The sequence below is a fragment of the Psittacula echo genome (assembly GCF_963264785.1).
Source record: "Psittacula echo genome assembly, chromosome: 1".
NCBI lineage: Eukaryota > Metazoa > Chordata > Aves > Psittaciformes > Psittacidae > Psittacula > Psittacula echo.
The window spans coordinates 116,438,311-116,582,489 of record NC_137735.1 but is presented as its reverse complement, the minus strand read 5'-3'; the positions used below and the strand labels follow the sequence as shown (position 1 = coordinate 116,582,489).

General features: G+C 41.3%; 2 protein-coding genes across 2 annotated transcripts; one reads left to right on the top strand and one right to left on the bottom strand.

The window, feature by feature from the left end:
• Positions 1 to 32,827: 32,827 nt before the first annotated feature.
• Positions 32,828 to 102,530, top strand: PLXNC1 (plexin C1; the record flags this gene model as incomplete). Its single annotated transcript, XM_080619644.1, has 31 exons — positions 32,828 to 33,778; positions 44,354 to 44,476; positions 46,254 to 46,388; positions 48,406 to 48,506; positions 53,808 to 53,922; positions 54,927 to 55,071; positions 59,095 to 59,164; positions 60,535 to 60,610; positions 60,736 to 60,789; positions 65,116 to 65,255; positions 66,353 to 66,532; positions 67,852 to 67,939; positions 68,845 to 69,051; positions 69,164 to 69,355; positions 72,806 to 72,905; positions 73,875 to 73,976; positions 74,357 to 74,460; positions 78,275 to 78,316; positions 78,804 to 78,928; positions 79,474 to 79,672; positions 81,042 to 81,188; positions 88,575 to 88,752; positions 89,789 to 89,892; positions 93,631 to 93,685; positions 94,759 to 94,790; positions 94,880 to 94,987; positions 96,791 to 96,954; positions 97,416 to 97,563; positions 99,377 to 99,517; positions 99,597 to 99,671; positions 101,321 to 102,530. 31 exons carry the CDS (start codon positions 32,828 to 32,830, stop codon positions 101,423 to 101,425), a joined length of 4,506 nt encoding a protein of 1,501 aa, XP_080475770.1. The 3' UTR covers positions 101,426 to 102,530.
• A 2,615-nt stretch (positions 102,531 to 105,145) lies between these two features.
• CEP83 (centrosomal protein 83) lies at positions 105,146 to 126,210 on the bottom strand (the record flags this gene model as incomplete). Its single annotated transcript, XM_080610050.1, is given in 22 exon segments — positions 105,146 to 105,358; positions 105,362 to 105,427; positions 106,115 to 106,276; positions 106,280 to 106,295; positions 106,956 to 107,055; positions 107,877 to 108,010; positions 110,561 to 110,718; positions 111,821 to 111,896; positions 112,587 to 112,736; positions 112,870 to 113,014; positions 114,483 to 114,588; positions 114,590 to 114,598; positions 117,453 to 117,476; positions 117,480 to 117,580; positions 118,921 to 119,176; positions 122,776 to 122,820; positions 122,824 to 122,907; positions 123,194 to 123,286; positions 125,587 to 125,684; positions 125,687 to 125,736; positions 126,062 to 126,138; positions 126,142 to 126,210. Coding segments are annotated over 22 exon segments (2,232 nt in total).
• Between the last annotated feature and the right edge of the window lie 17,969 nt (positions 126,211 to 144,179).

Genomic DNA, 144,179 nt, shown 5'->3' with positions numbered 1-144,179 from the left:
TTATTTTCATCACAGTTCTGCCATTTTTATTCCCTCTGCAAGCCAGTACATCTTCCTTTATGTTAGAGACTGGTGAACTAAATAAATATAAAGCAGACACTGTCTGCAGCGAAATTTCTATTAGACGTTCTCTCTTTTCCATTTTAAGTAATTATGTCCTATAAACCGCACAAAGGAAATAACAAAGTCAGCCAGTAAAACAGAGGCAGTAAGTAGAAAAAGGGACTGTTGATAGTGTCTTTAACTGCTGAAAATGGATATATGCATGAAGTAGCAATACTTCACAAAGTCATAGTTATTTCTGACTTTATTGAAATGCCTGCTGCTCATTACAGAGATTTAAGAGGTTGATGCTATGAGGTGTGACAGCTATATTTAATGAAAGTTGCAGCACTCCTGCTTTTTGGGCTACTGCAATTATGTCTTACACAAACTGTAAAAGTATTAGGTTCACCTTTAACTGACCATCAAAACATCCTACGTTATTATTCACAGTGATTTCAACATCCATTGCTTGTAAGAACTGCACAGTTTTTATAAATACTGCTACTTCCTCCTTGTGCTGTTTATGTTAAAAATATTTATGTTTTAAATATTATATGTGTTAATTTCAGATACGGAAAAATTCAGATTAAGGGTTTAGAGTTGAACAAAGCACCCAACCAGGTACTTATTGTTTTACTGTTAAGAACAGCTCTATTTACCTTAAGGCACTTCGCTTACATGCTTAATATAAGCCCACTTTAAGAGCTTTGCTGGATTTGAAAGTGAAATATCTTAAAGCACTATTTACAGACCCATGCAAAATACCTGAAATACAAACTTTCTGTGAATAGCATTCCTCCTCTTTAGCTGTATTTTAATTTTAGAAAAAAGCTGTTAATGAAAAGCTTTTCTATAGGACAGAATACCTATGTTACTGTGCTTTCTCTTACTTTTGAACATATGGTCTGGGTTATTTCAAGCTACCACATCCCACTCTGAATTCAGTGGTTTTGCTGGAATAACTGATGTATACACAAGGTAGAAGCATGATGGAAGCTCATTAAATGAGTCCTTCAGGAATAGCTATGCAAGGCTCAAACGGTTTAGGTGCCCTTGGATAACCAAAGTACACATCCACTTAAAATTATAGTCTTTGCTTTATTACTTATTCACTTAAAATTGCTAATATTATAGATAAATTTATATATTCAATGTAGACTGCATATTTAGAGTGAGTAAACACAGGGAAGGATCTGTTTTCTTGAAAGACACTTGCGATTTAAAGACTTTTTCAGAAAATAGATTGTCCACTTGCAGAAAACCTCTTTTTCAGAAGAACCTTAAAGCCAAGTTCCAAAGGGACAATGTTGATGCAATTTCTAATCAGATTGCATTTGAGTCAAAAGCTACTATCTATTAAACAAGAAGTTTGGCCGTATTTTACAAAACTGTGATCTGAAATAATCTATTTTTCCTTTAATTGAAAAAAAGGTTTTGTCTCTTACTTGCCAAAAGCTTGTTCATGTGATAATGTCGCGCAGAATAGGGCTGTGCTTATCACAGGCCAGTAAACCAGGAATCAGGGATAGATGCTGAGGGCTGATGAACAGAATCTGATGTGAAAAAAAAAATTGACTGAAGTGTTGTCTTCAAAATGGTGCCACCTTTTCAGTGTGCCATTATAAAATAGTCAGAAATTTAATGTGTTAGAAGATCTCCACAGCAAAACATTCACCCAGAGCCTGTTCTAAAGCAAATAAACCTCATGGCCATGTACCACAAAATGAAGAAAAAGGTGGTGAAAGAAAGTAACCAAAGATGGCAAAAAAAACCCCAAAAAAACCTGGCCTTTTGAAATGTTTATGAAACGCCAGAGATTGTTTTTCCTGACAAAAATCAGCACATTACCTACCATTCAACAAGAGAGGTAGGAAGTTAAGAGGAAGAGGGCAGTCAGAGGTGATTGTGCTAGCAAAATCTAAGCATACTTCTAAAAAGTCAAAAATATACCTGTTGTGTGAGTATTTACTCATTGTAAAATGTTAGCACAGAAGTATCCTGTTTTATTTTGGTTTTCTTTTGAATATACAATCACTTCATATAAACAGTAGTTCTCCATACCATCCCTACATAGTCATTTTTATTGTCTCTTGGCATCATGTGTTCTGGGATATCTAACTCCGCAAAGGTTATTATTATCCCATAATTTGTCACTTAAAAATGTGGGCTACATTTTAGCTGCCAACTGCACAGGAATCATCTGTGGTTATAGGTTCCAGCTGAATACTTCCAAGGCATTTATGTGTTGTGGTTGTAAAAGAATTATTCTTCAGATCACCCCACAAAATTAGGAAACTATGAGGTCATTTCCAATAAACAATTACCATATAATTCACTGAGTGACTGGGGCAGGGGGAGTGAGGGGGGAGCAGCAGGGAAATTGTTGTTTCTTGCTTATTGTGTGTTCTTTAAATGAGTACAATGTAAACACTGGTGGAATAGGTAAAAGAGCATGACCTGCAATTAGTCCTGAAATACAAGAAAGGGATATGGAGAGGTTGCCAATTAGGAAGGAGAAATTAGAGTTATGTCAATGGAAATTGAAGTTCAAAATGATGCTGAGGGAAGCAGCAGTGCAAACTCATCATTATGGTTCTTTGGTGTTGTCAAGTTGCTGGTGCTGCCCTATTGATGAAGAAGCTGTTGTACTAGATATGTAACTTCCAAAAGCTGGTTTAAGTTCATGGACTCATATAAATACTTTCATGCATCTCTCCATGTTCAGATTTGCACCTCGGTGGTTTATAAGGAGGAGAGAGCCATTCCTTGACTTGTTCTCTCCTGCACCATATCTTGCTCCAAGATGTGGATACATGCTGTGACATGAGTGAGATTTGGCTTCATTTTGTATTCCTCTTTTCCTGCTCACAATCTTTCCTCACACACTGAGATTTCAAAAGCAATAAAACCAGCCTATGTAGAGATGAAAGAGGTATCTATTCCCATGGCATCTCAGAGGATCTGACATGCGTTGATAATATGGGAAAAGTGAAAAGCAAGAGGAGGAAAGAGATGGGGGGAAGTAAGAGCTGAGATCCCCTTAGACATGCTTCAGAAGGTGAAATGTTGCCTGATGTTGCCTTCCATGTCTCCTCCAGGGCACTCATTCTAGCGACACCTTTACACATCTTTTGTTGCAGTTGTGGACAGTTGTGTCAGTACTGTGTCAGCATGGTGGCTGCTGTCCTTGCACTGCTGACAGAGGGAAAGCAACGCTGGTGCCCATGAAGCAGGTGGCTGCACAGAACACTGGGCAATATGTTATCCATGCTGGAACACCACAGAGGTACCATCAAAGGAGTGGTCTTCAGGTCTTCTCCCTCTGAGATTGGCAGTACACAGATTAGGAAAAATGAAGTTATGCCATTTTTCTGGTTGGTAATTGTATAGTCAACCATTGGTTGAATGGTCTTGAAAATGTTTTTACTTCTGATCAAATCCAGCCAAAACTGGTGGCACAAAATATTCCCATCTCTGGTAATTGGATCAAGGCCTTTTTCACTGCTGCCTATCATACCCTGCCACTCCAAAAATGAGACAGGCTCTGCCTGGAGGAAAATGGATGGCTGTCTGCATCAAACCATCAGGAATGTAACCACCAGCATATTGAAAAGGTTTTGCATGTAAAATACCCAGCTTTGAAGAGCAAGGCCTGAACTCTTAAGTCTAAGACAGTTCTGGATTTGGCTGAAGTTCAGAAGCTTGCTTTCTGTCTGTACAAATAAACCCCTGGAAGTCCAGTCAAGACATTCCTAAAACAGAGCTTCTTACAGTTTAAAATTAATAGTCAGTAGTAAGTCATTATGATTTTACGTAATAAACCAGCTATAAGGGTTTGCAGCCAGTTCTTAAACTTCCAGGAACTGTGCTGTGGGATATAATGTTTCTATAGAGATCTTTTGTTGTGCCACAAAATAGGTCTACAAATGTACAGCAGGGTGTCCCCTCTTCTACGATCCTTCTTATATCTCTGCCATATATTACAGTGGTGCCTCACACAACAAGCCCACATCTTCTAATAATTATATTTTCTAAAGACTTATTCATGCCTTCCAAAAAGATGGATAATAGATAGAAAAATAAGTTGAAATTTTCAGGTTTTGGAGGAGTAAAATCTCAATTTTACAATTGTTGCTTTTTTTTCCTACACTGATACTTGTATTTTACCCTTTTGCTCCTGCACGTACAGTTTCACTGTATTTCCTGTTCGTATTCTACTTTGAGTTAGAAAAAATCTAAGATTTAGGGATGAAAAGTTATTAGGAAATATTATATAGTACCATTCACTCAGATTTAAAATAAATAGCAAGCTACTATAACATATTAAAATGGAAATAGATTTGAAGGGGTTTTTTTACAGGAATAATTTTTTGTTGTTGGAAGCTGAAGGAACTGGGAGGGCATCATAAATAAAGCTAATTTCTTTGAAAGGTAAAGAAAATCAGAAGAAAATGCACACATACAGGATTATTGATATACAACACTTTTATAATGAGCTATACCTTAAAGCTGCTAAAACCAATAACAGAAGCTGTGAGAATATTCCTTCAAATGACCAAATTTCTTTACTAAAATCATTTTAATGGATTTCTGTAGAACTTACGGATGATCTTCGGGGTTAAATTAAAACAAACTGTACAAAACATTTTGCTGGAGAGAATTGTTTAAAGAAACACAGCAATTTTCATTGAAAGTGCAAAGCACTTTTCAACATAATTTTAAATGTATAAACATGAACTGTCTTGTATTGAAAGTCTGGCTTAAAGGATTAAGTGAACTGTGACTAAGACCACATTTTATTCTGACTTTTTTAGAATCATACAATCATAGAATCATAGAAAAGTTAGGGTTGGAAAGGACCTTAAGATCATCTAGTTCCAACCCCCCTGCCATGGGCAGGGACACCCCACACTAAACCATGTCACCCAAGGCCTCATCCAACCTGGCCTTGAACACCGCCAAGGATGGAGCACTCACAGCTTCCCTGGGCAACCCATTCCAGTGCCTCACCATCCTCTCAGTAAAGAATTTCTTCCTTAGATCCAATCTAAACTTCCCCTGTTTAAGTTTGAACCCGTTACCCCTTGTCCTGTCACTACAGTCCCTAATGAAGAGTCCCTCTCCAGCACCCTTGTAGGCCCCCGTCAGATACTGGAAGGCTGCTATGAGATCTCCACGCAGCCTTCTCTTCTCCAGGCTGAACAGCCCCAACTTTCTCAGCCTGTCTTCATACGGGAGGTGCTCCAGCCCCCTGATCATCCTCGTGGCCCTCCTCTGGACTTGTTCCAACAGTTCCATGTCCTTTTTATGTTGAGGACACCAGAACTGCACACAATACTCCAAGTGAGGTCTCACGAGAGCAGAGTAGAGGGGCAGGATCACCTCCTTCGACCTGCTGGTCACGTTCCTTTTGATGCAGCCTAGGATACAGTTGGCTTTCTGGGCTGCGAGCGCACACTGAAGCCGGCTCATGTTCATTTTTTCATCGACCAACACCCCCAAGTCCTTCTCTGCAGGGCTGCTCTGAATCTCTTCTCTGCCCAACCTGTAGCCGTGCCTGGGATTGCTCCGACCCAGGTGTAGGACCTTGCACTTGGCATGGTTAAACTTCATAAGGTTGGCATCAGCCCACCTCACAAGCGTGTCGAGGTCCCTCTGGATGGCATCCCTTCCCTCCGGCGTATCAAACAAACCACACAGCTTGGTGTCATCGGCAAACTTGCTGAGGGCACACTCAATCCCACTGTCCATGTCACCGACAAAGATGTTGAACAAGACCGGTCCCAACACCGATCCCTGAGGGACACCACTTGTTACCGGTCTCCAGGCAGACATCGAGCCATTGACCACAACTCTTTGCGTGCGGCCATCCAGCCAGTTCTTTATCCACCGAGTGGTCCACCCATCAAATTGATGTCTCTCCAATTTAGAGACAAGGATGTCGTGTGGGACAGTGTCAAAGGCTTTGCACAAGTCCAGGTAGATGACGTCAACTGCTCTGCCCCTGTCCATCAGTTCCGTAGCCCCATCATAGAAGGCCACCAAATTGGTCAGGCAGGATTTCCCCTTAGTGAAGCCATGCTGGCTGTCACCAAGCACCTCCTTGTTTTTCATGTGCCTTAGCATGTGTTCCAGGAGAATCTGCTCCAAGAGTTTGCCAGGCACAGAGGTGAGACTGACTGGTCTGTAATTCCCTGGGTCATCCATTTTCCCCTTCTTGAAAATGGGGGTTATATTTCTCTTCTTCCAGTCATCGGGAACTTCACCTGACTGCCATGATTTTTCAAATATGATGGCCAGTGGCTTAGCAACTTCATTCGCCAGCTCCTTCAGGACCCACGGATGGATTTCGTCAGGTCCCATGGACTTGTGTACGTTTAGGTTTTTAAGATGGTCTCTAACCAGATCCTCTCCTACAGTGGGCCTAGGGTCCTCATTCTCACAGTTCCTGCGTTCGCCTTCCAAGACTTGGGTGGTGCAGTCAGAGACTTTGCCAGTGAAGACCGAGGCAAAGAAGTCATTAAGAACCTCAGCCTTCTCCAAATCCAGGGTAGCCAGGTCTCCCCATATCTTCCAAAGGGGGCCTACATTGTCCCTAGTCTGTCTTTTACTCGCTACGTACCTATAGAATCCCTTCCTGTTATCCTTAACATCCCTAGCCAAGTTCAATTCTAACTAGGCCTTAGCCTTCCTCACCTGGTCCCTAGCTTCCTGAACAGCATCCCTGTATTCTTCCCAGGCCGCCTGTCCCTGCTTCCACCTTCTATAAGCCTCTTTTTTCCTTTGAATTTTCCTGAGCAGCTCCTTATCCATCCAAGGAGGTCTCCTGGCCCTCTTGCTGTACTTCCTTCTAGTTGGGATGCAACACTCCTGAGCTTGGAGCAGGTGATCCTTGAATAACAACCAGCAGTCTTGGGCCCCCCTGCCCTCTAGGGCTGTGTCCCATGGAACCTTACTAAGCAGGCTCCTGAAGAGGCCAAAGTCTGCTCTCTTGAAGTCCAGGGCAGTGAGCTTGCTGCACGCTCTTCTCACTGTTCCGAGGATCTCAAATTCAACCATCTCGTGGTCGCTGCAACCAAGGCTTCCCTGGAGTGTCACATTTCCAACCAGCCCTTCCCTGTTGGTGAGCACGAGGTCAAGCATGGCACCTCTCCTTGTCGGCTCCTCTATTACTTGCAGAAGGAAGTTGTCTTCCACACAATCGAGGAACCTCCTGGATTGCTTGTGCCGAGCCGTACCTTCACTCCAACAGATGTTAGGGTGGTTGAAGTCTCCCATGAAAACAAGGGCCTGTGAGCTTCAGGCTGTTCCTATCTGCCTATAGAGCACTTCATCCACAGATTCCTCTTGATCAGGCGGTCTGTAACAGATCCCCACAGTAATGTCCCCCATCGCTGCTCTCCCTTTAACCCTGATCCACAAACTCTCTGTCGACTGCTCACCCATCCCCAGACAGAGCTCCATACACTCCAGCCTATCCCTAACATAAATAGCAACTCCCCCTCCCCACCTGCCAGGCCTGTCTTTTCTATAGAGCCTGTAACCTTCCATTCCAACACTCCAGTCGTAGGAGCCATCCCACCATGTTTCTGTGATGCCTATTATATCATACTCCCGTAGTCGTGCACACATCTCTAATTCCTCTTGTTTGTTTCCCATGCTACGGGCGTTTGTATAGAGGCATCTGAGCCAAGCTCCAAATGAAGCCGGCTCATTGGCTGGAGCGGCTGGAATATCTCTGCATCGCTCCGAGCATTTATTGTAGGTGCTGGCAACTGACTGGATGTGTTGGGATGAAACGATGCCCCCCTCCCCCAACACATCTAGTTTAAAGAAACCTTGACCAGCCTGGCAAGCCTCCTACCAAAACCACTCTTCCTCTTCTTTGTCAGATCAGCTCTACCAGCCCTCAGTAGACCTGGCCTACTAACTTGGGTCCCGTATTTGAAACACCCAAACCCCTGACTATGGCACCATCCTTTTAACCATTTATTAACTTGGCCAATCCTCCTAGCTTTTTTAAGGTCTCTCCCTGTATCCTGGAGAATTCATGAAAAGACAACCTGAGCTCCAGAGCCCCTAACCACCTCTCCCAGGGCTCTGGAGTCCTTCTTTATGTTCTCCAGGCTATTGATATCAACATCACTAGCACCCACATGGATCACCAGAAGTGGGTAATAGTCCGTGGGTCTCACTAGAGCACGCAGCCTCTCTGCAACATCCCTGGTCCGTGCCGCAGGTGGGCAACACACCTCCCTCAATACTGGGTCAGGCCGACAGATGAGTGCCTCTGTCCCTTTCAAAGTAGAGTCCCCTACCACTATGATCCATCTCTTTTTCCTGGCAGCACCAGTAGTGATCTTCTTTACCGGTGCACCAGACAGTTTTGTCTAGACACAGCTAATCAAAACAGTGAACTTCCTTAATCAATGACTTAAAACACCCTTATCATTTTCTACAGATCAAGAATTTTTCTGCAAATTATAATGAAGAGAAAAAAATAGGTTCCAGAACTGCCAGAACAATGCCAGAACAAATTAAGATTCAGAATCCATACAAAGAGTATTAGATTTCAATTATTTCTTTTCCAGCAGTATGGGGGAATATTATTTCTATAAAGAAATATAACGACAGTTTCCGAACAGAAGAATTGCTGAATAAAAGATGCTGATCTTGCAACATATTTGTTGAGAAACCATTAATGTACTTCCCCGTTTAAGACCAGCTGGCACATCATAGAAGACTTTAATGAACATTCTGATTTTAATTATTCCCTTGGGGTTCTCCTTTGACCGCAGGACAGTTACACAAGGATGAGATTTGTCTTCTTGTTAGAAACAATTCTGTTTATAAATATGTCTTTAATTTTGGTATAAGCTGGGTGGATTCTTCACTCTTTCTCAGTAGACCACTATGAGTACAAAGCTGAGTTATTTGTTCTTTGTTCAGCTGCTGCTTAATTAGGCTTCTCAGTTCCAACCAAGTTTGTTACAGAGCTCACCTGTTGCTAGGCTTGTGTTATAAACCCGGCTTTCATCACAGACTCACATGGTCTTGTTTGTTTGCATCTACAGCATGCTTCCTAAGTTTTCTAGATGCAAGAGGACAAATTTGTGGCTTTCAAAATGTTGGTTAACCTAAGGGAGAAGGGCATAGTCTTACGTGACTTCTTTTTATTCAGCTGTGATTTCTGATTTCACATGAGCTGGGGACTCCACGCAAAATTAACTGGGAACAAACCAGCAGATTTAGATCACAGTAAACCCTCCCATTAAAACCATTCATCTTTGTGTTAACCATAAATCTTCACGTGTCAACAAAATCTGCGATCACGTTCACGGCAAGCAGCTGTGATGTTGCAAAGAGACTTCTCACTCACTTGAGGAAAGAGTAGCGAGAGCTGTTGAACTTGCAGAGTTACAGAAATTCCTATCTCTATGTCAGGAAGCTTGTTAATGTATCAATAAGGAAAGGTGGGGAGAGGAAGGCACATGGTAGAAGAGCCAGCATTACACCTTCTCCTTCAGGGGAGAGTGAGTCAGAAAGTTTTGCCTTCCACACATCCTTGCTTTGAAGTGGTTCGTTTTGGCTTGATTTCATCATGCAGGAGGCATTGCAAGCCAGCGTCTCTGCTGATACTGTCAGCCCTCCGGTGGGTAATGAATCTGGTGTAGACAGCCACCACAGCACTGCCCAAAACGTGTTTAAAAACATCAGTCACGGGGATTACACAATGTATTTCATAGCTATTTACATGCAGAAATCTCACTAGCTGGGTTAATCTTGTAGAAGCAAGCACAATTAGATGATATTTCATATGTATTATAAAGGCTGAGCCACAGGGCTCTGTGCCAAGCTCCGCTCTCATAAACAGCACCGTAAATCCAGAGCAACTCCCTCAACTTTAGTGGAGATTACATCAAAGCTCAGCCAGGATTCATATTCTAGGTTGCTTCTCACTGCCTACACACAGCCTACTTCATTGCCTAAACTGAACCCTGTCTGTCTCATTTCTGGCACCTTAAAGGAACAGTTACCAAACACGCACATATATACGTATTTATGTATATGTATAGATATATAGATGTAGTGTGGATTCTTAGCAATGCTGGAAATAGTAACCTGACAGGAAGAATTTACTAGTATGTCACCTACATATATGTTGTTCACATGTCTTATATGTCTGTTCACACAGACATTTATAGATTTTATAGATGTATGTGTGAGCCCTAAAGAAAAGGAAGAGAAAGGGAACCTTAGCAAAACAACAGAGACAGAGATGACAGGGTGATTGCAAGGCTGTCCTTCCATACTTACAGTAGTGACAAGCAACACTCAGGATGACTACACTGGGGGAAAATAATCAAGTGTTATGTGGTGTGTTTTGGACCTTGGACATGACTTTCAGTCACTTTTCCTGTTTCCTGATGTAGTCCTTTAAAGAGGATATTCTGTGGCTTGGGTAGGCCAGTCACACAGCAAGAGCTTACAGAGAATCTATTTTTGGTTGAATTTCCTAAAGATATCTGGCTGTTCACCTGATTACAGAGCCTGGCGATCTGTCCATCTTTCTCCTTGTCCTTGCCTATGACTTTTGGCCGGTCGCAGCCGCATCAAGGAGAGATGTAGAATTCTTGCATACTTTAAATTCCTACAGGTTTTCTGACCTTTTGTGACTGGGTGAAGGAGAAAGACCTAAAGTAGTGTTGTTACTGTGAGCTCTGAGCTCTGTTACCAGACAGCGAAGGAAGCCACCCAGGAGGAGAAGGGAAGCTTAAATATTCCAGGCATAGGAAACGCTTCCATCAGTATGAGTCGCAGAATATCGTTAGTCACTGAGGCACAAGTAACCAGAGCTCATCGGGTCTTCTGTTCAGGGAACTGTTTCTTAAAACAATGAGAAATATGATGCTTCAACCACAAAACCTGGTTAGGAGGAGAAGGTTAAATCTGAAAGCAGTTTTAAGAAATTGCCCTAGTTTTCCAATAAATCTCTAGTCGTTTTCTAATTGGCGGTGACCCTTTAATAGCTGCTTTAAAAATCTGCTCTAAAATGGTGTCATTAATTTGTTTCTGTGTGTTGAAATCCCTTTCCTTAGGGTCTTTAAAAGCTAATTTTTGGCACATTGTAGTACCTTGCACAGGAAGCTCTAGCCAGCTCAGAAAGATTTGTTGTGGCTGGGTTTTAATCTGAAGCTTTTCAGGAGCCTTACAGATAAAACTTTGACTTAAATATGACATCTGAAACCCACACCCACTTTAGCAGATACAATTCATATCTCTGGATGAGCTGATCTCTGAGAACTCTGCCATTCTCTGTGGAAGTTCACTGAACCCAGGACAGCCCATTGCACGCTCCACCATGGCTCAGCATCCACTTAAGATGAAAGGATCAGGCCAGTTCTCAAGATTTCGAAGAAACTCTTGAAAACAGATATCCCAGAGTCTGAGCTTGCAGCTGCGTGCGCAGTGGCTGGGAAATACAAACTCCAGCTTTGTGCCTCCTTGCAGCTGTTAACTGTAAAGTTTAAAGCTGACATATTAGGCACCAAAGACAAATAAATCATGTGCATTTAATTTAGTATTCAACTAAACAAATTTAGAGTTCCTGTGGCTCATCTTCAGATGGAAAAACAATACACCAAAAACTTTAGTTTTTTCAAATGCCAACAGGTCTCACGAGAATTTGAATCCAGGTGTCACAGATGTCAAGCACTGCCAATTCATCCATTGGATCCTTGATGAGGATGTACTGTGCTGGTATTTGGAAATGTTCAGTTAATTCCCAGGAAGTCAAACTTTCTAAACTGTAAATCTATTGATACAAGCTTAATGCTTCCAGTCAATACTGATAAGCTTTCTTGGCTGCCGAAAGAGACTCTTTCCGGAGCTGCACCTCCAGATTTCTCTCCTTTCCCACAAGACAGGCCGTGCTCATATCCTTAATCACTGCAATCACAGAGATGTATATTTCTGTAAGGCCTTTCATGACACATCACACTGCTCTACAGATGTGCTTTCTGCCCATGCTGAAATCCTGTGGAGAAAGGGGGAAAGGAGGTTCTCTGAAAACAAACGAAAAACAAGCAAGCAAATAAAATGTCCTATTGACACCTTGCCATGCCAGTGCTGCACGTGTTTGGTCTCCCAGGCAGCCTGCTGGCTAAATCAGCCATGCAGTAAGCTGAACTGATTGCTCTCCTACCACCTTTCCCAGCAGTGGCAAGGAGCCAAAGCCCACGCCTTATCTGTTGGACCCTGCCCTTTGCACTCACAGAGGATATGAAGAGCATCACTTCATAGGAGACATTGTGTGGGAGCTCACCCCAGGATTCTCAGCCAGCCAATGGGCTCCAGGGGCTGCTGGTCCCAGCAGAGCATGGTGACTTTGCCTGTACTCCACCTCTCCTTGCCAAATGCTGAGCGTCTTTAACCTGCCATGGTGCCAGAGTGGGCATTGCTCAGGCTCCCCAGCCGTGTCAAGCACTTGTTTTTGGATGGGGACCAGCAGCAGCAGCCTCTCCTGCCTGGGGATGGCTTGGCCACTGGCTGCTGGCTGTAGTGTTGCTCATTATCCCAGCAGCATGTATGGCTGGAGTTATGATGATTCCTACTTCCTTGAGGATAAAACCCTAAATGTACAATTTCCTGCCCTTAAGGCCTTGGCTTTCAAGGATATTTCAAATGATGGGGCTTCTTACTTAAATGAAAAGAGGAATAAGTGCCTAAATCTTGCTCAGGTACTGATTTTAGACTCTACTTACCATTTTCCAAACAATCCCTCTTAAGCCAGGATACTTAACAAAAACAGGCTTATTCAGTTCTCTGTACACAAGCCAACTAAAAATGGAACTGGAGGACAGCAGTAAAAAAAGATCTGGGGTCTGGGAGGCAAAGGCCTAATTAGCTATGGTGCATTAGAAGATCTGATAACACATACAAAGCAAAATGGTTTTTAGATGATCTGCATCAACAGGGAAGACTCCTGTTGTTCCTTAGCAGAGCAGGAGGGTAATAAACCTCTTGCTGTGCCATTCGTTAAGGCTGGAACGTATTGTCAATAAGGAAAAGAAAAACAGCTCTGACACTTTTAACTGATGATGTTTTTTTAATGAGACTAGCTGGCCTGACTTTCAGATGTTCAATAGACTTGTGCAGGGTTGAGTGGAGGTTGCTTCATAATTGTAATGATACTGCAAAGTAAATAAACGCAAAGTTATGTGAAACCAGTGGAATGTGGTACTCTGAGTTACCGCTAAGTTATACTTATAGACTATAGCTAATAAATATGGAAACTGGCTGATTTCAAGATAAAAGGGTGTTTAAAAATGTTTCTTTAGAGCTCCTTCTCAGGCTCATGTTTTGATATTTCTTTTTCACCTTGTGCCTGCCATACCAGCCTTCTCCAAATGCAAATCATGTTTGAATTCTGAGGTTTTAGTACTCTTTTTCATTTTGGTAACGGAGTTCACTTGGATTTTGTCTGGTTTCTGCTGCGCTAAAACTACATGAAGCCGCCAGTTTTTTAGTGGATGAACCTAACAAAAACTATCAACATTTACAACATTCACAACACTTAACATTTACAACAAACAGATCAGAAACTTAAGCAAGCATGTAGGATCCTGCTTATGATTATCTTGACAGTGAGTCTTCTGAGTTAAAGCAGGCCAAGAGCAAACCCCAAAGAAGCTGGTGTCCACAAAATGTAGGCTTTAAATAAAAGTTAAAGATCTACTTGTAATTTAAGGCCCCTTGGAGCTTTTCGTTTATTTTGTTTATTTCAGGAGTTCAGTTTCATAAAACATCCTAAAGAAATAAAAAGCAAAGGGAGGAATTGCTCCATCTATACCCTGGCATCATGCTGGAGTTCAGCATCACCAGTAACTTGTTTTGACGAACAAGGAAGAGGTTTCTACAAAGCGGGTGATAATTCCCACCCACTTTCTGCAGTGGGTGCCACCAGCCCTGGAGCCACCCCATCGACATCTGCACCATCTCCTGTGCTGCCAGACAGAGAAGTCAATGATAACCTTTGTTTTCGTGCAAGCTCTACAGTCAGAGCTTGCAGAAAATGCAATGTGAATGCTACCCCAGCATGTCCACTTGCCCCAGGGGGAGAGGCAAGAAGCACCTTTGGCAGGACAGCAGGGTGTCCCTATGGTGGGACAGCAGACAGATGGCAAACAGCCCACTGACACAGCATGTAGAGAGCTCGTATATGCCAAACCACCTGCCCTTAGGCATCCTGAGCGACTTCTAGTGAAATGGTCACTTGTGGAAAATAACCTTTATGCTGGAGTGCATTCAAACCAGGAGGGTTGAGGCATCCCAGCTGAAAGGCAACAAGAATGCTGCTTCACTGGGTGGATCAGACAGGCTCACACCAGGCAGGCAGGTCTCCCGGAGCCTTGTGTCCCCACCTCCTGCACCCTGTCATCCCCATGGGGAGAGGAGTCCTCATCTTCCAAACCACGATGCAGCAGAAGGGCACATCTGAAGTGTTTATTTGGGGAACAAAAGGTTCCTTATACCTTGACAGCAGGGCTGCCTTCAAAGCCCTTGTTCAAACAGAGCTGTGTTTATCGAATTCCTCTGCGCTGAGTATATACATGCCTGAGATTTTAATTCTTTCATAACTGTGAAACACTTGGTTGTATTTCCATCAGAGATATCAGGATGGGAATTATTAGATATTTGTGTGAATTTTGGTCTGTTCAGATCAAGATTGGTCAAATATCAAGTATGTGGGACTTCAGAGGTTCCCCAAGCTGAGAGACTCAGGAGGAGGGAAATCTCTTCTCCCCAGTGGCCTGTTTTGTGACAAAGTATGTCATAAAATCTCAGACATGGAATAAAAAAGCCCACATATTGCTTTTGATAACTACTCACCCTCAGGCTTTCTGAACAGATGGGAGCACTAAACAGCAAAATTCTTCAGCTTACAAACTGGCAAAAGGCCCGGCAGTGCTGCTAACAGAAGGAGTTGTACGAGCTCTTCATTATTTACAAATTGAAATTCTTCTGGAAAGAATTACTATAATATGTAGGACATGATCCCAGGGTTTTGGCAAAATATATTAGTAACATGAGCTATTGATCCTAGGAATTAAATTAGATCTTGGAAGGTTAAAGTGTGATGTTGTCTAATGTATCAGGAACTTCACCTCTAATGGAAAGTTGTTTACACCTGTTGCGAGTGCTTTGGTTAATACATGAAAGGCGGTCTTTCCACAAGGGAATAGGCCAGCAGTTCCTGTCAAATGGTGCCTCTGGAAATCAGGTGAGCTGTTCTGGGCTAGAAGCGTGATTATGTCACTGCCACACGACTGAAATGCTACATTGACTTTAGCAGCTTTAGCTCATTTTTGCCAAACACGATCTTTTATTTGGTCCCAAATATCTCATTTTGGAAACTTCTTGCAAATAATTCAAAACTTAGAAATATGTTTATCTAAAGAATATTTTAAGAGGTGGGGCTTTTTGCTTCTAGGTACTGTCAAAACAGCTTACTTCTAAGGATAACTGTATCGTATCAAGTTAGACCTGCATTAGATACTGCCTTTGTAGCACATAATCTAACAGGGTTTTGAAACAGTGGAAATTAAATGGTGAGAACAGAGGGCTCACCTATACAGAGTCATTTCTGTAATTTCATAAAACTAAGGAGCTCTGGGTTCTGACAGCAGTGGGAGCTGGGAGCTGCCAATTCCGGCAGAGGTGAGGCAGCGAGGAGATCTGCTGGGAAGGGAGCAGAAAGCATTGTGCAGACATTTCCTGCTTCCCAAGGAGTTTCTGCCAACACACTTCATCTCTAATTTGGGAAGGGAGGATGCCATCTGGCATACCGGCTTTAAAGGGAGTATGCCCACAGTCTATGTTTCAGGTGGTAGCTCCAGCGGGTCAAGGCAAAGGGAGACACCCAGGAGCAGATTCAACAAGTGGTAGATTCCTGCTTGCCAAATAACACCCCTTCCCATGGCGTACCCATCAATTGGAAGTGGATGCATCTCTCTCTCTGACATACTTTTCTCGTTAAACTTTCTCTGGCACTCCTATTGTTTCTTTTAAATGTTTTGGTGTTGACAGTTGTTTTGTTGAAAAATTCCTGTCCAGCTCTGCTCAGTATCCCTTCCTTCAGTAAGCTGTCAGTGCTCTTTGATTTGCCAGGCTTACGGCAGTCGCATAACAAGGAAACTTGCAATATGAATCAGTGAAGTATAAGCGTCTCCCAGAGGATGCAAGTGATGGAAATCCCAGTTATTGGTTATTATTGGACCAGTGGGAGCTTAGGTCTGGGAAAGAGATCATCTTACCAGTCTCACTGTAGTAAAAAGAGCCCCTTCTTTGTTCCCCCAAAGCCAGTAATTGAAATGGCAGTTATGTTCAGGCCCAAATTTTGGGACCATCTACATGGAGTAAGAGAGTCTGAAGCATTCAGATTATTGTGCAGGCTTGAGCTTTTGTAGGTTTCAAGTCAGAACAAGCTCTCCAGAAGGCAGTCAAACTGTGATTACTGCAGTGCATTTCAGGAATATCCAAACTGGCTTTAGCCAAGAAGCAATAGCACTGATTTTTTGCAAGAGTTGTGCAAGCTTCAGCTGAAGCCTGCAGTTGCTGTGCTGTGTTTAGAAAGCTAATAGTGAGAAGGAGGCTCAGGAGCTGTATCTTCGGATCGCAGCGAAGGCAGAGTGTTTGTTCAGCTGTCCACGTGAAGGAGGGCAGGCTCTTCCCCCTGCTGAGGAGTTTAGTAGATCTCTCACAGTTTTATTCTCCAGTCTTCACTACAGAAGATCCTGCTGCTATTTTTTTATTATCTTTTCCTTTTTGCAGGAAATCTCAGATTCCTCCTCCTGCCAGCTTGTCTGTATGGGGCATCAATAAAAAGGACGACTGTGTCAGGCCTCCTTCCGTGTACTCCCACTTTTGCTTCTGTCAGATCTCTTTAAAAAAGCAAAGTCGAGTTTGACCAGTTATCTAAGTAGAAAAAACTCTGAAGGACAAAAACTGTTGCCTTTGTTTAACACAAGTGTCTGTGGTTTATCTACAGCTATCTGCTGGCAGGTCCTGTGGCAGCTGGGTTGTGTTACTCCCTTCTCACTCATCTTCCTGCCGTATTCTTCATTAGCTTAATTCTTTAAATAAATATTGTTCTTTCCCACTGCTGTGAATGCAATTGTCAATCATCTGCCAAGTGGCTTAGCAACTTGAGATCACGTCCCAAGATGTGCAAAAGCTAAAGGCACTGGCCTAGCCTGTCTTTACACCTGCTGCAAGCAGGCAGATAAGAAATGATGCAGAGGGATCTTCATTAAGAAGGGAACATGGTTATCAGTCTGGGAAAACACAACACAAATTATACTGGCAAATAGAGTCGAGTGCTTGTTCTTTTTTTCCAGTAACAGCCAGTGCTCTCCCAACCCCTATCTTAGCTGCCACTGAAAACAGTCCCTTGCACCAAAGTCCTTACGAGGCAGGCACAGAGCCCTGGAGCAGCCATTACGACTTCAAAAGGAGCTGCTTGCCCCAGCATATGAGGTCCTGGAGGCCATCTGTTCTCTCAGGACACAACTTCTTGGACAACAATAATGACTTCATGTGGCAATAGCTAAGCTGTGAGTAAATAGCTCATGCAAATAAAACCCCATTGCAGCACCTCTCTAGGGAAAAAAAAAAAAAAAGAGTTTTAAGATGGTGATTGGACTTGCCAGAGCAACATGAATTTGTTTAGAAGAGGATTTGGGTGTTTTGGAAGGTGTTTTCCTGCTTTTAGGGAGCAGATACCAAATTGTTCTGTGTTCTCCAAAAGGAGGCAACAGCCATGGACCTCTCGGATCCAATACCAGGGGCAATCCAGCACCTGAGCTGCCACGGAGTAGGGCAGGAGTATGTATATGCCGACATGCATGCGCGCATTCATGCATACATCAGGCAGGAGACTGCCAGATCTTTCTCTGAACGATTTCAGCAGAGTGTTTTGATTTCTACAGTCTGACACATTCCAGCCACTTAATGAGAATCTGGGGATTTTTACTGAGCTCACATTTAGGGAATTGAGCAGACCATTTTCCTGTGGGAACATCAGTCCTGTACCTTGCACGGAAATGGCATGAAGTCGCCCTTAATTTCTCTTATTTACTTTCTTAAATCCAGGATCTTGCAGAACACAGAGAAGTGAAACAAGGTGATATATAGCTTACAGAAAAATGTGAAATTCTTTTCAAAGGCTTGACATTGAAACGCATGCCTGAAACTCACTGTTGCGTGAGCTAATATCAGGCAAGTGAAAGCAACCGGCTGTGAATAGAGGCAAATTTCAGTTAAAAATATGAAATCCTTTCTGCAATCAACAACAGCACTGTGAGGTTATTTGTCAGGCTCTTACCATGCTGCGTTATTATGAATTGATTTCAGGCAGAGGATCAGTGAAATTATATCTGACTTGGCCAGATGCCAGCAGTGTTCAAGAAGTCACGATTTCCAGGAAAAAATGATGATTTCCAGGAAGAGAACATGGTTTCTATCACCTGCAGAACCACGAATTGTCAGTGGCTCCCAACTGTTTTGTAAGAAAGGCTTACTGGAGAAAATCGATAGCATTATATGCTTTTCCTTCCACCCCCAAAATGTTGCCCCTTTCTTTCCTGCCACTTGTCCTTAGTGCTGCTGCTACCACCCCTCCCTTCATCTCTGGCCACCCAGCACAAGATTCCCCCCCACATCCTCCCCTCCTTTTGTCATTGCCTCTCAGAGGCGACCCAAGTGAGAGCTCTGTCAGTGGTTTTCAGCTGGCATCTGCCCAGATGTTGTTGGAGAGATGACAGCAGCTCATTTTCTTCCTTTACCTGAAGATGCTGCAAAATGCTGATTGGGTTCTCACAAGGTAGTTTTATCTGTTGAGATGTACGCCTTTCACATGTTAGAAAATATGCATTTTTCTAACCACTGAGGACTGCAAACAATCGGGTCTGAATGTATCATTAGACTACCTTGATGGTACTGCATTTACATCCACTAGCTCCCAACAGAACAGAGGTCACTAAAATACTGAGGATAACACGAGGCAGCAGTCTGAAAAAATCTGTAGTTGATTAAAAAAGAATCTGAAACAGCACATTTCTAATGATGGTGGAGGAGACGTTTGAAGTTCACCACAGGATTAATTGATCATCTTGTTTCACTAACACTTTTAATGAGTTTGTGTAACAGCAGAAATGCACAGCTTATTTTCAGCAGATTCATCTCAAATCTTATTACAAGAATGAGGGTTTTTAACCCTGTATAAACATATGATGTTTATGAAATACCTCTTAAAGTTCTCTTTTAGGTCCTTTTTATTATTAATTCTGCTCACCTTTCATTTGTGCACTTTAATAAAAAGCTATTCTTTTGTGAGGAAACATCCTGACTGCAGCTGAACTGAAGCCCATTGGCGACTGCGAGAGCAGGGTTATTGTATGAACCTTTGGACAACAGGCAGCCGCACAAAAACTAGTGTCACAGGCCGAGTTACGAGAAGGCACGCTGTTAAAATTCGCTGCGGAAACTGGGTTTGTCAACTGAATTGGTAGCGGCACCCTGTGGCCAAAATATAGACTGCAAATTTTAATAGCCCAGAGATTTCCCAACACCAATTCCAATATACTCGAGTCCACCAGATAGAAAGCTTTCATCTAGGCTCAGGGAGATCCTAGCAAGGGGAAACAGCTTCCAGCCTCTCTCGTGAGTACTAAAAGAGTCAGTCATTGAGGTATCTAATTACCCTTGTAATACGCCCTTTTTCACTGAAACAGCTAAATATATACATCTTTTCCTAACATTATTTTCCTGTTCAACTGCTGCAGTTGCCATGGAAGAGTTATATAACGATTTGTGAGAAGGAACGTGATTCTTATAATTGCAAATAGGAAGCAAAATATCTGCAGTGAGCTCCTGGCTATATATAGTCTACGCTATAGCACACACTATAATATTCCGTATTTGACAGGGAATTTCTATTCACACATGTGTCTGTGTATAATTATATATGTGTGTGTGTGTGCATGTATTTTGTAGGAAAACAAATAAGCAGACCCAGAATATCTATCAATACCAAGAGTTCATTATCCACTGGTCCATGTTGCTCATGATTTAGAAGCTGACATGAAGTTGTGCAGAGTTAACACTTTATGAAGCAGTGTTTGTGGAGGAAACACTAGGACTGAAATACCAGCCCACTGAATGTATCCATCTCATGTAGGCACGAGGGCAGCTGATGCTCATGGTCCCCTGCAGACTTCACCCACCGGTCAGGGTAACAGGGCAACTGAGCTGCAATGGCACTGGCTGTGATCTATGTTAACTGGAGACGTGCTAAGTGTCCCTTATGTGTGTGTAGGAACGTTCTTGCTGACATATCTTCCCTGCAGCTGGAAAAACTCTCATGGACTTCCTTGAGACATGGGTTTCTCACTGCATGGCCTTGGGCCTTCAAATTGAGCCCCAAGACCCTTTCAGGACCCCTCAGGGGTGAACCCTGTGGTGGGCACCCTGTGGGTGCTTGTCCAAGAGGGTACCTACTCTGACAGTAAGAGCTAGAAACATCTTGCTACAATAGTAAATGTATTTCTAAATACTCAGCCAGAGCTTTTAGTGCACCCCATAAAAGTGAAATAACAGTTTCTAGGCAATGTAAGATCAGTACTAACATGAAAACCAGCAACACCCCCTTCACATGAGATAATAAACACAGGTTTTGTGAGGTGCAGGCAGTTACAAGTTTGTGGCCACCCATGGCAGTTCATTCGGAGAGATAACCTGATGTGTGGAAAGCTGGGAAGGAGCAGCAGAAAGAGCCATGCACTGTTTAAAAACAGAAAAAGCTGACCGATGCAGGGAGGCAGTGAGAACTCGCTTGAGGGCTCACCACAGCCCAGACCTCACCTGCCGGCTTGTGGTCGTAACTACAGATCACTGCGGCCCTCGCAAAGCCATGTGTGAATCTTAAGGGGAAGCTGCCAAGCACACTCACAATAGAGAGCTTTAAAACCATGCATCAGCAGGTGCTGTGTTGCTGTCTCTCCTGCACCAAGATGAATGCCTGGTGGGACAGTTTCCAACCTGGTTTCTGTTCTAGCTGTTTCTCTTAGTTGTCAGTCTCCCTCCTACCGTGCCAGGCTTTAAGCACCAAAGAGAAAGATGCCTACTGCTCGACCAGTTACAGATGTGATCCTCACTTTGGTGCCCTGCTCCTTCTTTGGGAACCACTGGCTGAGAGAATACAATACAAATGCTTGCTTCCAAGTGGAATGTGCTGGAGTCAGGAAGGAGCAAAGAGCTGGAAACATCCCCATCTCTAACAGCCACCCACCTTCATGGGTACTTTCACAGCCTGGACTGTGAGCTTTCTCCATTTTCACTCTCCATCTGCTGGGCAGACACCTCAGACAGCAGTATGGGACAAGAAACCCTTAGTGATAGTCTCTGAAATAGCCAGAGAAGACCTGGTTCAGCTTATCCATTTAGGTTCTGCCTGTAAGCACAGGAATAGCCTGTCTTAGGAGGCAAAGGACTCTTCACCATTGATGACTCTTAAAAGATGAGAGAGAAAAATCTCTTGAGAATTATTTACTTGTAGCTCTTCCTCCATTATGAGAGAAAGGATGGACTAAAAGATCTTTTAAAGTATCGTTGAGCCCTATTGTATGATCTGTAGTTGTGGCTGAAATTTTCCGTCTCTAGAGATCTCTGACTGACATGAACAGACATGAACAGACATGGATTACAACCCTAACAATTAAAAAAAAATCAAAAACCCCACAACTCCCCTCCCCCCAAAAAAAAACCCAAAACAACTGAAAAAATACCATCCCAGTACCCCAAGAATAGTGCTACTTCCTTGTAGCAAATGTATCCTTATCCTGTCATAAGTCCATTAAATACACAAAAATATCTTCTGATTAGTTGTGGTCAATTAAAAAGTACTGATTAATACATGACATAAAAGAAGATCCACATCCCTTTTTCATGCCTCCGTAACTGCTGTCTTTCATATCTGAGATAATTTTTCTACTTTTAATAAGTATGCATTAGTGAAATATTTTCTCATCAGTTTTCCCAGGCAATATTATAAAATGCCCTGCCTGCAAAATCTTGACCTTATTTTGTCTTACTCAAGCTTAGTGGCTCCTGCAGCTGTCATACAACAAGGGACCTTCCCTTTTCTCACAGTGGTAATAGAGAAGTCAGCATCCCCAGGTGGACTTGCAAGAGATTTTTCCTAATCCCTGTAAAACACAGGATGTTCCAATAGCATGAGAGAGAGCCCCTTTCCCCACTTTCCCTACAACCTAAAAATAGTTTGAAGGAGGAGAAGTAATGATAAATACAGGGAACTGCTAAAGAATGAGAGAGAGAAGCAAATGCCATCTTATCATCATACAGAATGTTACTGGCCCGAGTTTGGGATGAGGATATGAAACATGAATGCATAACACATCTTCCCCAATAAATGGTGTCATCCGTATACATACATACACAGCTATCTCCCTCTTCCAATTATTCATCATTCGTGTCTGCTCAGGGCCAGTTATTTTCAGCAAGATAAGAGTCAGAATATCAACTGTAAATTTGGTGGGATGTTGTGGATCTACCCAGGCAAGACCACCTCTGCCTGTCATTCCTAAACTAGGTTTACATTACTAAGTACTGTCCAGCAATTGACCCTTTGAGACTTCACTTTCCTGACATTTCCTAATGTCAAATCTGAACCTTACTCATTGTAGTTTTCCTGTCATGCAATCAACCACAGACAAGGGGAACAAACAGTTTCCTGTTGCATAGCTGAAGATCACTGCAACCCTTCTCAGTTTACCCTTTCCTCTTTTTCCTCTGGAGAAAAATTAATTCAAAACAATTCTAATTAATTCAGTCTTGTCTTCAAAGGCCCATTCTGGTTTTCATTGCTTTCCACTGATTCTCCTCCTTCTTGGAAGGGTGATGCCCAAAAGCAGAGGCAACACATCAGCGGCAGCCTTGCTGTGCAGAAGGATTGCCTCATGCTCTTACAGGCAATATTTCTGCTTATACAGAAGTTTTGTCTCCACATGATTTTGTACAAAAGCATGATGCTGTTGACTTCTGTTCTAGCTTGTGTTAGCATACCCCATGGATCCTTTTTTGTAAAACTGTGGGTTTCCTTGTTTGTCCCAGTCTTGTGCCTGTGACACTGGTTGTTTCAGTTACATGTGGAATGTTCTACTTTCAAGGAACTTGCATCATCTTTCCAGCCCTGGGTTTTACAGCCAAATAAATTATGTGGGGTTTTCTTTTCCTTTATTGAATTTCATTCTACTTCCCCCCCTGGCTACTTCTTCAATTTGTAAAGATAATTTTGAATTATAATTCTGTCCTCCAAAATATTTGAAGCCCCTCCCAGCCTGGTGGTTGCCAACACTCATTGCAAACAATGACCCCTGGAGACTTTTTGAACATAGCTGTTAAATGTTGACTTTTTGCTGAGCTGCATCACCTATGGATCAGTTTTGGAAAGTATTTTCCTTAGCTTGGATTAAGAGACTCAAAGTAGCTGGAAAAGGGAGAGACTTTATTTACTACTACTCTTCTAAAAGAAGAGACATCTGGGCTGGCAAATGTTAATCCATAGCAAAGACTGTATTTCTTACAGCTCTTCCCTGTGTAAAAGCAAGCTTATTGTTTGCTCTTTGAGCCACTGTCTGGCCACCACACACTTCTGTACCAGATCTAGTTCTTGAACTGTGTTTTTGAATCCCGACATAGCTGCATATGATTTTATTGAAGACAATGATTCAAAGGCTTTTTGTGCAAGCTGAGACACTGAGAACTCTATCAGACCGTTTTCAGAATTAATACAGTGAAGGGAAATATTAGGAAAAAAAGAAACGATTTCAAGAAAATTCATATTAAATGTTGGTCCCTGTTTCCTTCAGAGACACCTCTATTCAACAGCATTCAAGAAAAGGGTGCAAGCTCTGGCATTTACTACATGTCACTAGTGAAATACAATTATTGTTGTAATTAAAATGCTTAATTCCACTGCTCTCTGGTGGCAAAGGTAGTGTATATCTTGGGTCCTTGTATCAGCTAAGAGTGAGAACAATGAGGAGATTATTTGATGCAAACTATCTTTGTAGCCTCTGGACACAAAACTGAAAGTTCTCTTGGTTAATTTCATTAGCTTAATTAATTTGGCTAACTTAATTAGTCAGACTTCTATTAAAACCAATGCAAAAGCAAACTAAGTACAGCTTTTATATTGATAATGGTCTTTTGAAAAATCATCATTAAAAGATCGTTCCTACTCAGACAACTTTGAAAAATATTCTCTATAGGAATTGGGATTTTTTACGCGCCAAGCTCATCTTTCACTCTGTTCTTTTTGATTCCTCTCAGATGACCATAGAAGAAAAAAAAATATCAGCTTGTAGATCACAGCCTGCAGGCACTGCAGCATTGAGCTAGCTTCTCTGCCTCTAATGTCCTTTCTCCATGTAAAAGTCTCTTCAGTACAAAGGGGGAAGTGAGACAGAGATACATGAAAAACAATTGCCAGAATGACAATTAAGGAGTTAAATTTGGGTCAGCTTTTACCTTTCCTTGAAGATTTGTTCATGGAAACCAGCCATGGAGTCAGGGAGGAAAAGGTCAAGCACCAGCAGTGAAAGATCAAGACTGGTCTGCACACCAGAATAGTTTTCACGTTACCTCCTGAGTAGAGTTAACATCTTTCATTGCCTTCCCACACACAGCAAATTGCAAAGTTATTTTTTTCCCTGATAAGCCATTCATTTCACAGCATAACTGCATAGAACTTTAACTTTGGGAAACAATGCAGTTATTTTTCTTTCTCTCACCAACAGTATTTCAAAAGATACAGGTCAGTATGCAAAGAGAAGTAGATACATATGTAAATAGGTGCTTAGCTACACAGTCCCTTAAATGAATATGTACTTGGAAAAATATTTTGGTTTTTATTCCAAAATCACTTTTATTTCCATGCATTTCTCTGTATTAACCTATCTAGCACCAGTGCATTGTTTACATCTTTACTTACAAAAGAAAAATCCAATATTATTTTCTGCAGTCATGTTTGACTTTCCTCTAACATAGGTAGTATTTTCCTGTGTTGAACTGGGTATATGGAGACCTGTGCTCTTGGTAACAACAGGATGCTGTGGTTGGTGTTTCAGATGGGATCTTTCCTACAGTTAGAGGCATTGCTCTAGGATGATAGGGCTGCAGGACAGTAGGACGCTTAAGCTGAAGGAGGAGAGTGCATGGAAGAAACTGAAATTTCTGGCACATGAGAGATTGTGGAGGAGCTTTTTCACAAACTGCCCTGGCAAAGCAAGTTTGGTATGCTGTCATCTTTTAGTCCACATACTAGAAAGGATGCAACATCAGTGTTACAGTGCTGAAGAGTAGGCTTGGAATACTATCTGAGCTTAGATTCAACTGATGCAAGTGGGTCTAATGGTAAACAAAAGTAACATTTGATATTGTAAGTGACTGTCAGGAGTAGTGGAAAGGTATTTTAATACTTTGGAAACTATGTATAATTAAGGCTTGTTCCTTTGTATATCATAGCCTTTACTACCCCTTTCTTAAAGTTAACAAACATTCCTATTTATCTGCTCCAGTGGCATATATCTGTAATTTGATTCAATTCTCAAGTCTCTTTATGTCAGATTATGAAACACTGGCTGTGACCAGATTAACAACCACAACCAAAAGCTGGACTTATAAATAACAGTAAGTGTGTTTACTCACATCTGCAGTGGGATTGCAAGAAATTAGTATCATTTTGGGAAATCAGAGAAAAGAATGGTGAAAATAAATAGTACTTTATCCATTCAGAACCTATTCTAATCCTGGAACATATAAATATGCAATAATGCTATGACAGCTCCTGCACCAGTTCTGTAATTAAAGCTGAGATGGCTGTTCTTTAAAGCAGTCATTCATTTTGCTTGTCCTTGAGGAAGATCACAGCATCTTGTTTCCCAACTTTGAGTACTTGGTTGGGTTGGGGTTTTTTTTCAATTCTGAGTATTCTAAGTTTAATTAGAATTAAATTTGATGAACAAATTTTAGCATATATTTTAACTTTTCTGCAACTTGAAGGTTCTTATTAGCGGAATGACACAGGTGAAAATTTCTTGAATTCAGGTATAAAAAGCTCTTTTTAAAAGCTTTTGCTAAACTTATCCGTTAAAAAGTGTTCATATATCCATTATATGTTTGCTAAAAAAAAATAGGGTGAGGACAAAATTGCATATGAGCAGGGTGCCATAAATAGGAAAATATTTAGGAATTAGGCAGACAGTGACTCTGCAAATGACTGTGCTGATGCAAGAGAGAAGATGGTAGTTTGTTGCTAGAAGCTCTTAATGACAGCTGATGAGTCTTTAATAAAAACGTAAACTAAGAAACACTCAAGGCATCTGTGAAAGGGATGTACACATCCCACAGCCTCAGTTCACATCAACAAGATAGTAACAGAGACATACCTAGACTCCTGGGTGGTCAGTCACCATTTCCTTTACCACTTTTTGGCCCATATCCAGCTGTTTACCACCACAACCCTCTGCTTGAATTTATCTTCTCTTCAGATCTGCCAGCAGAAAAACCTGCACAAACTCTCCTACAGCTCTCTTATTCAAATAGGATGGGCTGGTTTAGACAGCTTAAGAAGCAAATGTGCTGACCTAACAGATTTTATTTGAAATGATTTAGTAACCCTTCATACAGTTATCTCCTCTGCAGGTGTAAAGGTGCAAAGGGGAAAAATGAAGAGGAGTTTAGGACAGGTTCTTGATAGTTTTCCTTTTCTACTGGCACAGTTAGATGCAGAAGATAAATTTGTTCCTGTTTTACTCAGGGCGTGTTTGTTTCATGCTGAGGAACTCCCTTGACGTGGAAGTTTCTGTTTTGTGTTTTGGCTCATACAGCAAGGGCCACTTTATAGAGCATTTGCCCTTTTCTCATTTGATCAGAATTGCTCTTCATACCTCCTCTAGATCTTAGGCCCCTCCACTGTGTATTATCACTGTCTGAAGACACAGCCAGGTCTGGAGTTTGGGTCACTTCTAAAGGCATTTGAGTTACATCAGGCACCACCCTTCCTGGCCAGTTTGACATAAGAATGAAGCACTGGAAGGAGCCTTTTGGGTCATAAAATTCCTGCAGGTTTTCATGTCATATATCCCGACAATAAAGTAACAAAATTCCACTCTAGAAGTATTACCGCTCTCTGTAGGCACTGTTCCTGTCAAAAACTTTTTCAAGGACCATGTTCTGATGGTCAGAACTCATTTATAAATTTCCAGCCCCGGTTAACTGGAGCCTGAGCATTTCAGTTACAACATGCTGGTCCATTCAAGGGAAGCATCAACCAGCATCTGAAGCACTCTGCTAGGTTAGAGATGCCCAGGCTTTGCACGTAGCCCCAGCGTTTCATCAGAAAGGAGCATCATCTTGGGCAAGTGGCTCAACACATCAGTGGCACTCCAGCAAAGCAACATTTTCCCCGATGCCCACACATATATCACTGATGCCACTCCACACAGATCCCCAAGGAGTTATAACAATATAGTCCTCAAGCCTTCTCTTGAGATGTAGCTACATTCTGCTCTCTCTTTTCTAAAAAGCTACTGCTTCCTCCCTCTCAGCTGCCTCACATCCTTTCCATGGTTCAGCTTCTTTCCCTCAGTAATCCCTAGCATTATACTCATAGTTTATCCACATTTCCTCTTGTCACACCCACAAAGCTTTTCTTTGCTCACACCCTGGCACCTTTTACTTCAACTGGGGCTTTTTGCCTTTACAGACAGGCAGCACCAGAAGAATGAAACAATATGCATACCTACAAAGGATGGAGGGACCTACCATGGTTCTGAGATACCTTTGTGCCTTCCTGATTCTGCATTGCCTTGAATATTCTTGAATTGCAAGATACACTGACACACTAACCAATCCCCAAGTGACTATAGGAAAAGCTCCCTGTGCTGGGTACTCTTTGTGTGCATCCAAATGGCAGAAGCAAATACACCAGCAAATACAAGTTTAAGGCATATTACCGTGGTTTGGCCAGTACCATCCAGTCATATCATTCTGCTTCAGCATGGTACAAGTCAGACAGCACTACCCATGAATCCTACTGGTTGTGAAGGAAAGAAAAGGAGATTAATATTGTCCAACTCTCATTCCTCTTACTTAATTCATAGAGATACTGTTTTGCTGAATGCCATGAGACAAACTTTTATAATAAATAAAACAAAGAGAAAATACATCTTGGGTAAAACATAGCTGTTGATATATACCAGCTCTGAAACTTAAGCTGAGGATGAGAAAAAAATTATTTTCAGTTATATTACCTGTATGACAAGTGTGCCTTCCTGTAATCCTATAATCTTACTTCCCATGCATATAATGCCTTTACTTGTGTGGATTCCCAGAGCTTTCTTGGAAGGTAAGTAATTTTACTTCTTTCATGAACAGAGGAGACAAACATGGGGTTAAGTGAAGGATTTGCCTTGTCCAGTGTTATATAGGAATTTTGTGGCACAGCCTCTCTAGAACTCAGGTTTCCTGCTTAAATTTCTTGATACAAAATCCACCTTCTCAGTGCCACTTTAATTTAGATTATGAACATCTTTCAATGTAGAGAAGAGCAAAGTATATTTTTCCTTTGTGTGTATTCTCCAGTTCCTTTTCTGTCACATTGCTATTGTATCTCAAAACCATCACTTTTGAAAAGAAAGGAAACATAATGTGATTCAAAAACATGTGTTCTGCATATACAATTGTGGTTTCCTGATTTCTTATCCAAAATTTAATAGCATTTAGAATGGAGATAAGATTAAAACCTTCTTCCTTCCTTTGTTTCTTCCTCTCTGCCTCCCTTATTTCCTTCTTTCCTTCTCTCTCCCACAATACAGAAAGCATTAGTACCTGTGAATATTTTAACATAGACAAATACATGGGTAGTACACTCATGAATTCAGATCAACGCCCTCTATCTCCAATTCAATTATTTGCAGACCTTTCACAGTTAATTGCTCATTATTTGCAATAGCGACTGGAATTTCCTCTCCAGGGTCACAGAAATGCCTGTTCTTGAATTTGCCATTTCCTCATGGTGAAGACCACCAGAAAAAATGCAGACAGGTCAGTGACTTTTAGATTAAATGATGCATAGAAACAAAACTGAAAAGCAGAACTGAAATCCAAATCTGCAAAGTCAGTTTTAGCGTTCAAATGCACTTACTCTGCCAGGAAGGGAATCCGTCTCAGCAAAGCTTTTTGAAAAACTGCCCGGTACTTCTTTTTTATTTTGTCAACATTTAGTTACAGCATAAAATTTTCTTAAGTATATAATGAGAAAAGCAGTTATTTCAAGTATTACACTGAGGAGAAATGTATGCTGACATTAATGCTATCTATTATAACTTTGTGGACAAAAAGTTATTTACCCTTTGAGAAAAAAACATTTCAGAACCAAGCTAAAGTAACCACATGCATTAAATAAATAAATCAAATCAAAACTTAATTGGGCTTGGAGCTTCAAAACAGGGAAAATACCAAAGTTAAGCTAAATAAAGTAAAAATAAAACAAAAATCTCATTTACTGAGTACTATTTTGTCATTCTCCATGGAGTCATAAATTCACAGGAATTTAGCACGTAGATGAGAAATAAGGATGAGGGAAGCAGGCAGATGAACTGCAGCTGGAAAGCCATCATAAGTTAATTCGGGATGTGTTCTGCCTAACAGTGATGAAGATCTAAATGAGAGCTCTTTAAACTGTACGTGTAGAACCAAGTCCTACTGTTATTCACATTCTAACTTCAGATCTCTTATGCCCCGCTGAAATATATAAAGCTTGCTTCGGATGGTGAAGGAAGCTCAATTTGGTTCCCTAGCTTTCTTAGATATTTTGGTTGGAGTGCCAGTTAGACAGCAACGCTCTGTAAAGTGCAACATTAACAGGCAGACAGTTTATATTAGAATCAGTTCAATCATGAACTGATTGCACTGTTTTCTGGTCTGCTGTATTAATAACAAATACTATACTCTGCAGCATTATAAAATAAACCTGTAGCCTCCCTTTCTATTTCCATAACAACAGTAGAAGCTCAACTCTTCCGGAATCCTAATGAGTATCTCTGGAAGAATGGGTTGAAGAGAGGAGCTCCTATTTACTTCAGGGGCTTTGAAAGGAATTGAGAATACCTTGTCACTTCAAGAACTGGGCCACTCATGAGAAAAACTTCATGCATTAATTCTCAATGCAAAGCTGCTTCAGTGGCTTCCAGAAGCATGTGCAAAATTAAACACTGCAAGAGCAGGCTCTGGTCCAAGCTACTGCTTCCTTAGAAAGAGGGAGGAAAGAACAGAAACAGAAAAGTGATGCAGGCAGGGAAGAGTCTGCAGAATTGGATTCCAATGGCTGTCCCTGGGACGGGGGGCGTGCAGATTCCTACCCCATCCCATCCTACCTCACCTCATTGTATTAGTACCTGCTACCCCACACAACTATACTGTTTTCTTGTTACACCAGCTGTATGCAGTCCAGCCTTCCCAGATCCTAGAATAAGCAAAATTTGAAGCAGAACACTGTTCTGGCAGCCGGAGAAGTCTGCAGCCTTAGGAAGTGTTGCTGTTCTTGAAGACTAGAACAAGCTTGGCCTCAACTATTTAACTAAATCAGTTGGTCCGTGATGTACATATGGATTATCTTAGACATAAAGCCTAAGAAACAGACAGTTTAGTCAGCCCTGAAAGCCAAGAGATGCAGAGCTTGACGATTTCGCAAAGGGAGGCATGGTCGTAGAAGAAGACCTATTGCTGGACATGCTCTGTGATCAAGACCACAGAGTTTTGCAGGAGGTTGTTATACTTTCCTGGTTAGCCTTATGGGCTATGACCAAGACGCAGATCACGGAGAGCTTTGTACCTGCACTGAAAAGCAACTAGAAGGCAAGGCAGTGTATAATGCACTTCAGTGTTACATGTTCAGCCTACTTTGCAAAGCTGTATAAATTGCATTTTTGTACACAATCTCTTTTGGCATGAGGATTTACTTTGCTTACATGTTGACCAGAAGTCCAGTCCTGCACAGGGAGCTACAGGCAGTGTTTGTTAGTACATAGAGCATCTCTTCACATCTGAGGAGAAGTAAAATTGTGCAATGATTCTGTTCCACATCCTCTGTTACATTTTGCAGATTTTGGACACATTTTTAAACACTGTACAAGAAACGGGTGGGGAAGGGCTCTGAATTTCATGGTGATACTTGTCCTAGATGCTTATTGCTGCAAGACGGTCAAATATTTTTCCTGACCAGAGCAGCCATCAATTCTTGCACAATAACCCCTGCTGGGTTCAGCAATGGAGAAGGATAATAAAAAATTTGCTAACGACATTGCACTTCCTACTTGAAAATGTTGTGCTTGACTGATTTAGACAGAGGTTACTTTTGTTCTAGTTTTTACAGTTCCACTAATTCCCGCTGCAAAGCTACTTTAAGATAAAAGCAGTGCAAATGGAGGGTCAGATGGTCTCTCAGTTTTGAACATTTACGCCCTCTTCTCAGTAAGTGTCAGTGGGCTCTATGCCCATCCTCAGAGTTCCCAGAGACACCCAAGAGAGAACACTAAAATGCATCTTTGCTACCTTTCACAAACCCACGTTTTCATTTAAAATTCAGCAAAACAGTAATTTACCGTTAGCTGAGCATGCCTCCTGTACTTCTCATTTTGTTGAGCCTGTACCGGCAACAGCCCAGTGGGAAATAAAGTAAATGGGTTGCGCCATTCAACACAGCCCGACCTGTCCCGCAGAGCGCTTTGGCTGAGCGTGCATCTCGCTGCAGCACAGCTGGAGAGGGCTGGGCTTTTTGTCTGCCCTGCTGAACTCGGGGAGAAAGCCTACAGCCTTTGTTCTACCTCAGGCCATGAGATTTCTAAGCAGGGATCCGACACCTCAATCTTCCCGCTCACGGTAGCAGCGACCGACCGCGCTGCGGGGCTGCTGTTCAGCAGGACAGCGGTGCAGAGTACTGAGGGACACAAGCCTGGTTGCCGGGCGTGCAGCGTGCACATCAGCAGCGCTTGCCCCTGCGCCCACACTCCGCGCCCACCGGCCCTCAGGGCTGCCCCGCTCAGCACCCTCCTTTCCCCCGGCCGTGCTGCCCGCACGGTGTCACAGGGAGCGAGACAGAGCGGGGTACGCGTGGGCCGCCCTGCCCCGGAGGGGTCCCCGTGTGGGACCGGGCGGCCGCGGGAGGCGCGGAGGGGGGCGCCGCCCCGGCTGGTAGCGAGGCGAGGTGACCCGCCAGAGGCGAGGCGCGTCTCGCCCCCCTCCGCGTCTCCCCACTCCGCGGCGAAGGAGCCGCCCACAGCAGCGACCCCCCACTGTCCGGGTGCCGAGGTGGGCTCCCGCCGCGCCGCCGCCGCCGCCACCGCCCACCGTCCACGGCAAGGCGGGCCGGAGGGGCCGGGGGGCGGAGGGGGAGCGGCGGCGCACGGCGGCGAGGTGGCTGGGCAGCCCTCCCGGAGGAGCCCGGCCCACCTCTCCCGTGCAGGCACCCCCTCCTCCTCCCCGCCCCGAAAGAGGAACTCCCCGCCCGCGCGCAGCCCGGCCGCGGCGGAGGGAGAAGCGGCGGCAGCGCGCCCGGCCCCCTCCGCGCAGCATGGCGCAGCGGCGCCCGCCGCCCGCTGCCGCCTGAGGCGCCCCGCGGCACCGAGCCGAGCCCGCGCCCATGGCGGCGGCGCCGCCCGCCCTCAGCTGGGCGCTGCCCCTGCTGGCGGCGCTGGCGGGCGCCGGCGGCCCCCAGAGCTTCGAGCTGCCGGGGGCCCCCATCGACAACATCGAGGTGAGCAGCGGCGGCGTGCTGGTGGCGGGCGGCAGCTGCCTCTACGAGCTGCGGCCCGAGCTGCGGCTCCGCCACCGCGTGGTGCCAGCGGCGGCGGGGCAGGTCTGCGGGGAGCCCCCCGGCATGCGCAGCAACCTGCTGCTGCCCTACGTGGAGGCCGGGGGGAAGGGTGTCCTGCTGGCTGGCTGGACCCAGAAGGATGGTACCTGTGAGGTGTGGGAGCAGCCGGCCTACCGGCAGCGCTTTAACCGCAGCGAGGTGGTCAGCTGCCTGCCCGACGGCTCCACCGCTGGAGTCGTTTTCCAGCTGGCTGGCGCGTGGTACCTGGCAGTGGCGGCCACCTACTCGACTGGCAGCTATGGGAACTATCTGGGCTGCGAGCCCTCCCAGTCGGACAAGGCAACTGTCATTACGGTGCGCAGCATGAACAACCTGGAGTCCAAGGAGGAGCTGGGCATCATCAAGCGCAAGGACGAGCCTTTGCACTTTGTTGACGCTCTCCAGTGGGGAGACCACCTCTTCTTTCCCTACTATACCCTGAAGGCCAGGGCAGGCAACAGCACGGAGCCACCGAGTATGGCTGTCCTGCGCCAGCTGCGCCCCTCAGAGGGTGGCCTTACTTTGCAAGGGCATGTGTATTTGGACTGCGGGTGCAGGACTCTCGTTGTTTCTTCCAGCCTCGTCCGCCAGGGCGAGCGGGGCTGGTGGGTTGGTGTTTTCCTCTACAAACAGAACGCCAAGGCCTGGAATGCCACTGCTGTCTGCATCTTTGGGATGGAGGAGATGAAGGAGCAAGCCTGCGCGTCCACGCACTTTGTCATGAATGGGAATAGCTGTGTAAGTCTGGGCATCGTTTTGCTAAGCGTTTGTCCTGCACGCTGTGGTTAATGCTGTTATTGTGGCTGGTGTCACTGTGCATGAGTCGTTGGGTGTCTCTGACCTGAAGGCACATGAAGTTCATGGGGGAACTTCAGAGCTGCAACAGGTTTGTCACATCAGCCCTGGTTCGATCAGCCCTAGTGATTTCTCCAGCACTGTTTCTGAAAATCTGACCCCTTACCAGATCCTGGCATGTCATTCCCACCTACATCTTGGGAAAGACATGTCTGAGGGAACACCTGAGGGCATCCCGGGCTGGGCCTGAGTCTCAGGCTCACCATTCCATGTGCGTTTTTCTGGCAATGATTAGTTGTACTTCACTGTATTTTTCATATAGGCTAGATAAAACATTTCCTACCTTATTCTGTGCATTCACATCTCATGTCATTGCAGCTACATCAGAAATGAAAAAAAGCCCATCAAACTGACTCCTGTGCGCTGAGCTGTGTGTATTGTTATCCCCATTGCTCATTAGTTATTATGGTTGCTTGTTTGGTGATAGGTGTTTCCCAAACCTCCCAGGATTGGCCTTGCTCAAGAGGGCTCACAGCCACCTCCTTCCCCAAACCCATATGTGCAGCAGGCAGCATAGGCAATAGGTCTTTGTTGTTGTTGTGGTTACATTTTCCGGGGCAGTGGTATCACATGGAGATCCCCATGTCACTTCTGTAACACACTCTCTTCAACTCCTTCCTCCTTTTGAGGGTTAGCTGGGCACATGGAGGGCAGGGTGGGCAAGGCTACCGGCTTTGCTGTGGCCTTAGTAAATAGTAAAGAAATGAACTAAAAAATACATTCAGGAAGCTAAAAATATTATTCAGGCAAAGAAAGTGCTCTTGGAAGGCCTGTCTGTGCTTTTAAGTCACACTCGGAAGTCTTTTCAGAGCTGTGGCTGAAGGAGCAATACTGGAAAGTGTCAGGGAGAAGGGTAGGGGGTCGAGCAAGCCATCATAAAGCAAGCCCTGGCCTTTTGCAGTTCCCCCACCGTTAAGGCACTTTGCAGCTTAACCCCTGAATCCTTGCTGTGTTACAATGGGAGTTTATTGAAAAGTCTGTGGAAGATGTGTGGTAGGTGTACTGTCACTCCTTGGCTTCCCAAACCTAGCCCATAGCAGAGCACAGGGCTGAGATTCTTCCAAATGCAAACTACAGGAGGGTACGTGTGATTCATTGTGCTCTTCTTCCTAGTGAGCTGTGAGACTATTGCCAGTGTTAGAGGATATAGTTATAAATGAGAACCCCATATGTGGGTGAAACAACTGTGCTGAAGTAAATAATGAAACTCTTACAACAGAGCTGGCGCCAAACCTTTGATTTCCAGTGCTGGTTTATAGCTTACTCCATGGTTTACATGCTCTCACAAGGCAGACTCGCAGAATGAATTTGAAGTCTCATCCTTACCCCAAAATACCTATCTGCTAGCTGGATTTTTAGTTTTCATTATTTGTTCCTTATTACTCGTGGAGTTTCTTCAGGAGGTACTTTCTGAGCTTGCAAACCAAAAAATAAAAACCAGAAGAGTCTCATAGATTTCATACAGTAAATGCAGGTAAAGGTAAGGTGGGTATTTCTGTGTCTGACCAGTGTTCCTCTCAGTCCCTCATCCCCATTGCCTCTCAATGAGTGAATATGAAAAATCAACAATCCACTTGCTTATGAATTAGTTTGATTCAGATCAGACTCCTGTAACTCCAAAGTTACTTTCATGTCCCAAAAGGCTCGTCTCTCCTGGAAATGTAAATTATTTTGGGTACAGTGCTGATGTAAAGGTGATGAAACTTTAAAGGTGATTAAACTGTAAAGGTGATTAAAAGGATTGTTTGCTTAACATTGTGTCCGTAACTATGGTGATATTATTAATCATGACATTTTGGCACAATAAATACAGTTTACCACTGGCAGGAGAGATAGATTTTGTAAGATAGCAGGACATCTGGGTGTTGTGTAGTAATATGGCCTATAACATTATGTGGCTAATTAGGTTGCCTTTTGAGCTAATTATATGTGCTTATGGTGTGTAAACATAGAAATAAATGCATGTAGTTCAGCTTTAATGTTTTTCATACTACAGAAGGTTAGGCTAGGCTATTGCAAAGTAAGTTTGGAGATGACAGGCCCATATGCTGCTGCTTCTGGGTTGTTTAGACCAGATTCTTCTACTGTCTCTCACCAAATCATGGGAGTCCGTGCAAATGTTGAACATGTTCTTTTTGGACTAAGAAGCATGTAGGCTTCAGAACTGGCAGGAGGATGGTGTGCGGCACGTCTCTGTCATTGCGCAGCTTGTGGACGAAGTGTGTGTAGTAGCCAGCAGTGGCTCTGGCCAGAAAGGAGTGCCTTGTAGCACCAAGCAGTCATGAATACATTGTAGTACAATGTGTAGGAATAGCAGCAAAGAACATTACTGAACATGTGCTTTGAAGTCCAGCCTTTTAACAAGTGTTGGGACTGAGCAAATGAATGTGTTGCAGTGCTATGATTGCCTGAGGTATAAGACGTGTACAGTGTTTGTGGTGGGTGGACCATGCTGAATGTCAGCCTGACTTTTGCATTGCAGATGCCGTGTGTTGTAGGTTGCTGTGGGTCTTATCCTTCTTTGCTGGGTACACCTGAATTCTGGAGCTCAGGTGATGTGATGAAGTACACAGATCACAGACACGGTCTGTCAGTTTATGTAGGAATTGAAAATACGTGTTTTTCACTGCAGGAATACAGTGTGTAGTCAGAATATATGTTAGAGAGTAGTGGCACTTTGTTTTCCTTCTAATGTCATTCTTCAGACTTGTAATTATTCTGATTACCTTTAGGCAAGACATCCTCTACCTGTCTGCACTCACACAGCTGCTTGTGTTGGCACTGGGTGTTGGTACTGTGCTTCTCAATAGTGCATGCAAGAGGGGCTTAGCCTGAGGTATCTGTGGTCCTAAATTCCCTGCTACACTACTGCTGTATGTTCTACTCCAAACTCATGCCTGTAAGGTACTGAGCTTTCTGGCCCTAACCCAATAAAGCACTTAAAGGCATATTTAACATTAAGCATATAAGTAGTTCCATCATCTTCATGCCCATGCATTTAAAGTTAAGCACGAATTTGAGTACCTCATTGGATTGGAACCAAATTGCTCCACATCCTGTAGGAACTTATTGTAGGTGCATAATCTCTTTAGCCTCGCATTGCTGCTTAGGCTAGAGTTGACAGTTGCATGAAGTTTTAGTGCTATATTTGTGTCTGTTGTTGAAAATTTATTAAGATTCTTGCTTACCAGATTTACCAAAAAGTATGTGACTGCTACAAATTCTGTGGAATTGCTCCCTATGAGAGCTAGCTAATTCTGTTTCATGCAGTAGTGTGCACAAAGCATTTTGTCCTAGTTGGATGTGTTTCTTCTGGACATAGAGAGTACTGGATTCCCAGAGACATGATCCCTAACTAGCACGAAGCAGATGGTGTCTTAAATTAAACTACTTCGAAAACATTTTGTGGATTCATGTTCAATTTGTTTTGCTCTGTTCCACATATCTCTTAGTTTGAATGTATCTACATGCAGGCATTGTTGAGGTGTAGGCGTTAGTGGACTCTCTAGTATAACCTGCATGTACGTAAGAGCATCTTCCTCACAATTTCCCTTAGTTAATAAATGTGAATTTGCCAAATCTCATTCTCCATTTCTTTTCAGAAAGCTGAGTACTAACAAATGTTTTTGGTGAATCACAATTGTGAAATTGAAGCTCCAATAATGCCAGTACATGGGGGAAATGCTGGAATTTGCCATGAACTTGCTTCAGTAGCTAGTGAACGTTAAGAAAAATTTTCTTCTGTTGTTCAGTGGCTAAACAGGAGCTACTAGAATCTCAGATCTCTTCCAGAGATCCCAGGATCTTGTGGATCACAGCCAAGCAGATGAGTAGGAGAAGTGCTCAAATTAGAGGACATCAGCAGGAGGGAGTTGTAGTATGTTACCTAACCACAGTGGCAAATATGGAAATTAGTTTTGCCATTTAAAAAAAGTCACATGGGAAGAAAAGGATTCTGCAGTTTTTCAGGGAGAAAATAAAAAGAAGTTCAGGCATATACCTTTTGCTGTAGTTAATATCAAAATGTTTATTTTATGATGGGCAAAGGCTAAGTAGCTGTGATAGTTGCTAAATGATAAGATGTCTTGGTTGGATTTTCATCTGCTATTTAATGCAAGTAAAGATATGAAATAGTCTGTTCTTCAATTTTTTGAATTTTTCAGTGGGTGATAAATATGTGGGTTGGTTTATGCCCCTTAATTTATTGAGCTTAGTTTGGAATCCTAGGACAAATCTTCGCTGTTAAAACCTCTACTGAAGTGAGATTTTGAAGTCAACAGAGCCACATCAGTTTAACCACTGCCATTAATTTTCAGGAGTGACATTTGAATTTGTGTGGTAACTCATTCCAAAATGATTCATAGTCTTTTATTTAAGGAAAGAATTACAGACTTCTAAATATCATTTGGTATCAAAATTGATTCTGTAATTAATTTTCTAGTAGCAAAGTCGTCTCCTGTGTATTACCAGACTGCTAGTATTTCATCTGATGTTTGGTAGATCTCTAGAGTTAACGTTTCTGAAGTGAATAGTTCTCCCTGATTACAAGGAGTTTCCAGTTCATCCCTGTTTGGTGTGAGAAGTAAACCATAGGAGACTTGTAAACTCTCACGCTGCCAGTAAGAAGAGTTGCTTTTAGTCTTCTGACTTCACCAGGTGTTCTTACTGGAAACTTCTGAGAGTCTGGGGCTTCTTGAACAGAGGATTTGCTTCCTAGGAATCACAAAGTCTTTCAGGCTTGAAGGAACTTCAGAGGAGGCCTCCACTCCAGCCCCCTACTCAGAGTAAGGTCAGCTCTGAGATCAGGCAAGTTTGCTCTGGGCTTTGTCCTGTTGGATCTTGAAATTTCCATGGATGGAGACTACACAACCTCTCTGGACAACCTATTATCTTAATTGTCCTCATAGTGATGTATTTTAATCTCCTGTCCACCAGAAACTGTCCCTGTTCCAGTTTGCATCATTACGTCTAGTCCTGCATGCAGCTTATTCCTAGGTCTGTTTCTCTGGTCCCTCTGAAATTGTCTGTTCTGTAGGCTGAACCAGCCCAGTTCTTTCAGCCTTTTCTCATAGGGTGGATGCTCTGGGCTTCAACCGTCATGGTGACCAGCCGCTGAAATCCAATTTATCAAGATCGGTTTTGTACAGAGGGTCCAAGAACTGAGTGCAGTATCCTTGATAGAATTGAACATGTGCCAGGCAAAGGAGAATAATTGCTTTCCTTGATCAATCTGGGTATTCTCCTCTTGATACAGCTCAGGGTGCTGTTAACCTTTGCTGCTGCATGGCTGTCCTATTCAGCCTACTGCCCTCCAGGACCTCCTCAGCTTGTACCATCGCAGGGGGTTAGACCATTCCAGGTGCAGGACTTTGCATTTGTCCTTGTTGAATTTCTTGGGGTTCTTCTTGGTCCATTTCTCCAGCTTCTTTAGGTCCCTCTGGATGGCAGCCCTACAGTCAAGCACATCAACTCATTTTGATATCATTCAAGCTTAACCCAGAAGCTTTCAGTGTCTTCCTCCAGGTCATTAATAAAGATACTGAGCAAGACATGTCCCAGGATAGGTTCCCTGAGGAACTCCACTTGTAACCAGTGACTAGATAGAGTACAAACCATTAACCAATAGCCTTTGAGCCTGATGGTCCATCCATTTTTTTCAATGCATCCAGTAGTCCTGTGTAAACTGTAACATCTCAACTTGAATAAAAGGATGCTGTGGGAAATGGTGTCAAGAGCCTGGCTAAAGTCAGAGTAAATGACATCCACTGTTCTCCCCTCCTCCACAAATTGAGTCATTTCATCACAGAAGGTGGTGAACCACTAAACCATGTCCCTAAGTGCTTACATCTACATATCTTTTAAATACCTCAAATTGATCAAGCGTGATTTATCCTTGGTAAATCCATTCTGGCTTTTCCTAGTCACTTTCTTCTTCTTGTGTCCAGAAATAGCCTCCAAGAGGATTTGCTCCGTGATTTTTCCAGGGAAGAAGTATGTAGTTCCTAGGTTATCCTTGGCTTTTTTGAGGATGAGTACAGTATTTCCCTTTATTCGGTTGTTTGAGACTTCCCCTGATCTCCACAACTCTAGAAATATGCAGTGTCATCAGTCTCTCGGCATCTTTTTAAGAATCCCATCTGGCCGCCCTGACACTTCTATAAGCTGAGATTTCTGAAGAGATCCCTGCCTTAATCCTCTTCCACTACTGGTACTTTCTCTCTTCCTTGAACTCTGTGGATTCAAAGGACCACAAGACCTTACTGGTGAAGTCCAGAGCCTTGTCTAAATCCATTGTAAGTAAATAACCTGACCTATTAAGCAGCTGATGCACATTTTCATTGATTATTCTTTTATTGCTCAGGTGGTGGTAAAAGCTATTCTTGTTGCCCATAACATCCCTTGCCAGCTTCAAAACCAGGTGAGCTTGGGCTTTCCTAACACCATCCGTATGTATCCAGGCAGTTCTTCCTTAGTCGCTTGTTTCTGTTTTCAACACAAAGTTGCCTGGTCTCCAGCTCTGTACTCTGCTGTTCTTTTCTCACCACCTTCAGGATCCTGAACTCAGTTATTTCACAGTTATTGCAGTGAAGGCTGCCATTGATGATTACATCTCCAGTCAGTTCTTCCTAGTTTGTGAGTGGCAAATCCAGAAAAGCACCACCTTTCACTGACCCTGTAGGGTTAACAAAGCCTGCGGTCTGATCTCATTCACTTTACCCCCAGAGCTCTGTAGTTCTAATGTGCACAGGCAATGCCTTTAGTGTCCGCATAGATGTGCAACAACGGGTAGTGGTTCAAGGAATGGAAAATCATTGTCTCTGCAGTGTAATAGATTCCCCCCCCCCCCAAAAAAAAAAAAAAAAGGAAACCTGTTGTAACAGCGTGGCTGTTTAGCAGATGTGTGTATTCATCTTTCACAGGAAGGAACCTCCAACTAGAGTCGCCCATTGCTTCTTCTGGCTCTCTGCTAATGCTTTGTTCAAGCTCAGTTGACTTCAAAGCTTCCCTTAACACTTTACCAATTCTATAAACTTAAATCTGAGGATGGAGAAGGGGCATTTCTGTTGCTACAGGAAGTTGCAAATTTCTAACCTCTCCATCTTGGCTCAAGCATTGCCTCTGACTGTCCCTCCTGTCTTGCATCATGAGGCTCAGGATCTTGCCTCTGCAAGGTCTCTGTGAAGACCTTGCTCTGCAGTGCACAAATTAAAAAACCTCCTGGAAATAAAATCTGGGACCAGTTCATCTCCTCCTTCTTTAGCCCTAATAAAGGCTCACTGCTTGCACCAGTATTTAAGTTTGTTATCTTCTGATATAATAATGATCATCGATGCAGGTGATTGAAGCGTGGTGAGGTTAAGAAAGAAGAATGAGCTTCCAGAATTATTTTCCCCTAGAAAAAACATGTATGTATTGTTCTAGTGTTGACTAGTCTTGTGTCCTTTTGTATAGCCGCATCTGTTCATTCACTCTGATGCTCAAACCCTTTATTTTCACTTTTTGGCCAGCTGCAATATGGTGAGGGCTCTGCGAGCTAAAAATGCTGCTCTTCCCTTTGAGGCACGCAATGTAAAATAATCAGGAAGAAATCAAGACAGAAAGTAGGAGTGTGAATATGGTTGCTGCAGCTGGAATCATATGGAGATAAATATGAAAATGAGATGCAAAATTGAAAATGAGTATAAATACCTTTCATACCAATAACCAAACAGTATAGTGGAGTGAACTTAAAAGTAAAATGTAGATTAACTCAGGGAATCCCTAGGCTTAGCTGTGCACATCAAGATTTTGAGGGACTATAGAATAGAACAGAGGGTAGAACTGAAGAATTAAAAAAAGAAAGGTCTTCTAGAACAGTATGGTATTTTCTTTTGCTTTTCTTGGTTTAACATGAGCCAGAAAATGTTACAGGATAGGAAGGTAGATGATCATGGAGATGATGACTCTTCAAATACAAAGGAAGTTTAGACTGTGAATGCATTTTAAGGATGGATTTCACTGTGAAAGAAAAAGCTTGGGAAGGCCCTACAGTGCTCTAACCCCATTAGTCACAGTGGAAGAGGTAAAGGGCTTGTTAAAAAAATAAATGCACATGGAAAACGGGTGACAGAAGGGTGGAAGCAGCAGCAGCTGCACCCTGGAGGGAATGGGCAAGCTGGGGAAATAGGTTGCAGAAGCAAGAAGGAAATTTTTGTTGTGACTGCCCACCATCTAAATTCCCCTTCTTCTTTTCTGTATTAGCTCAATGTTGCATTGACCCTCCCTATAGCAAGCAGAATGAGGGGAGGAGGCTTCCACACTTGTCAGTATTGGTTCTTCAGTCAGATGAGGAGGATGCACTGATATGACACTAGTTATTTTATTAGTATGTGGGTCAAAATAAAATCTGGCAGCAAAGCTTTTCAGAGACTGGGTAAGTCCTTTGCTCTTCTGTGATCTGATTGTACCGCCCGCAGGGAACTTGGGGGAGTTTGTTTCCCTTACACTACTACACGGTGCACTGCAGAAAAAAGAAATCCTAATTCTGATGGAAATGAAAGCCTGACAGCTTCACCTTCTCACTCCTTAATGTGAGAGAAGGCTCATTGTGTGTGCGAGTGCAGGAATTCTATTACCTTCTGATCTAATAGAAAAGTAAGTTAACTTTTCCCACCCTAAAATGCTCACAGTCTTTTTTTCCCTCCCATATCTAAAATAGACCTCCATGGTACTGAAGTTTCATAAGTGGGTTTTACTGAAGTTCTGTGCCAGTAAATGGCAGTTCCAGTGTCTTTTTCCTGCTGCATGGAAAAAATAGTATCTTTAAATATGAAAGTTAATCAAGTCTTCTTTTATTCCAAGTGGCTGTTCTGGCAAGCTAATTAAAATAATTCAGATGACTGAAAAAGATTTTAATTGACTTAGGATTGCGGTTTAGAAAAAAATCTGTTTCTATGTAGAAAGAGATTTTGGGGTTAAGCCAGCATCCTAGCATGCAAGACAGTTGAATTCAGCTGTTACTGTGTCGTGGATGCGCTTCATAACTTTGAGAAATGCCTTCACCTTTCTGCCAAATGTCAGTTTTAATGGTCCATTCTCATACCTTGTTTTTTTTGTGTGTGCATTTAATTGAAATAGGTTCTTGCACACTCAAAGTGTTCCTGTAGGTTTAGAAATCTGTCCTTGAGGCTGAGATTCTGGACTTTGTAAGCTGACCCATAGGGCTTTTTCCCAAGGACCTAGTCTTACCTGAGCTCTTGCCCCCCACCTCTCCATGCCTGACACTCCTTTGGGCCAGCACTGGGTCCGTGCAGCCACATGTTCTTGTGATGAGGAGAATGGCTCAAATGAACATTTAGGTACACAGGTAGATGGACTTACAGGTAACTGTCTAGCCCTTAACTCAGTCCTTAACTCTAGTCCTTAACTCAGCTCACTGGAAAGCATTATACTAATAGAAGGGAAGGGGAAGTAAAGTTGTCTGGGGTTGAACCTGTTTGGAGAGCAGGTGGTATCACCCTTTTGGCAGTATCTACCATGGAGATTGACTTAAAGCAATTAGAGGATTGCAGAGCTGAGTTACTGCTTGTTAGGGAGATACTTTGGCTTGTAGGGAGTTTGTGGTAGAGACCACCTCTCACCTGGCAAATGACCTTATTCTCACACATCAGGGCTTCCTTTCAGCAATCATCTTTTGTTCATCTTCAGTCGGGGTTACTTGGTTTGTTTTTTCCTTCCACAAGATACAGAGATTTCCTGCGCAATGTTTTCTTTCGTGAGCTGCTTACGTGTATTTGCCACTTTACTTCCTCCAGCTTGGATAGAGAATTGTAGGTAACATGTTAATTTTAAAGTTTACACAAGTACATTTATAATCTCCCTGACATGAACTTTATACTGCTTTATCTAAATTTTATATTGATGTAATACACAAGTCTCAACCTCCTCTAGTGTAAAGTTGGAAACCAGAAAGGAGAGGATGAAGCTCAGCATTTTTTGACATATACATACACAAATGTCTGTGTGCTTGAAGTGGCTCCTTTTTTCAGTATATTTGTGTGCCTTTAAAAGTGATTACTGAGTGTGTCTGTAGCCTTCATGGTAAGTTCAGTGAGGTGATGAGTTCTTCATTGAGAAGAACTAGCAATTCAGAATTAACCCAAGGGCTATGTTGAAAAAAAGAGAAATTCCATTGCAAAATAACTTGCCGCTGTTAGGCCAAGTCTGTGTCCCACTGAGGTCAGTGGTTTAGCTGCGGTAGATGTGATCTTTATCACAGATGTGACCAGTTGCCATGTATAAAAAAAAGAAGTCATTCCAATGATACATTGTTCCGAAACTGTGTCAGAGTTAAAATGATACCCTAACTATTGTCTGAAGCTGAGTTCTCTGAGAGTCTTTCAGGGGATTCTTTTTCTTAATGTTTTGCAGTATACGTGAATGATTTTGTGATAGTTTTTTCTTTTATCTGATTTTCAGGAGGCACGATCAATCAAGAAATTACCTACCTTGATTCACTCTGGTTTAGTGGCTGTTTATGGCACGGTTGTTTTGAATCAGATAGTTCTCTTTTTGGGAACAGATGATGGACAGTTACTGAAGGTAAGATGGTTGTGGTGATTCTTCCGTTCTCTATCAACTGCTGCTGTGTTCAAGTGGATAAATGTTTCCTATTTTAGGCACTGTATTATAAACAGATACAGTCCCCTGAATCTCTGTTTCTTTTTTGTTCATTTGTGAAGTAACTGCTGTATTGTTACTTGGAGAGCAAACTTAACTTTCAGAATCAATTATGTACCCTGCTTCAATTTCATTGAAACATTTCATTCAGCTGCTAGTACCCACAGTGTCAATTTATGGACTGTCTTTTGTTTCCTTCCTTGTTTTGATTTTCCAGGAGAAATATTAAATATTGCTAGATTTCAGAAGCATATTTATTTGTTTGTTAGCCTATCTGTATGATATGAATAGCTGTCCGTTAGAGAGAAAAGTCTTTGCTTCTGAGTAGTTGACCTGTTCTAGCTTAAATCAATCACCTGGAAGTGAAAGTCATCTCATTAGTAAACTTTTCAGCCATCCAGTCAAATGTCTTTTATGCTTTAATTTTTTACTAGGTCTTGCGAGAATTGCATTTCCTGTCTACACTGCAAAGGGTGACTCTAATTTTTGGTTCTAATAAGCAGACACTTGGAGAAGAAAATAGTAGAGAGCTTGAAAAGCTTTTGCCCACTTGATTTCGTTGTGCTTTTAGTAATGAAAAATGGAGAAGAGAAGGCTGTGTGGAGACCTCATAGCAGCCTTCCAGTATCTGAAAGGGGCCTATAAGGATGCTGGGGAGGGACTTTTCATTAGGGACTGCAGTGATAGGACAAGAGGTAACGGGTTAAAACTTAAACAGGAGAAGTATAGATTGGATATAAGGAAGAAATTCTTTACTGTGAGGGTGGTGAGGCACTGGAATGGGTTGCCCAAGGAAGCTGTGAATGCTCCATCCTTGGCGGTGTTCAAGGCCAGGTTGGACAGAGCTTTGGGTGACATGGTTTAGTGTGAGGTGTCCCTGCCCATGGCAGGGGGTTGGAACTAGATGATCTCAAGGTCCTTTCCAGCCCTAACTATTCTATGATTCTATGATTCTATGATCTTAAGGTCCTTTCCAACACTAACTATTCTATGATTCTATGATTCTGTTCTAAATGTAAGTCCTCCATGTCTCCTTAACACCATAGAAGTCATGAATGTATACCTCCCTTGTTTAGTCGTGTTTATGGAAAACCTTCTGCCAATGTTGGTGTGCTTATTATCTTGCAAAATAAATTTTCTGAGTCTCTAGTTCTCTTGAATTCTATGTGAATGGTGGTAGAAACCTGTAGAGTTGGGCAAGGTAAGAAAAAGAAATACCACTTCAGATGTATACTCACAGAAGCCACAAAGAACATTCTGTCCTGGAGACAGTTGTCAGTATCATGCGTAAGTTCCTCTTTACATTATGGGTCTCTGGATGTTAATTTGTTTCCTGAAGGCTAATACCTTCTTCTCCATTCATAGGAGTATGTAGCACATTATGACTGGGATATAGGCATATCTTCTGCATTGAGTTTCTGCATCAATCAGGAACATACTCAGTGGAAGTGATGTTTCATATACTAAACCAGTGTCAGAGTCCGTGCAAAATGTGTCTAGCATGGATTTGGTTGAAAATCTGTTGTGGTGGTCTTTTCCTTCATCTTTCTGCAGCATGAAAGCCAGTGCAGTAGGTGAATTGAATCAGGGCACAGGAAATTACCTCAGAAGTTTTGATGTAACTGAAATAATGCTTTTGTTAAAAATGCTGACTGATCAGTAAAAGGACTTTTGTATAATTTGATTTGATGTGTTTCAGGCTGTTCTTAATGAGGATATGGAATCTAATTGCCCAGAGATTTTATATGAGATTAAGGAAGAAACCTCCGTTTTCCCCAAACTTCGACTTGATCCAGTAGATAACAACTACATCTATCTGTCCTCTGCCAATAAGGTAAGCACAGAATCAAATTAAATAATAAATTCAAGCTAACTGCTACTATAAGGATTTCTGTCACTTTATGAGTTACGTATCAGTTTGAGTCAGAGTTAGACCTTAAAATGTCCAAACTACAGTTTCTAATTTTACATCTGCTATCTACTTATGTTATCTAAGTTTGGGCTGCACTTCTGCAGAGCTCAGAATAGCTGAATAGCTGTATCGTCCTGCCCACTGATCCAGCAACACCCTTAATTCATGCTTAATATGTCGTTCTGTTGAGAGAGTCTTTGTTTCTCTTTTTTTCCTGGAGGCATCATGCAGAATCAAGCTAGGAGTAACAGACAAAACTTGTAGACTCTTTGGAAACAGAGTTCCTCTGAGTTAGCAGTCCAGGTATTGGCAGGTCAGGGTATGCTAGGTCAGTTACGGAGTTCTTAATGTGGAGAAATCTCTTAATTTGAGGTGGGATTAGTTCTTTAGTTTAGAAGTTTCAGTTCTGCTGAAATCAATGATAAAATTCCTATCATCTTCAGTTAGGCATAGATTTTAAAACAAAACAAAACCACAATCAGAAGTGATTAATATCTATGCAAAGTGAGGCGAAGGAGTTCAGCAAATCACTGGAGCTACCACATGTGAGCAAGCATGTCAGAGCTGCATGTTAAGCAGAGAGCTGTTCGCAGGAGCTGGTGCAGTTGTTGCTGCCTGTCCTGCATCAGGGCTACTGAGTATCAACTCAGCATATTCCTTTGTCTCACCAGCAGCTGGGAAGATGGCAGTGAAAACGTAAGGTTTGTCCGTCCATCTTAGCTGGACAGGATTTTACCCAGCACTTGGTTACCTTCGTTTACAGTTAAGTCCCTTTTCCAGCAGTGAACATAGCATTTTAACATGCTGTATGAGTGGGTAAGTTGGTAGGAGAACTCCTGACTGAAATAACCTATTCATGAAAAATGCAGAAGGAATCAAAATTTCAGTCAAAAGTGTATGTAGATACTCAAAGTAACAACTTTCATTTTCTATAGCTTTGGTAAAGGAGTTACAGAGGAACAACAGCTTTTAGGAATGAATGCCTCTCTGATCATCTCTTGGAGCTTAAATAAGGCTTCTACACTGTCCTTTTTAAGTTGCTAGTAGTCTATGATGTTGGTTGGTTTCTGAACTGATCATCTCATATGCCTTCAGATAAATTGAATTTTACAAGATACAGCTGAAAACCTCAGTAAATATAGTTTTGCAGAAAGCCATGTATCCTCGTTGCTGTTTCAAACAGTAGGAACTTTTAATTCTTGCAAGTTTGTAAAAAAAAGGTTTGAATAAGGAATATTTTTCTAAGATTATTGATTAACGTTGTGATTAATAACTTTATTTATATTTGTGTTCAATATTTGTAATCAGCTTTCTCTTTTTCTTTCTCCTTTCCTTTTCTGAAAATGGCTGGCTAGGATATTCAAGCTGAATGTACAAGTATAGCTACATACAATATAGCTGCAATTATCTACATTTTATTGAAATGGCATTTTCATGCATGCTAAGTAGTTGCATGTGTTTGTTCTAGTGTGCACATGCAGGAATCTGACATGGTGATGCAAACACAGATGCATTTTGTTTTGTGCATGCATTTTTGGATGCACCTTCATCAGTCATTTAAAAATCTCAGTTTTGATGAGAGGAAAATGGTGTTCTGCTAAGCAAAGCATCATTTGTAAAATATACCTCTTTTCTATTGTTATCTATAATTCACTATGCTAATCAGTCTTTCTTGCATTAATCTGTCCATGCTGGCCTTTGAGTAATAGAACCAAATTGTCATTATCCGAAGTGTTTCATCATCTGATGGCAAAATACAGCGTGTGTAAAATAGGCTGCATATTTCTATCCAAAGGTCTTCTGACAGAGGGGAGTCCATAGGGAAACTTCCCGAGCGGGATTGTGCTTGGTTGCTGTCAGATTTTTAATGGTAACCCTCAATTTCCTGGTTTATGGAGGCTATTTTAATTCAGTGTGTTACTGCATTCTTTGGTTTTAGGTGAGAAGAATACCAGTTGCAAATTGCAGTAGATATATTTCCGAGCAAGAATGCTTATCTGTAAAGGATCCGTACTGTGGGTGGTGTTCTTTGACTCAAAGGTATTTTTTTTTTTGTATTTTAGACTTTCATATAAGAGGAATAAATTATCAGTCAGTGTACATTTTGGCTGCCTTGGGGCTATTCAGCATCAGGATTATATATCTAGTGAATTTTTATGGAATCAGTTATAGCCATAAATGTAAGACACTTTATTGTCATGTGAAGGGGAGCTCTGCACCTTTAAAGGCCATGTTAACCCTCAAATTTTTGAGACCTAATCATGAAATACATGTTGGGCTAAGAAGAAGAAATTACTTTGTTTTTAGAACAGCTGGTTTTGCTTTCCAGTTTGATAGATAAAATTCTGTACTCATCCTTGAAGTATCTTAATAGCTGGGAGCAACTTGCGTGGGTGAATGGGGAAAGAGTGCTCAGTTGTCTTCAGTATTCATAGTTCCTTGCTTTGGAATCGCTGTCTTTGGTTTAGGCCAGAGGAGAATTTCTTTCTAAACATTTCATCCCCACATTCGAGTCATTAGTTTTGCTGCTTTCTTTGACTCAGGTTTGAAAGCTGTTGTATGTCTTTGGCCTGGACTGAAGAAATTCCTGGGTCATCAAGCCTAGTCTTGCAATTGCAAGCAACCACATTATGTAAACCTATTCATAAACTAATCCTAAATTTAGATAGGCTTTTTGTCCTCCCTGACCTGGTTGTGTGGCTAAGAGTCTAATTTTCCTGCTGGTTAATATCTGTCTGCTCATTTTCATTATGTGTAAGTTCATGGACAGGTTATACTCATTTGTTCTGGTGCTCACATCGCCTTGTCTTAAATATGTGATCCCCCCTCCCTCACACCTCCTCAGTGTTATTGCGGAAGCAGTCTCTTTTTTCAATTCTGTTTTGGTGTGCTGAAGCAGCTAACGTCACTAGGATCTTTTCACATAAGATTCTCTTTTCTTAACTCCACTCCAGTAGCCCTTCTGTGAAGTTTATGCAACCTTTGAAGATAAAGATGGCCAGAACTAATTATCATAGTATTCCGGAAGAGATTTCAGCTGTGCCCTGCTCAATGATGTTTAGTCAGTCTGTCCAGGAGGCACCTTACTTAGTGTGTTCTGGGATTACAAATGTCTTTTTCATGACAGCATCACATTGATGGGCCACAGTCATCCATCATCAAATAATGCCCCAGGTCATTCTCTTTCTTTGTTTTCTTTCCAACTGATGAGTTTCCACTCTATAACACATATGGGTTGTGAGATTTTTATTGCTCTAGGTGCATGTTCTTGTACTTTATACTTTGATATGTCATCCCATTTCAAGGTTATCCAAGTTTTTCTGTGACTCTCATCTTCCTCTGCATGGTAATGTTCCGAACTTCGTATCATCAGCAGATGTCGACAGTGTAAACTTTCTTTAATGTCAGCTTATCAGTGATTAAAACATTAAACAAAAGTGATTGTAAGATTGTTTTTTGAGGAAATCCACTAGTAGGCTTCTTTTAGAAAGTTAATATGACCCATTTTGGAAGTGTTCAGGGCCAGGTTGGATGGGGCTTTGAGGAACCTGGTCTAGTGGAAGGTGTCCCTGCCCATGGCAGGGGGCATGGAACTGTATGGTCTTTAAAGTCCCTTCCAACCCAAACCCTTCTATGATTCTATGATTTTGGTTTGTTTCAGTGTTAATGTGGTTTTACTTATTTTTTGTGTTTGTAAGATTAGTTACTAGAAGAGAGTATTCTGTAATGTCTTTTCTTCAGACTCTTTTTTGCTACCTTGTTAGAAACTGTATAAGTTGCAGTGCTAACCTTTTAGTTACCTTATAAAGAGTTGTGAATAACAGTTATTAGTCAGTAAATCCCCTGTTATGAGGGGAATCACCAAAAGTTTCCATCTGGTTGAAACAGAAACAATTTATTCTTTTGAAACAGAAAAATAAATTACTATAATACAAATCTTGTTCAACACCCACGTAATTTTTCACTCTGAAATACTTAGCATCATTAAATATTTGGTTTTGTGAAGAGAGAGCACTGAGTGAAGCTTTGGAAAAAGACATGGTTTTAAATAATATTTTAATTAAATACATCCATCCATGTCCACTAAAGCAATATATTCCACAATAATTTTGAGATCAATGATATGTTTTGTACTTTAATGGGAAATAAATTTTATATTAAATATGCACTCCAATTTTTAAATACAACTTCCCAGCAATGCTTGATTTTAAAGACTGTGTCAATACAAATCCAGTATTTTGATGAAAAAATCTACACATCTTACTGCAAGTGAAAACAAAATGAAACAAAATGTTTCTACTGTTCCTGTTTCTACTCTTTCTTCCATAAGGACAAATATATAAATTCTCCTTTTCACTTACAATCATTCAAAACAATTATTCATAGCATTGTGTGATTCCTGTCAATGTTTATAGATTTCCTCTAGGTGAATCAGGTTTACCTAAAGTATGCTGAAGTTATTCCAATACAAAGCACTGATGCTTTACATTTATTTTCCATATGGAAATAATGTGATATGCCTCAGTTATCTGCTATGACCAGACCCACTTTTGAATTTGATCAGTGTGCATGACATCTGTGGACTTCATTCAGGGGCTGGCACCCTGAAAAAGGAAGCCAAATCTTTTCCTGAAGGTGTATTCTCATTCCATGAGGAAATCAGTATGCTTTAGCAAGGCAGACAGGGCAAACTCAGTAGGCTGTGTAGTTAATACAAGATTAGTGAAGCAGAGACTTAAATAAATATGAATGAACCGGTATGCATAGGTATTGTGTTATCATAATGAAATAAAAGGAACTCGATCCCAATTGTGAAGACGAATCCTTAGCTGTATAAAGAACTAGCTTGCTGTGAAAGGCTAAAAAAAATCTTGACTCTGCTTTTCACTGTATACATATCTGTGTATGTCTGAAATCTGATCATAGGATTTCATACCTTCATACTTCTGTAGGGTCCAGTCCAGCCCAGCTTTTCAGGAAAGCCAGACTTAGCAGTTGCCTGTGTCTGTATGTTAATTTTCAGAACCATGTGGTTCTCAAATAATATTTATCTGTTATATTCATTCCAGTGTGCTTGCAAACAGTGTCAGTTGTCTAAAAATAGGGAAATAATAAAATAATCTCATCTTTAGGTGAGCAGAATTCATATTATTCTTGGCCTGTGCAAGGTTATTGCAAGAATTTATACTGAAGGGCATCAGATACTCTACTGCTCCCTTTGTGACTGCTTCCTATGAAATGGCCGTTCTTCAGAGCACATTGTTTGATTGTTAAAGGTCAGCTTTTAGAGCAACAAAAGGCACATTTTTCCTGGTATGAAGACAAGCATGACCCTGCGTCCTGGGTGGTATTACTTTTTTTGCCATATACTCTTAGATTATTCATTGTTGACTGAGGGAAACAAGTTCACTTCCCTCAGGCAGTCTAAGGCAGCAAATAACTTTGTCCTAGGACAGTTTTACGTATTCAGCTTCATGCACAGTTTTCTTTTTTAATATTTTAGTATTAGTGTCATTGAAATGCATACACTTGTTTAGTTTCAAATATTTTAAGTGTGTGGCCTTGCATCTTCAATATCACCATTCAGCCTGTCAGACACTGTAGGATGTCTCTTTCCTATGTGTCATTGCCAATGAGAGTTACCTACCTGTACATATCCAAGCATCTGTTCTCTGCACAGCTGTTGACTACAGATCGCATCTTCTGCAGTTCTTAAACTGTAGTGTTGATAGACCTTTGTGATCTCAGTAACATGAAAAGAGATCAGAGACTGAAATTCATCGTAGTTGAGACAGTTTGAAATATGTAAGGCATAGTCTTAGTTTCTTACAGTATAGCTATGATCTGAATGTATTCAGATGCGAAGCCCTGCCAGGTTGTTGTGCAGCAGGAACTCAGTTTCCTGAGTTAGACCACAAAGGAAGTGACCTTGTGCTTAACTGCATTCCAGTTGCCAACATCGTGGTCTACAGAGAAGATGGCTTTATGGTTTCTATAGTTTGTGGGGTTATTTCAGGCATTTTGGAAAGAGGTAGATATTTTTCTTGAAAGTCATTCGTGTGTTGTTCCTTCTGGAGAGAAAACTCATTGTTTGTGAAATTCTTTTATACAGTGACCTCCTCATGAAAAAGGCCCATGCTTTGCAAGTGTGTACTCATTTCTATTTTTGAATGAAGGAATAGTTCATTAAGATGCATGTTACTGATCACATGACTGAAGCTATAAGTTCTTCTGCGTTTGGTAGTAAAGTACTAGTATTAAAACAATATTAAATGTTACGTTTATAATTATTCAAGCTTAGTATTTAAAATAGTAAGATATATATAAGCATTTACTTGTCTTTAGTTGCTAGTTATATGAAATTACTTGGAGTTAATCTATGGATTCTTCATTAACTGTACACAGTTAGTAAACACCGCAGACAGTATTTTAAGGATTCACCTTTCAAACTCAGTGATTTCATAATTTGTTTGCCTGTGTTCTGTTTTTCTTATCATGTTATTAATATGTGTAGTCTTTATATTACTTGTGTATTGCAGTGTTTCCTCATTCTTCCTTAATTTTCTGTTGTGTAGTTTCTGTTTCCTACAATTTGGCATCTATAATATTATTATTTACTTTGTGCCATCCTACTTCTGAAATGGATTTTATTCTTGAAGACAGAGAAATCTATTTTGAACTGCCTTTTCAAATTCGGTGTTTTGTAGCGAAGCGCACTGACATAAAAGGGAGAGACTACCATTCAGTTCAGTGGGTGACAGAGTAGATTAGGAAGGGGGATGCATCTAATCAACTATGCACATTCATAGCATAGCTCTATACCTGAGCTTCACCCCCATCTCCTCTCATGCTCATTGGAGAGAAAAAGCAGTTTCTATAGTATGATTCATTTCATTTTGAATGAATGTCTAAAATCGGATCTGTGAATTGTACCCTGAAAGAGCATATTTCTTCCCACTGGGTATAGAGGGAACTGGGGTGGGTCAGATCTAGAGCTGTACAATGGAGCAATCAAGTTGGCATTTATGAATTCCATCCCAGGCTATGAAGTCCACAGTTGCTGGCCAGGCATCTAATATTTGTTTGAGTCCCATTGACTTAATCAGGACCCTAAAGCATATATCAATGCATTGTAATTTATTTTGATAAGCAGATTTTACTGATTGTTTTCCTGAAGCTTTTTGTACTTATAACCATATTCCTGTAAAAAATCAATAGTATTTGTGTAAAAAAATCAATAGTGTTTGTGTAAAAAATCTATATTGTTAAATAAGTTAAAGTACAGTATTTGAAGTCAAAGGCATGATAAGTAGGCTATTATAATTTTATGTATACTTTTAGGTGCACATTGAAAGAAAATTGTGCACGTTCAGACAGCATAAAGGGTTGGTATAACATCTCACATGCACCTGATAAAGATCTGAAAATCCAGCTAAGTTTCCCTGCCAGAAATCAGGTATGTACACCCACTTTTATGCATGTTTGTTTATTGTGACTTAAAATATGTCATTTTGTCACTTATTGCAGTTTCCCTTCTTTTGTCACTGTGTTCCATGTATTAGTCTCTCTTGTCTGGACAATTGGCAAATGTATTGGAAATCCCAGTAAGTTGAATGTGTCAATCAGATAGATATTTTCTTCCTCTCATATAAAATGTATCCTGAAGCTGTACTTCATAATGTTAGTCAAAAATTCACCCTGCTGAGAAAAGCAACATTTCCATTATATCACTTGTCAGCTATTTTAATATTTCCAGTGACAATATACCAAGTGCATTATGTAAGTTTTGAGCTTTGTAACAAGTTACAAAGCATTCACTGGGACACATATGCTAACACAAGTGAGTCTTTAAGTGCTTGGTATTAGTATTTACTCAGTATCTGTTCACAGCGCGCACAGCCTTGAGTATTTGATTATCAAGTATTGTGACTGGCCACTTAATCTGCATGCTATTGTTTCTGGTTTCCTGATTGAATGCACTAATGTGATCATATTTGTAAAGCACTCTCAGCCAGAAACAAAGGATAATTCATTACAAGTCAAATTCTTTTTCATAATTAAGTGCGCTTTGGTTATGGATGCAAACGCTGTCTCTGTGCAAGGATTTGTATATTCTGGCTCAAATATTTCTACAAGACTATAGCAGCATATAATGCTGTTATATATAATGCTGTTGTAATGCTGTTATAGCAAAATTCTTGGTTTAAAATCCCAAATTGTTCCAGATTGCTCCCCTAACATACCTTACAGATCCATTTGATTTCTGAAAGTAAGCAATGCTGTTCCTTTCAGTTGGGAGAGGCCCTCCCCTTTGAGAAGCTACCTAGTGAATTGTCTGCTTCCACCACAAACGTTTTCCTTTTGTGCACTTCCTGATTTGTAGTTTGCTGTAAAGACAAGGTGAGAACTTAGCAAACATTACAAGAAATCTGTTGTATTCTTTTTTTTATTGTTTTATAGGTTGCTATGTCTGCAAGCATAAGCAAAATCCTTACTTCCTGTATGATAAAGATTATAACACCTGCTGACATATTTTATGAAAATGTAGTACTGAGAAACTCATCCTGTTTCTGCAATCTGACCACTCTGGTGATAACTGATAATGGTATGTTTTACTAGTACATGTATTTATTGCTTATTCACTGTCCTTTATTACTGAGAAGAACTGAACATAAATGCAGGCCTAATAGTGAGAGTAGGTAATGCTTTTTATTAAATGTCACTGAAAAAAAATAATGTTTTCTCAAGTGATTTGGGTAAACTCACACTATTCTTGATAATTAAAGATTTGATAATATGCAGTCCTGTCTATAATAAAACATGTTAAACTATGGTTAGAAGCAGCTTCTTCAGTTCAGCCTATAGCAGTGCAGTGAGTGCATTAGGAGTATATTTACATGGTGCCATTAATCAGTGTCCAAGGAAACTTTAGATAGCTGCAATGACAATTAAGCAGGCTGAAGCTATGGAAGCAGCATGGTCCAGTGCTCTGCCTTGGTAAACTAACCCATCTTAACCCTTCTCTCATCTTCCAACAGAATTTGGTTTTGCAAGAAACCATACTAGCATAAATAAGAGGAAAATCTGATTATGAATGCATGTAAAATAAATAATCTTAACATTCAATTAACTGTTTCAACCTAACTTAGACACTATGAGAAAGTGATTGTCTCATGTAGAGGATTAGCAGAGAAATTGAAGGGCAATTTGGTGGGTTTCATTCATCGTTCTGACTTACTAGTTGAATCAATTTGCAGTATGTCTTGTACTGCTTTGTTCACCAGTAATTCTCAGAGAGTAGAGACCTGAGCCATTTTTATTGGACACATGCTGCATGTGATCTGTTTTGTGCATCTTATGGGCAACTACGAATTTTAGAATGAGGTGGTAAATCACAGAATCATAGAAGAGTTAGGATTGGAAAGGACCTTAAGATCATCTAGTTCCAACCCCCCTGCCATGGGCAGGGACACCTCACACTAAACCATGTCACCCAAGGCCTCATCCCACCTGGCCTTGAACACCGCCAAGGATGGAGCATTCACAGCTTCCTTGGGCAACCCATTCCAGTGCCTCACCACCCTCACAGTAAAGAATTTCTTCCTTATATCCAATCTATACTTCTCCTGTTTAAGTTTTAACCCGTTACCTCTTGTCCTATCACTGCAGTCCCTAATGAAAAGTCCCTCCCCAGCATCCTTATAGGCCCCTTTCAGATACTGGAAGGCTGCTATGAGGTCTCCACACAGCCTTCTCTTCTCCATTTTTCATTACTAAAAGCACAACGAAATCAAGTGGGCAAAAGCTTTTCAAGCTCTCTACTATATATTCTTCTCCAAGTGTCTGCTTATTAAAACCAAAAATTAGAGTCACCCTTTGCAGTGTAGACAGGAAATGCAATTCTCGCAAGACCTAGTAAAAAATTAAAGCATAAAAGACATTTGACTGGATGGCTGAAAAGTTTAATAATGAGATGACTTTCACTTCCAGGTGATTGATTTAAGCTAGAACAGGTCAACTACTTAGAAGCAAAGACTTTTCTCTCTAACGGACAGCTATTCACGTCATGCAGATAGGCTACTGAATGTCTAAACATTTGAGTTGTTCTCTAGGCTTTGGTCTTACAGATCAGATGATAAGCCTTACAGCATAATCTTACTTGACTAATAGGAGCAAAACATCCCCCTTGCATTGCTTCAAGGGTCTGTATAGAAGCACAGAGCTTTTATAATACAGATTGACCATGTTCATTTTTTGATTTGTTTATATTGGAATAGTAAAGAGAGTTTTAATCTAAACTGAGGGACAGAGATAGCAAGCCCAAGGATACTGTGTACTCTTAAGTGACTTGAAGAGGAATCAAGAGAATTCAGATAAATGCCTGCCTTTATCTTTTCCTAGATAGTACACCCCAAAAGACATGTAATACTCTGCATGGATCTGATTCTCTTATAATACCTTTGTGCAGTAAGAGTAATGGCAGACTTAAAATGACCTATTGTTCTGAAGAGCTCAGTGCTGCAAATAGCTTTGTTTCTCAGGGACCCTTGCCCCTAAGGAAGGTTTCTTGGGATACTGGAAATATTGGGATCTCAGGAGCTCATCCTGTGGCCTTTGTATGGGAAAAGCCTCTCTGGCATCATGCAAGAGTTATATCAAGTTCCTGTCCAATATTAATTTGGGAATCAAGAAAAGATTGTCACTAGCAGGTGAGAGGGTGATATGATCCGTAAATATCCTGGTCTATTAAGCTGTCTTTAGTAAACACTGTTAGTAGATTTTTAAGAGGGACAAATGCATTAGAGAAGAAAAAAAATGTCCTTTATTGACTCAGCCCATGAAGACCTGTTTTCTTAGAATTACGTAGTACATTGCTTTGATTCTCTGTCTTCTCAGATTAGGGCTTTCTCTCCCTCCATTAGCAGGTTTTCGGAGTATAGTGTTACAGAAGCCAGCTTGCTTTGCCTGTGCATTGTGCCAAAGATGAGCCCTTTGACAGTCTTAACCAGAAGGCTGTGAGTTTAGATTGTGCCCCCCACTATTACTGCCACTCATATGCTCTTATGAGCTGAGATATATTAGTGGATAATGCAAGTGTGGAAATTATATTGACTCTTTATGGTACCTTATGTAAAGTGACCTCAGTCTCACAAGAAGGTGCCCTTGCAAAACTCCTTCAGGTATCATTTCTGGAAAAAAAAAAAACAACCACTTTAAAATACCTTCTACTCAATGCAGTCTGGTGCATTTTGAAAGGTCAGCCCAGGCCATACATAAAATAATAGGTTCCATTAATTTCAGCTCAGACAAAATTGGGAAACCATTTTTGACAGCATTGTTTTTAAAATATTTGTACAAACTTGAAAGGATTTATACAAATGTAAAAGAGAAAACAAGCTCTGCCAGAAGTAGATCAGTGCCTAACTTTTACTTACTACTCCTAGAAACATACTATTTTGCAGTAGCTCATGGCTTGAGACCCTTCTTGTATAATGACGTAGGCAAGTGATTTAGGCAATTAGATGCTTGGTGAAGGATTTTAGAATGTCTAAGTATGCTTATCCACATCTTCACGCATTAAACACCTTTAAAAATCAGACTCTTTGATACCCATTCAGGTATTTAAGCATACGAACAGTCCCAATGGCTGTTTCTAACACATCGTGCAGGTGACCTCTGCAGTGAGCACCCGAGTGCCATGCTGACATGTAGAGCAAGGAGATACTTTTTATTTAACAGTGTAGATGTAGCCAAAGCTGGTTTTCATCTGAACAAGCCAGCCTATCATGAAGACAAAGCTTTCTCTACCTTTGCAAGGTAGGTATACTTTAAATCTGTGTAACTTTCACAGATTAAAAAAGCTATCTACTTCCTAGCATAGAGAAGCCAGAAAAGTCTGCACACATGGGTTTCATTTGATCTCAGACAGTCATTCATTTCACAGACGTACACATCTGCAGGCACACAGATGAAAGGGAACATGGCTTAAGTGGTACATATCTAACTCTGCTTTTCGATGTGGTATTCTGCTCATAGGAGAAGATACTCTTTCATTCCACAGCTGCCAGTGAATTGTCGGTATAGTAATTGCTAGCTGAAATAATGGCAAATTGACTCATGCAATCATAAAAGATTTAAATAGGATGAAAATTGCTACTGCATAGATTACAAAAGAAGACTTTGAAACCAAGTCTCAGACTGAAAGAGAGAGAAGTGTGGTATGTTGGGGTCTCTCACATTGAAACAGTCTGGACTGAATTTGGGGTCTGGCTGTGCCACAGTATACCACTGTGTGCTCTTTGGGAGATGATCTAATATCCCGGCTTCATGGTAGCATTTCCTTATCTGTATCCTGACAATAACATTGTTTTTGTATGTCATGCAGTGTTAGCATCAAGCTTAATTAGTGAGAGTGTATGAAGTCTTGGAATAACTCAGCTGAAGGGTGCTATGGGAGGATGAAATTTAGTTATTTTTATCAGAAGTCGAAAGTGTGAGTGAATGTATGAGAGAAGGTGCATAGCACATAGAGAACAGGTGAAGAAGGCACATGAGCTTTCAACTCAGTTATTTTTTACAGTTGTTTCTTGTAATATCCAGCATATGTCTAACTGTGACATTTTTCCAGATTGTCTTGTTATCGAAGCATCGCTGTCCTCAAGCTCTTGGAATATCACACAAACATTTCAGTTGAAAAAGTAAGAGCCTGGTTCCTACTGAAGTTCACGGAGGGGTTGCAAGAGCGGAGGGAGGATGGGGGCCTTAAGTATGATAGTTTGGGGTTTTTTTGTATTTATTAAGAAATACATTTCACTAAAGATTATCAAATCCCTTTTCTTGGCCCATTTCTTCCTTCTCCTCCTTTTTTATTGTCCTCAGAAAGCTACTTCTTCTGATGACTCTTTTATTTAAGGGGACCCTGGCAGCTGGCGGTAGGAAAGTCATTACAATGACTGAATTTATGACAAGTGCCTGAAGAGATAATAAAGGATGTCACAATGACATTAAAATCTGTTTTGTCCTTGTGAAAAAGGTGGGCCTCTGGTACTCAGGATAAGACCTAGGTTAGAGGAGTCGAGATTCTGTAAAAGTTATTTATGGAGCTGTTTTTTAATAGAGCCAGGTACAATTTAAATATGGTCCACGGGTAACATAAATACAATTAAAACAGAAAATTGCATCTGATCTGCTTATAGGAATAATGAATACCTATTGTTCTGTGCACATTATTTTTCAGAGCCACATACTTTGTTGAGAGCTTGCAATAGAAAGCATTTCTGCCCAGTGCATGGTCTAGCCCTTTGTGATACCTGGTTGTTAAAACCTAGAAAGATCTGGTTAACACATACTGTAGGTAACTACAGTGTTCCTGTTCAGAACCCTCCTCTGCTATATGCAGAGGCTAATTCACAGGCCCTTGGGATGAAATTGAACTCCTGCTTTTTTGGGAAGTGGCACATCACTTCCTGGTCCCTGGAGCAATACGGGGAAGGAGCTGTCTGTCTCTAAATCAGAGCATTTCTCAGCATGTGTGGAGAGGGCCTGTGCCGCTCTTGGCTCTCCTCCTTGCTGATAGATGCATTGCAAAGCAAGATGCGGATAAATTAGTCTCCGACAGGCATATTTTTTGGTAGGGGAAGGCAATAGCAAACTAGCAGTACTTGCTAGCGCTACACACACAGAACAGAAGTTCAGGCAAGCTGTGAGTCAGTAATGGTTTTCTGCCACTTTCTGGTTAAAAAGTATTATCTGGCCACTTTTGTACTGGAGAAAACCACAGCAAAATGAAACCCAAAGTGTCCCATCTGCTTCATGTTTTTTGGAAATTTATGACTCTCAGCATCTCAGCACAGACTATTTCATACTAAATTTGTCCTCAGAATAAGCACAACAGAATAATAGGCTTGGAGCGTAAATGCAGGTTATGTGGCTTACACATTTCATTACATATTTGCCAGGTTGTTCTCGGGGGTTTGTGCTCTTTTCTGTCACTTGAAATTTTACATTCATGGCTGAATCTAGATTGAGTTCCTGTGTCTTATAAAACCTCTGTTTTCTGTGTTCCCAGCTGCTTACAATGTATACACAAGGGTGAATGTGACAGCTGTAAATGGACGCGTGTCTCTCCTGCCACCACCTGCCAGGTGAAGTTTCTTGGGGAGGACTGGGATCCCCTGTGATGCCTTTTTCCTTGTGTTTCTTACATCTGAGCAGCAATCTCTCTCTTCCTTGTCCTGACATGGAGAAATGCTGATTTTTTGTTTTTCAGGATAGTTGTAATGCAGCTGCTTCCAAGGGGATCGCCACTGCACAGAAAACAGAGGTTAGTTGGCATCTTAAGATTGGCATTATTGAGTTTCTGTGGGTTGGGGGAGAAATGTATTTAAAATGAGGAGACTGTAGTAGGAGTAGAAATCTGGATGAGGAGGCAGTCAGTTGGTTACAAAGAAAGGTAATGCAGAACTTGATACTATTTTTTTTCATAGTGCTTTGTTAGTGCTTAAAGGTACCAGTAAAGATTTACATTTCAGATCTAGGCACTGAGACAGTGAGCACTGAAGTAGTCACGTGGCTACCTCCAGATGCGGTATTTACAATATTGTTTTAAATGCCAAAGGCCTTGTATGCTGTATTTAGGCACTCCACAGGAGCCAGCATATGTGAGGGCTGGGATGTGTAAGCTGACCACCACCACCAACAAAAAAAACCCAAAGCAAAAATAGAGGAGAACATCTTGAACTTAATCTCTTACCTAGACTTAAATGCATGTTTGAGTTCTGCTGTCATAGAGAACTCTGCTAAGTTAGGTTTCAGAGTCCCAAACTTCTTCATTTCATGTAGTCAGTTCACAGCTTCTCCTGAAACAGCTGCCGGGGGAGCAGAAGAAGTGGGGGGGACGTGCCACCCAGTTTCTAAGGGGCTAGAGGATGCATCCAGGAACTGAAATCCCTGGGTGTTAGTAAATCCCTGGTTCACATTTCAGAAAAAAATTCATTGCTTTCAGGCTGTAGACAAAACTGGAAGTGGAGCTACTCTCCATCTGTCCTGCTCAAGGTGGATCACTGAAAATGAAGGAGTGTCACTGGTGCCAGAGTATCTTCCGAATCTGGTTGCTGAGTTTCTGTTGAAATCATACAGACTGTATGTGAGTGTACAGTCTTACATGATTTGCCTCATAGAGCAGCCCTTTAACCACAAGGTTATCCCTTCATTCTCTGTGGTGCCAAAATGGTTTTATTTTCTCATAAAACTAAGTGGTCTTGTCATAAGTGGTTGCTTATGACATGCAGGTGTTAGGGAAGAAATGAGTAGTGAAGAGAAATTTGACTGATGAGTAAGTACATAGAGATTTACTGCCTACACTCTTTGGTTTCTGCTTTTCCGTGAGTGAGCACGGTTGGTATAAATAGCAACTGTGTTCTTATCCCTAAATATTTTGTTAGAACTACCCAAACTTTTACCTGGGAAGACAGGTAAAATTCAGCCTCTTAAATTCAGCTGTTCAGTTGAAGTTTTTTAAAGAAAATCACAAAATCCATTGTTTTTCACAGAGATGAGTGGGATTATAATACTTGTGCTTCTGAGCATTAATATTCTGGATTTGGTCTGCATATAAAGCATTACGGCTGATGAAAGAACAGAGGAAATTCTTCTTTGCTCTGCTTCCAAGTGCATTAATTTGACATTGGTAAATAGTTGGAATTGCCTGGAAGATGGCTTTCTTCCACGTGCCTTATCTTGGAAAGACAGTGATGGACAAGGTAGTGAAAGCACTAGAGGCAGTCCAAATGCAGATATTTATTTAGAAGTGATTGATCCATTCAGAAGGCTTGAAATTGCATTTGAAATCCTGCTCTCTTTTGACTGCTGGTGCTTTAAGGAGAGCATACTGGAGAGCTGAGAAAGGGAATTTGTGTTTTCCCACAACCCCAGCCGAGCATTTAGATTAATACACCTTTTTTCAGTGGCAGCCCCAGCCCTCCTCCTGACTCCAGCTGCTGGATTTCATGCATGCACCTTCCCGCTCCCTGCACCAAAGCAGCAGAGTGGTTGCACAAGTACACTTGCCTGGGGGAATTTGATCTGGCTGTAAATAAACATTGTCTTTCAGCCAGTTATTTTTCGTCTGGGCTAGTTTCCTGATCAAGTTTTTCACGTGGCCTTGAGGCCCTGTGCTGGCACTGCAGGAGGGCTGTGCTGGAGCAGGGATGAACTCCCTAGGGTGACGGAGCCTGCTTAACCTGGGATGCTGCCAGGTATCTCAATGGGACCTGCAGTCATGCTGACCACACCCCTGAGGATGTGACTGGCACTGTTTACACAGCCCCGAGGAAGAGTTAGACTGTCCAGAGGATGTGGCAGGGTGGCTGCAGCTCAGAAATATGGAGCTTTATTGAAGTTGACAGGGCTGTGCTGATTTACATTACCTGAGGACCTGATGCACTCTTTCTGTATCTCTCTCTGAGTTTACACTGCTTCCATCACATGACTCACAACTAGTGATTTTTATAAATATCCTTCTTCCTTTCCTCTCACTGCTGAGCATCTCTCCACCTGCCACACAGCAACTGGAAGGTCAGTTGCCCTTGGCCACTGGGGAAATGAGCACCAAGGAAACAAGCACTGCAGACCCCAGTGAGGACACTTGGTCCCTCCCGCATTCAGTGAGGAAATTCACAGTTTCTTTTGCTGCTGAGGGAAGTGTCGTGGACCACGGCAGTCAAGCCAGGAAGCAGGCTCCTGAGTAGCTGAGGCCAGCTTGCCTTCAGTGCTGTGAGTGACTGTGCTGATGCCATGAGTGCAAGGCAGGACATGGCGAGGGAGTCTGTTGTGTAGCTGCAGGGAAGGCGGGATTTCAGGGAGGGACTGAAACTTCCGGAGTGGAGCATTCTTCACGAGATTTCTTCTTGGTGTAAAAAAAAAACAAAGGGTGCTAAGCTGAAGTACCGTGTGGTGTGTGGTACCTGGCAGGGAGGCCAGCAGGAGCCGAAACAGTGTTTTACTCCTTTCTGTAGTATTTGGGTTCTGGATTTCTGTTTGAGGATACTGACTGTCCTTGGTGTGCTAAGGTAGGGCGTAAGCATAGAGGTGGGATGCAGGTAGAGAAAAGCACTGATATTTCACTGGCTTTAATTTCTCAGATTTCTGCTTCACTTGTCCTGCTTGCATACTACGGGTTAAAGTGATCCTCAAGTCAGGGTGGGAGTGAGTTTTCTCCCTCAGGGGTTTCTTTTGCCTTTCTCCGTTATCCATACCCGAGGTCACCTTGGAGGCCTTTCTGCAGGCCCTCTAGCCCCAGCCTTTGCACTCTCTTGCCCTTTCCTAAGGCACGAGTTGCAGCTTTCAATCAGTTGTGACAAATCTCAGATTTGCTGCGGAGTGCTCTGGCATTCTCTGCGCAGTGGTAGCATGTGGGGACAGCTCATCCCAGGGACCTTTCTGAAATGGGCAAGGTTGTGTTTTCAGGGTGGTGATGTGACTCCTGTGGTCCCCTCAGGCCACCAGCCCAAAGTCATGATGCTGCTCTGAGTACATGAAAAATCAACGGGAAGACAATCTCTGTGGGAAGGACTTTCCTGGAGGTTTTGCACCAGCACCCATCTCATGGTCAGGAAGGCTGAACTGCCCAGCGGATGTATCCACAGGTGTACAGCAGAAATCAGGATAATCACAATACTCTAAAACCCCACTTTAAACTAGTATTATAGGCAGTGTAAAAGCAAGCTAGTAATCATTTGCCTGAGAAGGTCCCGAACAGTTTGTGGTTTCACATGCATATTTTTCTGTTTTATGAATGTTTTCAATTTGTTGTCTGAAAGTGACACAGAAAGGAAACCGTCTGTGTGACTATAAAACTGGGGAAGCAGCAAAACTGATTAAACATGAGATGCTGTCAAACATATCAAGTAAATATACTAGGGGGAAAAAGTCCGTTTTCTAGCTTGGTAATGTCAGTAAGTTACAATAAATAAATATAAAGATACACAAAGAAAAACACAATTTAAAAATTGGCCACACTTCTGCAAGACTGTGACAGCATCAGAGCAAACTAGGATTGTTCTTAAATCCTGGAATACAGATTTGTGAATTTCTTAGCCTCAAAACGGGATACCAGAAAATGGCCACAGTTGTGTTGTACCTTTAGTTCTATGTGTGACTTTAAAAAGACTTTCTAGTAAAACTAATTCTGGGGCTCTTTCTTGACTTTTCATTCTAGGAGTTGACCCTGCTTCCCCTTTTCAGGCCACAAGAGATGCCTTCTTTTGTTTCTCTGGTCTGTCATGGTGATGGCACTGTGGGTTTTGTCTTGTGTTGCTTCTTAGTTCTTCAAGGGTCACACAAAATGAATCATTTCAGGCGGGGTTTTTATGATACTTACCTTCCAGTATGTTGGATTGTGATTCCTTTGCACAACTTGGCGATGAGATAAATTGAAATATAAAATACGTAGGTAAAAATAGTTGGTTTGTAAAGAAGCTGTAATTGACAGTACTTCCCAGGATCAAGCTTAACAAAATTGAAATTAATAAGAAAAATGTATCTCAGTGCCATAAAACCTACATTCCTGAGTGATGGTGGTTTTTGCAGCTGTTGTTTAACTGCTTAGCCTTTTTATAACCAGATTTCGTTTTGCTTTGTTTTTTGATAGCATATCAGCATTCATTCCATTGAGCCTTTGTGGATTTCTACATTAGGCAAAAGTGAAATAACAGTCAAAGGAGAAAACTTCACACGTGCATCAGGCATAAAACTGATACTGACTGGAATCACTGGCTGTAAACCAGACATGTGAGTTAAACTTTGAAAAATACTATTTAATTTGCATGGTGAAAATTAAGCCCATTTTGCCCTAGCAACAACATTGTGTGAACAGTTTGCCAGGGACCTCTCCTCGAGGGGATGCTTTGCACTCCTTTAGTTATACTTCCACTTTAAGTTCCTGAAGTATGGAAATTAATTTGGTGTTTAGGAGGGATGGGGAAGTTGGCGGTTCTCTCAGCAGTAGTGAGACAGTTCTGTACCTGTGTCCCTCTGTGCCTTACAGCACCTGTTAGGTCACAGGGAAGCCTCAGCTTTTGTTTGACTCTCCTCTGCTTCAAAATATTCTGCCTGTATTCTAGGATTCTGCTTGTGAAAGCGCAAACACTGTGCTGGGGAAGGGAATCTCTCATGCAACAGCTTGTACTTTTCTCTGTTGATGATTGCACAGTGCAACCCCCTAGATAATTAGGCTGTCTTATTCTGAATCAGTCATTTTCAGGTGCAGCTGGAATGGCTGTGTGTGATTGCTGAGCCCATTTTGCATAGCTAGCACTTGAGAAAGCATTCATATGGTACTGTTCAATTTTTACTGCAACCATGAATTTCCTTGGGACCACAGAAAACAAAAGGAGAAAAGGAGGGAGAGGGAGGAAGTAGAAAGAAAGAGGAAGGAGTGAAAGGGAGGAAGGAGGAGGAAAAGCAGGGAGAAAAGAGGAAAGAGAAGAAGAAAAATGAGAGAAAAGGAAGCTGAAGATTCTCATTCTTCACTAGCTCATGGACCATGTTGGTAGCACAGAGAAGTATATAGTAAACAGCAAAATCACACATTGGATTACATAGCCTCATCCCAGGGCTGGAAGACCAATATCTTGGAATATTCCAGTATCTGGAAGACCAATTGTCTTCTGTGATTACTGTGACACACAGTAACTTCATTCCACAAGTGCCCAACTTTGTCTTTTCAATTTCCTGCTCTGTCTTTCCACCTCCATCTGGCAGCTCTAAGAGAGATTTCTGTTTTCTCCTTACCCTTTGCTTTAGGTTATAGACTTCCTGTAGTAGCACCAATGAGTAGCATAGTGGCATCTGTGTTTCAATGTCTGACTGTTTTATTTCTCTTCCAGCATTAGAGTTAGAAATGTACTAAACGATACACAAATGACATTTGCTCTCCCACCAACACGTAAAGAGGCCAAAAGTATATGTATACAGGCTAATGGGAAAAAATGTTCACCACCAATGACCCTGCATTATGTTTCACCACCATCATGTCTTGCAATCACACCGAATACCTCCTGGATCAGGTAAGCTTCTCTTTCTCTACTTTTTATGTATATATTAAATGTAGGTTTTATATTTATATTGAAATGTAGTCCCACTGAGCCGATATGAGCCTCCTTCCTTGGCCAGACTGCAGTTGATGTAAACTTGGATGACTGCTGTAGCCTGTTGTGGAAAATGAATTTATGCTGGTGAACTGATTTAACATTTAACATACAGATAGGGTCACGATAGCTGCAAGATGGATTCTGTGTTCTGCAGGATTCTGTAAACTCCTTCCTGCCCACTCCAGGTCTCCTTTGTAGAAGTCAAAAATAGTCTCTTCATACTACAGCTAAATCCAAAATACTGGTAGCACACATAAATCCAAACTTCAGTTAACTTTCATTTCGTGATACTCATAGACCCTTCACCCCCAAAACAGTATAAAGTATCAGTGAATTGGAAATTAAGTGAAAATAATCACCACTGCAGTGATACAGGCAGATTTGCTGTAGGCCTGGGGCTTGAAAGACCCCCTTTCAAGCCTTTTCAGTGTCCTGTGGTAGACTTACAGCTCCAGTGAAAGACTTACAGGGTGGTTTTAAGATGTTCTCAGGCACAGCTTTCCACCTGTCCCTCTGCCTGCACAGTTATTAACCACTTTCACATTCTTAATCTGCTATCTTGGTGTCAAGCACTGGTAAGTGTGGATTTGAGGTAATGAATTGGGCTGGCAGCTGCAGCAGCTGAGCAGCTAGGATGCATGCCCTCATCTCCAGGTGAGAGGCAGCTCAGGCAGCTGGAAATTAATAATACCTTAAACCACTCCAACTGTGTTCAGCAGAGGTTGTGAGCCAGAGCCCTCAGACACAAGCACCATTGTGTGTGCTGAGACAGATGGTCTGAACACTGCTGAGAATGTTTCCTGTGAGGTGCCTGGCACCATCGGTTCGTCCTGAAGAAGGCAAGAATTAAGCACAGGCAGGGCTGCTCTGGGGCAGTGAAATAACATGATTCTCTTTCTTCTAGACAGAATATTAAATCACAGTCTAGTTCTTTGGCTGCATGAATAGAAAACAAGGTGGAGAGTCCCTGAAAAGGAGTATGCATGTGTATTCATTACGTGTCATTTGGTTTTGTGGTAGCAAAAGTATTTACCATTAAATGATGAGGAAAGAATGAAAGTACTCTGTATAGCTCTAATTATCTTGTCCTGCAGTTTGACTTTATTGTATTGGCTGCTACCAAAGCAAAATGTACAAGAGCGGTTTATGCACAGCTGAAGCTGTAATGCAGGACTTACCTGTTGGAAAACAGATAATAGTAACCTCCCTTCCCCCCCCCTTTGTTTTTTTTACAGTGGTGGTCGTAAAATTACTACGATTGGTAGAAATTTTAATGTCGTGGACAGTGTGATTATTTCAGATGACCAGAGATCAAACCTCACTGTGAGTCTTAATCTCCTTTATAATACCAAATACAGGCCTCTCGATGGATTAGGTTTTGTTCTTAAGGTTTAAGGACGATCTCAATAGTTTTTAAACTCTTGCAGGCACATATCAGTTACCCTACTGAAATAGATATGACCACTTGCAGGATTACGGTTGCTCACATTCTCAGTACAAGATCATGGATACACATAAGCTACTCTCCTGCATAATTCCCTAAGCCTTTTTTCTGTGCCTTGGAGACTTCTTCCAAATCTGGCCTTTTTGAGTCTCCTCAACCTCCATACATGGATCTGTTGGAGGGGAGGATATGGCTTACTCTGACTTTGTGTTGAGAACCCACATGGTGCCACTGCCTCAGCAGGGGGCCACAGAGTGGAGCTGTTGTTGGGATGAAACCTTTTCTCCAAGGCTGTGAGGAGGTGGGAACCCTGTTGACGCCTGGGCTTGCAGCACAGACACCCGAAAACAGCAGCACCACCCCATGGAGTGAACAGTGGGGTGACTGTAGCAACCCCCATCTGTCAGGAGTTAAGCTGGGGAGAACCAGTGCCCAGGGGTGCCAGAGAGCTTGTCCTGCTCTTCTTTTGTCCCCTGCATTGAGGGGAAGGAGGGAGAAATCACTGTCACTATTCCTGTCTCACTGCAGGAACTATCTGCCTTAGCAGCGTGCAATCAGCCTTAAAGCAGCGTGCAGAGTGTGCGTTAAATGTGCTTAAAGGTAGACACAGGCTCAAAACAGGAATTTTCTCAGGTGCTCTGCATGCAGCCCTGATCGGAGAGAAGAGGTTTAGCAGATATCTGTGTGAAGTCAGGAAGACATTAAAATAGTTTTGAGTGCCTCTGTAATTGTACCCACTGTTGTGTACTCAATGACTGTTACAGCCTTGCTATTGCATTTCTAGGTCTCTAGGTGTCCTGGAAATGAATCTGAATATCATTACTTAACGCCAAGCCTGAGCCATGCGACAGAGGGTAAAGTTGTTGATATGATGTTAAAAGTGGAAACTACCTTTATACCATGTGTTAAATTGCACTATCACCCTGACCCAGTGTTCATTAACTACCAGCTGCACACTGAGCTTGATCCTGATCTGGAATTGAAAATATATGTAAGTTTGAAAGTAATGAACTGTAATTCTCTATTTAAAATGATGTTTGGGATAATTTTACTGCTTACTGTATTTAATGACTGTTTATTATCTTCAATTTTTTCCCCTCTAGAAAGAAAACGACAACTTGAATATTTCTAAGACTGAGGTAGAGGTTTATCTGTCATATATGAATGGTGCACAGACCAAAAAGATATGGTTCAGTGTCCAGAATATTACCAAAAAGCCAGACCGTAGCACCATACTGTGCAAATTCAAAAGGGAAGGAACAGACAAGATTGACTTTTCCACAGTGAAAGTTTTTGTGAGTAGAATTCCCTTTTGTTGCAATTCAGGAGTGTTTGGATGTTTATACAAATGTAGCAAAATGTAGCATTAAGGCTCTCAGTGTTCTTTATAGAGGGAGGAACTGCATGCATTTTCTGCTCTCTGGCTACTTGGTAGCACAGTATCTTCCGGCGTGTCTAAGCATGCCTGACTAGCTTAGGTGTCGCTAGAACTCATTTACTGTCTGGTTACTGCTGTGGTATCACAGGTAAGCTATGCCACCCAAACTGAACTCACTGCTGCTGAGCTCCAGGAGAGCAGTAGATTGTCACACCTCTGGCTGCAGCTCAGACATCACCCATACAGCATGACTGGCTCCAGGAATGCTCCTCATCTTAGTTCAGTAAGCAATCTGATGCTGCAGTGTGGCCATGAAGAGGATTGTGCCCTCCCTTTCACTTTTTTGTACTGAAGCAGATGAAGATCTTGAACAGTGTATAGAGATCACCACCGAGGCAGAAGAGAAGGCATTTCTGGATGAAGAAGGAGGTGAAATTCAGTGTGCAATGGGAAGGACAAAATGCTTTGAATGCACGGCACAAAGGCAGGCCCAGATATAAGAACATTAGCATGGATGTCAAAGCTAAATGGCAGCTTAAGATATTTGCTCTATGAATAAGATGAAGGTATGAATTTTTTAAAATGCAGTCATCACCATTTATGAGGGAGAAAAATGATGCCAGACTCTTATTGCAGTATGTGGTGGTATAAAACTGAAATAATTCTATTGACTTCAAGGCATATGTCTCATAGTAAAGATTAACGAAGCTATTCTCAATTTCATATCACTGCTAACTGATCCCCCATCTGTGGATCCTGCCATCTGAGCCAGTTATGGCATGGAAAAGCCTTTCTGAGGGTGGTGTTGCATTTAAATATTAACATTGCCTTGCTCATCCTGCAAGCTTCATAGGAGTGACTGTCATAGAAAGGTCACCATTTCACTAAGGCAAATCAAATGCAGTAGTTATAATGTAACGTTTCACTTCTGCTACCTTAAAAATGGTTCTTGCCAACATCAAGAAAAATGTAAAAGCAATAAATCATCACGTGTTTTTTCAATCTTATGAATAAATCATCATGGAAGAAGTAGGGCCAGTCTGTAGAAAGGATAAGCTGAGTATAAAAGATAGGTATTGGCTGAGAATAAATGTATGTCTTGCCACAGTTTTCAGGAAGAAAGAGGATATTGAGTGTGGTGTCAAAGACAGGATGATCAGTCTGAATGACAGTATCAAAGAAGAAAATACTGTTCTTGTGACCGAAGAAAGATTCGTATAGATCAAGGTGCTCAAGACAGCAGTAACAGAATCATTCCCATCACAGGACAGAGAAAAAACTGGCACCTGATATTGTAGGCTTAGTAGGAAAGGTATGAAATAAAACTGCAGTCAAGAGACAGTGTATGAGTGGAGAGCTGCAAATATAAACCAGTATTTAAAAGAAAAAAAAAAGCCTAGGCAAATGGAAGCTTGCTGATTTAATCCTGTTTCTGGGTAAAGCTTTTTAATGTATTTTGAGTGAGGGACTCAGGAAAGACCTGGAGATAAATGGAAAATGGGATAATTGTCAACTTCGTTTTAATAAAAGCAGATTATGCTAGATATCTTGATTTCATAAGATGAGTGATTTCCTCAACAGCAAAAAAGCGGTAGATCACATGTACCTGGAAGTCATTCAGTAAACTACTTAACGAGGTAATTATGAAGACGCAGGGATTAGAAAACCTGGATGCTGTGTGCAGGGAGCTGACTGTGAGCAAAGTTGCTTTTCATACAGATATTATTTAGTATCACTAGTGACTTGAGCACAAAAATAAGGCATGTGCTAATAACATTTGCTGATGACAAAGCTCAGAGGTATTACCAGTCCAGAGGAGGTTTCATAATGTCATGCAGGAAGAATGAAATGAATTTGGGAATCAGAACTGGATGAATTCAGGTGTACTTTATTTAGTCCATGATTCGTAAGCAAAATAAAGAAATGGCACCACTTGAATAGGAAAGTTATGATGAAGATTAAAGATAATGCAAATATGAGCAGGAAATGAATGTTTTGTCTCAGTTTGCAGTAAGCAGAGATGATTAACAGAAATTTCTGCTTTAGGAATGCTTTGGTTGGACATGACAAGTGAAGAAAGGCAGGTGTATTAGGCACACGATGAGGCTACCAATGCATTTCAGCCTTAGAAAAGGCAAATGGATCCTAGGAAGGTTCAGACCAAAAGTACTTTATATAAAGGAACCATGAAAAAAATATAAATAACTGAGGAAAAAAGATTTGATAGAGGAAGTGGGTCTGCTTTGTCTTCTGTTTTTTGTAGCCCCAGAAGTTTGAAGGCTGTGCCCCTTCCAGCCCTGTGAGGTTTCACTGCTTGCTCATGTCTGTGTACCTGCAATGTGACTATCCAGCTCGCAGTTTCCAGCTGCCCTGGCTGCTCACCTCCTGTGACAAACCAGTGATTGAAATCACCAGATCTCTGCCTTCCCTGCTGTAACTCAAAATAATTTCAACCCAACTCTCCTTTTCAATTATCTCAGGCTCATTTCTATCCCTGGCACTTGGTGGTATTCTTTTTCTGTATCAGAGTGTATTTTTACCTCTAGTCTGTTTATAGTCTTAGCTGCCCTTTATTTATGTGCTTTCATGGTCCTCTTTGAGATCCTCCTTTGTGAAATTTCTTCTGCTGTAATTATCAGTGGTGAATGAGTCAGTTTGCCATCCGGCAGACCTCAGCCCTTTTGTATATTTGTAAGAACTAATGCCTGTCCTGCCTTTGACAAGCCCAGTGGCTGTTGGGGAAAGTTGTACATGTATTGTACGTTGTGTTTGTTCTTAAGGGGACCTTCAAGAATGCCCTACATCCTACATAAGGAGGTTGAAACTTCTGCAAAGAAATAAACAAGAGAGCTGTGGGACAGGCATCTATCAAACATTTGACTTCCCTCATTATTTACATGATTCTTACCTTACTTTTCTGCTCAGCAAAGTAGCATTGTGAGCTCAAAGGAACTTTTTTTACTATCAACACGTGCCTTCCTTTCCTCAAAGTGCCAAAACGTTTAGCAGCAATTCTGGAGTACATGAGCCCCTGGGCCAGCTGAAGGCCAAATCTTGCCATTCATTTGAGCACGCTAGTTTGCAGTGAAGCAATGGCAAAATTTGGTGCTGCATTAAAACAATTTGGTCTGGAGGTCCTCCTTGTTCACTGATCTGTTGTCTTGTTTAAGCATCCAATACAGTAAAAGTTAAATTTGTGTTGGTTCACATACATTTTTTCCACATTACTACTGTCTTCTCAGAACTATGCAGAGCTATGGTCCTTCATGTGCCGCAAATACATTTAATTCTTTGTATACATTAAATGTCATTTTAAGCACTGATGTAATACCTGTCCTCTATTAATACAGCCATTATTTTTCTTCAGGTCAAATTAGGAAATTTTGAGCATGAAGTCAAGCCAACGTCATCACATGTATATTTGTATGTTCTGATTTTGCTACCTATTGTAGTGGGCGTCATTATAGGTAAGTACAATGTGTTTTCAGGTTCTTATTCGCTGAAGGCTATAATTGTGGCACATAAAGACATATACATACATGCACACATTTGGGACTGTCACAAACAGTCTGGTGGTTTTCCCCTGTTCCACATAAAAGTGGACAAAGTTAACTCTGGTCTGGTGGTGAATTCCATCTTGTCAGACTACAGGCAAGCCATAGGACTGACATCCTTATGTCCCAGCTTGGGCTGTTCCAGCTGTCCAAGCTGGGCACTCCTCACGTCCCAAGGCAGATGTTCCCTAACAAACGGCTTATCCTCAGGCAGTGTTTGTGCTGTTTCTGCTCAGTCTCATTTCGATCATTTGTGAATTTGTGGGTCATTACTAAATTGATGGGGGTAAATAGTTATCCCCTCCTCTTTCTGTCACTCCCTATTTCTGAATGTTTTGATCTGGCTATATATTTGATAAATTTCCACTTTGGTAGTAAGTTTAGGGGGTTGGTTTTTTGGGTTTGTTCATTTCAGGTTTGGTTTTGGTTTTGGATTTGTTTTTTTTTTTTGGGGGGGTGTCTTTTTAAAAAGTGCATTACCTTTACAGGAGCTGTATCTCATGCCTTTACTCTCTCAAAATAAGCTTTAGAGAAGTTAACCATTTCTGCTTCAGGTTGCTAGTAGTAGAAGTGCTTGTTAGAGTCTGTGTCTCACTGTGCAGGTTGTATACATAGTAGGGTGTACTGTACTTTCAAACAAAGCTGGATTGACAATTCTAACATGTTAGAAGAAATGTTTCTTATTAAACATTAGGGTTTAGATCCAGATAACCAGAGCTCACGGGTACTTGCTCACAGACAACAGTAGAAACTGATCCTCCTGGAGAATGCAAGTGTATGTTAATCTTTCTGTTTCTTAAAATAATATTAAAACTCATCTTTTATAGGGCTTGTCTGTTTTGCAGTGTCTGTACTCAGAATCTGTTTTTGATTCCTTTTTAGCGGCATTCATAGTTACTAGATACAAATCCAAAGAGTTAACTCGTAAACAGAGTCAGCAACTGGAACTGCTGGAATATGAGATTCGGAAGGAAATACGTGAAGGTAGGTCTGAAGGGCTTTATAGAGCTTAAGTACAGCATGATTTCCCAACTGAAACTGTCAAGAAGCTCACATTATACAAGCATTTTAATATTATAGCTGATAGAATATTTTTATCATGTATCAGAGTTCCCCTTTAATGTTGGTGTGCGCTGCAGTAGCAGATAGCACTGATCATAGGATTGCATGTAATATTTCCTTCAACAAAAGTGAGGAAAAGAATTGATCGGTACTTTCCCACTCATAAGAGCTTCAGCTAGAAAAACAACCCTTTTCCCCTGAAAACTACTTTTTAAGGAACATCTACTGGGGTCAAGTTATAACTGTGAAGATGATTTCGTGTCAACTAAACTAACTGTCAGTGGTGGGGGTTGCTTTTTCAGGATTTGCTGAACTGCAAATGGATGAATTAGATGTGGTGGATAGCTTTGGAACTGTTCCATTCCTTGACTACAAACACTTTGCTCTTAGAACTTTCTTTCCAGAGGTAAATATTTACAAGTCTTTCAGTTGTCAGCCCTACCTAATAATGAAAAAGCTAGGAAGGTCAGGGTCAAATAATTGAAGTAAATACTACGCAGTAATCATACATTGTTTTCACAAGAAACTTTTCTTAAATCAAGAGTTAGCAAAGAACACTTTAAGACTGTACGTCTCTATATTTAACCAAGCCTTAAATGCTGTAGACAAAGCACTGCTGTTGAATTTTCAAGGGTTGTGTGTGCATCCATTTCTTTTTTGCCCAGCCTCACTAAGCTGCTTGCTTTTCATTCCACCCTAACTAAGCTATAATTTATCCATTGCTTTTTCTGTTCTCATGCTTTCACTTTCCATGCTATAGCTAATTAAAGTAACAGGCTAGCTAACATGCTAGCGAACATCATGACACTTCCTAATTAGACTTGTGGGATGAAGAAGTGGCTGTAAGGTTGTGCTGACTTGCTACTCCAAGCTGCTGACAGAAATGGTGAGACCCTGATTCAAAGGAGTGCAGGTCAAATGCTTAAAAATTACATAAGTACTTAAGTGCTACCCAGTTTAGAGGTGGATATTTTCATTGTTCGTCAGAGCAGTTTGTGCCTCTATGTCAGAAGATTGAAGACACAATTCTCTTAAATGTTTTACTTTTCTTGCCTTTTTTCTTTTTTTTTGCATATGTGACACATTACAGTGCTGATAAGTGCATTTCCACAGCTTTCAAAATTACTTCGTGATGTTAACCAGTGCTTACTGGCATTTGCTAATTGGCAGAAGCTGTGATCTCAACTGGTGATATTTTGCTGTGTAACTGACACCAGTGAGTAGAAACCCTTGCTTAGTGTTGTGGTGTTGTAGGGTATAGGTCATATCTATGTGAATTATCTACTAGTCTTCATGTATTACTCATCACTGCTGTAGCCCAGTCCTGCAGTCTTGTCCGTACACTGCTTCCCTTTATCGCCATGTGTAATCCAACTAAAAGCTCGTTGTGATAAAGTTAAAGACGTGATAGTGCAGAATCAGGGCCTTTTTTTTGTACAACACCAAATACCAGATACAAAGGCAGAATAATATTTAGCAATTAATATATGCATAATCTTTGTACACTTCTATTCCAGTTCTCCCACCAAAGGAAACTGGGAATATCTCTTCTGGTCCTGCTGTGATGCCCCCAGTTTAATTTGGGGTCACTAGGACGTTTGAAGAAAGTAGACCAAGGAAACCTTATTTTCTGCATCTCTTCCCTTTCAGTTTGTTTTGTTGCCAGGCATATTTGTGTTTAAATAGTGGGTTTACTTTTAGTAATACATCTTTTCATAGTGATAGTCCCCTGTCAAAACAGGAACAATCTGTAGAAGTTGTCTGGGTGGAAGTGATTTGCTTTATGCGAAGAAAAAAAGGCACAAAGTCTGCCACCATGTTGGGTTATGTGAGGTCAGAAAGGTAAGGGCTCCTGTTTTGCCTTGGCAATTGTCATACCACTGTGCATCCTGGAAATTATTCCAATTACACTTTTGTCTCAGTTTGAAATACTGATACCACGAAGGTAAATTTGCCACTATTAGCTCTCTATAGACATGCAGTGTCAGACAAGTTTTTTAACGTATTGTGTACCAATTTTTTCTGCAAAGCACTTACCATTTACATTGCAGGAGTGTTCAAACATGTCTTGTGCTGCGTGAATGTGATAGGACAGAAGTGCTCTACCAAACAGATATTACAGATGAACGGAAAAGGTGATGGGGTGATAGATTGCAGCCAAGTGTGAAACGGGTTGACAGAAGGGTCGAAGAGACAAACCACCAGTTTGCTCACTAACCCATGTGTTTGCATGATGTCCATATTGTACTCTTTCTGCCTTCCAGTGTGTTTGATGGGCTTTTTCTCATCTAATCCAAGCTGTTTAAACACAGGCATCAAAGACGTTCACAGAGCATCTTCAAGAAAGTGGTTCAACCCACTTGCCTGAGACATCTGTCTCAGGATGAGTTGCTTAAAGAGGGAGTCAAATACTTAAATTGAGAGTGACAAACCCCATCTTTATTTCTAATTTCTTTCTTCCTGCTGCTTTCATTTTCTATGTTTGATCTGGCTTGATATCTTTTGTACTTAATGCTCATAGGTGGTAAATGGATATTACAACTATTCTTAAAACATTCCTTTTTTTTGGCCCAATTTTTGCTTACTTGTTAGATTTTGATTATTATTTCTGTTTTCCCTCTATTTCCTACATTGCTTCCTTTAATGCTACCATGCTTGTTCCCTGTTCACAAGCATTTTTAACCTTTAATGTGGTTCTGGTTGTTTCACTCTATGTGTGTGTTTTATTGGTAGGTTGTTTAGGGGCCCTGAAGAAGTTCTGGGAAAATGGGAATAGCCAGCGGAGGAAGAGGTGTAGGGGAGAAGACAACAGGAGGCATGAGGAAATGCAGGGATGAAAAATCAGATCTGTAGATGAAAAATTAGATAGGAGCCAGGACTGTGTGGTTGCAGCCCAGACAGCAAATCGTTTCCCAGACTGCATGAAAAGAAGCCTGGCCAGCAGGTCAAGGGAGGTGATTCTCTCTCTCTGCTCTTGTGAGACCCCACCTGGAGTGCTGTGTTCAGCCCTGGGGTTCCCAGCACAAGAAAGACATGGACCTGTTGGAGTGGGTCCAGAGGATGGTCAGAGAGCTGGGACACCTCTCCTGTGAAGACAGGCTGAGTGAATTGGGGTTGTTCAGCCTGGAGAAGAGAAGGCTCGGGGAGACCTTATTGCAGCCTTTCAGTGTAAAGAAGGCCCATAATAAAGATAGAGGCAGACTTTTTACCAGGACCTGTAGTGACAGGATGAGGGGCAATGTGTTTTAACTGAAAGAAGATAGATTTAGATTGGTCATAAGGAAGAAGTTATTTTACAGTGAGGATGGTTGCAGGAAGTACACTGGAACAGGTTAACCAGAGAAGTTGTGGCTGCCCCATCCCTGGCAGTGTTCAAGGCCAGGCTGGACAGAGCTTTGAGCAACCTATGGAAGGTGTCCCTGCCCATGACAGGGGGGGTTGAACTAGATTATCTTTGAATGTCTTCCAACCCAAACCATTCTGTGATTCTATGATCCTGTAAGGAAACTTGGGGCTCCCAGCACCACAGATAAAGCAGATGACAGTAAATGTTACTAAGTGTGGATTTGTTACTCAAGGGTGCTGCTTTGGGAATGTACAGCTGGGTTGGGACCTTACAGGCTGTAAGAGTCAGACAAGAGGCATTGACAAGGTATTTGAGAACTGGGTGCTTCCTTTTTTGTGAGAGCTCTCATTAGGACTGGATGTGTGGTGGCACCTGTGCCTCTCCAGAGACTGACAGCGTGGACCTCCTGGGGAGTTCATTAGTGAACATTCATGAAGTGGCTTGAAATGAATGGAGGCAGATGAACTGAAGTGTCACTCTGTTACAGAAACCCCATGTACCAAAGGCTATCACTGCTGTCCAAGAAGGAAGCAGCCTGCAGTACCCCTGGCACACCAGCGTGTTTGTAGGCAAGGGTAATAAACAGCTTTTCCTGCAGAGCGTTAGTTGACTGCTCTGCCAGTGCAAGTCAGCAGCATGGAGTAACGCTGAAGGTTACCTTTGAGAGTTCACTTTTCAGTGAACCTTGGCAGCACCTTTGCAGAAGTTATTGTGTAGAGTTGTTACACTGAAGCCACGTTAGAAGCCAGCATTTTCATTGTTCTGTTTCAAGTTGTACACCATCAGGAATGTGCTGGGTGTGTTTAACATGTTCACGTGTTAGAAACTTCTGGTATACGTAAGATTGATAAATATAACCTGTCTTATATTTTAGTCAGGAGGCTTTGCATCCATCTTCAGTGAAGACATGCCACAGGTAAGTTGATGTCGTGCCTTAATAAATATTTCTTCAAGAGTGATTGTGTACTTTCATCTCAGTGTTGTCTAAGAACACATCAGATGGTTGCGTCTTCAGTATGTTCCCTTTTCCCCATGAGGAGGGTTACGTGGTTTTACATGTAAAAAGAAATTGATACCTAAGTTGCTGTTGCCCAATGTGTACTATGACTTATTTAAATAAAATAAACATAATTTAGTCATGGGAAATGACAGGCAAACTTACCTATTGTCATTACTTTGTGTGCATGACAGAAGCTGTATGCTCTGCATGTGTGTACTCTGTGTTGTACACAAACCCAAATGCATATTCTGTAAAATCCTGAGACCTATGAAATAATGGCAAAATTCCCACTACTTTGAATGAGGCCAGGATCTTACCCCATATGTTGCTTACCATTTTTCTGAGCATGAAGAACCCATCATAGCCAAACTACAGTTTGCTTATTTTTGTTTAACTATTCCAGAGCAGAGACCAAACGAGCAAGGATGAAAGCTTCAACATGTTGCATGCTTTAATTTGTAACAAGAACTTTCTTGTTACTCTCATTCACACCCTTGAAAAGCAGAAAAATTTCTCTGTGAAAGACAGGTATAGTATGATTATGCTTATCATCTTCAAGACAATTAGCAGGAAAAAACAACATGGATTTTAGCTCACAAATGTAATTTCTACTTCTTGCAAAGCAAGCTTGCCTTACTCCAGAGCATTTTTCCATCTTCTCCATCTGCACACACTGAGGAAGAAAAAACATTAAAACAAGCTATTAAAGAGAAATCAGAATGTTTGTACATGTAAACAAAAAGGCAAAGGAGCAGGAAAACTCACTTCAAAACTGTAAACACTTCCTGCAGTTAGACCAACAGTTGCACAGTTTAGAAATGTTCTGTCGCTGAAGCAGGTGTTATTCAGCAGAATTACATTTAGAGACACAAATTGTGTTTGAAAAATAATCACAAGAGCAGATGGACTTGCATTTTTTATGTTTTTGTAGAGATCAGTGGACAGTTTCTGTGCCTGAGAAGGAAACTTAGGATATGAGCTGTATTAAAGTGTGTTTTGTTTATTAAAGATGACTTGGAAGAGAAATTCCAATATTGCAGCATTCTCTTTTTCAACTCTTTTTTTTTTCACAGGTGCTTGTTTGCATCCTTCTTGACCATTGCACTACAGACTAAGCTAGTTTACCTAACCCATATTTTGGAAGTGTTGACAAAGGACTTGATGGAGCAATCAAGCAATGTGCAGCCTAAGCTCCTGCTCAGAAGAACGGAATCTGTGGTAGAAAAACTCCTGACAAACTGGATGTCTGTCTGCCTTTCAGGATTTCTCCGGGTATGTGTACATCTTTTCACTATGCAAGATACACAAAGAATATTGACTGATTTCTTCCATAGGAATTGTTAGAAGGAATGGTTTAAAGCCCTCGATCTAACATTTAACATTACTAATATGTGCTTTTCTAGGTTAGGTGACTTAGCTGTCATCAGTGAGGTATAGGAAAAGAGGCCGCCTGTAAGCAATGACAGTATCTTTTCTTTGGCTGAGATTTGGGTAGTTTTGCAATTCTAGCGTATTCTTTTCTCGTGTCAGACATTATTTCAACTCCATGAGATGTATAGCGATCATACTAAAAGATGACACACTTGTGAAAATGCAGCTGTACCTTTCTACGCAAGCTGTTGGAAAGCTACCACATAATGGACATATTAGGAATACCATCCTTTGGAAAACTAAACTTCTTTCCAAACTTTTTAACCCGCAAGCAGCGTTGCAGATTTCAAGAACTGACTTCACGTGCAAAACCAGAAGCTTTTATTTTTTTTCAATTTTACCATTTGTTTATTTTTGTCCACTTGGTAGCACTTCATTCTTGGTTTCAGTACTTGGTTGTGCTTCCTGTCTCTCTTACCAGTGTGATGGTGTTGCACTGTTGGTATCACTCAGATCAGTCCTTGCATTAATACAGCAGCAGAATTGTTGAGGCTCAGCAGCTTTGCACCAGTTTTCTGTAACCCCAGAAGACAGCCAAGGAACTGTCAGAGATCTGTTCTGGGTACACCAGTCATTTTTACAGAGCTGTGCTAGTGAGAGGCTGTAGCCAGACTGTGGGAATGGTGTCACATGGAAACAGATCCATCCTTTCTCAGGTGCTTTTCTGAAGCCTGGGGTTGAGGCTGGAGAGGGAAGCCCTCTTTCACTGAAAGACCAGTGAATGTCCTCCTACAGTTCCCAAGGCTGTTTTTCCAGGGACAGCAAGAGGAGACACCAATTCAGAAAGAAACTAGTTGTTAGCCTGTTTTCTCACCAGCCTGAAAAAGGAAGAAGCAGCTGAAGTATGCATGTGAACACATGCACGTCTCACCCCCCACCCACTCTGGTGGAACCGGGAAGCGTCTGCCAGGTGGAGTAGGAGCAGCTTGTCTGTAGTGTGCTTGTGCACAGCAAGGGACTGTGAGCTTATCTTGTCACACGCTCCAGCTGTCCCTTGCTATTTGCATGAGACTTTCACACTGAAAAGCAAAGGATGGAGGTTAAACAAATAACTGGATAAATCTGCTCAGAGGGATTTGCTTTTCTAATTGCAAGATAGCAACTTAGTTAAAAGGAAGTAATTTGTTACACTTGAGTTTTTTCTAGCTATCTGTGCCCATTTAATGATTACAAAAATAAACATGTTCCTTGCTTTTTCTTAATGTCCTAGGAGACAATTGGTGAACCTTTCTATTTGCTAGTGACAACCCTCAATCAGAGGATAAACAAAGGACCTGTTGACGCAATAACTTGCAAAGCCCTGTACACACTGAACGAAGACTGGCTGCTGTGGCAAGTGTCTGAATTCAAAACAGTGGTATGTTTGCCAGTTTGTGTTCCCTCCAAAACTGGACAACTACAATGTTTTCTTTTTCTGGGAAGCTAAATTAAGGCTCTTGAGCACTAAGGTGATGGTTAAGTACCCAGATAATACAATTGCTATTGCTGACAAAGTTTCAAAATGAAATGGTCTTTAGCTAGCTGGTATTTCACCAATATACATTTCACAAATAGCACTCCTTACTTCACAGCATGCCTTAATTGCCAAAGGTTAGGTTTAATGAAGTCTCAGGGTATTAAAATTCCTTCTTATTTTAAAATGTACTACAAAAATATAAACGTATACTTAAAATTTAAACTAAATTACACTTTTCCAATGAATGAAAGAATGGAATGCAGAGGTTTTGTTTTTCTATTGTATTTACTTGTGGCTAATCTTCAGGCAGCAATAATTTGCTGTGGGTTTCCATGTTATTAGCTCCAAATTAGCAAGGTTACACTGTGGTGAATTTTACTGAGTCGCTTGGTTAAAAACAAGGGATCTGGGAAGTCTGGCTGAGTTTCTGAACTTTACCATAGATTTCTTGCCTTTCTCAAAACAACTACAAAGTGCGTCCTATTTTACAATTATACCAGGAATTCTTTGAAAGCTGGAATTCCCTTACTGATTGTCGTTCTGAAACTGAGAAGGGTTATTGCACTTCAGAGAATGTAAAAATTGTGACTTTTGAGTAGGAGGTCTGAAAAAGGTTTGCAGAATAACCAGAGTACTTTTTCCCCAGAATTCCCAACTGATTTTGAGTCTGAGAACTTAAAAATCTGCATCTCCAGTCATTTCCATGGCTTCCTTGCTTCTTAACTCCTGGCTTCCTGCCAGGGTTACCAGACACACATAGGAGTATGAGAAGTGCGACTGAATAGTGGGCTTTCAGAGCTTGGGAGCAGCAACTGCAATGGTAGGGACACTGCAAGTGCTGGTGGCTTTGGAGGAGAATTTAGTCCTTTTTTGAGCCCATATCCAGAGCCTCAGGTAGTGCTGGAGCTTCCAGGTCTGCCCATCTTGTTTTGTGGGAAGAACCTGAAGATCCTAAGATACCACATACGTCAATAGACTGCGTGACCCTGGAAATTTTGGCTTTTCAGCAATCCCTTGGGCTTGGCTCACTGCGTCACGTAGGAAGCTCGCTGAAATCACAACCTTTCTGTGAAACATTTTCTGCTGAAAGCTCTTGGACTGACAGATTTATGGTCAAATCTTCTTATAGTAATTTACAAAGCTGTTATTGGAAGTTTCATGTGAAGGCGCTTCAAGCTAAGTTACCACAGTTTGCATTTGGAAAGGAAGTTTGTGACTAAAAATTAAATGCATAATATCGTATTTTTGGTTTCCTTGCTTGTGCACTGCATTCTGGCATGAATTTGGAATCCAGGGTAAGTTTAAGTATATGCTATATATATCCATAGGATACAAAACTAGTAGTTATGCAAAGCAACAATTTGCAAGTAAGCTCAATATGTCTGTTACTAGTAGACTATGCAGGAACATCTGGTCGTGTGGAATTGATTGACTTTTTCTTATTTATAGGACAAATTCAAGTTGAGGGAATCGTAGGGGGATGTCTGACTCTGAAACTGCTGAACACTGCCTTAAATACTTTTTTCTAGTGTTATTTCTATGCATGCAGTCACTGATAGGGTCTTGTGGGCAGCCTGCACTGAAGAGGAGACAGGGGAAGTGGTCTGAAGGACTCTGTAGGTGAGGAAGGCTGCAGATGGATGAGGAAGTGAGAGATCAAATAGCCTTTCTCAGACGTTGTTCACTGCCTTTGTATCCCAGCTTTTTAAATAGGAGATTATGATACTGTTACAGGGTTAATAAATCAGCTTTCCCCACTAAGGTCCAGCAGTTTGTTCAACTCAGTTGAGAAGTGGCTGAACGTTCCCTTTAAAACCATCAGAAAAGGAGGGAGGATCCTGCAGTAAAATTACAGAGATGGAGCCCAAGGACTCTAGTTCTGTCTAGAAAGAGAAGCAGTTTTGTTTGGTGTTTTGTATAAGATTTACGCTGGAAAATAAAACTGTACTGTGATAAGAGATTTAAGTGGAACAGCAAGGCTTTCTGGGCTGGGGAAGCAGGCCAGCTATGCACATTTTCTCTTCAAGAATAGCTTTTAACAGAATGCTAAAGTGGAAGGAGTCAGCTTTTCTTCTCTCACTAACCATTTCATGTGCACTGCAATGACATGAAGGACCTGTGAGTATACAGAGAGGGAACCAAGTATTTTCTCCTTTCTTTGGCAGAAAATTTCCACCTAAAGGATTTTGTAAATGGAGTAAATCCTGAGCAGAGTTTTAAAATGCATTTGCACATTTTCTCACTGCAGTTACATTCTGAGTCTTGTAGTATTTTACTGGTATTTTATTTTGCCCCTTTCCACAGACCCACAGAGCAGTACATTAAAAGCTACTTGTCCAGAGCAAAGTATAAAAACAGCCAAATAGCCAAAATGAGGGGGATAAAAAGATACTGAAGCACTTCTGCAGACATTCAATGTCCAGATTTTTAAACTATGTTGGCACTTGAAGACACAGGGATGCATTTGCTAGGAGTTCAACGCTCAAATCAGTGGCAGAGCACAAGCAAGGATGTAGGCATTCTGCATGCAAATTGTGCTTTCAGGATTTGGACTTCAGTTTCAAACCAGCACAAGTAGGATACAGACAGGCTCCTAAAAATTAGGGGGAGGTCCATAGGTCTCCTCCTAAACACTATGCAGATAAAATCTTGGGGCAGGAGAAGGAAGAAGCACTGGACATAGAGAAAGAAGGAAGGACAGGGGAGATTTTCTAAATTTCAGGCCATTTGTAGGAAGGAAAAAAAGAGAACTGAGAAACATGTTGGTTTTGAATTCTATCAGAGCTGTCCCTTGGCTGGGCCCCATGCCTTTTTATAAAAGGCCACAGACCTCAGGACCAGCAAACCCTGCTGCTGTTATCCCTCTCTGCTGGAAAGGGTCAGATATTGAAGAGAGATGAGCTGCTGAACTAAATACTCAGGCAGAGGAATTGAAAGAAAGATGCTTCTAAAAGCACTGGTCCAGTATGAGCTGAGGAGCTGTTTGGATTCATGCTGTGCTTATATTTGAGTACTGAGAAATAAAACTGCCTTGAAAGAGACTTGGATGTGTCATGGAGCCTTTTCACAGGCTGAGGAAGCAAGCCTGCTTTCTCACAGGCAGACAAGCAGCTGCACCCCTCGGTGGATAATTCACTCAATGACTGATGAAGAAGTGCAGTGCACAGCTGAGTGTTAGCCTTTCACTAAAGTGTTTCATTTTAAATAGAAACGCTGTACAATGCCAGCCTGCCATGGGAGAAGTTCTCAGTGGTATCTCTCCTGTGGAAAACCAGGGGAGACTTCTTCATTTGGTAGACTTGGAGCTTTGGCATTTGTTTGAATAGTCACTGCTTATTTTAAAAAAAGGGATTGGAGCTGTGGAATTCTTTGCTGAAATGAGTTTGCATCTTAGATGGGAAGAAATTATCTAATTCACCTATTCACCAACAGCCTTTTATTGAAAGTGAAGCAAAGCCACGTGGTGGAAGGTTGTTTAAAGTGTGCAGCTGCTTTATGAGTTAAAAGAAGGATGTTAAAAGAAGTGGGAGGGCTGTACGGGAGTAAAGCAGAGACAGGGAACCCAATTTCCTAGTAAGACGCCATGGTTGTGGTATTATTAGGCATGCTTTGTGAGAGATAGAGAAGCTACTAGGAGCATGTGACATATGGGGATTTTCATCAGCAGAAAATGAGACAACAGCCCTCGCTAGGAAGCTGGCAGTGCAGATGTTGGCTCCGGGAGAGTCTTCTGAATTAGATACAGATTGAGTATTGCATGATAGCATTGAGAATACAACTCCTGCTTTGCATAGGCCCTATCTAGCCTACATTTAACTCGTGTTAACTTTTTTCTCATGCCAATTTGTTAGCTGTTCTATAACCTCTTTATGGCTAAGTGTTCTGTTCTGGCTGCTACAGAAGGATCATAAAATCAATCTGATTTTTCCTGTTCATTGTATTTCATAGTCTAGGAGACGGGAGTAGGTTTAAGGCAGTTTCATTGTGCTCTACATCATAGTGCTGTCTCTTTCACCTAAAATTCTCTAACTTTTACTATTCAAAAGTTTTTCTTGTTTTTTGAGTCTGTCTGATACATGGAAATCTGCTTTGTTCACATGCACAGCTAAACAGAGAACAGGGTAATGAGTAAGAGCCCTTGAATATCCCAGATGATTTTTCTTGGAAAAAAATACGGCATTATCACATTTCTTTATTAAACCACATCTCATTTATTTATCTTCTATGGTTATTAATAGCTTTACTAAATAAATCATTGTTTGAAATTAATTTTCAAGAAAACTAAAAATCTGAAAAACCATCTGTAAGCATTGGCTTCAGATGTCATTATTTCTGCCACTGCAAGAGTGAAAAACATGCTTTTTCAAATTTGCTCCTGTCTTTTACCTAGATTCCAAGACTGTTCCTATACAAGTAGTTGCAGATGCTTGCCTGGTGCTCCTTGAGTAGCCTTTAACAATTCTTGCAACCTGTTTTAAGCCTTTGCTGAAGAGCACTGTGACTTTGTGTTGCTAATCACTAATTCTAGTGCATAGTCTCAACTCGAGATATTACTGGGTTGAACTACACGTCCTATAATTTCCTCCTGAATCTTCCCCTAAGTTGACTTGTATGTTCATTTCCTTTGCAAAGTGAGAGAGCTCAAAAAAAGGCCTGATGATGTTTCCTCGTGACTTCCATGTGTCCTCCTGTCATTCCTCTTAAGTGTTTTCTGACCTTCAGAGCTGATCATAAAAGGGCTTTCATAATTCTACAGTAATTTCTGATTCTTTTTCCAGTGCTACACTGTGTGTCTAAATGCAGTGATTGTGACTGTCAGGTTCTGATTAACGGTTTCCAAAGTCAGGATTGTGCTGTCAGACAGGTTAAATCTGATTTATGAAAACTTCAGCTACAGAGGGAAGACTTAATAATAATTGGCTGTCCTAGCTTCTCATCAATTGCTACATCACTTAAGATTAATTTCTGCAGGAAATCATATCAGCACAACTGTCTCTCTTGGTTTAGAGACTTTTATGTGTTTAAATATTTCTTCCCATCTGACCACTTCTTTGAGTGGTAAAGTGTTGTCATTATCCTCACATTGTGGATACTTTTCATTAAGGAATTCATAAATGACTAGTATTCCACCTGCATAAAGGACTGCTGCTCTCTTTTTACAGTCCTGTCATCCTACAGTGAGTTGAGTGAGGACGGGAGGATTGTCACATGCTAATAACTGAAGAGGCAGCACATTTATGTGCGATCTCTGTGAGAGCATGTGCTGAAAAGGAGATGCAGCAGAAAAAAAAGACAGTTTCTCTCGACAGTCTGAAAGGAAGAGGAAATTAAGCAGTTACATGAATATTGCAGTGTAGGAATAATGTTAGAAGGAAAGGATCAACTAAAGGAAGGAATGCTTCCAAGGATGTAAAGACAGTTCAACGTCAGTTAAAGTGTGAGTAGCTACTCCAGAAAGATCAGTTTGGAGACTAGCAGAGACAAGGACTTTGGCTAAAATGAGTTTTTCAAAGACAAAATGCAGTTGGTCCCTGTCCACATTTTTGTACTGGAAGACCGTGACCTCAGGGCAGTCAAAGTCAAGGGCAGGACTGCTGTCTGTTCAGTTGGTGTGTGGGCCTAACCAAGCATGACTCCCTCATTCCTGTTCCAATATATTTTTTAGTAATTTTCCGCATGAAATCCCAACCTGAGGCATGGCATCCAGTCTGCTTCTCCTTGTGCAGGCACCATTCCCACATATCTTCTTCTTCTGTTCCATCTGTCCTTTCCATGGACTCATTTTCTCCACAATTAAACATCTTGGTGCCCTGATTAAGTTATTCTCTGTTACTTCAGTTACATCCTATAGTCTTTATTAAACCCTGATCTTCATCATTTTGCAACCCTGTTTTTAATACTCATTTTGCTTCTGCAGAAACCGTAAAGTTAGTTTATGTCTCATTGGACTACTTTTTTTCACCACCAGTGTGGTGTAGTTTCCTCTTTTGCTGGGTAGTAAAGCAGAAAATAGCATTTTACAACTATTAATAACTACCCATTTTTCTAAGAAGAGAGAAAAGTTTTCCCTGCAGCAACCTGCACAGGAATTCTTTCCTTCACATGACAGCAGGGAAAAAAACATGTTTAAATTGCTTCCTCTTTTAACAATCACTCCTTCACTGAGTCACACCTGCAGTCCTCCCATTTCACTCAAAAGATACGGATTATACCAGAAGTATCCAACAGCCACAATGGTTTGAGTATGTAGATTTTCCTGTGCTTCTTGCAGTCAAGTGAAGGCACCTAAAACACTTGTTTTAATTCTGTCCCAAGACACCTCCAGCAGTATCTCTGTAGCTGAACGGTGATTTCCTGCAAGGAGCAGGCTGTGGCACTGCAAATGATGATTACCAATGCTCTGCACTGGCAGTTCTGTTTTCCCCTGCCTTTTGGCATTTGGTCTGCCTGGTCTGACCTGAAATACGACCTGACTGAAAACATTCCCTGGAGATGGTCACACAGACTCATTGGCACCTTCCTCTAGCCCATACTCACCTTGTAAGCAGCCTAGCAGATGAGTTGTCCCCCAGCTAAGAGCAGCTGTGAGCTAAAGGGCAGGGGTGTTGTAACTGCAGAGGTTGTGTGGGTGTTTGACCTGCAGCAATAACTAACAGAATAAATCACACTTTTTGATGCAGATCTCGACCACTTTGGGTTCTGTCTGCTGCAGCTTGCTTTCCCTTGCCTTCTGCTTCTGCAGTAGCCCTATCCCTGCTGCCTCTAGAGACACGGCTGTATGCAGACACTAATGTCTCCAAGGGAGGTGTATTTTTTTGCACGATACAAGGCACTCCGCATAATCTGCTGGTGTAAATATGCATTTCAGCACTGCTTCCTCTCCACTCAAAATCAATCATGCTTACCATGACAACTTACTTAGCAACCCTATCAGATCTGTAGTTGCTTAGAGTTTTGCTTTTAAGGCACTCATTTTAAATAAAAGACCTGCTTTTTTTAGAACATGCATTGTAGTTTTTCCTGGTCTCCTGTCTTTCTTATTTTGTTGATAATTCACTGAAATACATTTGCACAAAAGCAGAATACAAAATACAGTTTTGGAAGTACATCACTGTGTATCTTTGATCCTTTGGAAACGAGGAATTCTAAATGCTTCCTTGTGTAATTCCTTCATAATCTTCATTTGAATTGGCTTAAATAATAAAAATGCTGAAAATCTCTCAGGTTTGCTGTCAGGAGTTTGTAAGTTTCCCGTGTTCCCTGTAAGTCAAACGTGTTTTTTTCCAGACAGTGAACATTATCTTTGAAAAAATCCCAGAAAATGAGAGTGGAGATGCCTGTCAGACAATCCAAGTTAATGTTCTGGACTGCGACACCATTGGCCAAGCCAAGGAGAAGAGCCTTCAGGCGTTCCTTAATAAGAATGGCTTTCTCTATGGTCTTCAGCTGGATGAAATTGGTCTTGGTAAGAGAGTGTCACTGTGTTGTATTTTCATGGTGTTCGCTGGTCTATCTGTGGAGTTTTCCTGTTAGGAATTGCTACTGTTGGCTTTGATTTCTTTTTTTCTAGTGTTTAGGCAGAATATAGCTTTTGTAAGGAATTTATAGGGAAATACTAGATCATTTATACTCCCACTTAGAACACTGGAACTGCATCTGCTTCGCTTCTGCAAGGACTTGAGTATGCAGTTGACAAACATGTTATTTACATGTATATTACATATACATGTAATGTATATGTTCCTTTTCTGGGTTAAGTAAGGTGGTCCATCCACCTCAATACAGCTGGTTGATAAATTCTGTCATTACTGACAGATCTTACGATGGCACGTCATGATTACCAAGTACTTTAGTCCCTACCTGCTATCCCTCCTACCACCGTTCCTTCCAACAGGCCTACGTTTCCCTTGATCAGGAGAACTTGCAAATATAGTTTATTTACAGCCAGATTAGGTTTATATAATAGCTCACAAGTGACTCCCAAGGATACGTACAGTATCTACAGAAGTAAATTAGGCCATTCCAGCAAATCAGTTGAGCCATCATTTCTTGTTGGGTTTTCAAGAGCCCAAGGTCAGGTAAAAGCCTGAAATTGCCCCCATGCCGCTTCCACATGCTCCAACAGGAAATCTAACAGTCTTGTACAGTCTGTACAGTGGCTTGTGAAACCTTTCTTCTGGTCCCAATGTGGCCGTAACACCAAGGCACACTTGTGCAACAGAATAGCTAGATCACATGAAAGCATCTCCAAAACTTCTGCCTTGACCAAGACAAAGTGAAGCACCAGTGGTGGAAGCCACCCAGGCTGTTATCCCAGAAAACAAATCTGTAGTGTGGGAGTGGAAAACCAATCTCGTGTGACCTAGCACAAGGACAGAGAGAAACAGCTCAGTTGGGAGCCACTGGTCCAAAAATAATTAGGTGTTGTTTTTCTTTACAAACATCTGTGCAGTGAGAATGCCATTAGAATGTAATTGTTTTCTGTTGCTGTCGTACTGCAGAACTGGTGTCTGAGGAGCAGCAAAGAGAACTGTTAGATATTGATGGTTCCTCTGAGGTGATGGAGGATGGGATAAGAAAGCTAAATACCATCGGTCATTACGAGGTAAGCATGGAAGCCATACCAATGAATCAAAAAGCAGTTTCTCCCCAGCTCCAAAATGCTGTCTGCACAGAAGTATCTTGATTGATCAAACTGTTGAAGAAACAGCTGAGCATCATCCACAGAAGGAAAGAGCTGTGTGACACACAACTTTCTTGCCAATGGGTCATATGTTCTCTGCTAGTTTTCAGAGGTTTGCTTGCTGCAGGGTTGTTTGGTTCAAGCATACCAGGTAAACTGTTACTGCCGTTGAGCATTTCCGTTGCCCATCTAAGGCGTTTCCACTGACACTAGTCAAAATAGAGGGTGATGGGCTGAGGTAACATGTTCAGCAGATGATTGGTCTCAGATGATATGGGACCTCACATTTTGATGCTTACAGATAGATTTTAGAAATCAGGTTAGCATACTGAGTGCTTTTAGTGAACATTTTGTGCCTCGTTGTTGAATCTGAAAGTCTGGCTCTTAACACATAGTCAATTTTTATTTAGTTAGAAGTTTTTCTGATAGGTGTGTGACACGCAGTGCAGTATGGTGCTGAGAAACCTGAGCCAGCTTCGAACACATTGCTCTCTGTGTGAGCAAATACAGTGCCATCCACAGAGAGAAACAGGGGCTCCTAGCAGGAATGTTTGTAGCTTGAGCAGAGCACAGGGCTGCTCAGAGATGGAGCAAGCACATTTGGAGTTGCTTGACAGACAGATTTCTGGAGGCATTTTTTGCTTTCCTTACCTTCCGGTGAGGCAGCAGTGAACCCAGGTGTTCTGAGTCACCATCCAGTGTCTTAAATACAGCTTGTCCTGTGCCTCTCTTGAATCTTGTCTATAGATTAACGTGGGACTTCCTCCACTCTGTTTGTAAAGATTCTGTACAAATTAAGACATTGCAGCAAAGGTCAAAGTAGATCTGAATCTGATTAGATATTTGAACTTCTGTCTAATGTGGTAGTACCCCCTCTCTTTACTACAGGCAGCTGTTGCAAGTGCTCCCTGATTTTACCAGGCAGCTTTCTGCACTTCCTGAGCTCATGCCATGCCATGCCATGTTGAAAGGGTAAAAATGGCAAATGGGTCTGCTCCAGTTGGTCAGTGTCATCCCTGGGTATCTTTGTACCAGCCCTTGTTTTCGTCTGAGGCTTCTGCAGGCAGATGCAAGTTAGGTTGGAGGCTCAGCTGTTCTTGCAAAGCTGTAACTACACTAATTATAGCTTAGCAGCTGCCTCCTAGAAATTGTGCTGGGTATCTGTCTCTTAGATATTTCAGTTCACTTTTTCTGACACTGACAAACATGTTAGGCAGAAGCTCGGTGACATTTTAGGCAGTGGCTTAGTGGCAAGTGTCAGCCATTACCATATATAGTTTATTTTCTTGTATGTATGCATATTAATACAAAAAGGAGCATAAAGGTGTCCAGTTAGCCTGACAAAGGAGCATTTCATGCACAGTATGAGGGTGGTAATGTTGCCTGAAGAAATTCCAACTTACATTTCAACAGTGCTTGAGTTTTGTGGCAAGCCTGACTTTTTTCCTTTTGTTTACCAGACTTAAATGTTAGAAAGGAGCCAGGTTTTTGAAACTGGGAAGTACCCTCCAATCTTTCTAAGGCACTGGGGCATGAGGGGTGTGCTGTAAGGGTCCCAGAATCACCAGTCACTCCGGAAAAAGCAGACTTAGTTTCTATGTCGATTTTAAAATGTTCAGGTAGTGGATGTTTGCTTTTTTGTGTAGTGTTTCTGAGGGGAAACAAATCCACTGTACTCTTATTGGACTTTCGTGTGTCTCTGACTTATGTACTCCTTTTGTTCTAACTTTTTCCTCCTGGTAGGGTTACTGATGTGATTATTTATGAGGTCTGCAGTATTTGCCTGAGAATAACCACAAGCCTTGACAAGAAAGTTGCTGATTATCATGATGTCCTATTTCCCACATGAGAAGAGAGCTAGAGAACCACTTTCAGATCTGCTTTCCAAGTTAGAGGTCAATTTCTCAATCTGTATCTGCGTTGCATGTTCCAGGAGTAGGCACAGCCCCAGATAGCAAATCTGAATGATCCCGGGAGCTCACTGACAAGAAATGAATTACAGGGAGGACAGCAGGCCTGGAGAACAAGGAAGAGGGGTAGAGCCACACTACTACATCTTCTGTTTTGCAAAGTAGCAGTACTCCATGTTGTGTGGATCTGAACAGATCTCCCCCCCTCCCTGTTTTTCTCCCTCAGTAACACACCTGACAAAGTAAAGATGTTTTGAGGTGCCCATGGGAGCAGCCCACCATCAAAGTGATAAAGGCAGCAGGACATGAAAAGAAGGGCTTTTTTTTGATTTAATTGGATCACACTGAAAGAAACAGCAAGTATGGCTGCTGCAGGAGTGATAAAGAAGGGAAAGCGTACTCCACTCAATGCCAAGAGCATAATTTATCCCAGAAATAAAACCTGAAGTGGGGGCTGGGATCATGGCTGCACTGCACCAACGCCTCTGGTTCCTGGAAGGAAGCACAGTTCTCCCACTGAGCTCTGCCTGTCTCCCTCAGGACAGGAGCCAACGCATTTCAGCATCGAGCTTCTCCCCTGCTTCTTGGAGAGGGAGTGGAGGGCGCGTATTGCCCACGTTGCTGTGGGGTAGGGTGAGCCGCTGGGTAGCTGTGTTCCTGTTTACCTATCTTCGGGACCATGTAGGAAGACTCTCTGGGTTTGTGTTACTTCACAAGCCAGACTTAGAGCATATTCTCACTTGTAGTGTGTTTTAAAGCACTCTGTGTTATCTGAAAGAGCTTTTGGAACACTGTGATAAACGGAAACCCTGCAAAAAGTCATACTTATAAAATAGATTGCATTTGCTTTCCAGGAGCGAGTGTAAGTGCAGATTTCTTTGGCGCGAGACACAGCTCTTGATAGAGTATCTTAATGTTAAAACTGGTTTCTTCCACCAGGCTGGCTGCCAAGGTTTAAAAAACACTTAAATTATCTTGGCAGAGATCCCTTGCTAGGACTGGCCAGTTGTTTTTGTAATTATAGAGGGAAGTACACAGCACTTGGCAAAACTCAGCATTTGACAGCAGAGCAGTGGTGTAGTTCTCAGTAGGAGCTGGTTTTGCGTGACTCTGATAATAAAAGCGTGACGTGTCAGTTTCTTTTAAAGATAATAGTTACTATCCTGGCAGCAGTGTACAGTCAGGGAAGGAGGGGGTTAGATTTTTCCTAGAAATCACCAGGTAGCTTTATTCAGATCTTCACCTTACAGTGCACAGGGCGTAAGTATTTTGCTGAGTTTGAAAATAGCTGGGAGCACCAGGCTGGACCCTAAAATAGGGCATGGAGGGAATGGACTGAGCTGAAAGAAAGGGGGCCAGAGGAGAAACCATCCTTGTGCTCCCCTCCCGTCCTCACTTTCCTGTAAGATCCTATTGCTCTGGAGCCAGAGAATTCAATCAGGGCAGTCTGTAGAAGCAGCACGAAGCAGTATGTGAAAATGAAAATGTCCAAGTGGGGGCTGAACCAGAAAAAACAAAGAAAGAGAAAGGTGTTAGAGGCCGGTTTGTTGGAAGAGCTGCCTGCACGCCTTGCCAGGTAAGGCTGACAAACTGCAGCCCTGGCTGCCTCCTGAGAGCTGCACACACCATGGGGAAGGCGAAGCAGGCTGGCATGCTCTGCGCTGCCACAGACTGAGGGACAGAGGAAATGAAACCAAGGGCTTCGTGAATTCTTCCATTTCAGTGTGATGTGTTTGGTTTTTGCTTTCAGATTTCAAATGGAGCAACCATAAAAGTCTTTAAAAAGAAGGTGACTACCCGATCAGGTAACAAAGGAACTGCAACTTATTTAATCTTGTGCGGAGAATGGGCTGGGAATGCAGAGAGCTGAGCTGCGGCAGGTTGTATCTTAGTCAGTAGGAGGTCAGAAAAAACTGGTACTTTGATGCAGCTGAACCAAATGAAAAGCCATGTTACCCTGGCCCTGTGCATGTGGCAGGCACAGGGGTAGTGGGAAGAGGAAAGAAGGACAGAAAGACAGTTGTCAGCAAATGAATCTTAAAAGACTTAAAGATATAGACTCATAGGCAGGAAAGCAGGGCAGGGAAGCACAGGTGGCACCGACAAGACAAACACAGGGAACATGCCCTGCTCCAGTGCCTGGTGGTGTGCATCATGGATACAGCGGTGTGCTGTCCAGAGACATAACAGAAAAATACAGTTTTGGAGCTTTCCTTATTCTCCTGGTTGTGTTTCTGAAAGCTTTTACTCTGCTGTCTCAACAGCATGTCAGGAGTTAAAGGGTGCTTACAAGGGGTCAGTTCATCTCACCTACCCCTGTGATGCTGGTTGCTCCCACCCCAGTTGTGACTTGGGGAAGGTGGACTTTCTGTAGCCCTTGGGGAAAACAGACACTCCTAGCATGTGATTCACCATTGAAGTGGACATCTAAAGTTAGGAGAGATGTGTCCCTGAGGTGCAAGTCACTGAGATGGCATTGCTCTTTCCCTCAGCAAGAACAGAGCTGTCTGTTCTCAGCCATTGCTTTCACGCCTGACCTCAGCCTGCCTGCACAAAGTACTCTTAGACTAAAGCAATGCAGTCATCTCGTGTGCTCTCTGTTGTCCTCCTTTCAGAGGAGCTGCAATTTGCTGCCAGCTTACTCCAGCAGCAGATGATGATGCCCTAGCTTAGTGGTTAGAGCTACAGGCTGGCACTGGGGAGGTGAGCAAGGACGTGTGTTTGTCAGAGGCTTCCCCAGACTGCAGGCAGGAAAGCATGATGCTGAGCCTGCTTGCTCGGCATCCTGGCATGAACAGCCCAGAGCCCAGCAGAATTCACAAGCTTGTAGCTGTGTGTTTCGTTAATGCCTGTTTACTCTCTCCTTTCTGTTGTTTAGATGTGGACTACTCAGATGAACACTGTCATTTGGTGAGTTCAGTCATTACACTGTTAAGTGGGGGATTTAATACTGAGCAGTATTTGTTATCTGTGTAATCTCTTTAATCTCTTCACAACAGATTTTACCAGACTCTGAAGCAAACAAAGATGTGAAAGGAGCAGGTCACAAGGGAAAGCAGAAATTCAAAGTGAAAGAAATGTACCTGACAAAGCTTCTGTCAACCAAGGTAAACTTTAATGGCCTTGATTTGAAGAAGGGCTGATGTTAGGCTTGGCTAGCTTGCCCCAACAGAAATAGAAATTAAAGCAGAAATAACGCAACTTCCTCTACGTGTAACACTGTGCTAAATATGAGTTGCGACCATTTGCAAAGACAGACACAGTTTCTAATGCTAGAGTTCTAAAACTGTCCACTACTTACACTACCTGCTCAGTAAGTACAACCTTTCTCCTCAGGTAGAAGAAAAAAGATAGTTATTGAGCTTATAGAGAATGAATTTTGCCAATGGATCTCATGGGGTGTGAACAATCCCTTCTGGAGAGACAGTTTAGAGTCATGAGTCTCCTGACTTTCTACTAGAATTTGCCCAGCTTAGAGACAACTTCCAAGACCTGAGTTTCACAAAATACTGGTCATGAAATTAAGTCTTCTAGGGTCTCAAGCATCCAAAGTGACTAGATTAATTTTAAAAGCAAGGTCCTTAGGATTTGTAATACAATTACCTTATTTATACAATACACATTTTGTAGGAATAAGCTCTGATCACTGCCTCCAGTTTCTGACTTACTCAAAAGGGTTATAAAACTCTTTGCAAGAGTATGTTAAAATATTAATCAGTGCACAACACTGAGAGCTCTGTGATACAAGAGGCTAGAAGGGATGGTGATTATGGCCGCCTTGCATTTAAAAATCTATCAATCATTATTTCAGACTGGTCATTTCTCATTAGCTGTGGAAAACTAACATAAACCCTTAGGTACTGCTGGAGTAAACCAGTAATATCTTACCATGGAAGACTGGAGTACAAAAGAAAAGATCAGGCTGTTAAGAAACAGCCCTTTTAAAAGGTTTTGAATTAATCATTTCATTCTTCAAAGTAGAATAATGCTGCAAACAACAGTGCTGTGATATCCTCACTGTGAAATTCCACCCATGATGCATGCTGCACTAAATGAAATTGCATAGAGCTATGTCTCTCTCTGTCTCATCCATACATGAACACAGAAGCAATTGAACAGTTTGTAACATGAAATGAACTTGCCCGTAGCATATCAAGGCCCTGGGGTACACTTGAATCCTTCTTGCTGAGAGAAGACTGAGCTTCAGAACAGATGTGAAGAAAAAACCACAAAACAGTGTTCTGCTTTGTTTGTCTCTACTTATAAATACTCTGTGATGATGTCAGTGAGTCCATCAGAAACCAAACCCTTGCATTTGTGAACCAAATAGCTTCACTTCTGGATCAGAAATGCCCATTTTTTCAGTTCTTCTCTCTAATAGTAGTGCCTCTGTATGCCACCCAAAGCCGTTATTCCTGAATTAGATCAAGCGCCACAGTCGCTTGGCTGTGAAGTGTTGATGAGCACATGTGTTCAACATGTGTCACAGATGGCACCATGAAGACCAGTGCCCCAGAAAACTGGTTAAACTTTCGCTCACCTCCCTTTTACTTCAAGTCACAAGTTCCAAATGCCTTTAGCAACAGTGCCCACAGCATCTGAAGAGTTGATGTCTTTGTTGTAATGAGTGATTCCTTCCACCTACGATTTATCACAAAGTTCACCACAGTTCTCATGTTGGTAAAGTGATAGGATGTGTGACATGTGAAAGCAGCTCATTATGGTGTATTTGTAATTTCTTTTTTGGTATTGACTCTCCTGTTTACCCGTAATCCCTGGGCTTGGTGTTTGCCACAAGCATATTATAGTTTCTCTGTGTGGTTACCTTGGGGCATGCTCAGTGCCCTGAGACAAGAAATCCAGTTCTTCGCTTTTGTAACAATAGCACTGTTCCTTTTGTTACTTTTCAGGTTGCAATTCATTCGGTTGTTGAAAAGCTCTTCAGGAGCATTTGGAGTTTACCCAACAATAAAGCACCGGTTGCCATCAAGTATTTCTTTGACTTTCTGGATGCTCAGGCTGAGAGCAAAAAAATTACTGACCCTGATGTGGTCCACATATGGAAAACCAACAGGTATGATACACGCAGGAGTGCATGCACCCTCTGAAAATATAGTGGCAAAGGTAGAACAGGTCAGCTGTCACCAGAAAAGTAAGATTTTTGGCATGTCTGGGTGAAGGTGTGGTTTGGCTTTGTGGATCCCATTAAATTTAGTATGTTGATTTTAGTAATTTTAGTATATTGATAGGACACCGATAAAAACCCCCATAGCTTCCAGGGCTTCTCAGTCTGCATACTGACTTCACACTTAGAAGTACTTGCAGGTTGAGAGCATTATTTAAAGATGGAAAGCTGACTGACTGATGTGTGTGTGCTCCCTGCTCCCTTTGTTCCCTGATCCCATTTTTTAACATGAATAGGAAGACCAGAAATGTGCTTCTTTCCATGAGTGCAGTGTAATTAAAACACCATTTTAAAGCAGCTGTGTTACCTGAGTGGTTAATTTTAAACATGCTTGTTCTTTCTCTGTCTAGTCTTCCTCTTCGCTTCTGGGTGAATATACTGAAGAATCCCCAGTTTGTCTTTGATATTAAGAAGACTTCACATATAGATGGCTGTTTGTCTGTAATCGCACAGGCTTTCATGGATGCCTTTTCTCTAGCTGAACAGACACTGGGGAAGGTAATGCTGCCCTACCATTCTTTTGCTGACTTCTCAATCAATGTCTTTTTCAACTGTATAATGATTTAGGAGATGGATCTGCTGACACTGGGGGCAGAATTGTCTGGTTTAAGCTGGGTTTCCATTCTTTGTTGCTCCTTCTCATAAGACTTTGAAGAATTCACTGGAGTGAACAGATAGAGCTACTAGAATGCCTTATGTATAGTTAACTGCTGCTTGTCTTCTCTACAGTTAGTTTCTGCACAGTGTGTTTATAGAATATGTGGAAGAGGGTGGAAATGGGAAGATCTTAATGAATTTTTAAAGAATTTTTAAGCAAATGTCTAGGAAGTATTAACATTATTTGATTAGTCCAAATTTTGTCTGCTGCACACCAGTGTGCAGGAAGCACACATAGTAAGCTCCTGGCAACTGTAAGAATACTTGAAAGAGCTCTGAAGTTTGAAACAGTTCCTTTCACATGTATTAGCTGCTCCCTTTTTAGATGCAAAATTATTTGCTGGAGTAACAAGTCCAGAAATCTTACATTCAGAAGCTCTTCAGTACATTGTCCAGAACTCCGGGGGTCAGAAATACTTCATTTTTCCCAAGGGTATTTTCCTTTTCTTCGGACCACAGCAGGAAGCATTTGTTCAGGCTCATGCTATGAAGAAATACAGGCTAGAGATTTTTTTTAGCCTAAAAATATGTATATAAAAATGGACTGATTTCGTGTGTGATCTGAACCAACTGCTCATCTGTTAAATAACAAATAATGCGTGTATTTATCTTACTTTAGGAGTGAAGTGTAATGAATTAAAACTAATCACATCACTTAATGCAAAAGCTGCAAATGAGCATGCTCTGTTAAGTTTGTGCTGAACATCCATTGTGAAGTACTGTTGATACAACAGTTCCCGTTAGCCATTTATAAAGGGATGCTGAAACCTCATAAAGGTTTGCAATGCAGTAAACATCCTGTGGCTTTTTAGTACTAAAATGTATTTACTTTCATGATTTTTAGCCTTTTACCTTAAAAGCCTGTAGACACTTAGAAAACAAATATTTAAATCATTTCATCACATAGTGGAAACAGTAGTGACAGGGTATCACATGGCTGTGTCATCTGTTCCCCAGAATTTAAACTAGAGCAGTGACAGGAAACTACCAGCCCCCACTTTTACATTCTGAAAACATGGTTTCCAGGTGGGGCTCCAGCTCCTACCACAAACATCAGCACTTACTTCCTCAGATGAGCCCAAAGCTAACTGGTAGGTCTGTGCTGACCTGAGCTGCTGAAGCCCTGGGGAAAAAATCAGCCCCTTTGGCTGTGCATGCCTGCAGTCAGCTCTCCATGCTCATGAACCCCTGAGTGAAAGGAGTAGTAGGGACCAAAGAGTTTTAGGTGATCCTCCGCTGGGACAGGATCTAGCACGTTACCCTAGGGGAACTTTCCCCAGCACTGCTGTATCCTGTGTTAATTCAGGTGTCAGCCTCAAGCGCTTTGGTTCAGCTTTCACAGTTTTTCAGGTCTGAGGAGCAGTGAGGAGGAAGAAAGAATGACAAATATATCTAAGGGACAAATGTTCATCACTCCTGATGTCAATAGAAATAATTATATGGCAGCTGTCATGAAACACAATGCGCTATTCCTGAGGTCCTGTGTCTGTGGTTCATCTTTATTTCAACTTAGACTCCTTGCATATAACCACTGCAAAGAGAAGTGAGTCACACAGAGAACAGACACAATTAGATGCAATTAACTGTGTGGAGGTGGAACCTTAGGAAATCTGTGCTGTGAAAACTGACAAAGCTTCAAATATTTTCTTTTAAGGAAGCACCAACAAATAAGCTTCTCTACGCTAAGGACATTCCACACTACAAGGAAGAAGTAAAAGCATACTATAAAGCCATCAGGGATCTGCCTCCACTGACCACTTCAGAGGTTGAAGAATTTCTAACTCAGGAATCTAAGGTATGGCTGAGAAGCAGCAACTTCATTTGCTTTCATGGTAAGGTTTTTAAAATCTGACCAGAGCTGTTTTCTGTTTTAGAAACATGAAAATGAATTTAATGAGAATGTGGCCTTGAATGAAATCTACAGATACATAGCGAAATACCATGAGGAGGTATGCATGTCTCCTATTCTTACTTGACCCCTTAATGTCAACTTGCTACCTCAGGCTTGAAAGTTGGGCTTGACAAAGAGCCGGCCTGTGTGAGCCACTGAGTACCACTCCAGAGACAGCCCCTCAGTGGTGCAGCTGAGGCTGCTCCTCCTGCTGAGCTGAGCTGTGTGGGCCCAAGCAGCCCCCACAGTGGCTGGAGCCCCCACCTCTCGGGGTGGTCACAGGCCAAAAGTTTGTAAATGCACCTTTACAGTCACAGTGTGTTTCACAGAGATGGTAGCAGCAAAATTCTCTCCGCAGTTTTGAGAAAGTTCCTAGGTAAGCCTAGACTTCCTGTTGCACTGTGTTTGCAGGGTATCTGCTAACGCCTGTCACAGCCCCTGTGCATGCGCTCCATTTCCCTGGAGATTCAGAAATCAGACGAGACTGTAGCACCAGGGATCTCAGTTTAACAGTCAGTACAAACACCTCAGCGGAGCACGCTCAGCCTTACAGCAAGAGGTGTCTGCTCCTTTCCCATCATAGCCCTCTTATGCTCTGCTCTAATGGTCTTTCTCTTAAAGAAGCTCCAGCTTCCAGTCCTTGCTATTGCTAACAAATCTTTTCTCAACTGAAAGCATTTAGTCACAGTCTACCTCTAAGCAGCTTTGTAAGCAAACCCCTGCCCTCTGCTTTGCATGGTAGGATTCTCCACTCCATTTTGCTCAGCATCCTTAACAGAGGCTGCGTGTGCCTGCGCAGGGAGGCAGATAAGAGCCAGCTGGGGTGTGTTGCCTGAAAGCCTCATTACCACTTCCAGCAGGTTGTCTGGGTCTCCCAGCAACCAGACCTTGCTCTCTTTCATGCTCAGCAGCACAGCATCAGCACTTACTATAATCAGTCAGCTCTCAGTCACCTATTAGCAAGCTTAGCAGTTCAGATCTCTAACATCTCAAATTATCTGGGTTCAGCATCACATCTTCACCTCTTAAAAGATGCTTGGAATGACACTCAGAGTGGTACTACACTTTATTGAGCTCATTAAGATTGTTGGTAGAGGAGACTTCAGAATACTTTCTAAACTTGTTGCTCCTTCATTTCTTTTTTGAAGCTAGTACTAGCTAAACTTACCCCGTTCCCTGTGCTCTTCCTCCTCTGGCTTTTGACTGGAGCAGCTAAACCTCATTCATAGTTCACTGAGACCTCAGTCACTTTATAGAGTTGCCAGTAAAGAGTTTCCAGACAGCAGGAGTGCTCCTTCCCATCCCTGGGCCAGTGCCAAGTGGGCCAGTTAGAGGAAAAGAGGCAGTTTGCCCTCAGATTATAGGGCAGAGGAAGAGAAATAAAAGTTTCATTTGCAGATCTGCTCTAGGCTTAAACTGGAGCACTGGCCTCGCCTTGCACTTGAAGAGATGAACATGTGTTGGGTTTGTTTTGGGTTTTTGCTTGGCTCTGTCATTCTTTTTGTGGAAGTGTTGCAAATCAAAATTACTTGAAAGGAAAACTACCAAAATAAAGTGTTAAAGTCAGAAAAGAATGTTTGCATATAGTCAGGCATTCAGATGGATTTTTCTGCCAGTAGTTGTTAGAATGCAGCAAAGCAGGCTTTAAAAAACCAGCAAGCAAAATAAGCACTGAAAAAATTATTCTCTTCTGCTAATTGTTAACAGATTGACAGCAAACTTGAGCGAGAACGGGGGTTTGAAGATGTCCAGAAACAGCTCCGGCAAGTAAAAGCCTTATTTGATGAAAAGAAAAAATGCAAATGGATTTGAGCAGAGCTCTGACTCACAGCGTCACTGTGGGGGATTTTAAATAAGTGCTGCTGCTCCCAAAACTGTTCTGACTGACTCTATGTACAGGGTTTGAAACATTTGGATACTCTTCTCCACTCTGATCATTCCAAGTAATACCTGCGTTTGGGAGAGAAGTACGGGCAGGGTTACGTATTCAGACATGGGCACATGAAAGCAAAAGTGCATCTAGAGTTGGCAGGGCCAGCATTTTTAGGTGTTTGAACACACAGACATACCTTTTGGTTCCAAAATACTGCCTAAGTGAGCTTTCTGCTTACTTAAAAACAAGCTCATAGAGGATGTGCAACACATCTCATGTGGACTTGTAAGTTGCTTAGCTCTTTTTTTTGTAAGAGAGAAAGCTGATGTTTCACCACATCCTCTTCAGCAGCCTTGACAAAATATGAGGATGAGCTCTGGCTTCAGAATACGGGTCAGCTGCAGTTTCCTTCCTTACAGACAAACGTACACTGGTTCCTGTTTGGGGGGGAAAAAAACCCCACACAAAACAGCACCAAAGTGACACTTGTGACAAGTATGTTTTGCAGAAAAAAGTAGGTCTGAGGTTTGAAGAGCAAATGCCACAAGGCTGGGCTTACCTTCCTTAAGTTAGGAATTTCACATCCAAAGTGAAGCGAACCACTGAGCCTGGGGAGAAGCTTTTGGAGCAAGGCACTAGCCCAGCATCAGTCTGTGTTTACATTTCTACCGTCCCATGCTTAAACAAGCTGTGACACACTCATGAGCAGCTTCACATGTGCAACCTGTGTGCAGCTGCACAGCATCAGGCCACCCCTGCCATTTGATGAGGCAGCTGAGGAGGGCCACACTTTGGTGCACAAACCTGCAGCCATGCTGACTGTCCTGGCCAGTCTTGCCATCCATGTACAAGGTCCTCACAGATCTAAAGCCAGCGTATTTTTTTTTTCCAGGCTTTGTCAAAAAAAAAGTGTTACTTTAATAATATGTGAGACCCGGAGGGCTGGGGTAACCTCTGCATATGAGAAACTGCTACAAATATGAGAGCTGGGTTTGGGGAGGGATGATGGACTCTCTGCCTTAGTCCTGCTAGGGTGGTTTTGAGTCCTGGCCAGTTTAGAAGGAGGGCATCCATTACATTTGTATTGGTGGCTAAAGCCACACCTGCTGGAGAGCAGGTGTGTGGCCATGCTGCTGAGACAAGACTGATGCAGTGGCTACTGTGCAAAAGCCACAGCAGCTCTGGCTCTGCTGCCACATCAGCACAGTCCTGCCCTCCACTACAGAGCTGAAATGGTTAGTTGCTGTGGGCTCTACTCCAGTCACAGGGAGGCACATAAGGCTACCACCTGCCCTTAGATTTGAGGTAAGGTCCTGATGAGCCAGAGCTACCATTCCACAGTTCCCAGAGGGCTCCACCACTGGAGGTGAGTGGCATAATACAGTGGCCCACGGGAGCAGGAATTGCTGTCTCTGCCTTGGTGAGGCTCCTGTGGTACACATGGCCCAGGTGTCGTATAGAAAGCCTGTGCTGGGCTGTGACCAACTGGAGATGCCTACATGGGGCTCCCAGGCAGTGGAGCCCTCAAACCATTTCCTGCTGTGTGCTGCTGCTTTGGAGGAGCCCAGAGGCTGCAAGAGAGCAGAACTGAAGCTGGCTGGTTCGGGTGTGAAGGCCTCCAGAGGCCAGGGCCGGGCCCAGCGCTGGCACACGCTAACCACGCTTTGGCAGAAGCACGACCTCTGTGAACGTGGAAGACAAGGAAACACAAAACCATGTTGCCTACTGGCCTGCCCCCTCCCTGTGACATGATTGCACAAGTTGTACCTCTTGCATATCAGAGAGGGCAGCCACCAACCCATACTGTGATGGCGTTTGTTTTTGTTTTTTAGTTTTAAATTCAAGTCTTACACTTGCTGTTACGTTTACACTTTATACTTGATGGAATGTATGGCTTTGTTCAGGAAACTGCACTATGATGTTGCAGTACTTTCAGCAGTTCTCTTCACTGCCTGGCACAGTATATTTTGGTAAGTTTTAATTCTAATTGGAAAAAAAAACGCCACTCCTAACCCTAACCTATCTTGCCCTCTGTCCTAAAGAAATGGCCCATGGCTTGAGTAGCACTTAAGCTTAGAATACCTGTACTTAAGGGCTTGATTTTTATCATTCTTAACGTACCACTTTAAAGCAGCAAAGAACTAAAGCACAGTCATTCATATTAAAGAAGGGGCATGAGCACATTAATTACTCTTTCCATTCAGCCTGGGGTTTCAGCAGTTCAGTTCCACCTCAGGTGTTTGCTGGCAGTGCATTGGGATGAACTGTGATAGTTTCATTCAACAGTAACTTTCTGTACAGGCAGAAAACTAAAACCCAACATTTCTGCTTGGGAAAAAAAAAAGAAAAAAGACAAAAAAAAAAGCTGTAAAATATAACCTGTTTGCGTGGGTCTGATCCTGTGAACTTCACTCTATGTGTTTATATGATGAGGGAACAAAAATCAGTCCTATTCTGTATTTGTACTACTGCTTGTTTGCTACAATAGCTTTAATGATTTCTAGAGATTAAGTATGTGTTGAAGCAGGCCGTGTAGCTTTAGCCTACAGCCTGAAATAGGATTATTGCCTTTTATTCAAGCCTCCTCAACAGCGTCACTCTGTTAGTAAACCATTTAAAATCATGCTGGGACTTTGTAACCCATCAAGTGGATCTCACGAAGTGATGTGAAGTATAATGAAGTGATTGTGGCTCTTTTTGGTAGGTTTGGGTCAGCACACAAAACATTGGCACACCTTCCGTATCCGCACCTCGCTCTTACTGTTACACAGACAAAAAAGAACGATCTCTTGAGTAAAGCTGTATTATGGCAACCTAACAGTTCTAACCGCAGTCTCTGAAATGACAGCAAACTTCTCTTTAACGTATGTTCACATGTTTACAGGCAAACTGGTATGGCAAACAGCATATTTTCTAACACTAGCTTACAGAGCATTACTTTGCAGTCATCTAGTCTTACTAATGTGTAAAGTAATTCCTGTTGTACAGAAGTTAACCTGTTGTTTAAAATGAATGGTTAAAAAAAAGTGCAAATGACAAATACATGTTGGTGCTTGTATGGGTTTATCTAGAATAAAATGCATTTGGAGGTTATTTTGATTGGCGTGTGTTATTTAAAATGTTTAAAAGCAAGCAACCACAGCTTGTAGCAGTGCTGAGGTTATGCAAGGAACGGAGCTTAAGACACTGAGTGGCAACCCCGAAGAAGTATGACTGCAGTTGCAGCCCCATGAGTCTCCAAGGAAGAGCCACATGGGTCAAGACCGTGCATGGTAAGCCTCTTCTGTCACTCTGGTTGACAGAAGTCAACCTGAAGTTGGAAGATACTGAGCTGCCATGACGTCCCCCCAGGGCTGGAGCAGGGGGCTGCCAGAAGCCTTCCCGCCTTTGGGAAGCAGCAGTGGCCAGCAGCCCCTTTCCAGACTTCAGTGACCACCACATTACTGCTTCAAGGTGCTGAGGCTGATGAAACTTTTAAAAAGCTACAAGTGTTAAACCGAAGGATAACTGATCACCCTGCTTTCAGGAGAGGCTGCTGCAGGGACAGGAAATTGACTCTTGTGCAGAGCCAGACGGGCCAAGGAGCCCACCACTCAGAAGGTAACCATCATTCTTCCCCTTGTGGTTACCCTTTTTCTGCCCCCAAGGCTTTCTCTCATTTATATAAACTGCCCTCCCTGCCCTCCAACATCAGCTGATGGCCTACTGAAAACCACACAGTCAGGGTCAGGGTCAGGGCCTAACATGCAAGGCTGCCACGAGCCAGTTCTTGGCCCCTGTTGCGCTTCTCCAGTGACCTTGTTTGTAGCCAAGTTCTTGTGTGCACCCACCAGTACTTGCTCTCTGGATGGTCCAATATCCTGCAGCTGTTTTCACTGTGTGGTTTCTAGGTCTTCCAACCATCTGTGAAGCAGGGAAAGCTCTCTTTGATGCTGTTCCTCCTTGAAATTAACAACAACAAAGTAGCTCTATTACATTTTGCATACTTACAAGGGACCAAAATGAGCAACAATTTTATTTTCTTTCATTAATGATTTTGAAATAAAAATTTTGAAGTCCAAAATATTCTTATTTGTTAAATTCAATGTTTTGTGGGCATCTTTCTGATATTCATGATGCACAGCATCAGCAAGAAATGTGTACGCAGGCCTTCCTGCTCTCAGAGGAAGAGGACTCAGACCTGAAGTCTCAGTTACCAAAAATCTGTATAATCAGCCTGGTCAGCCTCAGCCACAGTTTGTACCCTCAGAAGCTCTTAAGTAAAACTTTTTTAACCACACAACATGTCAAGAGGAGCGATGCTGCTTTTTAAGAATGAAACTGTGGTATGAGAACACCATTTTGATATTTCTTGCTCAGGAGGATCCATTTGAAGCCTCTCAGGAGCAGAACCAGGTACGGAGAACCAGGTTAAAACTGCCCATCTGTTACATTCTGTAACATATCATTCATCTTTCAAAAACTCCCTTCTACTGCGAGGAAGGGAACATCGCTAGAAGTGTTCCTCAAAGTTTCTCCCTCTCTTCAAAGATCAAATGTTCCTTCCTAAAGACAAAGATCAGTAATAAAGGACTGTTCAAATACCCTCTTTTGTTGTATTATTTTCACAGCTTGTAATACATCCCCACCTGAAAAAGGGAGAAGGACACTTCAGGCCCAGGAGGCAAGGCAGACGACAACATTGTACCAACTGGATTGGGGGACGGTATGCTAGGATTCAAAATTAGACTCCAGAGTTCATTATGCCTATGTTGCAAGTCCTTTAGTCTTTTCTGGAGGCATGCATATTCTTAAGAGGAAAAATTCTGCCTAGGGAAGAAGAGATTTCTTAGTGTTCAAAATCTTTATTAGCCCAAAAGAGCAACACACCTCTCCACGAGTACTCTGGCTTTTCACTATCCCTATGAAGCAAAATTACATACTATAACTGGAAGGTGGAAAATCTGTGTATATTCTTCTACCCAAATGTCTATCTAAAAGTCCCTCTACGTATTTTACAGCTATCTGCATATTACAGATTAGAATTTACATGGAATAAATTAAGCTTTTAATAGCATTCACAGTAGTGAGCCACAGGAGCCACATTACATTAATTACTGAATCAAGCCCTCTATAGATGTTCAGTGAAGAGGAAAAAAAAAAATAGGAGTTTGTATTTCAAAGAGGATGCTAAGTAAGTCTGTTTCTCCTGCAGTTCTGAAGTCTTTCTCACTTCCTTCTTTTGCAGGGATTCCTGTAACTGCATTTATCGGATCATTTTCCTCTTTCTGAGGAGACAGTCCTGCAGCTGGCTTACAAACTCTCAGATACCCATCATAATGGACTCTATTCTAAGAATTCTAGTGCTTAAAATGCCATTAGACTGTATTCCAGTTACTAAACCAAGTGTCATGTATCTTCAGAAATACTTTATAACTCAGCTCTTGAGCATATATAATTTTTCAAGCAAAGGAAAGCAAAGGTTATTACCTATTTAGCACCCGATTTTCTTTTTCTAGTTCTTCTATCTTGGCTTCCAAAAGTTCTAGCGTCTCTCTCATCCTCCTTTGCTTATTATCATTGAGAGTTTCTCTGTCAAACAGATATTTCAAACAGTTAAGTAATGCCTTGATACATTGATACAGGTCCTGCAAAAATTACATCTACACTGTACATCATTTCAAGCTGTGACTGCTTTTAGGATTTTCCTCCCTTAAAAAGGGGTGCTGGGCTGTTTGAAAGTTCTGAATCCTGTGATGGGAAACAGAAGAGATGGGAAATGATCCATAGCTGTCAGTCACTCATTGGTCAGTGACCAGCTGTACTAACAAGCACTAACTGTATTTGAGAATTATAAAATTCATTCTCTAAATGACCACATATAAATAAGTATAAACATGACCAAAACAATGTATCCTCTTCCCTTTTTCCTCTTATTGATCTCAACTGTTTGCAACCTTAAAAGCCACTGGCAGGTTCCATAACCTATGTCCAATGTATAAAATTGTCAATCTCGAGCTTTTATAAACAATCAGCTTTTCCTTTCAAGTTATTCCATAAAAAGCAAGCTTAGAAGAAATACAATTTTCATAGTTCATCAAGAAAAAGTAGAACATCATTTGTCTAGTATCAAAATATCATCCTTGCTATTCAAGGAGTCCACCTTTTAAATAACCCTACACACGCACACAAAAGAGTGTCACAACATCTTGATGGCATTATAACAAAGTTGTTGGCTGTAATATTCTTTTGCATATCACTTCAACCAATTTCTATGTTAATCTTGAAGAGCCTGATGTATTTTGTTATTATATACAATAGACTGCAAATAAACTCTTAATATTAAAACAATGTTAGATGGCCAAAGTTGAACTTTTCATAAGCTAGAACACTGATGAAGGAAGAGTCAACCTGCCTTTTTCTGAGCAACAGCAGCTCGACATAGCTTGCTTTTCATTTCGTTGTATTTCTCTTCTTTCTCTGTCATGCACTGAGTAAGCAGGTACTTCTCCTCCAGCCATTCCGTTCGTTTGTATTCAAAAGTCCTTTGAAAAAATCAAGTTAAAAGATTAAGAGGTTATATAGACAGAGCAGTGCATTTGATTAACACCTTAAAGCTCTTAAGACAGATGCATCTTTTCCTACCTTTATATACTTGAAGGATCTGATTTAAATTTGATGGTGGTAACAATCTAATTGTGACTATTGACATTCAAACCCATGCATTAACATCATCTTAGGTTTTGTCCAACCACGAGGCAAATTTTGAAAAGCGATTCCAAGAAGCAAGTTAACTGTTGGCTGCTTGTTGGTTCGGCATGCTGCCAAACTGACAACAGAAAATTCCTGAATTTGGATAAAACAATCCCACTGGAACATAAGAGCAGACACCTATGCCAAACATCAGTTGTCAGAAGAGCTGACAACTACCTTCTCTCTTTGGGTGGTAAGATGCAAAAGAATGTTTTGCTTTCCTGTGCAGGCTATTATGCCTTTGAAACAGAGAAGTACAGGCTTGACTCTATGTGCTCCCGACCAGAACAAACACCAACACAACAGGAAGCTCACAGCAATATGGTTCTTAGACAACACTCCAGCTGAAAACACCACTAGCAGCATATGTTATTTGGTTAGGCCTTTGCATAGTTAAAACATACTAAAATTAGGCTGTATTCTCTAGCAGTGGATAGGAAATGAGTCAGTTTCTCTCTGCTGCTATGTTTGGGTTATCTGCATTGTGGGTCAAAGTAAACTAACAGCATATTTAACTATACGATAAAAAAAAGAAAGGTGAGATTCTGTGCAGCAGTTTTTAAGAAATGCAGTCCAAGGTTTAGTATCAGTGAATCCTTACTACTCCAATCCTGGGCCAGTGCAGTTTTCCTACAGGGACTCTGAATCTCCATCAATTTCTCAGCAGACAGCCTTTCCCTTCCCCATAGCTAAAGTATTAGTATCATCCATTCTTAGGACTAGGATCCTGATCCACCTGGTACCTGTCACAGTTCCTTCAGTAGACCCAGTGTGGTTTGTACCTTGCTGTTGACTGTGAATAATTATCTGCTACCCAGGAGCCAAAGAGCTTTGTCAAAAAGCACTGCTTACCAGTAAAAGAATTTCAGTGGAGACAGTGGTTAAATGCCACAAGTTGGGTTGTTTTGTTTTTTCTAAATGCTTCACAAGTGCCTGATTGAGCTGGTCTCTGATCTGTATCAATCTCCTTGCCTTCAGCCCTTTTTCTCATTTCACATTTTCATTTCCAAGCCTAAGACTGACACAGTCAGGCAGCTGCTTTACCTGCTTACAGCCCATCTGGCATTATTTTATTTATCTGAAACTTTATCTTAGGCTTTCTTATCTTCTGGTCTTTATTTCACTTCCTCTTTAAGCCAAGTTGCTTTGGTGCCACTTAACTCTTGGAGTTCAAGTTTATAAGAATTACTGAGCTGAGGAAGGAAGTCCTATCACCACAGAGTCAGAAAATGGAAATATGTCCCATGGTTCCCAGACTAACAGCAGGACAGACCTGGAGGACTTACAGATAGCCTGCAAAGTGGCTTAATTTCTGCACTATCAGCCTTGTTGATCTCCATTATCTACCTGCTTACACAAGGATCTCTGAGGACTGCCAAGCTCCTTCTACTGCCTTCCTTGGAAAACCTACTCCTGGCTGGTCTATGGCCCATAAATATCTAAATGATATTGTTAGTCTCACTCAAATAACAGTGAAAATCTCACTCAAAATGGGAATACATCTTCCTAAAGTAAACATCCAAAGTATTTAACATCCTACTGACAACTGAACATAGCCTGCAGTCCCAATGCAGTAATTTCTTCAAATGTTAAACTGAAAAGCAACACTTAAACTAAAGACAACAAAGCAATTATAGTACCAATTTGTAGCAAAAAGAGAAATTAAAACAAAATATGTCCCATTATATCTTTTGGAAGTTTTCTATTTAACTGGGATGCTGACTTTTTTAAAACCCCACCACACAATAATCCAATACAAGCTAGAGATGTATTTGGCTATATAAATACACACACATACAGACTGGGTTCCTGAAACCTACCAAAGCATAATACAATGGTTAAATGCTTTATTCACCCTTAATGCTTAAACATTCTTAAAAGAACTGTGTGTGAAACTCTAGATCCACTTAAACTAATGTAAGTTTGACATTCATTTCAGTAGAAATAGGACTTCATTTTATACAAATAGTGTATTTCACTATTCAATAATTAATTGTATAGACATAAATGGAAACACACTTCTATTTTATTATTACTCCCACGGGGGCTTGCAGAAGTGGATGCCATGGCAGGGGCGTTGGAACTCCATGATTTTAAGGTCCTTTCCAACCATAACCATTTTATGATTCTATGATTTTTGAAGTTACCGCAAGCCAAACTATTACACATACTGCATATCAGAATGTATAGCCATTTATTACAATTGTGCACTATTTCCTGTTCATTTTTAACTTCTGGCTTTATTAAAAATCTACAATCCATAGCTAGGTAATCCATGTGAAAGGAACACAAGCAGTATGAAAACTAAAAGTAAAGCCAAAAGGAATAAAACAGAATAATACTTATCTGCTTCTAGTTGAGCTTTTTTGGCCTGATTCCTTCCATGTTGACATTCTTGTTTCAATATCTCTATTGCTTCCTGCAGCTTCTGATTAGACTCCAGCAAATTCTTTTCTGATTGAGAAAGTGAGGTAATCTGGAGTTGCATGTCATGAATTTGCTACAAAAAAAAAAAAAAAGAAATTTTTCCATTTGAGAAGATATGCAAATAACTAACAATTAATTTTGAGATACTGAGATAAATCAAAACACAGACACCAAATGACTGCATTACCTTTTCATAAGCCTTTCTTATTTGTTCCTTATCTCCTTACTCAACAGCTTCTCCAAAAGCATCACAGTATATCACCACTAGACAAAGAACGTTTTCTCTTGCAGTTAAAATGAGAAAGGGAGGCAGCAATCTTCAGTCATTGATGTGCCCCCCAGAACTTCAGAAATCCAACATTAAGCCCCAGGACTGAACAGAACTAGATACCACACATTTAGTAGCAGTGTTTCGGAGCTATGCAGACTCTTCTATCTGTATGTGTTACACCCAGCCTTGGCTGTTCACAAAAAAAGTATAGAGCCTGACAAGTCCAGGCTGTGCAGTCAGCACATAGAAAGGGTAATTTCCCTTTCCTTTGCCTCTCCCCACATGGATACTTATACCCTAATTTCTGATTTGTGGAGGAAAAAAATATTGCCTAGAACTTCAAGTGCACACAGCTTGCAGAATACTTTGATGCACAGCTATATTCTTACCTACTAAATAACATTATGGGTGAGCAGGAGTTAAAAAAATTAGGTTTTATTTTCAATACAGCCATCAATTCACTTTGCAATAGAAGTATACCTCTTTACACTAGTTTATTCATTTATGAAACATCTGTTAAGCACTTGAAGAACCTCAGATGAGAGATGCAGTGTAAATGCAAAGCATTACCTAGAAACAATTTATAAGTCTCCATGGAAACTGAATCTCCAGTTAAATAGTCCATAACCATATTCAACATACCAGTCTATAAACATTCAGCTTTGAAATCCTTGGTACCCACAAAACAAATCAAGCAAAAAGCTGTAATTCATTTATAAAGATCTAGGAAAGCATAACTGATTTCTGAACACTTTTGTTTTAAGTATCTGTTTTATGTGTTTTGTCCCTCAGAAAAAAAGAAAAAAAGCCTTAAAAATTCAGTCTAATCTTCACATGCTGGGCATGGTGACTGCAGAAAAGATTCTTTTTCTCTATCAAGCACTACAATGTAGTAAGACCTTACTTGTTTCAGATCAGCGCTTTCATGGTTTTTTTCTTCCAACTCCTTTATCTGAATAGCTTGCTCTTGAATTTTTAATCTAAAATTGTACAAGACATCCTTATTTTTATCTAGTCAAAATATAGATGTTAGAAGTTAGGACAAATCAGCCTGACAATAGAACATGTTCGATAATTTGAAAGGCTGTTAAATATGTAACTAAGCAATGATTTAAAATGTATTTTGATTGATTATTAGAATTCATACAGGAGTAAGAAATACATTTCTTTGTTTGCTTTTTGGAGTATGACTTTTGATCATTTTATCATGCTGACCTTCATAAAAATACTGTAGTATAATGACTTCACCAAGAAACATAATAACAAACTCAAAGAGGTATCGCATTAGGATCCCAATTTGCCAATTGCTGATATGGTGCCATTGTGGAAAGATAAGTGATTTACTCTTGGCTGCTGGCATAGCCCCAGCATTACACGGACCTAATTTTATCAAACATGAATATTGCAAAATTATGTCTTACAAATGTTCAGTAAGTTATAATCATTAAAGGTTTGGATGAAAAATGTTTGGGGTTCGTTGGTTTTTTTTTTTAAACAGAGCATTTTTTAATTCTGCCCCCTTTTTACACAATGCAAAATATAATGTTGTTTAACTTAACATAATGAACATTTGTGTATCTATGAATAGCAAACTTTTATACTGACTCCTATAGAGAAATAAGGGGGGAAACTTAAGAAATTTGTGTTAAAAGTTAGAAAAGCCACTCTACAGCAAACACTTAAGTTTCTTTTTGCTAGATTCTTCAGCCATCTGTAACACACGTAGTTTCTCTTCATACTGATCCTTTTCAGATTGTCTCAAAGTATCTTGTTCCAGTTTCATCTTCTCTAGATCGGCTAATTTGTTCTTGAGTTCTAACCTGAGACATCATTCAACACGCACACAAGAATCATGACAAAATGCCAAAGTGTTTAGTTGCCAAGAACGACATTTTAAGAAGTTACTCAAAACACTCTTCTGTTAGAAGGTGAGCGGTAAATCAACAAACATACTTTTCATCCTGTAAGACTGCAATTTTTTCAGAAACTTCCTCTTTGGAAGCTTGCACTTTACGAATTAGCTCCCGATCCTTTTCTACTAAAAGCTCCTTATGATGTTCAACAGCTGCCTGAAGAATTTCCATGTCTGACAGCAATCCTGCATTATACAATTCAAAAAAGGTTAAAATGTCACTATGAATATCAACCTGAAGTTCAGTATTAAAATAGTTTTATAAATTGATAAAAGGGAGCTAAAAATCACAATTCACATGACAGAATGAAAGAACAGGGAAAAAAATCCAATGAAAACAGAGAGACATGGCCTTTCTTAGTGTAACAGCAACATTTCGAAAACTTTTGAAGAGTAATCAGAGCACTGGAATCTCTGCCTATGAGGGTTTATTATTTTAACACACTTGGAGTATTACGTACAGTTCTGGTGTCCTCACCATAAAAAGGACATGAAACTGTTGGAACAAGTCCAGAGGAGGGCCATGAGGATGATCAGGGGACTGGAGCACCTCTCATATGAAGATAGGCTGAGAAAGCTGGGGCTGTTCAGCCTGTCGAAGAGAAGGCTGCGTGGAGACCTCATAGCAGCCTTCCAGTATCTGAAGGGGGCCTACAAGGGTGCTGGAGAAGAACTCTTCATCAGGGACTGTAGTGATAGGACAAGGGGTAATGGGTTAAAACTTAAACAGGAGAAGGTTAGGGTAGATAAAAGGAAGAAGTTCTTTACTGTGAAGGTAATGCTCCATCCCTGGCAGTCTTCAAGGCCAGGTTGGATGGAGTCTTGGGTGACACGGTTTACTGTGTGGTGTCCCTGGATTCCACAGCAAGTTCAGGACAACTTAAATCATGTGTGTATTTAGTTCCATATTTCATAGGGTCTGATATTCTTAATTCACCATATGCTGCGTATGCATTGTCGATAGATAAAACACTACCTTTTAGTTGCTCCCAGAAAACTTAATATTAAATCAAGCAAGCAGAAACAACTATTCCAAGAAGATGAAGGTACTGTTTTGGGGTTATGGCACATCTGTGACGACAGTCCACCAAAAGCTGTGTAGCAATTTAAATCAACACATAACTAGTACTAGATAGCTTTGGTCTTTTCACTCTAGAAAGCTATTTCAAGTTGCCTACATACTCAGATGTACTGAGTAACTTTGAACATTGCCTATTTTCTTCAAAGAATGAGCTAGAAATTGTATTTTGTTTCACATGGCAGCTGTACCCAATTGTTATCAATTCCATGGACACAGAATCAACCACTGAAACCCTATGATGCGTTAAAGTTTCAAGCAAAGTGTAGAAAACTAGAATCTGGCAATAATAGAAAAAATAACCAGATGAAGTACGTGATTTGAAACAGATTATGTTCAAATTGTGGCATAGATTCACTAATTTACATAAATGTAAAACTGTTCTGTAACTGCTCTTACTCTAGTAGACAAAGTGAAATAATGCAATTATTCCCCATACAAAATGAGTTGTCAGATCTATGACCTAGACCAGAAGTAGAAGGCAAAGACTGCTGGGGAATGTTTGGAGGAAAATAATTGTAGTATTCTACCCAGAAGTTACAAAAGAAATAATTAGAAAATAATTGCATGTTTTACCATCCATTTCACTTTGAATCTTGTTTATCTCTTTTTCTATTTCACTCTTTGTTCTTGCCGCCTCCAGTTTGATATTTGTTACTTCCAATTTATGTGACTGTTTTAAGTTCTTTTACCTATGAATTATGGGGGGGGAAAAATAACCAAAATAAATATATATACATATTCACAGCTTTACTGTAATTTTTTCATGTGATACTTTGCTAACAAAAAAATCATAGACTAAGCTTATTTTAAATATATCTTAGATTTTTTTTCACCTACTGCTTTCCTAAAGGCAATCCTGAATACCCACTCTTGTAGATAATTTTTAATGGTGAGAAAAGTTTTAATGGTGATGATACAGATACTGTAACACTAAAGCTGTTGACATGATCTGATTCCCCAAATTATAGTAAGTGCTATTACAGGTTTTTATTAACTCCTCAAGTCACACACTGAAGATTACTGAACGTTAAGTCATCTTGAAATGCTATTTTCTATATTCTCTGATTAAAAAAATTAAAGTGCTAAAACACAACATCCATTCCAGGAACCAAGCTGTTCGACTGTTGACGTGTATTTCATCTTTAACCAGCCAGTTATTACAAGCTACAGTGTAGAAAAGTTACTGTTTCACAAAGTTTTGGTGATATATGCACAGATGTGCAGGACAGCCTGTGAAAACTGGGTTTCTGAGTAAATACTATACACTCTGCAAGCCAGCCTCTGAATATTTGGGTATTTCTGAAAAGACTACTCATTGGGAATATCTTGATATGACACTGATCCAAACTGCATAAGACCCTGATGCCTCGCTAACTCAAGCATTAGCATGTCAGTTTACACATACTTCACTTCTGACTACAGATCCCTCAAACTTACACAAATTTAAATATAACCTCCCTGAGTAAAAACAAACAGTGATATGCAAAACCATATTATAGATTGCTCCCTCAACTAATTTCAATTGGTAACTACTTATAGTCACTCTGGCCTCCTGGGGTGCCACACTGCTTTCTCAAAATCCAGGTCTTTATAGTTTTTTAAAGTGCATTTCAAACCAAATCTCTACAACTGTGACATACATAGAAAATGGCCCATAAAAGCAGGAGTTTTAAGAACATCAAATCAAAGAAAATTACTGCTTGCATGGAAACTTTCTATAGTTTAGGCATTTGTACGCAGTAATTACACGGTCAATGAGAATTAAGTATCTAGAGGAAAGCACTTATAATGAAAATCTATTCACAATGACAAATGTAATTACAACCTGCTAGTATATACAGTGGCAAAAGGTTACGAATGACATACTAGCTTATTAAGTAACTACATGGTGAATTTGGTTGCTTAAATACTAAGTTGTGAACATTTCAGGGCAACTTGCAAAGATTTAAGGTGGTTTTTTTAAGGCACAATGTCTGGAAGACAAATGTACTCAGGAATAATTTTGAGTGGGCGCTGAAGGGGGTGGAGGTCAGTATAGAAATTAGTATCTACTTTCTTCCCTTCAAGAAACACCACTCAACATTTTACATTTCTCTACTTCTTTCTGGAAGTGAGTAGAAAACACCACTTGATACAAAAAGTAACGACTTTAAATTATCCATATATTCTAATAGACAATTGATTAAAAAATGTTTAGCAGAAGTTTTCCTCTCCTATTTATTACTCCTATGAGACAAATATGGCACATTGTATAAAGTGGCTTTAAATAATGGTAGAGGTATAGCCTATTCTTATGGTAAACTACAACTTTTTTGGATTAAGGACCAAAATGAAATCCCTCGTACTCATAAATGTGAACTGGAAAGCCTGTTTTGAATTAAATCTGAGATTGTTAAAGAACAACTATGGTAGAAGTTAAAAGCTTTCTTCCTGTATTGTATCTTTCTTGAGGCATGTTATGACAATACTAACTTCTGTACCCATACAAAGCCCATGTCATTTTGTAATGTACATTCAAAAATGCAGGACAGCTTTATGTCAACAGAAAGCTTAAAATAAATCTGCATTCAGACACATATACAAGGCCAAAGTGCCTGGCTTTACAGTTACTTCATAACTAACTAAAGCCTCTCCAGGAAGGTAAGAAAACAGGGGATTAAATTTGCTACCAGGAACTGACAGATGTGATAAAAATTTATCTCCCAGTATTCTCTAGAGAAAGAGGGGGATAAAAGTAGAAAGCTACTATTTACCCAAGTAACTATTTCATTAGGACTAATATCCTGACTCAAATTTACATAAAGCAATGTAAGCATTCTGCAACACTTGAAGGAAAAAGAGTTCACTAGTGTTTCAATTTTTCTTGTTTATTCAAATAATCACATATGAGATTGCATAAAGGATCCGTCCTTTTTAAGTTTTGTAGCTGAGGAATCACTGCAACTAGATAACACTCTGAATCTGGCATCCATGCTAACCTAATTATGCTGAAATTCTAAACAGCAATATCAAGTTTCTTAAGCACTTTCAGGTTTTCCTTAAGCTTGAAGCCTCTGATCCTTTTTTTTCCGACAGTATTTTTCAAGACATCTCTCTCGAAAAACCCCAAAATTAAACAAAAAACTCCCAAACCAACCAACAAAAAACAACCCAACAAAAAAACCCCAACAAAACCCAAGCACAGAACAAAACCTGTAAGATCTGGCGTTAACCCAACAACTAAGATAGAATCATAGAATGGTTTGGTTTTGATGGGACCTTAAAGACACCTCTTCAAGCCCTGTTCTGTTTAGAAAAAAGATCTAGAAAATAAAATAAGAACAACATAACTTCAATCTTTAGAGATACTTCTAGGGATGATGTGTTTCCTGTAAAGTCACATATTCTATATCTTCCAACTGAAACTGGGAAAAAAAATTCCAAGTCTATTTTAGGTCACACCAGAAAACATTATTACTTTATTTTTAATGTAAAAAATAAAAAGAAAAACTTAAACATAACAGGATATGAAAAATAGGTTTCAGATACCATAAAAGCACTTACTTTGGTAACTAAGGAATTGACTTCTCATTCCAATTTGTGAAGTTTAGTAGTTAAGAGAAAGTTTTGTTTATGACTCATCCGCAGTTCTTTCTCAATTTGCTCAAACTGTAGTTCAGCAGAATTCTTTGCTGTCTTGAATAAAGGACGTATTGGTAAAATTTTTTTGCCTCTTCCTATTCACTTGACTGGTTCAATTGATCTGAGCTTTCAGATAATACTGACCATTTATATTATATAATACATAAATATTTATCTTTGCTTAAAATATGTTCCAATATAACAAGGGTCCTGAATTTTACTCAAAAGGCACAGTTGGTTTTACTAACACTTCCTGGGCAGAATCACACACATTTTCAGTCTTATTTCACAAGAGGCAGAAGTAATCTGACTTGGTCGGGAGGCAGCAGGTATTTCAACTAATAAATTACTGGGCTGTAAACACCAGTATGACTTTAAGTGGTGCTCAAAAAGATGTCATATGTTGGCCTATGCACTTAGACTAACTGAAGAGTTAACATCATGGAGAGGAAATAAAATGCAATTACTGTATTAGAGACTTAAGGCCCTGAGTGTTTCTAAGTATCAAAAATGTAATCTAAGCTACAATTTCACCTTCCTGTTTCCAAACTGACCTATTTATAGCATATCTTTTTAAGTTTTCTAATTTTAGAATATTATAGCACTTTTTAAGTCACGATCAGAGTATTTTGTAACAAAGGTATACAGCACTGAAAGAAGAAAAATAAACCATCTATCTGTATGGTGCAACTTGCAGGAAATCCACATGGAAAGACTCACTATTTAGAGAGATAGTAAGAATTGACAGGAAGACTGAAGACCACAGATGAGGAATAAAGTGAAACTCTGGGAAACATACAACAGGCTAGAAATAACAACAGTTTTTTAAAGGAAAGAAACAGCCAAGAACTAAACAACGGCAGTAATGTGTTGCCAAAAGGAAAGACAAAGGTAGGCAAAAAAGATGACACATGAGGAAAGGATGAAAGAAGTAGGGGAGCACCATATAACATATAACCATATAACATATATAATGTTATATATATAACATATATATAACATATAACCATATAACATTTTTCAAAAAGAATAAAAAATTTACTGTAGCAGATTGTTAACATAGTGTCATCAGTTTCTAATTCTTGCCAAATGACAAGTGCTGATACGACCATCTTACTGACTGTAAACATGGATATCACTTGCATGTTTAGAAAGGAGATCATTCAATGGAATCTCAGTTGAGCTCTCCACCCTTCCAAAGCTGAACTGGCAGTACAGGTCTCCCAATGTACTTACACATTGTTTTTAAATCTGAAAGGTACAATTTCAAACAGTGAACTCAACGGCAAAATTATCACAACTTCAGTGACAGTTCTATCAGGCCAAGTGTTACTGTCACCATACTCTGCAAGAAGGCAAAACCTGAAAAAGAAACACCCACAAAACCCACTTACCTCCAAAAATCTTGCCATAGCCTGCATCTCAGCTAACTGCCGGACTTGTACTCTTTGAACACTTTCTGCTTGCACACTACAATTGTCTCTTTCTGCTTTTAGTTCTTCTACTTCCACTTCTAAGCCTTTTATTTTCTGAATCAGTTGTGCCTTTTCTCTACAGAGTGCCTCCATGTGTTTACTGTCCCTCATGGGATCAACACTAAGCAGCTGATTATGGAGTTCTTCTTTATCTTTATCCAGCCTTGGCACCTGATAGTTGTTAATCAGAAAAAGAAAAGCTTTTACATTGGTTAGATGTCAGGCAGTAACAAATACAGCAGCTGACAACTGAGTAAAGCAGCAGGTTGCTTTCAAAATATTAAGAAATTACATTCACATTTCATAGAAATATATAGGAAATAGAAAATATATAGGAAATAGAAACACATAGGAAAATCAATAGATGACTTTTTTGCTTCAGTTTTCACTGATAAGGCTTGTCCCGAGGCCTCAGATGTCCCTGAGCCCCCTAGAAGTTTGTGGTAGTAAAGCAGTAGAGGAGGAAAATGTTAGGGATCATTTAATCCACTGGACACACACAAGTGGATCCAAGCAATTTGAAGGAGCTCACTGGTATCATCAGAAGGCTGATTTTTGAAAAGACACAGCCACCAAAGAAGATTTCTGGTGACTGGAAAGAGGCAAACAGCACACCCATCATCAAGAAGACCAAAAAGATCAAGCAGGATCCAGATAACTATAGGACAGTCAGCTTCACATCAGTCTCTGCAAAAGGACAAAACCGCTTAAAAGCCATTTCTAAACACATGAAAGACAAGGTGATGGAAAGCAGGGTATACCAAGGGCAAATCATGCTTGACCTGCTACTCTTCTTTCTAGAAAGAGGTGACTGGCACTGCAGACAAAGCAGACAGCAGTGGATCTTACATACCTTGATTTTAACAAGGCCTTTGATACAGTCTCACATAACCTTCTCTCTCACCAAACTGATATATGTCCTGGAAAAGTGAATGAAAAAGTGGGTGGAAAAAGGGTGGGCTGCCAGGCTCAAAGAGTGATGATCAGATCAGGGGTGCAAACCCCAGCTGACTGCCTGTAACTAGTGGGGTCTTTCTGGGATCAGCACAGGGTCTAATACTGACTGTTGTCCTCATTAGTGACCTGGATGACAGGATGGAGTACATTTTCAGCAAGCCTGTGGGTGACACCAAATTGGAGGGAAATGGTCAATGTCCTGGGAAGCAGAACTGCTATTCCAAGCTCAGAGAAGAGGAGATGCATTGTGATGGGAAGAGAGGCAACAGATACAAGCTGGAACATGTGAAATGCCCATCAGGTATTAGGAAAAACATTTACCCTGAAAATGGTTAAATAGCTTTTCTATTAAAAATGTTTAACTTTCTGGGATAGTTTTCCCAGAAAGGCTGTGGAATCTCCATCCTTGCAAATGTTCAAGACTTAACTGGACATGACCCTGGGCAATCTGATCTCATTACACTTCAGTATTTTAAACAGGATGTTGGACTAGAAAGAGGTCTCTTCTGACTCAGACTATGATTCCACAATTCTATAGCCACAACGGAACTCATATCTGCTAGTAACTCAAGACAGCCAAACTCATGATTGGGTTCTGCCAGACAAAGATAAATAAATAAGTAGATAGTCTTTCTGGTACAAGGTAGTATGATATGGTACAAACTCATCTTGAGACTGTAGCTAACAAACATAGTATAAATATATTCTAGTGTTTCAAAATGAGTTATGTGGACTGAATGCAACAGTGGGGGCAAAAGAGCAAGAAAGTAAGGTATCAAAAGAGTTCTCTTGGTATTTGGAGACTAGTCCAAACTCTGATCTGCAGCAGTGCTTTCAGAAGTCAACACACTGGAGAGAAGGGATGTCACCAGAGGAACCTTGACAGGATTGAGAGGTAAGCCAGCACAAACCTCACGAACTTCAACAAGACCAAGTGCAAGGTCCTGCATTTGAGTTGGGGCAAACCCAAACACAAATATAGTCTGGGCAGAGAATGAACTGAGAGCAGCCCTGAGGAGAACGACTTGGGGGTGTTGGTAGACGAGAGTCATAGAATCATAGAATAGTTAGGGTTGGAAAGGACCTTAAGATCACCTAGTTCTGGCCCCCTGCCATGGGCAGGGACACAATGCACTAGGCCATGTCACCCAAGACTCCGTCCGATCTGGCCTTGAACACTGCCGGGGCGGAGCATTCACAACTTCTTTGGACAACCTGTTCCACTGCCTTAGCACCCTCATAGTAAAGAATTTCTTCCTTATATCTGACCTGAACTTCCCCATTTCAAGTCTGAAGCCTTAATCATGTTGAGAAGCTCAACATGAGCCTGCAGTGTGAGCTTACAGCCCAGAAAGCCAACTATGTCCTGGGCTGCGTTAAAAGAAGTGTAACCAGCAGGTTGAAGGAGATGATCCTGTCCCTCTATTCCACTCTCATGAGACCCCACCTGCAGTATTGCGTTCAGCTCTGTGGCCCCAGACATAAGAAGGATGGGGACCTGTTGGAGTGAGTCCAGAGAAGGGTCACAAAGATGATCCAATGGCTGGTGCACATCTCATATGAAGACAGGCTGAGAGAACTGAGCTTGTTCAGCCTGGAGAAGAGAAGGTTCTGGGGAGACCTTGTAGTGGCCTTCCAGTACCTAAAGGGAGCCTACAAGAAATCTGGAGAGGGACTTTTTACAAGGGCATGAATGATGGAACAAGGGGGAATGGCTTTAAACAGAAAGAAAGTAAATTTAGACTAGATATTGGGAAGAAATTCTTCATCATGAGGGTCATAAGACACTGGGAACAGATTGCCCAGAGAAGTTTTGTAGCCTCCTTGTGCTAAATGGCATGGAAGGTTTAAAAGGGTCTAAGAGAGAAAACTCGATCACATTTTGCCCTGGGCTCAGGTAGTTTCATTCTCTTTAAGTGTACTCATTAGCTGCAGGACTAGAACGAGCCCACAAGAGAGGCAGGCATGTAAAAGCATGCTGTAAAGCAGCATGTGGGTTTAGCTCCAGGGAGGACAACTGTTCTGGTTTTAATGCATTGCATTTGCAAATTTGGATTGATTTTAAAAGTGATGATTGCTTTGATTTGTGTCTCATGTTTGGACTAATATGTTCAAATCTGGTATCTTAGGATACATGCTCCCAGACAAATACTTAAATGGATATGCTAATGACATATGCAACATCATTTACACTGCTGCATATATTTAAAACATAAATAAGCTGGCAATTTATTTAGCTATACTTTTGAAAGTCCAATCCTGAAACAGAAAATTCATGAATTGCTTATTCAAGAGTTAACACAACTGAAATAAAGTTATCAGATTTTTTCAATATCCTTTTTGACTACCACTGTCATGATACAACTCAGTTGGCAAAATGTATCCTTGTCTGCTATTAACAGTATCTTCTGGTGCCTCCTTCCTGGATTAATTGCCACATAAGTAATATAAAATCTAAACTTCCATCAGTTGTCCAGATAATTTATTAATTTCAGATTAGCATGATGTCTCAAATTCCATCACAAATGCAATTAAAAAAAACATTAAGCAAGGCTACTGACTGTCATTTATCAGAAGGCAAGTCTATTCTTACTTACAATAGCACAAATGATATTGCGACACATCACTGAACAAACCCACAGAGACAGCTTTAGGCTAAGTCATAAGAGTGTTTTGAGAATTGAGAGAACAGAAATATACACTACATTATGAAATGGCATCATACTGACAACCCATCAAGTACCAACATTTTCACAGTGTTCAAGCAGCTTTGTCATCAGATATATTTTAAGCTACGGCAACTTTCTATGTACCTCAGCCTCATACTGTATTTTCTTCTCTTCTAAAATATGTGAATGTTATTCCTGTTGATGTTCAAATTCTGACTTCAGTAAAGCATGTTCATAGCGAAGTTTGTTATATTTTGTTCTGTATTTTTCCACTTCCTAAGTTAGACAGAAAACCCACAAAAATATCAGAGATGTTTTCAGCTTTACTTCCTTCAAACGTCCATTCGGTATTCCTATCATTTCAAAGGTTATGTTTGATGAACTGAATCCCTCCCTCTCCCTCTTCTAGGGTTTCAACAGTCACTGTCTGGGGCAACAGTAGCAGAAAAAGAATGTTATATTTTGCTCCCCTTTCAGTTTTAATTTCCTAAGGTTTGAGGAACAACTATAAACTGGTGATCACTACTCTAAAAGGAACAGGATTTCAATACATACTACTTACATTTTCTAGCTTCTGATGAAGTTCTGCCATAGAAGATTCCAATTCCTCCTGTATTTGTGCTTTTAACAGTTTTAATTTTTGAGGAGTTAACACCTTAAGACAGTAAAGTATCATAAATAACTAGTCACAGTCATTTATTTGCACTGTCATAGGACAAATAGCCAGGAATAAAGTATTTCAAATATGATTTTAGGAATCCTGCTTAATATTCTATGTTTTTCTAAGGACTTTTCAGTAATAGTTACAGAAGAAAAAAAGATGTATTAGTAAACTAAAAATATTCTGGGAAGATAACAGAAGCTTTTAAAACACCAGTATCTACTGGTAGAAGCAATGCAAATGTCAAGATGAATCGCCAAGAGATTTATGTCCTGGAGGGGTGGGGTGTGGTGTCTCATCAAAGATAAAGAATTAGCATTTGGGAAAACTTAAACAGTAAGTGAACCAACCCCAAAGAATCAAAATGAGCAATGTCGCATTCGACACTGTCCCACACGACATCCTTGTCTCTAAATTGGAGAGACATCAATTTGATGGGTGGACCACTCGGTGGATAAAGAACTGGCTGGATGGCCGCACACAAAGAGTTGTGGTCAATGGCTCAATGTCCAGCTGGAGACCGGTAACGAGTGGTGTCCCTCAGGGATCGGTGTTGGGACCGGTCTTGTTCAACATCTTTGTCGGTGACACGGACAGTGGGATTGAGTGCGCCCTCAGCAAGTTTGCCGATGACACCAAGCTGTGTGGTTCGGTTGATACACCGGAGGGAAGGGATGCCATCCAGAGGGACCTCGACACACTTGTGAGGTGGGCTGATGCCAACCTTATGAAGTTTAACCATGCCAAGTGCAAGGTCCTACACCTGGGTCGGAGCAATCCCAGGCACATCTACAGGTTGGGCAGAGAAGAGATTCAGAGCAGCCCTGCAGAGAAGGACTTGGGGGTGTTGGTCGATGAGAAAACGAACATGAGCCAGCTTCAGTGCGCGCTTGCAGCCCAGAAAGCCAACTGTATCCTGGGGCTGCATCAAAAGGAGCGTGACCAGCAGGTCGAAGGAGGTGATCCTGACCCTCTACTCTGCTCTTGTGAGACCTCACTTGGAGTATTGTGTGCAGTTCTGGTGTTCTCAACATAAGAAGGACATGGAACTGTTGGAACAAGTCCAGAGGAGGGCCACGAGGATGATCAGGGGACTGGAGCAGCTCCCATATGAAGACAGGCTGAGAAAGTTGGGGCTGTTCAGCCTGGAGAACAGAAGGCTGCGTGGAGATCTCATAGCAGCCTTGCAGTATCTGAAGGGGGCCTACAAGGATGCTGGGGAGGGACTCTTCATCAGGGACTGTAGTGACAGGACAAGGGGTAACGGGTTCAAACTTAAACAGGGGAAGTTTAGATTGGATATAAGGAAGAAATTCTTTACTGAGAGGGTGGTGTGGTACTGGAACGGGTTGCCCAGGGAGGTTGTGAATGCTCCATCCTTGGCAGTGTTCAAGGCCAGGTTGGATGAGGCCTTGGGTGACATGGTTTAGTGTGGGGTGTCCCTGCCCATGGCAGGGGGGTTGGAACTAGATGATCTTAAGGTCCTTTCCAACCCTAACTATTCTATGATTCTATGAATACCAACCCAATTATTTGTAAAACACATTAGATACAACGTATCTGTTGGAGCTCATTTATTAGACTGAAATGCAACTAAGATCAGGAAAGATTTCCTGCTTTAAGCTCCATGCTGCATAGTAATTTGTTAACTTTTCCTGGGTATGGCTAATACAGCAAACTATCTACCAAGAAAAAGTGTTACAAAAAAAAAAAATCTCATCCAAAACCTGTGACATATTCCATTTCTTCTACTTCCTTCCACTTGTACCCTGAAGTGTCTGAAAATTAATTCCAGTTATAGTAGCAGGGCATATATCCTCCATTCAGAGTCTGGGATCCTTTGTTAGACGCTGAGTTTTTTTTCTAAGAACATTAGAAATGTTCTTAGAAATGTTCATGCATTAGTTTAAGGAAAAAGCAGTTATAGAAAGTGTCATCCGAGTTACCTTAAAGATTCAGAGTTTTTTTCTTTTTTCTGTGTTTGTTGGCTTTTTTTTAAGATAAAGAAAGCGATGATTCTCCCCATAACAGGGGAGCGTGCACAAAGACTGAAAAGTCTTGCTATTAACGTAGGACATAACAAGAGAATTTGGAAGATTCAGTTAAACTAGAAAACAATAATTTCAACCCATAGTCAGTCACTCTAAAGAAGAAGCACTCGAGTTGGGTGGATTTCAAGATATCTGAACTATATTCAAGCTAGGTATATATACATGTTACATAACCAGAAATATATACATGGCCTTATTACAGGACGTAATACCACATTAGGTCCTGACAGTAAATTATCTCACCTGCATCCTCAAGCTTTCCAGATCTCGTCTTCTACGCAGCAACTCCCCTTGATATTCAGAAAAAAGCTGCTGAATTTCCTCATGTACAGTCTGCTTTCAGCTAACAACTGCTTCAGTTTATCTTGTGATTTTGTATATTCCTCCTGTAATCTGCAAGATAAAAACGATTTATTTTACATTTACTCTTTAAAATTAGATCAATGAGCTCAAAAAACTCACATGCAGAAGCAAACGGCAAGTTAGAACTAAACTATTAATATCCTCTTCCTGTAATATACTGAAAAGTTATCCCATATTTACAAGCATAACAAGTATTGCAGAAACATAATCTGCAATGTCCTGAGGTATTCTGAATTGTTTATTCTCTAATACAAACAACGCTCTGTCCTTAAATACAGAAATAGCTAACACAAATAGCAGGCACAGATCCCTCCCACATATTAACAGCTCAGGTTAAGAAACCTGTTTAAATTACTTTAGATTTTCTGCCTTCACATTTTGATAATTTACTTCATAGTATTTGCATTGCATTCTTTCATCAATCAGAAGTTTTCATAAGTTTTGTGAATCAGCAGTATCATCACTTTCAGCCATAGAAGGAAGAAGATTACCCGAAGCCTCCATTTTACGATTGACTGTTCACGAGTATGGAGAAGACAAAATTGAAATTAACTTATAAGTAATCTACAATGCCATTCACTTTTTCTGCTGTTATCCCAGAAGATCAAGTCACCTGATGAAATACAAGGACATGTAATTAGCAGTCAAGCACATTCACTGTTTAAAGATTTCACATGCCACTTTTGCTTTCAAGTACGGAAGACTCCTGGCTCTGCTGTAACTCACGTTAGAGACCTTTATCGAAAGGGCAACTCTGCTCATTCTGCCTAGCCCTACCAGGGACATTAATAACATGGATATTATTGAAGTCAATACAAAATAAGCACAAGCACTTCTATCTGACAGATTACATAGAATGTTATTTTTCCTTATGCTGTACACTGAGAATCAAACTGCGATGCTACCAATGCCCTAATTATGCCCTGTTAATCAGAGTTCAAGCAAAGGCCAAAGACATCAGACACATAGTGCTTTTACTACTACTGATTACAAGTCACAGTCTGTCACACTATCCTAACAAGTTGTACTACTCAGTACATTCATTTGCACATACAATACATTCATCTTTCAACTGAAATGATGGTACTACTCAATACCATCATTTCAGTTGGAAGAAGAGGAGATCATTCTCACTGTTGAATTCTTATCAAGCCCTCCCTGGATAAAAGTTAAGGTTTCATGGACAGTCTGGAAGATACCAGCCCAAAATTTAGCCCTGAAATACGTCATTAATACATGTCACTTCCTTGTTTTCTTGTGGTTTCTAGTGACCTTTCCAGAAAGAGTTTTGCTAAATGTGACAATATCAGATTGGTGTGAGAAAGCTGCAAACCAACAGATGCCAAGAAATGAGGAAGTATTCTAACAAGCCTCATTAGTTCTTTTCAGTATTAGAAGCAAGATACATTAATCTGATCATTACTGACACTTCCAAATGATCTAGGAGAGTAAGGACTATAAATGATTTTTTGGGAAATTAAAAAGCTTTGAAACTAACTCCTCTGCCATTTTAGCTTTTGGCATAGCTGGACTGATGCCTAAGAACACCATGGTTGCAGTGTACAAAGTGTAATTCAAAGTTACAAAGTGCAATTCTGTACAAAGTAAAACTCAGTAAAAATGTTAGATCTCCACCATCACTGCAAATACATCATCTTCTTTACATATACATTTGAATATAAAACGTTTTCTTCCATTCCACTCTTTAAATCTTTCATGTATCTATCTTTAAACACTTACCATGTGATTTTATAAATCCCTGAACTACAAGCAAGATGAAAATCTATCTTCCACATAGGAAAATAAACACTGCATGGCAGTGCCTATTCCACTAGAAGACATAATAATGTCAAGAGAGTCTGATATTTAAGTTTACTTTCCCATTTTTCTTTCCCCCATCACTAAGATGGTGTATTGGGTTTTGCAAGGTTTTGCTAGCAGGGGGGCCACAGGGGTGGCTTCTGTGAGAAGATGCCAGAAGGTTCCTCTATGTCCAACAGAGCCAATGCCAGCGGCTTCAAGACAGACCCACTGCTGGCCAAGGCTGAGCCCATTAGCGACGGTGATAGTGCCTCTGGGATAACATAGTTAAGAAGGGACAAAAATAGTTACTGAGCAGAAGCAATTGCAGTCAGAGAAAGACGTGAAAATATGTGAGAAACCCAACTCTGCAGACACCCAGGTCAGCACAGAAGGAGGTGAGAAAGTGCTCCAGGCACTGGAGCAGATTCCCCTCCAGCCTGTGGTGCAGCCTCTGGTGAGGCAGGCTGTGCCCTCACATGGTGAGATGCAGCACATGGAGGCCCATGGTGGAGCAGATCTCCACCTGCAGCCCCTGAATGACCCCACACTGGAGCACGGAAATGCCCAAAGGAGGCTGTGACCCTGTGGGAAGCCTGCACTGGAGCAGGCTCCTGGCAGGACTATGGCCCCATGGAGAGAGGACCCCACGCTGGAGTGGGTTTGCTGCAGGACTGGTGACTCTACAGGGTACCCATGCTGGAGGAGTCTGCTCCTGAAAGACTGCACCCCATGGAAGGGCTCCATGCTGTCGCAGTCCCTGAGGAACTGCAGCCTGTGAGGACTCATATTTGAGCAGTTCTCCTATGGGAGGGACCCTACACTGGAGCAGTGGAAGAGTGTGAGGAGTCCTTCCTGAGGAGAAAGAGGCTGCAGACACTGTGTGTGATGAAGTGACCACAGCCCTCATTCCACATCATCCCCCTGTACCACTTGTCGTGGTTTAAGCCCAGCCAGTAACTCAGAACCACGCAGTCACTCGCTCACTCCCCCCCCTCTCTTCCTCCCCCCCATTCCCAGAGGGATGGGGAGGAGAATCGAAAGAATGTAACTCCCACGGGTTGAGATAAGAGCAGTCCAGTAACTAAGGTATAACACAAATCACTACTGCTGCCACCAATAATAATAATGGTAAGGGATAACAAGGGAAGAGAATACAAAGGCTCATCACCTGCCGACTGATACCCAGCCTGACCTTAGCAGTGATTTAACCCTTCCGGGTAACTGCCCGCAGTTCTACATCCTGGGCATGACGTGCTGTGGTATGGAATACCTCTTTGGTTAGTTTGGGTCAGGTGTCCTGTCTCTGCTTCCTCCCAGCTTCCCCTCCTCCCTGGCAGAGCATGAGACTCAGAAAGTCCTTGGTCAGCCTAACATTACTGAGCAGCAACTAAAAACATTGGTGTTATTAGCGCTGTTCTCAGGCTGAAAGTCAAAAACACAGCACTGCACCAGCTACTAAGAAAGAGAAAAATGACTGCTACTGCTGAACCCAGGACACACTGGAGGGGAGGAATCAGAGAATTTGAGAGTGAAGTTAAGCCTGGAAAGAAGGGAAGGTTGAGGGAAGGTGTTTTTAAAATTTGGTTTTATTTCTCATTATCCTACTCTCAACTTTGACTGGCAACAAATTAAATTAAACTCATATCCTTGAGTCGAGTCTGTTTTGCCCATGACAGACAGAAATTGGTGAGTGATCTCTGTCTGTGTCCTTGTGTTGATCCACATGTCCTCCCCTCTGTCCAGCTGAGGAGGTGAGTGAGAGAGAAGCTTGGTGGGCACCTGGTGTCCAGGCAGGGTTAACCCACCACAGATGGGAAAAGGTCAGAGGAAAATCTATGTCAGTTACAACACCAGTACAGGCAAAGTGACAACAGCAACTTTGTATTCTGCTTTACCCAGATTTGCTGAGAGACTGAAGGGGAAGAACTCCAAATAAAGAATGTTCTTCTCATTGACTGTCCTTTACACACAACCAGTGTCAAACATTAATAGCACAAGTTCTGAAGAACCTTCTAACCCATAAAGTACCTATTTTTCATTCCTGAGTTTTATTAGTTGTTGACAAACAAACGACAACAATTTCCAAACTCAATGTAAGACATTTTCAATTGTTAAACCAACAGCTGTATGAGGAGAACTGGTCAGTGATCCTAAGGACAATAAACCATATGAAAGAACAGAAAGTTCTGGCACACAGGGAAAACCCAAGACAGCACTTAATTAATTAATTAAGAATTTCTAAGCATACGAACATGATCACTGTAAAAAAAAACCAACCAACCACACAAACAAACAAAAAACCCCACCAGATAGTAGTACCTTTCTCTGTCTCAGGTCTTTGCTTCCATAAGCTACAGATACCAATGTAACTATCAAACTGTAGGCCAGAGCTCACAATTGGGAAGACAGGATTTGAAGTCAGGTCTCAATCCTGCAGCTTACTTAAGTAAGAAGTACTTCTGAAGTGCCATAACAGATACAAAGTCAAAGACCAAAAAACCACGGCTTATTCTGAGAGCCTATCAACCAAAAGAAAAAGATAAATGGAAATGCAACCTTTTGGATTCTCAATTCCAAACTGCTGTAGGTGAGAAGTATATTCTCTCCTCGCAGCTTTTGCTAATATCAGAAAGTGCACAAATTATAAATCAAGACATACACCTGGCCAGGTATTCATCTGCATGAAGATTTCATGAAAAATTAAAAAGGACAGAACAGAAGGGGGAAAACTGTAGCTGACGAAACAACTGTTTCAGACGGCAAAAACCAAATCAGTATGTTTTCGAGGAAACAAAACTATTTTGGCTTGCAGGGACATCTAGTGGCAAATTTCATTATTTATATTTCTGGTGACAACTGTGAAACTAATTACAACAACAAAGATTTCATTACTTCAGGAGAGCTCTTTCCTGGAAATCACTAACAGCAACTTGCAATAGTTAACCTAATCACATTCTTACAATAAAAAACTCCCACCTCCCCACCCCCACCCCCCCCCCAAAAAAAAAAAAAAAAAGTAAATCGTACAATAAATCCTGGCAGTGAACTGTCAATAGCAAACATTGCTTAGGGCTACAGATATTGTAAATATATTACTATGAAGAATTTCTTCAGTGCTAATGGCTTGCACTACTTGCTTATAGTCAATGAATGGACCTTCAATAATCTTCAAAATTACACAAGACTACACCCATCATTTTTTAAAAATACTTTAAGGAACACTAGGTAAAATTTGTTCCTCTCTTGCAGATCTGTTCGAGAGCTAAAAAACCAACCCAACATAATTTAAAGAATCCTACCTTAAAAACCCCAAACATAATTTAAAGAAACTAAAACCACATCATACCTAAAATTAATCCTCCACCTACACATTGGCCAAATTTTATCATGTTACAGAACTGCAAATTTGTATCAGTCACCCTATATTTATACTATGAAACCTTAACATAATTTTGTGCAGGCATTAATAAAAAGGTATTGCTACAGAAACCTGAAACACAGGAACTGCGTTCTCAGTAGCTAAAATAGCAATATTTATTGTAGAATACCTAGCTAAGTCAGTCAGCTACATTTCCAAGCATCACCTGTTTTGCTTTCATCTCCAACTTTTTATTTTCATACAGACAGAATCATGGCTTAAAGATCTACTTCACACCTCTCTCTTCTTCATATCTACACATTGTGAAATGGACTTTCTTCTTTTACAAGACTTTTCAGCTACATTATTTTAACATTTTGTTTGCTACAAGCACTTTAAAAGGCAAGAATTCCTGCATTTAGAGAAAAATATGAACATATGAACATAAATCCATTTATTTTTATTGTAAACTGTTTGCAACAACAAGGCTTCCTTCTAGCTTACATGGTATAACCAGATTAGATTATTTCAGCATGCATTGGTAATTTACCTGGATGACATATATAACTCATTCATGGCACTGCTTTCTCTACCACAGCCACACTAAAACCATGTAAATTCATCATATTCAAGCACCATTTTAAACAGATGATACAATGAATGTAATTTTGCAAGTACTGATTAAACAAAATAACAGTATTTAGCCTTGTGCCGTGTTTTGTTCAAGCAGTAAAAATCTCAGTAAAATCTGTTGAAAGCCAAACAGCTGTTTCACACAATGTATAGTTTAATCCATTTGCCTGCTTCTGTCAGAACTCTACACTGCTTTATATGCTCTTTCTTTCTTTTTTTTTTTTCTTAATTGAGTCAGCCAAGGTCTTGTGAAACAACAATTTGCCACTAAGGATAAGTGAGACATTCACAAGCAGCACAGGCTCATGAAAGCGAGCTCTTCAAACACTACTCCTTCTCATCCCTGCTTAAGAGTCTACAATAAGACTAGATAATGCACTAATGCAAGTGTAATCCAATACAAGAGCTCACTGTCACCTCGAAGGTGAGGTTCCACTCCTTTCTTCATTCCCACTCCGAGATTTATTATTCATCAGACCTTTCCATGAAATGATTTAACTCAAGAAGCCAACACACTTAAACAAGCAGAAAATACTCAATGGTTTTTCTGTGATGTCAGCAAGTCACACTAGCTCATGGAAGCATCCAACAAGCTACATCATCAGTGAAAGCAGGCAGCTGGTACTGGGTAGGAGAAAGGAACAAAGAGCCAAGCATATAGGCAGAAGGAGGAACAAGGCTTTCTCCTTTAAGAAGCAGAGAGTTGTCTCATCATGAGCTCACAAAAACACAGCCTTGAACTAGACACCTAGCTTTTAGACAGTCAAAGTTAAGTGAAACAAATCCTACCTTAAAAAACTATGCCAGACACTCATGAGAAATCAACTTCCTATGAACATCAAGTGAATAAAAGCCAAAACAAAATATCATTTGAGAAATATGATAGCGTACCTCTCATTTCTTTAACAGTCCATATTCTACTAATCCACCATCAGCAACTTGCAACAGCCAAAGTAATCAAATAAAAAAAATATTTAGGTGGAAAAATATCAAAGAGAAACATGAAAACCTTTATTATAGGAAGTTCCATAATCTGGATGCTGCTCAGATATTGCTGAAAAGAATCCAGTGAAAATAAACAATACCTTTACATGCCCAAGTGCAGAAATTCTGAAGAACATCTGTATGACTTCTGTATTACAGAAGACATAAATCTTATTCAAGCTATCACCTTCTCCACAACACTGTTCAAAGTACACATTCCGACAATAATTAAGTGTATGTTATTTAAGTGTCCATCCCTACACATGGCACACAGCATTAATCACCCTTTCAATTTCTGTCTTATGGTAAGAGATAGTTAATTTTTAGGTGAAAAGCAACAAACAAGGTTGTATCTTAGATCAGGATTAGGATTTTTGCTTTATCCACATACACTATTAAGTCAAACTGACAGCTGTTACTGAAGAAGCTGAAATGTTACAGGGGAGCAACACTTGGTGAATCTAGCTTTACTCAAGAACAGCTACTCTACATATACCATGTATGTTTTCCATTGTTTTTTTCCTGACAAGGGACCTTCAAACACACATGAGAAACCTTTGCTTGCTAGAATCTCACTCAAAGTTTTACTTGGGCCTACAGATGACTGCTTGATACAAAGTGTTCTATAGTCTACAACCAAAAAGCTCTTCTGAAAAATCACTCCCCTTTCATATTGAGTTAAAAAGAGAGATGCTCAGACACAGCAGAGGTCTCCTGTTAGCATACGTATTCTACACCTCCTGGATATATATGTATCTTATGGTATGTGGGCAAAGAGCATGTGAGAGGCCACGCAAGCTGTATGTCACCATGACATTCTTGTTGATTTTTCTATGATTTAAGGACATAGGAGTTTGGTCAGAGGAACAACACTAGTAACAGGTGCCCCATCTCCAGAAGTGCAGAAAAATACTCATTCTCCTCAAAATGCACACGGCTGAAGCTCGCTGGTGGAAAAGCAAGCATGCAAATGTAAACATCTGGAAGCCTGGCAGCGAGCAGGCTCTTCCTACCCCTGACCTTGTGCTGGGCGACTCCCAAACCCACCACCCCCACGGCCAGCCAACAGAGGCGGCAGCAGGCTGTTACCACCAGACGGAACACAAGACAAAGACGATCGCTCCCTACGATCTCTCTAGCTATCTCTGCAACCTTCTACTCTGCAGCTAACGGCTGAGGGGACGATCGAGCTAGCAGGGCTGGAGCAAGAGCTGGAGGGCCTCCCAGCTCGTAGATCGCGACATGAAGCCCCAGTCAGGCTGGCCACTGCCAGCCTGACCACCCCTCCCGACCTCCCCTCACGCCGCGACCAGCTCAGTCTAAAGCAGCAGACGCGCCCACACCAAGGAGCTTAAAAATGGCGCCTCATCTCCCAATAGCTCCCCCGCCCGCCGGGGTCCCGCGGGGCGCGGAGCATCCTGGGAGCCGGCGGAGGGCGGGGCAGCGTTGCCGCGGAAACGGCAGCCGCGGGCTGGCCCCGCCCCGAGGGCGCGAGCGCAGGGCGGTGCTTGGCGCCAGCAGTCTCTGCGGTGGTGTGGTGAGGGGGGGTGTCGGTGGGCTGGCGTATCGGAGAGACGCCCTTCTGCTGAGCGCGGGGTGTTGCTGGGCCGTCGTACCGGAACAACACCCCTCTGGTGAGCGCGGGGTGTTTGTTTAAAGTGCCGGGCTTGTGCCGCTGCGTATAGCGGCTTCAAGCCTCTGCACCCGAGTGGTGTGCCAGTCGTCGCAGTTCTGCTTCAGAAGGAGGGCAAAACGCTGGACCTGCAGCTCACAGCAGTTTATGGTAATAGCTATCTGAGGTGTGCATTGTGTGGCATTTCACCATACAGACTCAAGTTGATGAAGAGACTCAAATCCAACTTTATTAGAACCAAGCCCTTTTTTATCCCCGTGTTCAGTACTTTCCCAACCTGCACATACATACAACGTTTAATCTCATTGGCTCCTGTAAAACTCTCCAGGTAAATAGTCCAATCACAATGCTGCAGACCCTCTCACAATCCCCACATCCTCTGGCCTTCAATGTGCCAACTCGTCGCCTCAGGGCTTGTCAAAGCACCAACACCTCAGAGCCCATTCCCATGCAAACCTTATCACCTTCACTCCCCACAGCATTATGTTTTGTATTCAGCGGTACTAAGTAGCTGTTGTCTGGTGGCCAATACCAAGGTGAGCGCTCAGGCTGACGTTGCCAAGTACAAACCAAAACACATTCCGGGCATTCCTGGCAGTGGTCACTGTTTTCTGACAGAAATCAGCTGGTAGGAGCAGTTAGGATGCGGTAAACATGATCTCGTACACGTCTTCTGTTTCTCCTTAAAGTCTCTGGCTAAAGCGGGAGATTGATCCAGACGAGTATTGACACTGTCCTAATAAGATTAACAATCCTTTAATAAGGATTAAAATTGTCTTCAAGTAGTATATTAGAAGGTGGATATTACTGATGACACACACACATCCCCAAGGAAAACGAGAAAAGAAGCCAAGTGTCAAGTTTGCCAGTAGCTTTATCAAGATCTGGAGATGGCAATTGCCGTTGGCTCCCCTAGAGGTGGTTGTAAGCTCAGTTAATAAGAAGGTGTCTGAAACATACTACAGTCACTTCCACAGCTACAGTGAATGACGGGTTTAGGACTTACTTCACTGAAGTCTGACTGTGCAGACTGATGTTGCTGTACAGTTATACAGGCATGTTGTGCTTGCGGTCAATACCTTTGTGATACTGGAAGTGAAATAACAGTATTCAGTCTACACCAATGTACACCTATACTAAAGTAGGTAACATTACAATAACTTGAAAGCTCACCTTCCAAAATGAACTAAAATTTAATTTTGATGCAAAATGGATTTTGATGAGGAAAAAAAGAAGCTGTAGTTCTACATGGCTTTACAATGCAAAAAATCTTTTAAGAAGAATGATGAAGCTGCATGTCTGAATCTTGGTTCTGTATCACATTTGCTTAATTCAGTATCAGTGTTAATTCTACATCAAATTTGCTCATTTTAAAATATTTTTTTCCACTATCAGCTGTAACAATATTAATGGTAACTAAGGTCAAACAGAACTCTTCCTCCCTTTTACAGCTTCATTAACAGGAATGATAGTGTGGCCCAGACTCTTTGGTCCTATTAGTGTCTGTTCACCTCAGGGTTATACAGGTATAATCGATTGGAAAACTATTGATTTACATGAGAAACATGACATCAGGAATCTAGGTCATTCAGCGTGAGCTCTGGGGGAGACATAGCAAAAGAACTGCAAAATGTAAGATTATTTAACTAAAACCAACAGACAGGGTTGGCTGTCTCTTGCCAGCTGATTTGGTGAATAAGGGTGCAGTTTCTATGTAATCATTTCCAGTGTGTAGTCTTATTCTAAAAAGATGACTCAAGATGTGGAAATCATGTTACTTCATTTTTGCCTCCATGTTTTTCACACTGATCCAAAACGGGTACTTGTTTCCCTCCGAGGCCCACTGAGTCAGGTAATTCCAGTTAATCACTTGGTACCCACAGTTTTGAAGTACAGGTGGTAATGATGCTGCTCTTGGTCACAGTGTCCGTCTCCCTCCATGTCTCACAGCAATGTGAGAAACAGCGCTAAAAACCTGCTCCTACCTCTGCTTGCTTTAAAAATAGAGCTGCTGTAGTGACTCAGATAGACTTGACCTGGGAATCCTGTACAGTACAGAGAAAGAGAGAGAAAAAGCAAGAGACAAGATGGAGTCCAAGGGCATGAGGAGGAGAGGGATGAAGGAAGAAGGAATTTAGAGCAGTGTGTGGGACTTATGGACACAGCAGAGAGAAGAGGGTAGACCAAGAGGGAGAAAGAGCTAGAAAATTAAGACCATAAATATTACAGGACAACTGGGGGAAGAGCAGAGAGGTAAATATGATGTGAAGCTATCCTGTTGAGGAGAGAGGGGAAATACATATTGGGGTTGGTTTGTTTGCTTTTTGTTTATGTCAGTCTTACTCTTCTAATTAAGTCAGTACCTAAAGGAAGCAGGTATAGTACCTTTATAATATGTTAGATTTTTCCAACAGTGGCAAATTCTCCTTTTTGAAACATCTCCCACAGCAGAGAGTTTTTTCTAGAAATAGAAGTATGTGCAGCTGTAGATGTCAGTATTTTATTTTACAGAAAGTGAAGTCTCTTTAAGGTACACTGGTTCAGTTCACTGTGGGGCTTAAGTAGATAAATCCTCAAGCTCCTGTATCCCAGTGCCTTATCTTTAGAGAAGGGTTTTGCTGTTATGCACACTTGCTGTTGGTCATACCTGTAGTTTAATCCCCACTTAGTTTATGTCACCTCGACCTGAATCCAACCTAGCAGGATAGAGGCCATGAGGGGAATTAGTGTGGGAATAGAAGCTCTGTTCAGCCTCTCAGTCAGCAGAGCCTTAAAGCATCCAAATAATTTCATTGTCCAATACAATTGTGGCAGAGGTGTCTGTGACTGAGTAGCGTGTTCTTTGTGATGGAGAGTTAAAACCATACATTGCTGTGTGTAGATCGCTTGAGAAAAATTATATCTTTGCCATTACAAAATCAGAAGATGAAATTCCTTTTAAGTGCCATAGTGTTGTGGTAAGAGTCTTCCCTGGTTAAATTCAGAGGCGGTTTCAGCATTTTGGTCAGTAAAGCTAGAATGTAACTTTTAACACATAGAACATTAGTAGATATAAAGCATGAGGTGGTTTATGAAGCCATTACTCAGCCAATTGTGTTCTATGGGACTACTGATCACATAGGTGTTGTGTTCTCTATTTTTCCATTCAGCGTGTACGTACAGTACCTTGTGCTTATAAATACTGATCTTCTGTGTCCTTCCACTTCAACCATGTGTCTGTGATTGTGGGGGGGAAAAACAGCATTTCCCAGACCAATTTATTAAAATGGTATTCAACAGAAAAATACAGAGGGAATTCACTGGGCTGTGAGATTTCATGTTCATGTATACTGTTCTTATGTAACACAGGCATCATTCCCAACTTTAATTTCATTTCCAGTGGAATGACTCCCTTGTAGCCACTAACTGAAGGAGTTTTTCCAAATTTAAACACACAGATGGGTAGAACCGTGCACTAACCAAGTGAAGGGATCACGACTACATCAAATGCATGCTCAGTTCCTAAGGTTTCTGTCAAAAGTGTGTCAATGCTTCTTTCAGCAGCTTAGTGCTGGCCAGCTTCAAAGCTTGTCTTAAGGCAGAGGAGTTCAGCCTCTGCTTTACTTCTGTCTGAATCTGGTAGGCTGCACATGAAAGGTAACACAACATCAATCTACTGGGTAACTTCTCAAAACTAATGAGTTGTCACCTCAGTCCACAGTCCAAACAGAAACTGAGGAGAATACAGCATGGAGATTTCTTCTTTCAATTACATCAACTCTGTGATTGCTACTGTGGGTGGCAGAACCTGTGCTTTGAGTGCTGTCCTCTTCCAGGGTAGCACAAGTAGAGCAACGGCACATGTGCATGCAGGAAGCATTTATAACCAAGTTTAAACTGTGCTGCTCACAGTGTCCGTCTGAACCATAGAGTCCAAAACAGGTTTCAGTGTTGCAAAATGAGTTGCAGTGCAGCAGCAGATGAAGTCTTGGGTGCCTTCAGCTAGTTCCTGGCACATTAGCGCAACTTTGGTTCTCAGGGGCATTGGGGGCACTAACACAAAGCATTTTCTGTGTACATTGCTGGTAATGGTTATTTGTCTCATCCACTGATTGACAACGCTGTACGGTGACTGCTACTTGGCTATGAGGGACATTTCTCTTGCTGTGCCAAGTCAAACAGCACCATTTTCCTCCCTGCCTTTCTATTCTTGTGTGCTAAAACAGTTACCAGAGTGTGTTATGTATGCTCTAAAGCCAGAGTTATAAACAACTCTGAGCACAGCTTATGAACGAGATGCATTTTTTTCACATCTGGTTTGCCACTGCACTAGCAGGGGTTATTCAGCCCATGCCAGAAGTGGGCAAAAGTTATTGGCAGCAGGGTGGAACCTGCTGCTTGTGAATGGAGTCAGCCTTAATACAGGCTGAGTTCCAGGCATCCACGTGAAACTCAGCATAACACAAGCTTGGAAAGTCTGCAGGTGACATGGGGAGCCACTGTGTGCCATTTCTTCAAATAGGTGGAAATAGGAAGTACAACATGAGTGCAAAGCCACATGCTGTCACCACACTGTTTTTACTCTGTTCTTGGTATAAAAATATCATCATTCCCCAGGGCTGCCAGTGCCAGCTGACAAGACCTCTGCTTTGTGAAAAACACATGTAAATATTTTGCTTTATGTCAGCTATTGTTAGCTGTTAGGCATGTCAGTATTACATTTTTGGCACATGAGACCAAGATTCCTGACAAGAATGTAAAAATTCACCTTAGGTTTCTAACTTAGTTTTCCAAAACTAAATTCAAAGCAAGTCCAACCGCTTGGCACAAGAGCATCACATTTTCTAAGCATGTTCACCCAAGCTCATACCTCATTTGATGTTTGCAGTTTTGCCACAGCATAGCTGTAAATAAAATTCCAATTACCACTTTTGGTCAAAGCTGCAGAATGCTCAGTTTCATAAGGATTTTAAAGCTGGGGCCTGTGCTGAAGTGAACAACTTTGTCGCTGTCTATTGACTAAGTTTGTTACCAACAAATTAAAACAAAGGGGGAGTTGAGTGATCAGGCAGTATGTTTAAGAAACAATGCTCATCATCAAAGAAATGTAAATATTTTTATTTTAAAAAATGTTAATGGCATCTTAGAGGCAGTCGTGACTACGCAACAAAATATACAAAAAACTACATTGTCGTCGTTGCGTCTTTCCACAGTGCTGCACAAAATGAAGATGGTATGAGAAATATTGTAGGTCACACGCTGAGACAGTACTTTAGTCAATATAACCAGACAATTTTTGGTACACGTTGATACTAGCAGACCCAGGTTCCCTGGGTAAAAAGGAAAGGTGGCTTGGTGCAAAACTTTCCAACAAAGTACAACTTAATGCTAAACATACAGCAAATCCACTGTACAAGGTAGTTTGGGTAGTACTCATGCAGTCTTTATATACAGCATCAGCTCAGTTTGCTCAGTTTGCCTTTTCAGGGAAAAGAAGCAATTGCATTAACTAAAATGAAACTTTTGTCTTTCACTGCTGTAATGTAAAATTGTCTGATTCTTTATGCTGGATTCTACTCAGCATCAAAGAGACCATTCAAACTTTCTTGAAAAGCAAGGCTTTTATGATCTCTTGCATTTTAAAGGGGTGCAATGTAATTAATTAGAGGCCACATTCTGGCATGATTGTAAATGAAAAAAAGCTGATAAATATTTGCTTGATTAAAAAAAGAGAATAAACATGCCTGATTGCTATTCCTAGATGGACTTTCAGAAGTGATTAAATTCTGTTATCCCAAGTTAAAGTGCTTAATTACATTAATCTGTGTTTATCTTCTGTTGTACCACTGAATCCAGAAGTAAAATGTATTTGTAAAAAAATCTGTATCAGAGAGGAAAGTGACTTAGTTTCCAAACCTGGTTTCCATACCACCTAAATGAACCACAAGCGTCCGTGGGTTAAGGTGATGGGTTTGGCAAGTTTTTGTGAAAAATTGATTTGTCTATTGATTTTAACTGATTCCTCCTTGAGCAGCAGCATTCAACTTCAACTGTTGGAGTCCATCGATGTTTATGTTACTCAGCAGCTCCTAGCCACCCTTATGAGTACAAAACTGAAGCTTATGCTTTCACTGGATTTCTCTAGCTTTGACTTGTAGCGAGTGAGTTGTGTGTCTTTCCTACAGCAAATTGCCTTCACCTATTGAATGTCTATTCTCCAGGTAATTTCCCAGATAAGCAGCCATGGTTTGTTCAAAGAAAACCACTGGCCTTTAAATATCCTTCATGCAGTGTAGATATCAGATCTATATGTGATGGTCCTGCAACATAGGCACTGCACAACGCAAGCATTTTGATACTAAACTAAAAACCAGTCAGATTTGATCGTGCTTCTGTAAGGATTCAGAACAAGCCAACATCACAGGAGTGCACTGAAATGAGAAGTTGCATGAACACATATAATGTAGTTCAGAAAGGAGAAGGACTTAAACTAGGTCTCATTCAGTGCTGTCAGTGACTAATTGGGTGTTCAGCAATAATGGAGTTATAGTCAAAGCTAGTGGAGGAATCCATTATACAAGTTTCAGGGGAAAATTAATTTAGACCTGAATGCTGGAATGGGAGAGACCAGGAGGATTGTGCTAACCCTCATGAGAAAATAAATCTCCAGAAACCCCTGAGCAAAAAAGCTGCCAAGAGCCTATAGAACAGGTATTAACAACTAACTGAAGGGCTTCTCTGTTGGAGAACTACTGTCAAAGTGAAAAAATTGACTGCCAGGCAGCATCAAGTAGAAACTACACTGTCTGGCAACTTTCTGTTGAGTGGGAGTGTTTTAGAGGCTCATGATGAGTAAGTGTAAGGAGAACACCAAGAATGTCTAATGTGTTGTACAAGAACATAAAAGCAAATGATATCCTTACAGAATATGGTTAATTCATTGAGAAGCTGCGCTAAGATCTCATTAAGAGAGGTCTGGCAATGGTTTGGGATGGTCTAGGTACACATTCACCACAGGCAAAGCTCTGGCTGCAAGCCAGATACACTCACATAATCCCAGCTGGAGCTGGTGGCAGTGACATCAGCCCTAGCTGGCCCAGCCACCAGCCTACTCTTGCACCTGGGTACAGACACAGCTGCCTAGCCTGCACTACCACAACCTAGTGCTATTGTAGGCAAAAGCAAGACCCTTTCTGCATTGAAGCTGCCCCATTATTCTGCAGGGAGGCTGCCTAGGGTGCAGTTTTAGAGCAGCTAATGATTCACTGCAGCAGAAAATAAAAAGGCTCATCTCCCCTTTTGTCCCCACTTTGCACTCATGAGACCTTTAAGTCTCCAGCTGTGGAGAGCTATGCACTCCCCCCTTCGGCTAGGTTTTTCTTCCAGCCTCGTGAGCTAAGGTGGCACACAGAAGACTGCACCACACACCAGTGGCAGCACCAGGTAAGAAAGGGGAGGATGAAGGTAGGAGGGGAGACCTCTGCCCTCCTTGGACAGCCTGCACTTGGCAAAGCTCATACACAGACTACAGTAGTTCAACCCAGAAAAACAGGCTTTTGCTCTTCACATTTTTTTTAATTCCTTGATGGGTGTCACATCCTCCAGTGATTTAAATCCAGCAAGAAGAATAACCTGGAGAAGTGCTGTGCCCCTTTACCAGTTAGGGTTGTTTTAATCTGCATGAGTAACATTATGCAGCCTTTACAGCTTTTTCTGTGTCCTCTCCTAGCTAGAAGGCCGCTATGGCAACACGAGACCCTTCTGTTTCCAATTTGAACCCAGTCAGATTTTATCAAGACAATGAGCAATCTTTGGTAGGCCCTTTGACAACTTCTACCCTCAGTCTACACTGAGATCCTCTTCCAGGATTGTAACAGGATGCCCTTGGAGCAGCAGCCTTCACCTCTCCAGGCTGTACCATACCAACTTCCTTTGTTATAAGAAGAAGGACTTTTTCCTGCCTGACCTTGAGGCTACCTGACAAGACATTTTTAACTACACACACTAGCACTAGGAGGATTCTCTCTTTAAACATATGACCATGCAACAGGCAAAAGATGGAGATTGTAATGAAGATGGCAACACACCATCCAGAGACACAGCTTTCCGAGGATCCGTACTGGGACTCTTTTTTTTTTTTTTGTATAATCTTGTGGATCAGTAAAATGGGTGGTGGAATTTAGGAAAAGGCTTCCGAAGGGAAAGTACTCTAAATAGAAGTACACTCACTGGATAAAGTAATGGAAAGTACTGACCATAAATAGATACTGTATGCCTTTTCAAAAATGAAGATAGGAACAAATTATTTGAAAACAGTGGAAAAGACCAAGGACACATCAAAAGGGCATAAAAAACAAAGCAAGGGAAACCCTGTCTTGTGATGTAAAGGCCAGGAAAGAGCTGCTACTTTTGGTCCTTCTAATCTTTTTGACATTGTGGAAGTGACCTTCCTGTGAAGATAAGGTCATGAGCTTATCTTCTGTGGAAGCAATCCCCTCAGTTTATTAGCCAGCTGTAAAAGGAGGCTAAGTGCACGTAGTTGGAATTTAGGGGTGAAGGCCGATTGCAATGCATGCATACAGCACTGAAATGGGTGAACAGACACTAAAAGAAAGGTCTCCCTGATCTTCCGTTCTTCAGGGGAGACCAGGAATACTGGGGTAAAGGCAAAGAGAACAAAAAGATAAGGAAAAGAAGAATGTATCTATATAATAATTCTTCCTGACACAGCCAGGGATAAAACAATTGGTAAGTCTGGGCTTTAGAAAGCCATATCCCTCTTTGCAGGACTTTTGCTTCCCTCCCCACCTTCCTCTGAGGAGGAGGCAGGGCTGGGTTAAGATAACATGGGTGTGCCTGATCTGATCCATTTCCGGTGCCTGTGAGCCAGCACAATCCTTCCTGATTTCTCTGTTCAAAGATGTAGCACACATAAAAAATAAGTGTTTTAATTGAATTTTCTAAATGCTGAGTCATACCATTATTTATGCAGTTAATTCTGTCCTTCTTTCAGTCCCTGAAGTCACAAAAAGTAACCGTATTCACTGTTCATCCAATCATGGTAAAATGTCAAAGTTCTTCCCCTGCCTCCCCGTGCCCACTTCCTCCCCTCAAAATAAGGTCTTCAGAATATTTACACCAGCTATTGCACTCGATTAAAAACAAATACACACCAAGTAACCCCTTTTCCCCCTCCTCATAAAAGCAGCATAACAAATACCACAACTGAAAAGAAAATCTGTCATGACAATTATTTTCTAAGCAAGTAACACTGAACATCAAATAACTGGAGATTGCATTTAATGGAGAAAGGAGAAGAATTCTGCTTGTGGTGTTTTGTTTCATTTTGTTGTTTCGTTTGTCTGGGTTTTATTTAAGATCTTGGTTTACATCAGGGCTGAGAGCCACAGATTTTTTTTTTCCTTTTTGCAGTTCTTAAGCAAAATAAATTCCAGTAAGAAAACAAATCCAACCCTGTGTCCCGGTAGTGGTACTGTGTGCTAACACATTATTTTCAGGAATGTTTGTCAAGAGAGTCTGCACAGTGTTTGGATATTTACAGAAGTTTAACTCCCTGCTCTCCTAAAAAGCTGTTCCCTCATCCTTCCACATCCTTAATCTGACATAGGAGAGGAATCCACCGTACCCAGAGTTCCACCACCTACCTGCTCTGCATTCAGCCAGAGCACCCCAGCAATTCAGTGCTCACATAGGCTAACCCAAGTCTCACCTTGCTGCATATTTCTTTCCCCTTGCCAGTTCCAGGGCTTGAAGCAGGTGACTGCTTTGGTCTGCATGACAGCTTACCCACCAGTACTTGCTTCTATACTCCTTAACACAGTGGCCTGGATAGCTCATCATTCAATTCAGTGCATCTTTGGAAGTCTTACACCACATTTATGTCCTTCCTGAATGTGGTAAGGAACAGTGCCAGGATAGAACAACCGCTGTCTGTGGTCAACAGTCATCACTGGTCTGATTTACAAACAATAAACTCTCTATGCAAAAGGTTACTAGCAGAAGCATCAAGTTTTGCTGGTCCTGAAAACTAAAACTCCCATATACAGATATGCATGAATTTAG